Genomic DNA, 132,510 nt, shown 5'->3' on the forward strand with positions numbered 1-132,510 from the left:
TATTATTTTTATTGAATAAAAATAAAGATACTTATGCAGAATACGTAAAAAAGTATTATGCTGGGACAAGACGGTCCCGAATCTCCGTGCCGGTATTTATCATAAACTATGTAAAACGAAAAAAATTGAAAGAAATGTTGGATTCCCAAGATGCTGAAACCAGCCAGCAGTAGTTGATGTGTTTAAAATATACTGATAATGTTGAGAGGGATGGGAAGGAGTGTGTTCGAGTTCATTTGTAATGGTTGATTGACAGACCACGAAATAATGCTCTGTATGAACTATTTTGATAGATTCAACAAACAGATATTAAAGCATTAAGACGTAAAAGAAATATGTGCGTAATATATTACATTTGCATTTTTCGGACTACTATCCTCATATTGGTTGTTATATTCACAACGTTTCAGCCGATGTAACCTTCAACCTTCTTAAAATTCAAAAACCGGACAAGTGCTAAGAAATAATAAGTGACAGTTTTCTGCAGATTGATGGCTCATCTTGTCGAACTTGAGAACCTGGACCCATGGCGTAAACAGTTAATAGTGTTCGTTAAGAATCGGTTCTAAGTGACAATCTCTTCTGGAAGTTGATCCTTCAATTCTTCTAGATGCGATCATAGCTAAGAATAAGATCACGTCACGGCTGATGGAATAAGAACAATCTATTCCCGTATATTAAATAAAAGATTCAGTTTGAAATTTCATAAAGGTTCCCAATTTCTAAAAGATGCACTTGAAACAGATCAGCAGCAACGTTGTAAATAGAAAAAAAAATCACGGCGAGAATAGTAGCCCGAAAAATCAAATGTACATTCCTCATCTAAAAAATTTTAAAGCCTAGATTTCAATTTTCATAAAATTATTACTAAAAACTTATTTTTTTATTTTTATATTCATCAATCATAATTCAATTATTATGCTTTTTGTGTGAAAACCTTACAAATGGAAAATCTCACCCCAATAAATACTTAATATTTATTTTCGAAATGCAAGTAATAAAATCCGTCAAGTGCGAATGTCATCATTATTTTTTTATTTACTTATTTCGGTGAAAGTTCGCTGGTTGACCACCGAAAAAGACTTACCTTTAAGAATTTGGGATTAAATTGTTAGATTAAGGTACAGAATAGTTACAAAACATCCTTTCCTCCCCATGTTAAATAATAGGTTTCTAAATAATTAACCCAAAAGCAGAATACGTTTAACAACAAATGCCCACCTTCTTAAGGGTGGTCAACAACCAGCGCATTTTTTACCCTTATTTCACTAGAAAAGTATGTTACCGGCCAAATTCCAATAAGCATAAAAATGATGGACTTTGTAAACGAAAATAGGGAGATGGGAAATTTGATATCACAAAAATAACATTAAATAAACTGATTGCTCATTTATTTAAAATCTAATGTTTTCTTCATCAGTTTATTTATGTTTATGCATACACGCCCAGGTTTAAAGTTTAAAAGCCTAAAAATAAAAAAAAAATTCCGTTTCACAATTTATTTATTTTAATTTTTACAGTCCCTATTTACTTTCCTCCCCCACGAGAATAAAGTTAGACACACGTGGTCGTTTTGTTTTGCTTTTTAGTGTGGGATATCACGACCTCGTGGGGTCAGCAGTCAGCAGCACTCACCCCCACTCTCCAAAACATTGTATCTTGGATGAAACAAAATAAAAATAAAACAAATCTAAATTTCCTTAGTCAAACAGGATTTCTCCTCCTCCGACAGAACACTACAGTACACTTTGATCGTAGCCCGAAAGCCAACATTAATGGAGAAATATTTTAATACTGGAAAAGTATCAGCCTATTTTGTAGTTTTCAACAACAAAAATACTTTAAGAATTTGAATCGAGATATGTGTGTATGTACCTAAGTTTGGTTCAGTTCAAATTCTATAGAAGCAGTGCTTCTAAGAAGCACCTAAAAATTATACTAGTTAATAGCACTAAAAATACAAAGTGGACATAAACGAAAAGAAAAAACAGTTCATTCATTACTGCAATTAATTTTGAAGTCATTAAGTTATTTTTTTTAACATCTATAAATGAATAAACATTTTAATGGATTTGATTATCAGATATAGCTAAAAAAAAAAAAAAAAAAAATGCATTTTTAAAAATAAAGAAAAAAATCAGAAAATTAGAGAAATATTTTTCTCTGTGAATCAAAAAATTAAAATTATTTTTGTGGGTGTGTCTGTGTTTGTGCAGAAAAAAAAAGAATTTGCTGACGGAAAATGACATAAGCGAAAATAAAATGCACCCCCCCCCAAAAAAAAAGGTATAATTTAAACTCTAAATGGGGCAATTGTTAATTAAATTAAGTTTTACGAACTAAAAAAATGCAAAAAGTAAAACAAACGTTTACTTAAAAGTGATAGCGAAACAAGGTTTTTTTTAATGCCACTATGAAAATTAGAAGATGAAAATAAAACTAATTAAGATTATTCGAACTAGTATTCTCATCATTTTCAAAACGTTTCAGCCAACATAACCTCCGACCTTCTTCATGTGCATCTTTCCGAACTTGGCTACCTGGACATATGGCCTAATGTTTAAAAGCGTTGGTTTAAATTTTAAACCAACGCTTTTAAACATTAGGCCATAAATTCTTACTACAGGCGACAATAACAAAAATGAACACTACCCTGTCTGACTGAAGGGATTAGAACAATCTACCACGTACATTAGATAAAACAGTTCATCGAAATTCTGTCCACGAGTTTGATTAGAGAAGGTTCATAAGTTCGAAAAAAATGCTTCTGAAAAGTTTTCAGTGAAAACGATCGGCAGAAACATTGCGAATATAAGAACCAAGATGACAATAGTAAGGCCAAAATAATACAAAGTGCAGTTTACGGCCGTGCGATGTTTGGATAGGATTTTCAAGTTTAAATTAAAATTTTACATCTTTTGTTTATTAAATTGTTAAGTTGATACAGAATAATGTTTAAAAAGCCATCCTCCACATGTGAAGAATAGCTAGCTACATCATAAGGTTATTAGTTCAACACGGTCCGTAAACTTCAAAAGTATCAATACAAATTTATAAATCATTTCAAAACAATCTTTCTTTAAGAACCAAATGTTACGATTGTTATTCAAATTTTACACTAAATTAAAACAAAAACATTTCTAAACAAAACTTTTTTTTTAGATTAATAGAAATATATGGCGATTAGAAGGCGTCACTTCGTAAAAGATTATTTTTTATAATGTTGAAAGAAAAATGAACGAATATAAAAAAAATTATAAATTCAGATTAAATAAATTTATGCGTTTAGTATTTAAAACTACAACTTTAGTAAAAGGTATTTTTTTTGTTTTTATAAAGATTATTTAAAAAAAAAATATTAGGTTCATTATATTCTGTGATCGTTAATTAATAAGTACTGAAATTTTTCATTAAAATTGGTTGATTTCCTGAATTTTGGTGAATTTTTAAGTGAAGGGAGGGTTCAAAATGTTTATACATTTTGGGGGATCGGCCATTCATTTTGCACGTACCTAGTTTTAATAAACACATTTGTTGAACTTTTTTTTTTGAGTGGCTGCGATCAAAACAGAATAATTCAACTTCACAAAATTAAACTAAGTATAATGTTTTATTTTTCTACCCTGTAATATAAAAAAAAAATAAAAAGAATGACGCATGAAAAAAAAATAATCGGATTTGATACTTATTGCAGAATACGGACCGTGCTGAAATAACGTTATTATTTAGAAACCCATTCGTAAAAAATTCGGAGGTGGGGGGGGTATTGGTTTGAATTACTCTGTACTTTCATCTAACAATTTAATAAACAAAATATACTGTAAAAAATTAACTTTAATATCATATCTAAACAAAAAAACACGGTCCGTAATCTAGATAACCAAACCACCTCAGATTTTTCAAGGATTGAAATAAATACAAGATCCATGAAGAAATGTTTAAAATAATTTGGATTATTCAAATTACTTATTTCCACAACGCTTCGGCCGATGTAACCTCCGACATTCTTCAGGTGCATATTTCAGAATTTTGGAATAATACAAATTATGAATTATTATTTCCAAAAATACCAAAACTTTTTTTTTTTTTTTTGTATTTTTGCTCACTTACCATGAATACTCGTCATCCTTTGAAGACGAAAGACTATTTACATCCAATATATCAACATCGTCATCCGACACTTGGTGGACATTATTATTGTTATGATTGCAGCTGTTATTCTGGTTTTGATGGTTGTTGATGCTCGGCGATCCATTGTGCGTGATCTTACTGTCCACATCTCCATTGTTGAGTTTCTGTTTGCCCCTTAAAAGCTCGTTCTGGAGTTCGAGCTTCTTCACAAGATCTTGTAGTTTGCGTACTTCGGCTTGAGGGTCGACCAGAGAAGAATCCTGAGGACTGGCCGCCTCTTTCTTCGACACGCTGTTCATTATTATTATTTTTTTTAACTTTTTTTTTTTTTTTTTGCAAGGAGACGAAAGAAAAAAAAAAGACGTTACTTTTGGTAAATATTCCTTCCTGTTGTACCCACCAAACCCCCGACAATATTTATGTTATGTTGTATCAAATAAGGCTGTTTTAGATCTCGAAGAAAATAAAAAAGTATAATTTCGGCAGGAGCCACCATCAGATAAGAGAATCAGTGACAGACGTCGTCGTCCTGTAGCAGGAATACAATTTGTGCGCATGCGTAGCGCATAGATCACCGGAAGTGGAAATAAGGTTACACAAGGGCAATTCACATAAATACATATCCTGCCAAGGGCCATAAAACGATACAATTTCGAAACCTAGGGTCCTATTATAATAGTTTACATAAGATATTATTAGGTATTTACACTATTCATTAAATTATTCTCCTGCCACCATAAAAAAAGATGAGATTCTTTTTTTTTTTTGCCGATTTCGTGTGCACACAGTAAAAAAAAAAAAAAACTAAGACTAAACAATAATATTTTAAAGGGAATCAGTTTGTCATATAAATTTAACATAAAATAACACCCTATTTCTGGCCCATGCTAGTGTTTTTAGAGCAGTTAACCTTTTTTGATATCGAAGATAAATCCTTTGTTTTGAGGGGAGGGGTTATCTAAGCAATTACGTGTGGGTTTACGACTTTGCTACCCGGACTTAAGGTTAGTGATAAAAAATTTGGTTAATTGCCCTGCAAAAGTTAGAATAACTTAGAAATGGGCGATCGTTTTACATTAAATTATATACAAACTTAATTCTAAAAAAAAAATTCTTTCTCCTAGATTTTCAGGGTGGTTACTAGTAATCGCCCACAAAAAATAGAATCATTTTATCTAAATCTACAAATTTACTATTTTTTATTGACTATCAAAATTAAATATCTATTTGGGTGCAGGTAAAATTCATGATTTCAATTGTGGATATTATTGGAAGGTCTCTTATACTCACAGACACAATGACACCTGGCACATGCCTTCGGCCTTATATAACAGTCGAGGTTGATTTTGTTCACTCCCAAGCATTCCTTCCTCTTCTGAGAAGATGTACTTGTTTATTACTGGTCACCCAATAGGATGTAGGTCGGGTAGTCACCAATTTATAATTGGGATTTATCAATTTATAGGACCGAGTTTGCGTGTGTCGCAATTTTATTGAAGTCGAAAGTAAGAGTGTATCCGCGGGACCATTAAAAGTAAACTTAATGAGATTGCCGATTAATAGAAAGGTTTCACCAATCCACATCCTTACATAAAGAAATAAAAATGAAATCCAGAAAATAACATCTATCGTAGCCTCACCGTTGACTCAGTAATTTTGGCCAAGATCAAAGTGTAGTATCTGTTCTTTAGACGCGGCACTTCCATTTCTCGTTCTCTTTCAATGGAGGAGACAATTTTTATTTTCGTACCTTTTCTCCACGTTAAAAAACGACCCTGGTGTCTAACTCTGTCCCGTGGGGAGGCATTGTAAATAGGTACTATGTTTACAGCATGCTGGCTGGAGTCGACTGATTGGTTTTTGGTACAAAATTACAATGGGGAAAGGAGTGGCTGGTTACTTTTAATGCATCTAAAACCAAGCTTCTATCTTTACATCATCAATGTTCTGATCCCCATCTGGCATCAATTAAAATGAATGGCTCTAGTCTTGGGGAGGCCTTAAGTTTTGACAGGCTTCTGGGCTTGACCTTTACTCCTGATCTTAAACGGAATACGTACATCAAATCTGTTGCCAAGGCCGCTGGAAAAATGGTCAGATACTTCTATCGATCCAGTAGATATCTCACTGCTGATGCAATTCTTTATCTATATAAGAGCCAGATACGTCCAAGGATGGAATACTGTTGTCACATATGGGCAGCAGCTGCTAAAAAAGAATTGTCCTGCCTTGATAGGGTTCAAAATAGACTTCGTGGCCTGGTGGGAGATGTCCTTTTCTCTTCGCTGCAATCTCTATCTCACAGAAGAGATGTTGCAAGTTTGTCTTTGCTTTATCATTATTTTCATGGAAAGTGTTCGACTGAGCTTCAATCTATGGTCCCTCCCTCGCCAAACTTTCACAAGAAACACTCGTCTAGCTAAAAACACTATCAATAATTCCCCCCCCACTCTTTATCTGTGCCTAAACCTAAACATAGATTCCATGATCAAAGCTTCTTTCTTAGAACTGCACGCCTGTGGAATTGTCTTCCGTTTTCCTGCTTTCCAGCCGTCTATAATATGGTTGTCTTCAAGTCCAACGTGAACAAGTTTCTGATGAGCCGTTCCACTTAAGTTAACAAGTTTACCGAACTTCCATTACTATCGATTACTATATTGTCCTTTTGACTACTGTACACTCTTTAACCCTTATCCTTGAGTGGCCTATCCATGAACGCTGTCTGAAAAAAATATTTTTTAACTTTGTTTTCTTCGTAATCCGATTGGATGAAAAAAAAACAACATCTTTGTGACGTAAGGTGCTTTGGAAGACGTCCGCATGGAAAGGCATAGTTTAGTTTATATGCCCATAGAATTTGCGTGGGTGTAGAAAGGAAATGTGAGCGTAGCTGAAATGATCTTTACACAGCTGTGCGCGAAACTGGGTTTTACAGTTGGGACTGCATGCTATTATTCTGTTTGAGTAGCCCGCGTCGTTTACTGAGTCAACGACAGGGCTACGATACATCTCCCGACAAAGAACACAAAATCACTGTGTTGACATGAAATAAATAACATTTATTTACGTGTTAGGAATATTAGTTCAAATCATGTTTGAATCGTGTTTTCTTATGGGGAATGTTCATAATGAAGGATAAATCAAGTGAGGATTTTGTGAGAATAGCACGAGGCTTGAAATTACTGATTTTTGTATAAGTGTACCATATGTGGGCTTAAGGTCCATGTGACCATTTTTGAGAAGAACAGTTCATAAATGAATATGAGTGTGTGTGTGTGTGTGTGTGTGTGTGTGTGTGTGTGTGTGTGTGTGTGCATATCATAAGAACAGTAGTTGGAAATAAGATTGTTTAAAGGAAAATTTAAGTCTTTGCTCAATGTGGTAAGTTTCAATGAGGGTAATAAGGTTCATGCTTATCATGTGCAAAATCATGACAGGTATATATATTATTTTTTAATTGGAATTCATTATTGAGATGAGTATTATTTATATTAATTGATATAAATTATACTCGTCTATATAATATGAATAATACCCATCTCAATAATGAATTCCAATTAAAAAATAATATGTACCATTCGGACCATGGAAGATCAGATAATAAATAAATGTGGATTTATAAGATCAAAAAATCCAACCTTGATCGTCCTTCAGGGCCTGTGGCACAGTTAATAGAAACATTGAATCTCTACGGTTCCAGATGAGCATTGTCTGAAGATAGCAGTTTCAATTCTACCCAAAGCCGGTCAGAGGCTTACTTGGGCAAAACGTGGTGAGACGACAACAACTACAGATGGCAGTGCTTAGAATGCAGTCAGGAGATTTGAAGTTCCTATCCGTCGCGGTTACCACCTGACGAAGGCCAGAGGAATAGTTGGCTGAAACGTTGTGAAAAAACAACTAATAAAGATGAGAATAATAGTCCACAATAAATAAATTAATATCATGACAGGTTTTTGTAGATTTCCTGGGATGGAGTTTACTTGAACACATGTTAACACTTGAGAAATCAAAGAGAAAACTGATTTGATTTTTGGCATGCAAGTCTATATATAGGCCTTCTTGAATGTTCCAGCTTGTTTACTGTATTTATACGCAAGGGAGCGTAACATAGTTCCTTTTGTTTTATGTGTGTGATGGTCGCATCATGACGCCATGTACCTACGCATTCTTCATACGCGTAGGTGTATCAAAGCGGTGATCACTATGAAATGTTCCTGCTGGGCATTTGTTCCAGCCAGGCATAGCGGTTGCTATAATCCGAAGGGCCCCTACCAACCAGTTTAATTTAGGCAACTTTTGCAACCCTCCAGAGTGGGGGCTGAATTCCCCATTATAAACTGACCTCATATCTAACCTTACTTTAGATGGAAGCAGATAAATAAACTAATACAATGTTTTTACTTCAAATTTTTTGTAATTTTATAACGTTCTTTTATAACGGTTTTTTACTGTTATGAAGGATTCCATTTACCCACGTCATAACAAAAACAAAATATATTTACAAATTTAGAGTGGTGTAAAAGATAGTTTGAGTGATTAAATTGTCCGTTAGAAAAGTCTTAAAATCTTGTGTTTGTAGAATGTTTGCAATGTGGAAGAAGGCACAAATGTTGGAAGTGTGTGTATGTTTTTTTTCTATCGGTGTGAATTCAGGCGACATTGTGCATATGCAGCTTTTGTCAGTGTGTGAACTTCTTTTTTTCTTCTTAGAAGGGAGTCACCACTTAAGAAGGATAAGAGTTAATGAGTGTAAAATGGTCATTGAGACAACAATACAGTGATTCTTAATTGTGGAAATTGTGTAGAATTTGATTATTTAAGGAGGCGGCTCAACAGGAACATGTTTACATTGGACTTGAAGGCGACCATGTTGTACTTAACTGGGAAGCAGGCCAGCAGAACAGAGTTCCACAGAAGCTTTTGTCATTGAATTGCGTTTAGATTTAGGCACAAATAGAGATTGGAGTAAAATTGTTGATAGTGATTGTAGCTAGACGTGTGCTCATTGTGACAGTTTTGCAGGGGTTGGGGGACCATAAATTGAAGCTCAGACAAACACTTGCCATGAAAATATAAAGCAAAGACAAAATCGCAACGTCACTTCTGTGAGAAAGAGGCTCTAGAGAGGAGAAAAGGACATCACCTTTTTTTTTTTACAAAAGAGTGACCATTTATCAAGGCCGGAAGGTCACTCAAGGATAACGGTTAATCATTATACAGTGGTCAAAAGGAACATGTAGTAATCGTGACAAGTCGAAATTTGGTAAATTGAATTACTTAAGGAGATGGCTCATCAAGAATTTGTTCACGTTGAACTTGAAGACAACCATATTATAGTCAGTTTGAAAGCAGAAAAATGGAACAAAGTTCAACAGATATGCAGTTCTAAGAAAGAAGTTTTGTTCATGGAATCTACGTTTAGGTCTAGGCACAGATAAAGAGTGGGTGAAATTATTGATAGTGTTTTCAGATAGACGAGTGTTTCTCGCAAATGTTTGGTGAGATTGGAGCTCAAACGAGCACTTGCCATGAAAATAACGATAAAGCAGAGACAGGCTCGCAACGTCTCTTCTGTGGGAAAGAGGTTGCAGGGAAGAGAAAAGGGTATCCCCAACTAGGCTAAAAAGCCTATTTTGAACTTTTATTTTTGTCAAGACAGAATAAGCTGCTTCTAGCAGCTCCTGCCAGTTGAGGCAACAGTACTTCATCCTTGGATGTACTTGGTTCTTATACAAGTAAAGAATTGCATCAGCAGTGAGAAATCTACTGGAACAGTAGAACGATCCCACCATTTTTCCAGCAGACTTGGCAACGGATTTGATGTATGTGTTCCATCTCAAATCAAGAGTAAAGGCCAGACATAGAAGCTTGTCAAAACATGGAGCCTCCCCAAGACAAGAGCCATTTATTTTGATTGATGTCAGACGGGGATCAGAGCATTGATGATGTAAAGATAGAAGCTTGGTTTTAGATGCATTAAAAGTAACCAGCCATGTCTTTCCCCATTGAACCTTGTGATCAAAATCAGAGGAGAGAGAATCAGAAAGAACTTGGTCATTTACGGCCTTTGAAGTGTTGCCATAGATGGTAGTGTTGTCAGCATAAATGTCTACAAATGATCTTAGGATGTGATTTGAGAGATCATTTATGTAGATCAGGAAGAGAGTTGGGCCCAGGATGGACCCTTGATGGACTCCAGCATTAATACTGTGAGCTTCTGATTTCTGCCCATCAACCACTACTTTTATGAATCTATCAGACAGAAATGATTTAATAATTGAAAAGACATTTTTAGCTAAACTGTAGCTGGAGATTTTGTGAAGTACACCTTTGTGCTATACCCTATCAAAGGCTTTTAATATGTCAAGGACAATATTCCTAGAAAGGAAGCCTCCATTGAGAGATTCACTAATCTTATCAGATATAACTGTTAGCACATCTGCTGTAGATCTAGCAGAATGGAAACCATATTGTATGTCACTGAGGAGGTTATTTTTGCTGAGGTGGTTGACTACTTCTCTATTTAACACAGATTCCAGCAACTTACTCATGATGCACAAGAGACTGATTGATCTGTATTGAGAGGGAGATGAGCGATCACCTGAACTTTTAAATATGGAACATACTGATGAAGTTTTCCAGGGTGTTGGGAAGCAATTCTCCTTAAGACAATGCTTAAACAGCTTTGTAAGTATGGGAGCTAGTTTGAGTTGAAGCTTTTTGAGCAGTATAATAGGAATGCCATCAGGGCCAGTTGCTTTAATAGAATTAAGGTTTTTGATTAGCTTGGCAACATCACGTACAGATATTTATATGTCGCATAGTATGTTTTCAGACAATTTCAGGAAATATGGGGTTTGGCAGCCCTGATCGCATAGAGTAGAATTAGCTGCAAAGATTTTGGCAAAAAGTTTGGCTTTGTCCGATACTGACGAGATTACCTTACGTCCATTTATGATGGTTGGAAAAGAGCACACACTTCTATTCAGAACACTGTTCGTTATTTGCCAAAACTAATGGGAACCAAGCTGCTTTGGACTTGGCAGACTGATCACACAACTCGCTCATGTTCTTTATTACTCTTTTATAGTGGTTGGTGGCAGTCCTGAAGGTGTCTTAGTACATCTATTAGATTGGAAACAATGGAAATAGTGATTTTTGTCCGCAATGGCACAAAAATTACTATTTCCATTGTATCCATCTGGTTGGCTGTTAGGTTTTTGCTGGGTTTTCTGGAGGGTATGAAACGGTCTATACCTACAATCAGCCATTCTGTCAGGTCTGATACTATGGAGGACATGTTCTTTTTAAACATGGAATGTAGAGGTAAATCTGATATAAATGTATGAAAGCTAATCCCAGTCAGCCATAGATATATTGTACGATTGAGAAGTATATTGGAGTACTTATTACATTTTGTTTTTATCTTAACGGAGACAAGCGAGTGGTCGGAAGATCCCAGTGGGGGCAGAATGGAAGATGAACATAGTTCAGGGCAAATTGTGAGAAAAAGGTCTTGGAGACTTGCATACTGACCATCAATGTCAGGCACATGGATGGGTTCGTGAACAATCTAAGTTAGGTCATGAGCAATGGAGAAATCGTGACAGAACCTCCCCTCATCATCTGTCTTGTTTGAGTGGGCTAACTATTCCAAATTGTGAACATTGAAGTCTCCACAGACAGATGAAGGATGAGCAGACAGGATGTGGTCAATTTTTTCAGATATGCTCTTAAAAATAGTAACTCCGTTGTTACAGAGGCGATTGAGGGAAAATATAAATGCAGTGGTGTGAGCAAGTGCAATCCTAAAGTACATACAGGGCAATTTAGGGTCTTCTCTGAAGATGTCCCTACCACATAGAAAGCCATCTCTAATGTAGGCACATATTCCATGCCTATGTCGATCTTGGAGGTCAGATTTGGATGTTAAATTAGAATATCTTTTAATCACAAACTCATCTAGAGAAATAGTCGGTCCAATGCCAGTTTCGCTTAGGAAAAATAGGTTTGGTTTGGTTTGGTCTCCTGTAATTGGATTTCAACCTCTGTAAGGTTGGAGCGTAGAACCCTGATGTGGGAGAAAGAGATATGGTAGTGGGGGTTTATGTTGAAAGTTGGAGTTCTGGTTTTAATCTTGTATTCTTTCTGGAGACTTTTCATGATGCAGTTTTAGGATTTGTGGAATAGGTCGACAGATTTTGTTAGAGCAAGGCAGAGAGGGAAAGTAAGGAAGAAAAACAAGTGAAGAAATTTTTTTTTTTTTTGTAGACTATGATGAGGTAAAGCTGTAAGAATTACCCGCTAATATGGCATCGAGAAGTCCCACTAGAAGCTACTGCATGATCCAGAATCCATTCACCAAATGGCAATACAGCAGCTCCAGTACTTTGCACCTGCTGATAGGACGGCCTCCTTAGTGGTTAGTCCAAAGTTTGGGTCCCTGACTATCAGGCAGATAACATCAGCCTAGAAAAACGTTTGCCTTCAGCACCCTTACAAGGGTAGAAATAGAAACAGAAAATTTTCGTCATCTCAGGCGACTGTTCATGCAAAAATACTGCCAACCTAGAATACAGCTTTTTCTTCATCCTTTGTCAGAAAAATCACTTTCTACAAGAGGACTGAGAGACAAAGTAGGGAAAGTAAGGGTTACGAGAGCTGTCGACAACACATTTTTAATGCATTGTCTACTCTCCATTACCCCCCCCCAAAAAAAAAACTGATAATAATATTAAGTATTCTACTTAATATAAGTTCAATTGACCTGTTTAGGCGAAAGTAATGCAATAGGTTCCCCTCTCACTAACTGGAATACAGAAAGAAATTCAGTTGGCAAATTTAACGTGTGTAATTCTTGAGCAACTCGACTAAATTTCCTTGCGTCATTCCCTTTTGCTAACATTCGATGCCAGATGGCGCATTCATTAGTATGACTATTTGAAAAGTATAGTTAAAAATGGAATGGCATCGGCAGTTTCTTTTTGTTTTTGTTTTTTGCAAAAGAAATGAAGAAAGATATTGAATTAAAAATTGGAGAATACGTTTATTTTATTTATTATACCACAAATTGACAACAATAAATTCCAATAATAAATTTTGACAATAGTAGGGGGGGGCGGTTATTGGAGCAAGTGCAGAAAGAAAAACAACTAGGTAAATAAATTAATACATAACCGATGGAAAAACACATTTTAAAATAATTTTTTAATATTGCTTACCAGAATTCAGTTATTAGGTTTACTTCTGTAATTCTTGAACAACTCAGCTAAATTTCCTAGAGTCATTCCCAAATTAATTTGAATGGAAATTGTCTACCCCTTTTGCTAACATTCGACGCTAGGCAGGGCATTTATTAGCATGAGTATTTTAAAAGTACACCTAAAAATAGAATGGTGTCGGCAGTTTTTTTTTTTTTGTTTGTTTTATTTTTTTTTTTTTTTTGCAAAAGGAATATAGGAAGACAATGAATTCAAAATTGGAGAATGCGTTTATTTTGAGGAAAAATTTAGCAGGTGAATCACAAGCCACAAATTGACGTCAGTAAATTCCAATAATAAATTTTAACAATAGTATTGGGGGAGGGGGACCTGGGTAAGTGTAGAAATGACACAAGAGAAAAAAAATATTCGATACAGTAAAGAGTTAGACAATGGTAAAATTGCAGCCCCGACAGAATAATTGAAGAATAAAAGGAATGAAGAATAAAAAATTATAAAATCACTAACTTTGTCCGGCATTATTAGGAAGAAAAAGTGACACGATGACAGAAGATGATGTTCGTGTATATGTAAAAAACACACAAAGAGACACAAACGAGACGTTATATACACCTGAACGTTTTTGTTATGCATAATATTTTATATATATTTTATATATATTTTATGTTATGCATAATATTTTATATAATATTTTATATATATTTTTTGTTATGCATAATATTTTATATAATATTTTATATATATTTTTTGTTATGCATAATATTTTATATATATTTTATATATATTTTATGTTATGCATAATATTTTATATAATATTTTATATATATTTTATGTTATGCAGAATATTTTATATAATATTTTATATATATTTTATGTTATGCATAATATTTTATATAATATTTTATATATATTTTTTGTTATGCATAATATTTTATATAATATTTTATATATATTTTATGTTATGCATAATATTTTATATAATATTTTATATATATTTTATGTTATGCATAATATTTTATATAATATTTTATATATATTTTTTGTTATACATAATATTTTATATAATATTTTATATATATTTTATGTTATGCATAATATTTTATATAATATTTTATATATATTTTATGTTATGCATAATATTTTATATAATATTTTATATATATTTTTTGTTATGCATAATATTTTATATAATATTTTATATATATTTTTTGTTATGCATAATATTTTATATAATATTTTATATATATTTTATGTTATGCATAATATTTTATATAATATTTTATATATATTTTTTGTTATGCATAATATTTTATATAATATTTTATATATATTTTTTGTTATGCATAATATTTTATATAATATTTTATATATATTTTTTGTTATGCATAATATTTTATATAATATTTTATATATATTTTATGTTATGCATAATATTTTATATAATATTTTATATATATTTTTTGTTATGCATAATATTTTATATAATATTTTATATATATTTTTTGTTATGCATAATATTTTATATAATATTTTATATATATTTTATGTTATGCATAATATTTTATATATACATGATTTACATCCCCCTCCCATCTATAATATAGATCTCACCTGTCTGTTTAAATGTATGTATGTATATCCACCTAAAACCTTCGATAGAGGCGACGGTTTTTGATGAGATTGGTATCGTTTTGAAGCTCAACCCTTCGGATGACAAATATAAAAAATGGCCCAAAACATTAATTCCTTCACCCTTAATTTCGCAGTTTTCTACAAGGAAGGGTCGCTTTTTTCACCGATATTTTCGAAAGTCATCCCCTCTTTTTGATTGACGAGTCTTAATTTAAACCTTAGCCACTTCTGGTTTTGTGGTGGACGCAATGGCAAAAACGTCACGTTTTTTTATAATGTCCTTATCCTCCTTCATATTACGGGTTCGAGCCTGCCTGCCTACTATCATTTTTTTTTTTTTTTTTTTTTGCTCAACACACACCTCTAATCACCCGGGCAACGCCAGGCACCCAGGCTAGTGTTATATAAACCAGTATGCCACAATATAAGACAATGGAGATGGATGAGGACTCAGATGTGGAGAAGGTATCTCTGCATGGTGAAGTTATTGAGGTTGTCGAAAAGTTTTGTTACTTTTGTGATACAATTGGAGCACAGGGTGGAGCAGGTGCTAGTGTGATTGCAAGAATTAGGATTGAGAACGTTTAGAGAATTTTTGCCATTACTAACCAGCAGAGCATTACCATTGTCGACCAAGTGAAGAGTTTATTATGTATGTAGTGCGATGATATATGGTTGGGAGAGTTGAGGAAATGTGTTGCATGGAGAAAAATGATACAAGAATGATATGATGGATGTGTAATGCAAGTGTTAAAGGCAGGCTTAGTTCTGATATCCTCAGAGGAAGATTAAACCTAGACAGTATAAGGAGATGTGTGCAAAGCAAGAGACTTTGTTGGTATGGTCACATTGGAAGAATGGATGAGAGTTTTTGAATTAGTAAATGTAGAACATTTGAGGTAGCAGGGTCAGTTCACAATAAAAGGCCAAAAAAAAAATAATATGCAAAAAGTGATGAAAATTGACTTGAGAGAAAAAGGGATAAATAAAGATCTAGCCAGAAATTAGTCTGGAAGTCAATTTTTTAAAGCTGTCCAATACATGCCAGCATGTAAAATGGACATTAAACCAATGATGACAATTCTCATCTTGGATGATATTTTCACATTTTAACTGACATAATGAAGCATTTGAAGGTGGTTTTCATGTCAAAACCAGGAATGCATTCAAAACTTCAAACCCTTTATTTAATCCATTAGGGTAGATTGTTCCCACTCCGTCAGCCATGAATAGCTGAATAGAAGTTTTAAATAATTTTATTTTATGCTTTAATTATTATCACCTGTACTGAGGTTTGAACCTTCAACTCTTAGAAGGGTGTTACTCAAAACTGATTTTTATTTAACACCTACTATTCGCATCTTGGGTGTTCTTCTTACAATGTCTTAGCAAATAGACATATGGCACAGCGGATAAAGGTATTAAAAGGGCTTTACATTGAGAGTGATACAGTTGCATTTGTGAGTGATATTTTTCAAATGGCAACAAGAAATAATAAAACACTTAATTTTTGGCGACTGTGTTTTCTTTGCCAATAATCTTCCCAAACTCATTATTAGGTGAAAAATGTCTTTTCAACCTTTATTTTTTTTTAATAAAACGAGCAAAGTTAAATTATTTAAACAATAAAAGTTTTAATCGAACGATATACTCTTTTTTGTTTTTGTAGGCTAAAAAAAAAAACATCTTCAGAAATTTGAATATTTATACCTTTAAAAAAAATCTTAAGAAATTTGAATGTTTATACCTTCAAATGTCAACATAAGATTCGGTACATATTTAGAATTACACTTATTTAAAAAAAAAAAAAACAGAAAAATCTTTATGATGTACGTATTTGTCAGCATCAGTTTTTGAGTAGCAAAAGAGATTAAAGGAAAGCAGGGAGTCTATGAGGGATGATGAGAGGTGTGGGACGAGTAAGGAAGTCAGAACATCAGAGTTGATTGGCCAAATAAACAATTTCATGGATAAGGACTGTTGTGTATCTATAGAGACAATAAGTGCACAGTTTGATGTCAGTGTGGGAAATGTACACAATTATTTGTGAGAAATTGAAGATGCAAAAGATTTGCGCAAATGCACCAATCCACAACTCCATCCTTGTCACAGACTTTTTGACCAAGATGGGCGTCAAGACAGTTGTTCATCCTCCCTATAGTCCAGACTTTGCTCTCTGTAATTTTTGGTTATTCCTAAGCTCAACGAAAACCTTAGAAGTTGTCGTTATGATACAATTGAGGAGATGAAAGAGACTGTGCCAAGAGTCATTGACATGCTCACACAAAAGGACTTCCATGGGGCCTTTCTGAAGTTGTTTGAACAATACAAGTGCATTGCAGCCAGAGGAGATTACTTTGAAGGGGATTAGAGTTTCATGTGTGTACTATCACTAAAAGTGCCCATACGAAAAAAGTCTGGGAACTTATTGAAGGTACCTTGTATATCAGTTGAGAGAAAGAGAGAGAGACAATGAAAGAGATTTTCTTGAAAAACATTTGACCAGAAAAAGAAACTGGTTTCAATAGTAAGTCTGCTCACCACTACTAGATTTTGAACACTGTCAGTCCAGGATAGGGTGCTCCTAGCAGCTCTGTCAGGATAGGATGCTCCAAGCAGCTTTGTGAGGACAGGATAGGGTGTTCCAAGCAGCTCTGTCAGGACAGGATAGGGTGCTCCAAGCAGCTCTTGCTCAGATGTGACAGTACTCCATTTTAGGACACATGTGACTGTGTATGTGAGTTGAGTTGTCATTCATTTACTTTCTCTCTGGGACTGAGCATAATGTTTTGTTCGCAGACTGTATTGTTATTGGCTCGATTGGCTTTTAGTTGGGATTGGTATTCAGTTGAGAAGAAAGTTCTTGCGGAATTTTTAATTTTGATTCTAAATGATGTATTTTCAAATAAGTTTTCGTTATAATACCTTTACTTTATATATCATTTTAAAGAGCGTTTTTCGCTCTATCTAGCCGTTTAAATTACAATCGTTTTAAAACAATTATGTATTTTTTTCAGAACATTAAATATAACATAGGAAAAAAAATATAAGATAGATAAAAAGCAAATTCACAAAGTTTTCTTATTTGAATTCAAGCTAGGCGAAAAAGTTGCTGAAATAGCTCGCAATATCAACCACTACTGAATGCACAGCACAATGGTGGTTTAAGAAATTTTGTGGTAGCGACAAGAGTATTGAAGATGATGAGCGTAGCGGTCGTCCATCGGATGTTGACAATGATCAATTAAGAGTCTTAGTCAAAGCCAATCCATGCACAACTGTTTGAGAACTTGCTTCTGAATTAGATGTAATGCATATGATGATTTCCAACCACTTGAGAGAGATTGGAAAGACAAAAAGACTTGATAAATATGTGCCTCACAAATTGAATAACAACCAAAAGAAACGCTGTTATGAAGTGTCATCTTCCCTTCTTTTACACGACAAGAACAACCCCTTTTCTTGACCGGGTTGTGACTTGTGACGAAAAGTAGTTTTTTTTATGACAACCAACAATGCTCAACTCAATGGTTAAATGCTGAAGAAGCTCCACGACACTTCCCGAAGTCATAGTTGCATCAAAAAAAGGTCATGTTGACTGTTTGGTGGTCTGCGACCAGTCTCATCCAGTACAGTTTTTTGAATGCAGGCAAAACCATTACGGCAGTGAAGTACTGTCAACAAATGGATGAAATGCATTAGAAACTTCAACAACAACACCCAGCATTAGTCAACAGAAAAAGCCCAATTCTCCATAACAATGCCCAACCGCATGTTGCTAAACCGATCCTACAGAAGTTGAATGAATTGGGTTACGAAACTCTGCCTCATCCGTCATACTCTCCAGACCTCTCACCTATCGACTACCACTTTTTCAAGCATCTCGACAACCTTCTGCATGAGAAATGCTTCAAAAACCTAAGCGATATGAAAAACACCATCAGAGATTTTATCAGAACACAAGATTTTTACGTTACTGGCATAAATACACTTGTTTTGTGTTGGGAAAAGGGTGTTGATTCTGATGGCGCTTATTTCAATCAATATATCTTTGTTTGAGCCGAGATGTGTTCATCTGAATTCAAAAGTTAAAAACTGCAAGAACTTTCTTGTCAACCTGATATTTCACACAGGCTAATTAAGAGATCCGTTTCAAATAAATGTTGAGTTAACATCTTTATGTGAAATTAATTTTTTATTTTTATTTTTAACGTGGATATAGCAATCAGCTATTGACTTGACCTTGATACAGAAAGGGAGATATGAAAAGGAAAGAGTAGGCTAAACAAATAGAGTAAGAAGGAGAGTAACTTATACAAACTAGTGACTTTCTTCTCTACTTCCTCATAACAATATACTAAAATATTACAAACAAAGAAACTTATTGTACGTGTTTTGTTTTTATTAGGAGATCATCACTTATCAAAGCCCAAAGACCATGCCAGGAGAAGAGTTAATAAGAGTCAGATGGCTGGCGAGACATCACAGTGATGATCAGTAATGGTGGAAATTAGATAGGATTTTATTATTTGAGAGGGCGCTTTAACATTAAAAGATAATAGAAGCGAAAATGTGCTGTTCCTTATTTTATTTTTCTAAGACACACACACACATTAAAATTTATAAATTCATTTGCGCAGGAATTACAGCATTCACCAACACCAAACTTCTTGGGTCAAACAGCAGGATGCTTGAGAAATGACCGATGTAGTTAAAAGCACTTTTTTTTTTTGTCAAAATTATGAATTTTTGACCAATCAGGGCTCGATTAAAAAAAAAAAAATCTTATTTTTTGCAAGCCTCTGGGAGCCTCTAAAGAATTATAAAAGGCAAAACGAATTTCCCTCATCAGAGAGGGACATCAGACACCAGCAGAAAGACAAGTCGAATTCCGAGGGAATTCAGTAGCTGAAATGACAGCTTTTCTCGCACGTCAAAGAACATTGCTTGACTCTCTTTTTCTCTCACTTCGCCACAACACATAGTCGGACTCTTTCTCTCACGCTCTCAAGTCTTCACCTTCTTCCTCTCTTCCTTCTTTCATACAGACTGACACCTTTGCACACACACACACAAAAAAAAGTCATTTCTTTTCTTTTAACGAAAATAAACAAAAGTTTATTTTACATTATTTGTTAGTGTATTTCTTTTTATTTATTTGTTTTGGGGGATTTATGCAACTCCCCAACAAAAGGGATGATAAAGTGAAAGAGGCCAAGGAGGAAATGACATGGAACTAGCAGAACTCTAAAGGCAGTTAAACATTCCTGCATTTTACATACATTCCTCATGAATGCGTTAATGATATCACACGTGTATATACATGAGTGTATATGTTTGTAACTACTTGTACTCGTATGTATGGGCATATGTGTTTCGTTTGTGTGTGTGTGTGTGTGTGTGTGTGTGTGTGTGTGTGTGTGTGTGTGTGTGTGTGTGTGTGTGTTGTTTGCAGTACAATTTTCGAGAACAGTTTCAAACATACACGCTATAATTTCATCTATTTCACTTCGTTTGATTTTTTTTTTCACTTTGAAGTATATTAATGTTCCTTGAGAAAAACTAAATTTTGATTTTAGATTTGCTTTTGTTTTTTCTGATAACTCAATGTTTATTTTAATTATGGTTTTAAATGTTTAGGTTGACAGGAGTCCGCATATGTAATTTTCCTTAAGTTTTTATTAATGACCTTCGTCCGGCCTGCAACCTGTCATTATAATACGATTTGGCCCACAGAGTCGAATGAGTTGCTGACCCCTGCGTTACAATAGTGAAAGTCCATGCTCTTCACACATGGCAAATACAAAAAGTATTTTGTAGTGATTCTCATTATGTAGTATGTCTAATTAGCATAAGAGTAACAAATAGCTTATATAATGCTCTCTCTCTCTCTCTCTCTCTCTCTCTCTCTCTCTCTCTCTCTCTCTCTCTTTTCTGGTCCTGGATATGACCTAAAACTATATCCGATGGTGAGGCCCCACCTTGCGGGCCTTGGGGAGTGTGGAGCCACCCTTTAATTGCCATTGCTCCCATGTCCACTCTGACCCGGAGTGGTAGTACCTGTTAGGGTCCCAACTATGGGTTAAATAGAATCCGACTTAAAAAAACAAATATACTCCATTAAAAATCGTTCCTCAAAATAACTAGATTCGGCATTAAATAACCCGAAAAAGGTTGATATGCTGTAAAACAAAAACAACCAACCAACCAACTCTCTTTTCTAAGACAGGGCTTTACGTTGTGAGTAAAATAGTCAGATTTGAAAGTGATTTTTCCAAAATGGTGACTATAAATAATAAAAAGCTTATCTTTTGACGATTATGTTTTTTTTTTCACCGACAATGTTCTAAAGCCAATTAATCAGTGGAAAAATGTCTTTTCAACCTTTACTTTTTAAAAAAGCGAGAAAAGTCAAATTATTTAAACAATAAAAGTTTGATAGAACAATATACTATTTTTAACAAAGGCTGTTAAAAAAAACAACTGAAGAAATCCGAATGTTTATACCTTCAAGTCTCAACATAAAATTCAGTGCATATTTAGAATAACACTTATATATATAAAAAAAAAAATACAGAAAAATCTTTATGATGTAAGTACTCGTCGTGGAATGAAAATGTCACATTCCAAAAATCATGTAGATTTGGCTTGTAACTTTTCTATTTGGCGGCTAGTGAACAAAAATATTTAGTTGTCAAATGTCAACTAAAGATAGAGCCCATAGAGCCCTGCTCTAAGAAAAGTTAGAAAAAACTTGACTAGCCATTAAGATTTCAATTGTCTGTCAGAAATTCCAACTTAGTCGATACATGTTTGCAATGTTTTGCTGTCAGTGCAAGAACTAAAAAGTAAGAAGACAACAAGGAAACGAAAGGAGAAAATGAAATAACGGATTTATTTTTGGCTACAGCTTGATGTGAGGACATAATGAAAGTATTCACCATGGCATATCACACAAACCTGAAAGACGTCTCATAAGATTAGTGAATCTCTCGACAAACGCTTCCTTTCTTGGGCAATTGCTCTTGACATATCAAAGGCCTTTTATAGGGTATGGCATACAGGCCTACTTCACAAGATTTTCAGCTACGGTATAGCTGGAAATGTCTTCTCAATTATTAAATCATTTCTCGCTCATAAGTGTAGTGGCTGATAGGCAGAAATCAGAAGCTCACAGTATTAATGCTGGAGTCTTTCAAAGGTCCATTCTGGGCCCAAATTCTTCCTGATCTACATCAATGATCTCCCAAAACACATACTTAGATCATTCGTTGACATTTATACTATCGACACTACCATCTATGGTAACATATCAAAGGCCGTAAATGACCAAGTTCTCTCTAATTCTCTCTCCTCTGATCTTGAGCGTGTGGTACAATGGGGGAAGAGGTAACTGGTTACTTTTAATGCATCTAAAACCAAGCTTCTATCTTTACATCATCAGCGCTCTGCTGCCCATCTGGCATTAATTGAAATGGGTGACATTCGTCTTGGGGAGGCTCCATGTTTTGACAAGCTTCTGAGCTTGACCTTTATTCCTGATCTGAAATGGAACAAGTACATCAAATCTGTTGCCAAGATCGCTGGAAAAATGGTGGGATCTTTCTACCACTCCAGTAGATATCTCACTGCTGATGCAATTCTCTATCTATATAAAAGTCAAGTACGTCCAAGGATGGAGTACTGTTGCCACATCTGGACAGGAGCTGCTAGAAATAGCTTATCCTGCCTTGACAGAGTACAAAATAGACTTTGTAACTTAGTGGGGGAGGCCCTTTTCTCTTCCCTGCAGAAGAGACGTTGTGAGCCTATCTTTGTTTTATCGTTATTTCCATGGCAAGTGCTTGTCTGATCTCCAATCTCTGGTCCCCCCTTGCCTATTTTTCACGAAAAAAACTCATCTAGCTGAAACCACTGTCAATAATTTTCCCCATTCTTTATCTGTGCCTAAACCTAAACATAGATTCCATGAACAAAGCTTCTTTCTTAGAAGTGCTTGACTGTGGAACTGTCTTCCGTTTTCCTGTTTCTCAGCTGACTATAACTTGGTTTTCTTCAAGTCTAACAAAAACAAATTCTTGATGAACCACCCCCTTAAGTAATCCAATTTACCAAATTTCCATTACTAACGATTACTTATCCCATTGACTGTACACACTCAATAACCTTTATCCTCGAATGGCCTCCGGACCTTGATAAGTGGTGACTCCTATGCAAAAAAAAAAACAAAAAAAAAACTTGACTTTAGAAAAATAAGTCAGATCATAAGAAGAAATATGAGACCCAAGAAAAAGTTGGTTGTGGCAGAAATAATGGTGTTCATGCCAATGAAACAAGAAGTGATGAACCAGTCAAAAAATATCCACATTCTACAAAATGAACTTTCTTGAACATGTTCCACCTAAGAGTAGCAAGTGGTCATCACCCATTGTAGATTTGAGAAAGTCAGATGGAGTCATATGTATACGTTGAGATTATAAAATAGGCGTAAATCACACATTTTGCTCGAATTCATATCTTATATCTAATGCTAAAGTTGCATTATATAGGAATGAACAATTTGACAAAAAAAGATTTGAAAACAGCATATCACCAAATACAAATAGATAATAATTGGAAGAGTAACAGCAGTAAATACACTAACGACGTTACTAAAATGGGAAAAGGTGCAATATTGAATAAGAACAGCAAGCATTATATTTGAAAGGGCCATCAAACATGGTTTTAGGAGAAGATATGAAAAATATGGTCAGTTACCAAGACGATATAGGAGCGACTAATTAAAATGAATTAAAAAAGAAAACTGACATCATCGTGGATAAATTAAGAAACGCTTGAATAAATATATAAATTAAAAGAAATGCGTAAAAAAAATAGTAATAAAATATAATTTTGAGGTTAATCTATTTCAAAAGAAAATATATAACAGGCCCTATACTAAAACTATTTATATCTACAAATAAAAAGAAAACTTGAATTTTTTTGAGGATTGGTAAATTTAGACGATACATCGGTAAATGCAGGCAATGTTTAACAAAATATACGGACTTGACTGAACCGTTAGTAAAATTTAAAAAAAAAGAATGTTCAGTTTATCTGGTCAGAGAAACAAAAAAAGTTTTTGATGCATCAAAAGTAATTATGACAAAGAAATCAATAGTGAAAATTTTATCCTAAAAGAAGACATTACATTAAGAACAGATGCAAGCAAACATTTAATTTTTATCTACTTCTATCGTTCTGCTCATATATTAATAAAATTATATATATATACCCGGCCACGCGTTGCTGTGGCTCAGTTTGTTTAAATGTAACACAAAAAACAAAAAAGATAAAATGTATGTTTTTATGTTTATGTTTTCAATATTTGTGGTGCTTCAATTATCAAAGAACAATTTATAGCAACAATTTTTTCTTTTACTTCTGGTACTATTGGGACACTCAGTAATAGATATTAATATTTGAAGTTATTATAAAATTATTATAGTCTCAGTAAAATACTAGCAGGATCTGTGTCTCAGCATTGCCCAAGAAAAATTGAGTAACACCAAGAAACTACTGTTCTCATCCTTGAACTCCATATTACTATTTTATTCTTACTTTTATTATCTATAAATATAAATTTTCAAGTTATAAATCAAAGTAAAGTATAATGCATAAATCTCATAATATTACTGTAACACTCAAAAGAATTCAAAAAGCAGACTAAAAGAGGGAACCTTATTTTTATTGTGGATACGCAATATTTTGAGGTGTCCCTTTTTCTGTGCAGATGTAGAGATTGTCTGATTTTCAGATTGTAGAACACGCAACATATACTTGTCCATGTGAGAAGCAATCAGAGTGTAGATGTAAGTCACACAATGCCACACGACTTGTGAAGTGCAATATCTTAAATTAAAATGGTATATCCATTGAAATCATTCAATGCACGTTCACTGACTTTCTTCCTGAGGTTGGCAGAGAGGAAACATGAGGGTTTAATTTTACTATATATGTGTATGAGAGCAAACACTGGAAAATCTTGTAAAGTGAAAAATTTAGCCGATTTTCTTTTTGTATGAAAGTGTAGTGTTTCATCAAAAATAAATTGATAGAAAAATTGAAACGAAAACTGTTTAAAGAATAAACAAACAAAGATAGTGGGAGATTGATGATAATTCAAAAAGAAGAAAGAAAGAAGAAAAGAATGTAAAAACGTTGTAGGATAAGTTGGAAAAAAAAGAAAAGAAGGAAATAGTTTGGTAAACTATTGGTTTTTTATTCAAAGAAAATATATTGCTTTCAAATATAATTAATGAGAATATTGATAAACATTTTGGTGCTTTCTTCGTTATTGTAGTGAAATTTTTTCTTGTAATCATGGAGGACCAAAATAATTGTGACATGACAATTAGGCAAATAACATTGCTTATTGTTGCAATTGACAAATAATGTAGGTAGTTATTATGCTTTTTTAAAGTAAATATCAACTGTTCGGCTGACCGATATCACTACAATAATGAAGAAGCACCCTTTTTTATCGGGTGATGTGTACAATGAAAACCTTGTATATATTTTATAGTACTCTTACAGAATTTGAACCGGATCCTCAGGATTTTTTGTCAATTATGGTTTGAGCTAAAAAGAAAAAAAAAAAAATAACAAAAACCTACTGTAAAATTTCCTCAAGAAAAGTTGCATTTTGTATTGTTTATTTACTTTTATTATTGTTTTTGCAATTTTTTTATCAACAAAAGTTGTGTTTTTTTTTTTCCAAGAAAAAATGAATTTTTTTTACTGTAAATTTTTAGGTGAAAGTTTTTTCAAGAAAACGTATATTTTTTTTTTTAAAGAAAATTGGCAGTAAACATGTTTTTTTTTGTTTTTTTTTTTGGCAAACAGAATTTTTTTACAAGAAAAGATGAATGCTTTTTATGAAAACTGTAAATTGTTAGGTGAAAGTACAGAAAAGTTTTTATCAAGAGAATGTACAAATTATTTTTTGTCAACAGATGCAAAAAAAAAAAAATAATAACAAAAATGTCGATTTAGTGTTTCAACATTTGAACAATGCTCGGCTTAATCCAGTGATTGCTGGTCGAGCCCTAACCATAATTGATGGAAAATCCCGTGGATTTGGGTCAAATTCTGTTAGAGTACCATTCTTTTTAATTTCGTCTTTTTTTCAATATTTTGAGTGGTTTATCAGCGATTGCAAGTTAACAAATTTAACCAAAATGCAAAAAATTCAATAATTAAAGATTTTTAATGGGTGCTCAGTTTCTAATACAAAGTCCTAGTAAATCGATCCCCCTTATTGGAAACACTCCAGGGAAACACAAAACCAAATATTTGCCAGTATGTTTGGGAGAGGTTCTTTTCGGGGTTTTTTTTTTTTTTTTTTTTTTCAATATTTTCAGCAGGTTGCCACTCAACTATCAGATTCTGCAAATTTTTTATTTAAATGCCAAAAATGAAATATTTAAAGATTTTTAGGGGTCACATAGTTTCTAATATAATGTAAGTAGAAATAGATGATGATGAAACTTGTTATAACTTAGTGTATTGATGTTATTTTTTAAGTAAAAATAATATTTAGGTCTGGATATAAATTCCTAAACTCATTTCACTCTAAATAATTTACCCATATTGTAAACACATTCTCTTTACAAAAAACGAGACCGAAAGTTCCTTTTAGTGATGTCACGTGACTGGTAAATCACTGGTAAATAAAAAAATCTAATTTATTAAATAAAAATTAAGTATAATGTTATAATCAAAAAGAGATATATAAAAACATGCAGGGGTACAATGAAAATACTATACCAAAATGTTGAAGCAATCAATCCAGTGGTTATTTAGATTATCGATCATGAAGAAACACACATTTTACATTTTTATTTATATGGATATAGGTACACGTAAATGATATTTAACAAAAATTTTATATATATATATATATATATATATATATATATATATATATATATATATATATATATATATATATATATATATAGTCATCTGCACTGACAGAGATTAACAGTAATACCAAAAAGTGTGGTTGGTTCTACACAAAGTCTTCACCACTATAAACAAATCATCTGTGTGGATTTCCGAGCAACTTAGTTATTGTGGCGGAAGCTCATATGTTAAAATCGATGGTAGAGTCCATTATATATATATATATATATATATATATATATATATATATATAACTACTTAATTTACTCACATAAAATTAATATACGAAAGTATAGATTTATGTGTAAACTTTAAGTATTTACTTCAAAAGTTCTCAATACGTAGGTAAAGCTAGTTAGTAAGTTATATATACATTTTATAACTTACTATATGTATATATATATATATATATATATATATATATATATATATATATATATATATATATATATATATATATATGAATAAAATGATTTCAATTTTTGTTTCAAAACTTATCATTTACAGCACTTCCTAAAGCATATTTTGTGAAACTTTGCATACATTACACCTACATTTAAAAATTATTACATTTACTCCAAATAAAATGCTTCTCTCAAATATGTATTCACAGAAAAAAGGTAGCAAACATTTTCACTCTCTTTCCATTAAGTTCTCTCATTCCCCTCACATCACCGTGTGCCTTCCTTAACAGGTATAATTATTTTAACGCCACCACTCATTATTTCATTTCTAACATCATACCAATTCATACATACTACACTAGATTTGGAAAATAAATAATAATCACTCAAATTCAACTAAATTATATCTTGCATCCTGATTGTATGGTTGATTGAGAATAATTAGTGAATTATTTCCGCTTTCAAGCCCATTATTTATGAATCATTATTGGTTTGCAAAAAGTAGACACTCATTTTTCATTACAAAATTTTTTCGACTACATGTATAAATGTTGGTGTGCTTCAGGCGCTGGTCCTTGGGCCTTTATTATTCCTGATATTCATAAACAACAATGTCTGATAAAATTGTTTCAAAGATGGACATATATACTAATGACACCATGCTGTAAAATAGACATGAGAGGAAAACAAATGTACACATATCTAAGGCAATGGTTAAAACCTTAGAGAATTACCCCCAATCTGTAGTGGAACATCTGGGTGTTGTCTTCAGCAAATAAAGACATTATCTTTTTTTTTATTTTTGTGTATGGGCTTTCCTATTTTTCTTTTGTATTAAATCCAACTGACCATTTGCTAGAGCAGCCTTCAACTAGCTGGCTTTATAGGGTAAACAAAATGGTCAGGAGAGGAGACCCCGACAAACAGCGATGCCCTTCAACTCCCATACAAAACTTCTTATACACTGTCTAACAAAAATAGATCTCACAAAATATTTCTTTCACACACAATGATCTAAAAATAGAATTGATGAAATGGTCTTTCCTCGTGCTCGTTTGAGGTTGGGGTGGGGCTTAAAACGACTTTTAATACTTTGACTTGCTTGCTATTCAATTTTGACACCTCCCCGCTAAAAAAAAAAACAAAAAAGGGTTGCTGTAATCCTCTTTTGGAATACTAGGGAATGGTTAATACTCTAATTAGTTTATTTCTAACCTATATTCCTACTACCGAAGGAAATCCTATTTGGTCATATCAGGTGTGACATAGGATATCAGTGTACTGTTGTTCGGGAACCAACACACAGTCGCAAAAGAGATCAAAACAAAAATTAGGAAATAACTCCAACTCGCTAGTTCTTTGTAGCAACGACATTTATTTCATCATTCTCTCTTTACCGCTGTGATGTCCCTCATATGATTGTCTTCTCAAGCGTCCTTCACGTCTCACACATGATCTCGAACATTATCCACATCTCTCATAAGATCTCAGGCGTTATCTCATCTCTCTTGTGATCATTCTCTTTTTTTTTTTATAGTCCCTTTTCCCCACTTTGCATGCATTTACATCTGCGCATCCATGCTATGTTACTTCGGCACATATGTTGTCAGTGCCTTGAATATTTTATCTTTTTTTTTTTCACGTATGAATCACCACTTATCAAGGCCCGAAGGCCACTCGAGGATAAGGGTCAATGAGTGTACAGTAGTCAATGGGACAATATCGTAGTAATCATTAGGAGTGAAAATTTGGTAAATTGGATTACGTAAGGGGGCGGCTCATCAAGAATTTGTTTTACACTCCCCTAATATCGTCTTGCACGATAATGTCTACAGACTACTTCACTTTAATTATCTTTACAAGGGAATTAAGCCTAGCTCTCCAATAAGCCCCTCTCTCTCTCTCTCTCTCTCAGTGAAATGGAAATTATTTCATTTTTATTTTATAATATGAGAGATTCCTTTTCTGACTTTAGCATGGTCAATGGATTTTTTAACTCTTACCATTACCTTGACTGGAATGAAGAATTTATTTCCTTGGTACTTGTACAGTTTAGTCAAGACATTAAAAATTGAAAATATCGAAAAAAGTTTAAATTGTATGTATCCGTTATAGAACAAAGTTCTCTGAAAAAAATTTCACTTAATTTCATCAAGTAGTTTTTTTTTTACAGCGGAAAAACACTTTTTTTATGAGAGTGTGTTGAAGGCGGCCATCTTGGATAAAAAAAAAACATTTTAGAAATGACAAAGGGAGATAACTCCAGTTAAAGCGCTGACACCCCTCCTCCATCTATAAATACTAGCTTTTCTTCCTAAAAATCGAACATTTTGCTCGATATCATAACAAATTGTTTTTTCGCTGTAAAAAAAAAAGACTACTTGATGAAATTAAGTGAAATTTTTTTTCAGAGAACTTCGTCCCATAACGGATGCATATGATTTAAACTTTTTTCGATATTTTCATTTTTTAATGTCTTGACTAAACTGTACAAGTACCATTTCCTTTTCTTCAAAGTCTGGGATGTGACCATCGTAACTGTCTACTGACTCCAGGTGATCTGCACCAGTTACAAAGCCAGCTAGCTCGCCTGTCAACCGAAATTACTATTTTCACATGGTGAGAAACAATAATTCCTTTTGCTCCTTTTGCTCCTACTTAATTTAGCTTTATGCTAATTAAAATTGCAAGTTTAATATCGATCCCTTTTCTATTCAACAATATTATCACACTGCTATTATTTGTTATTTTGAATTAAATGGAATTCTGGTGTATTTAACTTAAGGTATTGAGTAAGTATTGTAACTTGAAATTTCTATTTTATTCAAAAAAAAAAAAAAGAAGACATCTTGAGAATAATAAATGTGAAATATAGCTCAGTAAAGTGCATACTTTCATTAAAGTTCCTTTTTAGCAGAAAAAAAAATCATTTAAAAAAATTAACTAAAATAAGATAAAAATAGAAAGTAAAAAAGTCTAGGCGCTTCTACAGAATTGGGACGAGATTGTCAGAAATCGTAAAACTGAATTTCGCATAAAAACAATGGTGTCTATGTATTCCTTGTATTTTTAAGATGATTATATCAAAAAATTACGAAAACTGATAAGGTAGAAAAATTTTTATTAAAGAAAATAAAAAATAGAATTTGATGGAAACAATCATAAAACACAGGAAAGTTCAACAGGGAGGTAATTTTCCATTTGAATTAAACAAAGATGGCAGCAATTTTTCGCCTGCTAATACGATTAAAGTTGTTTTTTTTTACTAATTCAGTAATATTCAGGTAATTTCAACTGCATAATTTTGAAGCTGCCATTGTAATTTATTAGGATTGACAAAAAATCAGTTGAAACCATTGTTTTTTTATCTGAAAACTCCATTTATCGACTACAAAATTTCATCCCAATAATGTAGAAGCACCAAAATCTATTATAATCAAAATGTGTGTGTGTGGGGGGGGGGCAGAGTCATGAGTTAGGAATCAACAATTTTTGCAGAAGTTCTGAGTCTGATTAAATTTGAAAAGAAATTGACTTTGTATTCACGAATCAAATTTTATTCAGCCAATTGCCTACCTCAGAATCAGAAGACAGCAACTTTTGCAGGAGTGACAGCCATAGTTATTTTTTGTGTTGTCTCATAATGAAGTAATTTTTTTTTTTAGTCAGAAGATTATTTTCAGTTAATTCCTAAATTTTGCAGAAGTTGAAATCAGAATTTGATTTTTTAAATTGACTATGGATATTATTTTTAAAAAAATTGTTTTGAAAGGCAACTATTCACTCCTTATTTTTATTTTTTACACAGGAATTACCATTCATCGAGGCCCGGAGGCTATTCGAGGATAAGGGTTAATGGATATACATTAGTCAATGTAATTATAGCGTCATAAACATAATTAGTGGGAATTTTGTAAATTTAAATTATCTCCACTTGCTACATGAATACGCTATGCCACGTTCCCAAGAGATGTTTAGGAATAAAGAATGGCACTTCCAGCAGTACGGAGCACTTTCCCACTATCATCATGATGTAAGAGCATATCTTGATAGTCACATACAATGCAGATAGTTAGGATGAAGAGAAAGTATTGAGCTCTGTACTATCCACGCTCACTGGATTTGACCCCTCATGGATTTTTCTCTTCCTTTGGGGGCAGGGAGCATGTTAAACACAGGGTTCACACCACTAAACGAACTACAATGAATGAGTTGAAAGCAACCATTAAAAGAAGATGTGTTGCTATACCAACTGAACTGATTAGGAACGTTTTCAATTCAATCAGTGAGCAATGTCAGCTGTTCATGGACCACAATGGCCAATAATTTGAACACTTTCGATAATTATCTGGTTTCTATATTTGTTCACTGTATTTTGATGTATGAAACTTTTTTTCTTATAATAAATGTTGGTTTTATGGTCATTTAAAGAGTGTATACATTTTATTGGGACACCCTGTGTATATATATATATATATATATATATATATATATATATATATATGTATATATATATATATATATATATATATATATATATATATATATATATATATTGTTACATTTAAAAATACAACAAATAAAACTCTGCATCCATTCCTTAATGAGCATAACAAAAATCACTATCAGAAAAACCTCTACAGGGTGAAACAATAAAATTGTTGCCCTAGAAAAGACATGATTTCATTTCTATCTGATGAAAACCGGTTTTCTTTTTTTGTTGCAGACCATCTACTAGTTTGCCAGTTGTGTACAAATCCTAAGAGTGATAGAGGCCTTCTATCATGTCTGAAAGTGACTCAATGTTCAACAAGCAAGATCGGAAATGTGCTGTGAAACAACTCATGCTCTCTACCGATCCAAGTCATGACAACTGGACGATTGCCAGCACCCTCAAAATGCAAATCTGGATGGTTCAATGCTTGAAGGTGTGCCCAGGGTGAAGAAAACAAAGTTTCCGGTCGTGGATATGGGCTTTGATGTGGTTTCAAGTGAGGGCCACATCATGCCACCTCACATTTTTAAAGTCAGCTTGAAAGTCAACACCAAAGTGTACTTGGATGTGCTGAAGAGTGTGATGATCTCCTGGTGAAATCAAGTAGTCGCTGGCAGACCCTGGGTGTGGCAACAGGACTTGGTTCCATCCCACAAGTCCAAAGAGACCCAAGCTTGGCTTCAGAACGAGTGCTAAAACTTTGTACCCTTCTCTCACTGCCCCCCTCCTCCACGACCTGAACCTGCTGGATTACTTTGTTTGGTCATACATCGAGAACATCACCAACATGATCTCCCACAACACCAAAGTTAGCCTGATCGCCGCCATTGACTGAGTATTCGCCAAGCTTCCGCTGACGCTTGTGATAAAGGCATGCTCCCACTGTAGGTGTATCAGAATTTTTGTAGGAATTTTTGACACCTCTAACACGAAACTGCGAATAAAATATAAAAATCTCGTAATTTCTCTGTTAAAAGTGGGTTGTTTATTTTCTTTAGTGATTATACTTCCAAAATAAACTATTAAAGTTGTTTTAAAAATAATAGAAATATTTTTTTTTTTTTTTAAAAACAGTAATGAATTTTCCGAACTCAATATTTTTCAATTTTTAAACTTTAAAAATCTATCAAAATTTTTCTATTGATTCTATTTTTACGATATTTTCAGGGTCAATGTGAAATTTTATGTTCTTTCCAATAAATCGAATATAATATTTTAGACAAACGTTTTTTTTTTAATTCACGCCCCCCACTATTTTGAAATGTCTATTAAAAAGTAAATAATTTATGTGCCAAAGTTTTATATATCACAAATTGAAGATAAAAGATCAATAAATAATATATTCTAATTTAAAACAAAAAAAAAGTATTGTTTTTTTAGAAATTTACCTGTAAAGTCCGAAGTTTAAAACCTTTTAAAAAAAAAACATGTTTTTTTTTTTTTTTTTTTTTTTAATGAAACCTTGGTCCTTGCTCCTTTAATTGGAAAAAAACTAGGGCTTGAATTACATTTTTCGAGGAGTTATAAGCTTGGAAAGACAGGGGGTCGAATAATTCACGCCTCCCATTTTGAAATGTCTATTAAAAAGTAAATAATTAATTTATGTACCAAAGTCTTATATATCACAAATTGAAGAGAAAAGGTCAATAAATAATATATTCAAATTTAAAACAAAAAAAAAAGTATTGTTTTTTAGAAATTTACCTGTAAAGTCCGAAGTTTAAAACCTTTTTTAAAAAAAACACGTTGTTTTTTTGTTTGTTTTTTTTTTTTTTTTAATGAAACCTTGGTCCTTGCTCCTTTAATTGAAAAAAAAAAAAATTAGGGCTTGAATTGCATTTTTCGAGGAGTTATAAGCTTGGAAAGATGGGGTGGAATTATTCACTATTTTCACGAAATTTCTGACACACCGGACCTGTATTAAGAGGCGGTGATTAAGGCTGAAGGAGGTTGTCAGCTCTACTACATAATAAAGTTACCTGAATTGATTTTTTCAATAAAAGTTTCAAAATATAAAGTTGTGGTGTTATTTTCACCCTGTAGTTTGATAAAAAAAAAAAAAAAAAAAAAAAAAAATTGAAAGATGCAAAAATAACTCAGACGAAAATAACGATCATTTTATTCCATCTCGAGTCATTTCCCTTGCATAATAATCCACGCAATGGAGTTTCTTCTTAGCCTGTAACTTTAACATGTTTATGGCCTCTTGCTGTTTTTTGGTGAAGCGAAAATATGAATAAAACTGATTTTTAAAAATATTAGAGAAGAGGGTTTTTTTTTTTTTTAAGGAAGCTAATGTTAATCCTCGTCTTGTTGCGCAACAAACACAAGATTAGGGATTTGTAGATATCTACTGTTTGGTTTGGTTACTATTAGTAACTTACTAAGGTGGCCGCTGTGTCGAGATCTTGTCAACATTATATAAAGAATAACTTAAAAGAGATGTCGTTTTCAAGATCAAAGTGTAGTATCTGTTCTGATGCTACAGTTCTATTTTTTGTTCGATAATAAAGGATTAAATTAAAAAAAAATAATAATAATCAAGGTAAAATGCATTTTTTTTTCTTTGAAAGCAGAAAGAAATTTTTTTTCTCTCCTAACCCTGACTTTCCAATCAATGTAATTAGATAGAGATATGGAAAAATGTAAAGACCGACTTATAAGAATTGGCAAAAAAAAAAAAAAAAAAAATGGGGAAGAAAAAAGAAGAAAATTAAATTATCAAAACCAAAATGAAAGAAAGAGAGGGGATGAGTGAGGGGCTAAAGGGAAGCAATCAAGAATAAAAGAGTTAAATATTATCTCCCTTGGGCTGCAAGAATTATGAACTGACTTCGTGTTATGGTATGAGTTGATTTCTTTATATGTTTTCTTAAGGAATATCCCCCCCCCACACACACACACATATATAGAAGTCAGTAAAGAGAGAAAATGAAGATATAAAAACTATACAGTAATATATAGATTTATTCATTTATTTAATAAGGGTATACATCAATTAAGGGTTTGGGTAAAAAGGAACAGTTTATACCATATTATCCCGATAAGTCTCCTTTTAAAGAATTGATTTTATTCTCTTTCTTCAACTCCCCTATATATATATATATATATATATATATATATATATATATATATATATATATATATATATATATATATATATATATATATGTATGTATGTATACTTAATTGGCTGAGAAATGCGACGTTCACTGTTTGTTTGTTTATAAACAAGCGGCTAGAGCACTGTAAAAGTAGTGAACAAATGTTTGTTTAAATAGACATTTGGCGAGACGTGGGTCGATCAGTAGAACAGCCAACTGCCAACTGCCAACGCGATGGTTCTAGGTTCAATCCTCGGCTTGAGAGAGGTGCTACTCTAGCGGCACTGATGAGTTGTGATAGAATGAAACAGGGCGGTATGTGGATGACTACAAATATATATATATATATGAAATATATATTTATGAAATATGCCATATATATATATATATATATATATATATATATATATATATATATATATATGAAATTTATATATACATATATATTAATGAAATATGCCATATATATTGTATAATTGTATTGTATTACATATACATATATATCTGCTGGGCCAAATATCGGTGACAATCGACCCTTCAACTAAAAGATGACACAGGCAAGAAAAAGACGAAAAACAACAATGGCAAAGAAGAGATGACAAACACAGAGGGTACCGTCATGAACGAATATAAATCCGTTCAGGTTTATTTTTGTTAATAAAATGAATGGTGGTAGGTCTCAGGGTGAGGTTTGGAATCCAGCTAATGTTTGAACTGGCAGGTTATGAGGTCGTCACTAGTGGCTATGAGAGAATGCATGCTGGCTTGCTTGAGAAACTGGACTGCTGGGTCTTGGGTGCATCGACGGCGAGTGGTCACTGCTGCAGCTACTGGATTCGGCTGATGTCGAGGGTGGGGGTAGTCGAAACAGTTCTGTGTGGACGTGACTGCTGCTGCTGAGTTGGGTTGGACTGCTGACAGCCCAACCTCACCGTGTGGCAATCTAGCTGCAACTAACTGCTTGTTGAATAAACCACTGTATTTATACTCGTCTGGTGTATGTAGTTGTAGACACCAAAGCTTTGCAGCGCTGGTCATCGTTTTTCATTCATGATTTGTGTTTGCTTTTGTGTCTTTAAAGTGCTGTGGGGAGTCATCTGTTTGAGGTTTACAGCCATGTGTCATATCAAATTGAAGCTGGGAAAGTAGTGAATATTATTCTAGCAGGAATTGTGCTATTCAGGGTTCCATGAGATAATTATTCACATCGAAGTACTTGTCAAAAGGGCTGTGATTTTTACGTTTTGAATGGGGGTCTTTTTTGATGAGCGGTTTCTTTTGGTGGAAACTGCAACATATATATATATATTGTATAATTGTATTGTATTGTATAATTATAGTTATTGCCCCAATTGTTTTCTTTCCGATAGTTTGGTTTTATTTTAGTCGTCCCCCCCCCCATTTGAATTCGTTTTCCTATACAAAAAAAAAAAAAAACCAAAAATCCCTCGATTCGGCTTTAAAAAGTGAGAGTGAAACCTGGACGACTGACTTTACCCCCTTATTTATTTAATTTTTTTTTTCAGCCTCAATTAAATGTTTTCCCTCCATCTTTCTTTTTACCCTGGATACAAAAAAACTCAGTCTTCCTTTTTAACAGCTATAATAAAGTCTTGTACCCCTAAAAAGTTAATGATATATATATATATATATATATATATATATATATATATATATATATATATATATATATATATATATATATTTTAGTTATTACTTGCAATCTGGCCTGAAATTTACTCAGCAGTATCCATGTAGGGGAATAAAGGCAAACAACCCCACCTATGAAGTAGACCGGAGGGTTACTTTCTTTGAGGGACAGAGAGAGTCCTAGCACTAGAAGGGAATGGATGTTTTTACCCCTTATGGGAACAATGCCTATTTGAATCAGAATAAACGATATTATCTACCACTCACGGTAGAGCCACCACGAAAATGAGTACCACTTTATTGTATTTTTCTGTATTGTAATGTTGCTGTTTCCATTCACGTTTGCCGATATTGTAATAAATATGTATTTATGTACTTGGGCTTAGTCTAGTCCATCATTGAATGTTATTAATGCTTGTTAAGTATTTTCTATTCTAGGGTAATTCAATTAACAATAAGACCCTTGTACTGACCAAAGATTTAGGTCAAAAACCAAAACCACTACTACCATCCTCTTCAGCACTATATTAAACTTTCCTCTTCCTTACAGTGTAAAAGACAATTCTCACTCCTTAACCATTCCTTACACCTAGTCACCCTGCTTACTGACTCCTCCCCTACCAGCCTGCTGCTACCATCCAAGTAAAGCACGCTGGTGCCTTTTCAACGAGAACGAGACAGAGTCACTGAGTCGACGTCCAGTACACACATTTTTTGATGACTGCTGAACTCATGTCATTTTACCATGTTCGCAATGTTAACAGAAAATAAAATAATCCTTGTCAAAAGAACTTTGCACTAAGAAATGAACAACATAAACTGGACTTGGACCGAAAAGAAATGAAACACACTTTGGAATCTTCAGGAAAATACAAGTGACTACTCAATTTCACGTCGCAAACGTTTCGAACAGAACCTTCGACGTAAGTACAACAATACTATATTTTCCCCCCTCCTTCTTTGCCTACACACACAAAAAAGAAAAAGAAAAGATACACATATATATATACTTTAAAAAAAAAAAGAAAAGAAAGAAAGAAAATAGAAGAATCCAGTGTGCAACAAATAAACCTAAAAAACCCTGAGTTTATGGAAACGGCAGTAAATGGCTGGTTTTCCATTCTGAAAGCCCAATTCCACCTGCGCAATATAACAGCATCAACAACCAAATTTTACGCTGTCATATCATCCCTGCCTGCAGAGGTGGTAGCTAAAATGCTGATAAATATTTTAGAAGGCAGGAAATATGAGGAACTAAAATGCTCCTTGATTGAGTCCCACGAAAGGACCAAGCTGGAATTGCTCGACAAACTAATGTCAACTAACACTATAATTGGCCGTCCTTCCGCATATCTTCAAGAGATGCTGTCTATTGCAAAAAGGATAGGTATTGGCGAAGAGATTCTTCTTCATAAATTTTTACAAGCCTTACCCGCAACAGTTTCCCCGGTCATTGCCTCACAGAAAGAGCTAAACGCATCTCAACTAGGAAAACTAGCGGACGAACTAATGCCCTTGTTGAATAATATAAATGCAACAGCGTTTACCGCTCAGCATACTGACAAAAACAAGAGCAACGTTCAGATACCGATAGGTATTAAACCATTTTTTCCTGAACAAAAAACAAAGATATGCAGAGCACATATTTATTTCGCGGAGCAAGCCAAAACCTGCAAACCCTGGTGCAAATGGCCAGGGAAGCGAAACATAAAAATACTACCAAGCTCACGCCCACTCACACCAACACCAAGTGACTCAGAAAACTAGTAGCACGAGCCATATCCGTCCCCTTGAGTTCGCCACTACTACAAGTCAAAGCAAGGCTAGGGACAAAAACATTGAAATTTATTGTAGATACGGTCACAAGTATCTCGATAATACCAGCAGCCATGATAAATGGTGTCACATTACACCCAACACCAGTATCACTAACCACTGCCAACGGTGAAAAAATAGAATGCCATGGCCAAGCTAACCTTGAAATTGGGATACCAAGTTTTAGAATGTCATTTTCCTGGACATTTGTTATCGCAAATTTCACCAATCCCCTCCTCGGACTTGATTTCTTAAATAAATTTGGCCTTACAATAGACTGCAAAAATAGAACAATTTACGACCCAGTTACTAACACCAAAAAAAAGTTACTATTAAATGCTGCAGCACCAGTAAATGTGGTCATAAATGAAATAGAACTGCCTGTATTCATTAGAAAAAGCCTGGATAAACACCCAGAAATTATCTCTCCGCACACCAACAAAAACAGTGAGTACTGTGGTGTTTATCACAGAATCGACACAGGCAACCACTCCCCAGTCTTCTCTAAATCCAGACAAATGTCTGCTGAAAGGCTGGCGGTGACGAAAGAGGAATTTAAACATTTAATAAATGAAGGTGTAATAACCCCATCAGACATTGAGTGGTCAAGCCCACTACATCTGGTACTCAAACAACAAAGTGGAGGTTACTGCTGCTGTGGAGACTACCACACCTTAAACAGCATTACTAAAAATGACAGATACCCCATCCCCAATATAAACTCTGAAGTGGACTGGTGGATATATTATATATATCCCCCAGTATCAACTGGTCACGGATAGCAGCAAATATGCAGTAGGTGCTGCCTTACATCAAGTCATAGATGGAACCCCAGTACCAATAGGGTTTTTCTTGAAAAAACTCACAGCAACACAGATATTCCATTTTCGACCGTGAACTTTTAGCAGCATATTTGGCGGATATATTATATATATCCCCCAGTCGTACAAAATAGGAAAAATGAATTGAATTGAGAAAGGAATGAACAATGCGTTTATTGAAATAAATGAATTAGAATTTATTTCATGAAGAAACAAATGAAAGAAAAGGGTACAGCACGTGTTTAGTTTGGCGTGCGTCTCTCGCTGTTAACTGGTGAGAAGGAAAGTCTATTGTTTTAGAGAGAGAGAGAGAGAGAGTGAGAAAGTCAATCCTGGCCATGGAGAGAGAAAGTGTGTAAGGTGTACATACTGTCTGTTGACTCTTGCCCCACACATAGTAGCAGGGGACGAGATGTGCACAGGCATGCGCACCCTGAAAGGGAGCGGTTGGCCCGTCGACCGCTTAGGTCGGGAGCCGAATTGAAAAGAAGGAAACAGCTCAGGTTTCTTGCTTTTGTAGTTGTTTCCGGTGGTCTTTTGGGCATGTGCTGATTTTCTTTAAAGAGAAGTGACGTTGCCCATGTGTGTGTACGTGTGCGCATATGTGTGCATACATGTATGTACGTTAGCGTGTGTGTGTATGCACGTGAATGTGAGTGTATGTACGTGAACGTGAATATATGTATGTGTGTGTATGTGCGAACGTATGTTTGTGTGCGTGTATGTGTATGACAAGAAAAATGGCTTGAGATGTGAACGCGTGTTTTTGTGTGAGACTAGAAAAGGCTTGCACAACTCCTTTATGGCTAAACTCGCTGATAAATAGCGATTTTCGAAAATTGACTTGATTTCGGCATATCATCAGATTAAGATGCACCTCGATGATATTCCAAAAACTGACGTAATCTCTCCGATAAGACTCTATCAATACGAATACACACCGTTTGGACTAAAAAACTCAGCGGCTACGTTTCAAAGATATATGGACAAAATTTTCCGAGATATCGACTGCGTTTTCATTTATATAGATGACATATTGATCTTCAGTGACAACGAACAATCCCACAAAAAAGATATCGACAGTTTTTCAAATCTTAGAAAACAACAGCCTAAAAATATCACTTTCCAAATCCATCTTGAGTTCCTAGGATTTAGAATCAACTCAAAAAGAATCACACCAACTGCAAATAAAGTTAAGAAATAGAATCTTTTCCATGCCCTAAAGATGCAAAAAGCCTACACAAATTTCTTGGTATGGTAGGATTTTATAGAAAATTAATACCAGGATTTGCGAAACTAGTCTTACCCTTATCTGAGAGAATGAGACTAACACTGAAAGATTTAATCACCTTAAATACCTCGGAAAAAGAAGCCTTCTCTACTATGACAAAAATACTGGGTAACCTAACAGAATTACCCTACCCTCAACCAACTTGTACACAGTATCAACTGGTCACGGACAGCAGCAAATATGCAGTAGGTGCTGCCTTACATCAAGTCATAGATGGAACCCCAGTACCAATAGGGTTTTTCTTGAAAAAACTCACAGCAACACAGATATTCCATTTTCGACCGTGAACTTTTTAGCAGCATATTTGGCTGTATTACACTTTCGCCACATGATAGAAAGTGACAAAGTATTGCTTCTTACAGACTATAAACAAATATGCGGTGCATTTAACAGTCTAAAACCTGCAAAATCAGATAGGCAACAAAGACAACTAGCCATTATCACAGAATTAATCTCAGATATTGCCCATGTGAAGGGTGACCAAAATATAGTTGCAGATTGTTTATCTCGCCCAACATTTGCCGTACAAATAGATATGTACGACCTCCCAGCACTTGCAGATGCACAGAAAACAGACACTAAAATACAGTCCTACCCAGACTTAAAGAAATTCACATTATCTGGAAAAGATCAATTTGTGTTATGTGATACATCAACGTCATACCCTAGACCTTTTGTACCATGTACACTACGAAAATCTATCTTCGACAGCTTACATTCAGTATCACATCCTGGAATAAAATCATCTATCAAAATGATTAAGGCTAGATTTTACTGGCCATAAAACAATCAAAGAATTATGTGCATCATGCACATCTTGTCAACAAGCAAAAATATACAGAATACTAAATCACCAATTCAAACGTTGGAAATACCATCATCAAGATTCCATACCGTACACATTGATATAATTGGACTATTACCCCCAGCAAAATGTGCCAACAATCCTTATACAAATCCATATCAGTATGTTTTGACATGTATAGATCGAACCAGTTGATGGACAGAAGCACAACCCATAGCAGATATTACAGCACAAACTGTAGCAGAAGCATTTGTTAACACGTGGATTACTCGCTTAGGTGTCCCACTACATGTCATAACTGACAGAAGCACACAATTTGAAAGCGAACTATTCCTTGAATTGGAAAAAATTATTGGATTCTATAGGCTACAAACAACATCTTATCATCCACAATGCAACGGACTTATAGAAAGAGCCCACAGAACTATTAAAGCAGCTATAATGGCCCGAAAAGAATCTTGGATTTCAGCTCTACCAATAGTCCTCTTGGGAATTCAAAGTATGCTCAACTGCTCCAATTTTTCCCCATTTTATGCGGTCACAGGTACACAAATGTTATTACCACAACTAATGATTGGTACAGAAAATACAGAAACAATTACACAAAATTTTACAAGAGAACTACAAAATGGCAAAATTTGATCTGACAGACTTTTCAAACAGAGAAAAATCAACAAAGAAAGCATACGTACCAAATCAACTTCAAACCTGAGATAAAGTTTGGATTAGAATAGACCGCATTCGAAAACCATTAGAAGCACCCTATTCAGGTCCTTACATTGTACTCAAACGAGCACCGAAGTATTTCCTAATAGAAACGAACCCAAACACGCATACACAAGTTTCAATAGACCGTTTGAAACCTTACATTGAAAACAAGCAAAAATGTATGCAAAATACAACTACCAACAAAAATAAAAAAAAAACAACATTTTACTCCCTGAAAAAGTGCAGGAACATAAGATAAAGATAAGAACTTCAAGTAGGAGAGTTACATGGAAAAAAGACAATGAATACATTTATTATTAAAAATTAGAAATTAAAAAAATTAAAAAATAAAAATAAAAATATACATATATATGAGCACTCCGTCTACTGGCAGGGTACCTCTCTGTACTGACCAAAGATTTAGGTCACAAAACCAAAACCACTACTACCATCCTCTTCAGCACTATATTAAACCTTCTTCTTCCTTACAGTGTAAAAGACAATTCTCACTCCTTACACCTTGTCACCCTGCTTACTGACTCCTCCCCTACCAGCCTACTACTACCATCCTAGTAGAACACGCTAGTGCCTTTTAAACGAGAACGAGGCAGAGTTCACTGAGTCAACATCCAGTACACACGTGTTTTGACGACTGCTATACTCATGTCATCTTACCATGTTCGCAGTGTTAACAGAAAATAAAATAATCCTTCAAATTAGTATTTGTGTTGTGTCTTATTCAAACGAGATAACAGTAAATATTACACCCTAATACTTACAACATCCACTTTGTGTGATCAATGGAGAAGAGTCAGGTGAGAAGTGTTGATAATTGGCGAGTGGGGAATAAAAAGCTACACATTCTTTTTTATCAAAATTAGCAAATAAAATAAATATTTTTCTTAAATTTTTATATTTTAATTTTATTTGTTCAAGATTTTATTTCCTTATACAATAGAGCAGTGTCAGAGTGGGGTGATGAGGCCAATGTTGCTTGCTAGTGTATCAGCTCACAACTGTTCTTTCTCCCGTTGTGACATCGTCGTTGTCGTCGTTATCGCCACCTTCTGTTTTGGCATGTGGGGTTGCTATAACAGTCGACCAAAGAGGAAAAGGTAACTGAGTGCTGCTTGGGTGTTTGTGGGTAGAATTACTTTCCAGCCTTTTTTCACGCCACATTTTGTATCAGATCCAGAATTAACTTCCAGACAACAGGTTGTGTTTTTTCTGGTATCTGTTAAGATTGTAATAGAAGGCACTACTCACCCAAGCACCAGCTCCTCTGTTTAGCCTGTTAAGTTACAGGACCGGAGAAGAAAAAAGAAGAAACGAAAAACTTAAGTTTGTAGATAGAGTCTTTATATGCATGTGGCATTAATTTGCATATAAGGAGAATAGAGGCTATAAGAAGGATAAACTGGAGAAGATAGGGAGTCATGTTTTTGACAGCCGACAGAGAGAGAGAGAGAGAGAGAGAGAGAGAGAGAGAGAGAGAGAGAGAGAGCATAAACATTGAAAGTTAATGCTGTGAATTACAGTTTAAATTAGGTGGGGTTGGTATAAATTGTGGCGCTGGTGAGTACGAATTCTGACAAGTTGTTTTTTTTTTTATTTACAAACATTAAAAATTTCGACTGATCCAGCCTAAAGAAAAGAAAATGTTTTTGACTGGCCCTGACAGTTTAGTTGAAATTTTCCTTCTGAAGGAAAGAAAAGAATTCAATTTTCATGGAAAAGAGACTGCTACTTTGAATTAAAGAAAATTAGAAGTATTTATTGATAAGAATAAAAAAGTCCTAAAGAAAAATGTCTGTAGCAACAAGAGCAGCACATACTCGCAGCTTAAAATTTTGAATGTTTTATTTTATAACAGCATTGCTCATTGGTTGTAGCAGTCAACTTCATTTCTGGCTTGCCCAGTCAGATGCCATCTGTCTGGCAAGCTGAACACATAACAAAGTGCATAAAGGGTCAACCTCAGTAACTCTTTCTTGCTGTCTCTTTCTTCCTGGCACTTGGACTAAAGGCATCTTCATGTGACACAGACCAATCCCCAGCTACTCTCTTGGGATGCAACACAGTCTACCTCGGCATTTGGGCCCGGAGTTTGACTAAAATGCATACAAATAATCCAGCATCCATCACAACCAAACTTCAATCGTGTACATAAAGGAACTCTTATCTTCCTACGGCATTGTCTCTAATCTTTTGTGATGCATGCTTGTACTACTAATTTCAGAAGACAAATAATCCATCATGCCTACGAACCATAACTTCAACACACACACCCACACACATAAACTCATCTCCCTTTCAACAGGCATGTTTAATCTTTAATCTGTTCAAACATGTTTTCCTCACATACACACATCCACATGAATGCACGCACATACGCACACACACGCACGCATATACACATCGTCATATACTCACATTCACGTGTACACACACACACACTAACGTTAATGTACACACATGTACGCACACATACGTGCACAAGTATGCACACATGCAAAACGTCACTTCCCCTGAAAGGAATTCTAGACATGCGCAGTCAGAACACTCACCCCGATATAAAAGTCCACAACACTATTCAACTTCCTCTTTCTTCCCTTTTGCCTGGGTTTGTCAACCAGGCAAGTTCGGCGTCCATAGCTCTTGGTTTGAAGACTTTTCCACGTGGACGACTGCTATCATGAACGCACGGTTTTGCTGAGGCAAACACTCCCTTTCTATTTTCCTTTCTACGTGCGAGACGGCCATTTCTCGTTCTCGACTTCATCCCTTTCTTTTCCATGCATGTAGTCGTCAACGCCTGAATGAACACGTGTTACACCTAAACCATTTTTATTTTCAACAGAAAATAAACGACATGTTTATTCCATTCCGCAATTGAGTTATTGTTTACTTCATTCCATTCGCTTCATTATTTTCTTTTGCAACAGGATTAGGATTTATATATCCTAGTCCTCTACAAATCTATGTAATTACTAGAGCTATGACAACAGCATATTCTTTTCATTGTTTTTACTCTCGAGTATATATCTGACACAGTTAGACACAATCAACCGAGAACCATATCACTTTACATAAAAACATATAAGATATCAATGGATATATACCTGAGAATCAAAACAAGGAAAAGAATATGCTGTTGTCATAGCCCTAGTCACTACACACTAGCTCTTCTGAATACCAACCCTTTTTCTTACAGGGCCTACTAATGAAGATAATACAATAAAGCTGTTATTAAATGTTAGAATGAGATTTCTTGTCTTCATTTTTACGAGTCAAACCTGAAGCAAGAGAAGAATTTTCTTTTCATGGAAAAAGAAAATTTATAAATAAAAAAATACACATTTTTTTTTTCATAGAACGTTTTTAGGCAAAAGAAACACAAAATCTTGTCTTTTTGAAGGTTTTGTCTTGTAAAAGACTTTAAAAGAAAGAGGGAGACTGAAAAAAAGTAGACATTTGAAGAAAGTATTAGGAAAGACAATTTTTATTTTTTTGCATGTTGCTTTTTTTTTATAATATTCTCTTTTCTCTTATTAAATTAAAATTCAATTTTATTTGGCCTAAAATAGATTTTTATATAAAGGTAAAAAAAATTCTAGGCTCATCCAAAAGAAAATTATTCTATGATTTATGTGCCACTTTTCCAGTACATTTTGGGAAATATTGGTTCAGTAGATTTTATTAACACTGACAAGAATTATCAAGGAATCGTATAAGGGAATGGCTTGTTAGGTCTTACGTGGAGGGCAGTTGACATGTTGTTTCAACATAAGGACCAGTGTACAACAGGGATGCCTTCTGTCGCCGTTCTTGTTTCTTCTCGCCATTGACTGGATGATGAGACAGACGATGGATGGAGAGTGAGATGGCATACATGACTGGACTCAGTTGGACGACCTTGACTTCGCTGATGACCTCTGTTCTCCCACAAACAGAAACAGATGAAGAACAAGACCTCTAGCCTAGCCACCCACGCCTCTCACCACATCCACCCCAACAAGACCAAGATACTAAAAATCAACACCTCCAGGAAAGAAGTGAAGTTGGGTAACAACAACTTGGAAGAGGTCGAGACCTTCACATACTTTGGGAGTGTGATTAACCAGCAGAGAGGAACAGATGCAGACATTAAGCCCTGCATCAGAAAGGCAAGAACATCGTTCATAGTCCTCAAGAACATCTGGTGATCCAACCTCTTCAAATCTCGCAACAAAATCCATCTGTTCAATTCCACACAGCAAATCAGTCCTGCTGTATGGAGCAGAAACATAGAGAACAACAAAGATCACCATCAGAAGAGTGCAAACTTTTATCAACTCATGCCTTCGAAGAATGATTAAGATCCACTGGCCAATTACCATCAGTAACACAGATCTCTGGGGGAGAACCAACCAAGTACCAGCAGAAGAAGAGATTAGAATGAGATGGTGATGGATTGGGCACACCCTGAGGAAACAACTAACAAACATCACATGCTAGGCCCTGACCTGGAACCTCAGGGGAAGAGAAAAAAAAAGGCTGACCAAAGAACACCTGGAGAAGAGACCTCGAGGCAGATGCCAAGCAGACTGGCTACTCTTGGGGGCAACTAGAGCGAATCATCCAGCACCGTGAATGCTGGTGGGCTGTTGTGGATGGCCCATGCTCCTCCAGGGGCTCAAGGTTATGATGATGATGAGATTTTATTAACAAACAATTAATCACACGATCATCATCTGCTATCCCAAATCTTTCAAAATGATAATGAGCTTTATGTGGTGAATATGTTCCTCTATAGAGGAACTGACTATAAAAACATCATCTGCATAGATGCAGACAAATCTTTGGAACTTCTGTTGAGTATTCTTTAGTCTAAAAGGCATATGCCAAAATTAATATAAACCAAACAGAGTGGTTATAGCAATTTTAAAAGCATGTGTTATAGTCACAAGCAAGACATGGTAATTTCTAATTAATGATTATCTTCCTTTTAGATCACGTGAAAGCTGATCCCTTCCCCATGGTAAGTTTTGAATTGAAAGCCATGTTTAATTTTAGAAAAGTTTCCAATATGTAGTTAATCTATAGAAGTCCTGGAGATGAAAAAAAGTTTTTGGTGGGTAGCTGATCTGTATAAGTCTTGAACTTTAAATTTTTGCAGTTTCTGATTGATTACTAGCAGAACATGGTTCCATTTGATTGGTCAATTCCTATTGCCAGTATCTATAAGTAGAACCTTCCAATTTTCTTTAATCATACCCTATCATTTATATAAAAAAAAATTATTGCAACAGTAAGAATGGCTATTTTCTCCACGACCATGTTTAATTATCCAACCAAATAGACAGTAGAAACAGGAAGTCAAAAAGAGCGAACAATCTTGATCATAATTAAAATGTGTTATATGGGAAATAAGATAATGGTCTGGTGTAGTAACAGAGTCGAGTGTTCTATATTAACCACATGCCTGTCATGTGTCATCACTCTTTAACACTAAGTGTAAAGAAGAGATTCAGTTACGTTTTGATGAACAGATAATACCAATTTGCATACTTTGGCTAAACTCATCTTTTACCATGTTCAATTTTCAAGTGCCAGTTATGAAGAATAGCTATATATGGGGGGATCATTAGTATCAGTAACGTTTGTTGTTTTATTTAGCAATACTTAAATTTGTTGCTTTTTATTTGGAGTTAGGAAGAGTAGTTTCCTTTCGGACTGAAAAGTTACTACAAATTTTTGGACATTTCACACACACACACACACACACACACACACACACACACACACACACACACACACACACACACACACACATATTATTTTATTTGGATTTCTAGTATATAAATTAGAAAAATAGTTATTCATGGACGTTTCGTCATATCTATGGCTCATCAACATGGCTGACTATACCGAAGCTCAAACCCAGAAACCCAGGATCCTATATAGCAAATAGTTAATAAAACATGTTAAAAAACACTTTGAAAAAGAGTTAAAAACATATTTAATCTGAAAAGGAAACACTTAATAAGTGGATAGTCCTTGTTATCAAGTAAGATCTTTGACTTACTTGCAGTTTCATCAAATACTTTTGTATGCAAACTCCAATCCCACATTTTGCTAATTTCTACCCTCCGATGAGAAGGAAAGTATTTCTTCGAAACTCCGCAGATTAAGGTCTATCCACTTATTAAGTGTTTCCTTTTCAGATTAAATATGTTTTTAACTCTTTTTCAAAGTGTTTTTTTAACATGTTTTATTAACTATTTGCTCTTATTATATTTATTATATTTGGTTTTATCAAGCTTTTACATCTGGTTGAGATTACTTTATAAATATGAATTCTTTAATATTTATAATATACTTTAGTTTTACCATCTTGGATCATTTTGGTAAATTTAATTGTAATTTTTATTTTATATATATATATATATATATATATATATATATATATATATATATATATATATATATATATATATATGATTACTTCATTTAATCACATAAATTGATATACAAAGATACAATTTTATGCGTAAATTTTTCAGTATTTACACTGCTCAACACATAGGTAGAGTTAGGTAGTAATTTAATTAATAATTAAAAGCTGATTGGCTAACAAAAACTCGATAGCATGTGCGTATATATAAATGCGCTACAACCACAACTTTTTGCATAAGCCTGACGAATTCTCATGAGAATGAAATGCGAAATATCCTGTGTAGCTTAATTGCCATATATATTTTCGGAATTTACTATGTATATATATATATATATGCATGTAGTAAGTTGAAACAAATAAATTTATCACATTATTTTGCGGTAAATTAGAAATGTGCAAGATAAACAAGCTAATATAAACTACTTTTTCTCTTCGTTCGGTCTATTCTTTCCTCTTCTTTCCTTTTCATTTCATTATAGCAGCCTGGCATCAGATTTTTACATCACAATGTGATTCGAATAAATGTTAAAAAGCAAATTGCTTGAATTGCTACCCTTTTTTTTTTCTTTCTTTCTCTGTTCTGTTGATATTTACTCTCGTCATCACATCCAAAAGCAAGTCAGTTTTTACAGAAATTTGTCAACTCAAAATATTCTAAACAAATAAAAATCGTCTCAAACTTCCAAAGTAACAATCCTGTGTGAAATTAACCAAAATTATAAGACAGTGGCTTGGTCAAATAAGAGCAGAGTTCTTCCAGGTGGTGGGAGACACCTGTAATGTGATGTGCTTTAACTTCTCAACACCAACAACGCCCATTCTAGAAGACGGGGATGCGCCATGCTCAATTTCCTTTAAGCCTGCTGATATTTCTCTAGTTAACTCAGTCACCCAGAAGGTAAATCACACACAGACACAGACACAGACACACACAGACACACACACACACACACACACACACACACACACACACACACACACACACACACACACACACACACACACACACACACACACACACACACACACACACCAGAACTTTGACACTTTTGTCTATTTCTTATTTAAAAACTTTAAACTTCTCAACAAACTTTGCTCTTTCATAGTATATTTTATATTTATGTAAAATTGTTGATATAAATACATTTTAAAGTTCTGAATTTTTTAGATGAGGGCTGATTGTTTATATTACTTGTATTAATCAAACTATTGTTCTCATCTTGAGTGTTTTTTGTTCAACGTTTTGGTCAGATTGTCCTTCGACCGTCCTCAGGCATGTCGGTTATTGTTTGGAAAAGAGACAACCGCCAACATACCTAAGGACGGTCAACGGCCAATCTGACTGAAACGTTGCACAAATAACACTCAAGATGAGAACGATAGTCCGATAATATAATAAGTACATTTTGTTTGTTGTATATAAGCATAATATAAGTATATATAAATATAAGTATAAGATGTTATATATAAGTATATGTTATATATATGTTATATATAAGTATAATATGTTATATACACTATTATGTTATATATAAGTTATGTTATATATGTTATGTTATATGTAATATGTTATGTATATATCTATAAAAGTGAACGCATCTGTGTATGTGTGTGTGTGTGTGTGTGTGTGTGTGTACATTTTCCTACGCAATAACTCTGTCAATTTGTAGTCTACAGACTCGAAATTTGATATACAGGGTACTGAGATTTGGGAAAATCGATGTGATCGGTTTTTGGCCAGAAATTTGGCGATTAAGGGGTCAAAGTTCAACGATTTGACCTTTGAGAACTCTACCAAACTCCTCCGACAATTTTGGGTCTACGCACTTGAAATTTTAGATATAGGTTCCTTAGACATAGATTTAACTTAATAACTTGATTTGAGCCCAAAACAATAAATTTTAAGGAGTCATAATAGGGGTCAAAGTTTTTAAAAAATTGACCTCTGCGGTCTCTTCCAAATTACTCAGACAATTCCTGGTCTAAATATTTGAAATTTTACATAAAGGGTATTCAGAGATAGGGCAACCTTTTTAGTCGGTTTGGGTCGAAAATTTGAGCTGCCAATATATAAATATATGTATGTATGTTTGCATGTCTGTCTAAAACTTTTGGCAGAGGTGGCGGATTTTCATAAGATCAGTATCGTTTTGAAGCTCAACCCCTCAGACGAGAAATACCGAAAAATTGGCTAAAAACATTAATTTCTTCACTTTCAACCAGGCACTTTTCAACAGGGGGATGTCGCTTTTTTCGCTGATATTTTCGAAAGCCATCCCCTCTTTTCGATTGTCTAGCCTTAATTTAAACTTATGTCACTTCCTGTTTAGCGGTGGTCATAACAGCAAAGACTTCATGTTTTTTCTCATTTTATTTCCTCCTTCGCGGTACGGGTCCGAGCCTGCCTTCCTACTACCACCTTTTTTTTTTTCCTCCAAACACTCGGGGAACGCCAGGCTGAAATGCTAGTAAGTATATATAAGTATAATATGTTATATATAAGTATAATATAAGTATATATAAGTATAATATAATATTTTATATATAAGATAATACAAGGTGTTTCAAAAGTCTTGGGAACATAACGAGATATACGCATTTGTAATGTTCCCAAGACTTTTGAAACACCCTGTATAATAAGTATATTATGTTTGAAATATATATAAGTATATTTTGTTTGTTAATTCATGTTTTCTCGCTTACATTACAAAATTCCCATTGTTGAGTTAGATATTGTTAAGTAATGACTCATTCATAACATTCATATTTTATCCATCTTTTTCATTCATCAATTTAATTACCCATATATTAATTTTTACCGTTGTTCTTGAATCTTTTTAAAGACGTTACTATCGCTGAAATACACTCTCTGTAGCCAGTAGCAACGCTATAATTTATCACAGTTCCAACAATTCAAGATCAACAATGATTTGGTATTTGAACTGCTCCTATTTATTTGCCTCCCCACGAGGACAAAGTTAGACACAAGGTCGGTCTTTAATGTGGGAACAATCCATCTCCCCAAAAAGGGGCACTCTGGATAGGAACAAAAATAAAAATTGCCCCAGTGTAGAAGGATTTCTCCTCCAATGACCAAAGACACAAAAGGTGAATGTAGTATAAGAACAGATATTACACTTTGCTCCTTGCCAAAAGGCCAAATTTTCGAGACACTTAGCAATTATTTTTATTTACTTATTTTATACTCATTGATTTCAACATGTCTCTTCTTTAATACCTCTCTTTAAATATTTTTCTTAAGTTAATGTTGTCTTCTCAGAACACGAAAAAAAAAATGTAATCATTGGCAAGGATAACCTAAAGTTCAAATCTGCTGCTATTAATGTAAACTATTTATGTAAACTTTTAGCACCTCTATTTAACATTCCGATTTGTAAATATTTGGTTGTTTTTAATAAATCCTCATTGTTTATTTCCATATTTCAATTAATTCACAAAAATGTCAAAAACAAGGCCATTGTGATGGAATAATTTGCCAATAGAACGAGGAAGAGGGAATTAGAACAATAAAATGAAAGCGTGTTAAATATTCCATGGGCATTTTTATTTATCCCAAATAAATTTATAAACTGCATGTATTGCATGAAGTTGCATTAAATTTTCAAAGAACTTAAAATTTAGTAATGCATGAAACAAGTGTTACATAGTTGTTGACAAGAACTTTGCATTTAATGTAATTTTTGTATCTTATCCTGTCGGTACTATAATTCTTTACCAACATGGACATGTTCACTTCAACAGCCAACATCCATCATACGAATGAGACAGCAAATGGACAAATAGTAGCATCCTGCAACGAAACATTGTCTGAATGGATGCTAACTCAAAGAACTATATTGTAATGGGAGTCCACTATAACCATACTCACCCACGTACTGTACCAATACTGATAGTGAAGAAGAAACTTTACTTCATTGACACAAAATAAAGAATAGTACAATATAATGAGGAATCCAATATATATGACAGCAAGAAATGAATCACTATCTCTCGCAATGAAACAAAAACCATGCCAAATTAAGAGCGGGTCCAAAGAAACACAACCTACTCTAGATCTGAACAAATCATAAATATGTCGTCCAGATTCAAGAACTCCATATAAAGAATAAATATAATAGCTGCTGTCTATGGCAAATAGTAACAGTACCAGAGACATACAAGCCAGACGATACTGCACAAAAAATAATCAATATCCATATACTAACCAATGAATAAAACAAAATATAATCACTTTATACAGCCCTACATATACCCCAATCGATTTTTAAATAGATCAATTCACACACTCATATTAGCACAGTTAAACTGGGAAGATGTAATATACTATGTTACTAACGTTTGCATAATAATACACATGGAACTATTTCAGAGTCTCCTGCTTTGAACTGAATAAAAATATATAAAATCACTGCTCATCCCTTGTTTTTCATTAGTAAGTAACATTTCAACAGCATATCCGATTAATTCCTAAGTTTTGCCTTGTTTCAAATAAAAGTTGTGACATTTCGGCCAAACATATTAGTTAGTTTGTACAGAAATTTTTGTCGTGCCTGTCAAAAACTCGCTGTGGGTGAGGGAGATAGATAGTATTGTACTTATATCCCACATGTTAATCATGTCACACTCACTTACACCCGTCTCTATTGTTCCAGAGTATAACCAGCAGCGCATTTTTTTTCCTCATCATTTTCCCAAATTTCATATGAAGTGGGGGGGGGCGGGGGAGAACGATATCTGTTGGACCAAGTGAAGCTGTGGTCATCTTGTAAATACTCATGCTTCTGTCTGTTCATTGGAAGGTGTGTCTTCTCATCTAAGTCTAGCCCAAAATGCATCAGAATTTTTTTTTCCCCCCTAATATTTTTTCCTTATTCTCTCCTTCTTTTAATTGAAAGAAAATATTAAATGAAATATGCTAAAAAATGAAGCAGACTGATCAATGGGGATTCCAAAAAAAGATGTTCTATCAGTAAGAACAGTCTTCTGATACTGATTTTAAAATGTGCATGGGACGGCCACAAAGGAAATTCTATCCTCAAACAACAAATTCCTTTCCTTTCTCCTCTCTCAGCCAACTACTATGATGACTACTCCATGCCAAATAGGAGAGGGTGGGCAAAGATGATGATGATGATGACGACTCATAAGGAAACAGACATCAGCAAGAAGAGTAAACCTTCCCACCTACTCTGACACTGCGAATGGTTTAAGAAAATAAAATTCTTAAAGATTCTAGCAGCATAGTTGAAATAGTTGAAATACAGTTAATATAAAATGCTAATAGAATCGATGTAATTTTATTTATTGCAAGATACTTGTAATTTGTATTGTTTGCATTATTTGGACTACTGTTCTTATCTTGGATGTTATTGTCATAATGTTCCAACTGATGTAACCTCTGATCTTCTTCCGATGCACCTTGTCGAACTTGTAGTGGTAATCAGGTCTGACTAGATCCCTTTTCCACTACAAATAAATAAATAATAATAAAAAAATCAAATATATGAAATAATCTTTGTTTATTTGCACAAATTAACAAGTAGCAACAAAATCATTTTTAGTGTCCGGAAATCAGTTTTTATGAATGTAAAAGTTATTTTTAGAATGTTCGTTGGATCAAAAGGAAAAAGAAAAGAATGCCATTTGTTTTTTTCTTAGTGAAAAACATGCTTGTTCTTTTTTGTGTGTAATGAGAAAAGAAGTGAAAAGTAAATGTTTCTGTGCGTGGCTGAATGTCTGCATTATTCTCTTGGTGCGTGCATGCGTATGCGTGAATAAATGTGTTTCGTCATGTTGGCGAAAGGAAGTAGCAACGGAGACGTTGAGGAGAGAAAGGAAAAAGAGAAAAAAAGGAGAAGAGTTTGCTTATTGTTTATATATTTTTTTGAGAGGCTCCCAGGTAATCTGGAAAAAAGGTTTGAAAATTAAGTCTTTCTTTGAGCGTTGATTGGTTAAAAAGTGTACGTCTTTGTCATGTGGTATGCTTTCGCCTACGTCCGTCGAATAAAACACATTGTAAGTTTTCTTTCCTGCAGAATTTGCATGGGCGTATTTTGTGAAATCTTTGTGCCTCTGAAATTTATTCATTTCTTTTTGTGTGCGTAATTGGATTTTTATTTATTTATTTTTTTAAAACAAGAAATGAATGCATTTTTAAGTGTGTTTAACCGCACAAACTCAAGAATCTTTTTGTAAAACTCAAAAAACTGTACAAAATTTCAAATAGAACTCTTTATTTAATCCGTGGTGCAAGTGATAATTAATAATCAGTTCTAAGTGACACTCTTCCGGAAGTTAAGGGTTCAATCTTCAGAATACTAAGAATACAATTACAAATTACCAAAGACTTCAACCTGGTTATGACTGAAGGAATGAGAGCAAGCTACCCTCATAGATTAAATAAAAGGTTCTGTTTGAAATTCCATGTAAATTTCTGAATTTGATATAAAGATTCCCAAGTTTAACAAGATGCATCTAAAGTCGAAGGTTATATCGGCTGAAGCGTTGTGAGAATAACATTCGAGATGAGAACAGTAGTTTAAACAATACGAATAATACAAGTCGTTTGCAATGTCTGACAAATTTCATTTCATGGAAAAACTCATCTTTTCAATAATTTCTTCTTCTCATTCATAGGAGAATTTTTGTTTATTAGAAAATTGTTAGTTTTATTTTATTATTACAAAAACAAAAGTTTGGTATATTTGCAAACTTGATTCATATATGAGTTGTATATTTAAAAAAAGAAAGAAAGAAAAAAAAAACAAATAGGAGAACATTACATCAAAATATTTCGAAACAATTATAAAATGAAATTCTAATGGTTGATGAGCAAATACGACCACCTCTCTCGAAAGTAATCACAGAGTTATGCCCCTTTGTTGCTTGCGCTGTTTTGTTTATTTAGAATGCGATTTTTCGTCCCGTGCCACTCTTAGGGTTGGTGTCAGAAAGAGAGGTACTCGAATTGTTTTCTTTGGAACCTATTTTTTTTATATATATATAACAGAAGATTTGAAGTTAAAATGGCTATCGTAGAACCGACTGAACGTAAGTATATCCCAAATTGCTTTTATTTTAAATGTCATGTTCGAAATTAAAGCAAAGCACGATTTCGAAATGAGTGTTTCTGTTTCGTTACACACAAACGCTACATTTATTTATCATTAGAACAAAATGGCTTAAATCGTTTAAGATATGATAAGTTTAATTTCATAAGAAACTCAAAGATGTAAAAGTGAAAATCCCTTACTGGTTTGGCTTTACTAGTATACACGGTAATTACTAATTTACGAGAAAGACAGCTTGTCTTAGTGTGGATGATTAGGTCGGCAAACCGAGTTCTTGCACACACAGGTCCTTATGTGGAATCTGGAAGCCTATCCTCCTAGGAATTACTTTCTCCTGTAGAAGTGGAACCTGTTTATTGCCGGTTGCTTGAAGGAATGCAGACAGATCCGATCACGGCAAATGTTGCATTCATGTCAGAGTGTCCTCGCTTTTTTTGTTTTGTTTTTTTTTAAGGGAGAGGGGCGGATTTCCCCTCTATAAATTGACCTCGTGTCACTTTTACAGAGTTCAAATCCCATCTCATTTATGTTATTTTTTTCACTGATGATGAATGTATGAACTCCTGAAATATTTTCAATCATATAAATAAAAATATACTTTTTTCCGTATAAATATGTTGAGTTTTTGCGTTTTGGCTTGAATCAGTTGGACTGGAAAACATGTCAATGACGGTATTTGTTGATTTGCTACCGCGCTGAAATAATGCCGTTATTATTTAGGAAGCCATTTTTAACATGGGGGGAGGTGTTTTATAACTATTCTATACTTTCATCTAACAATAATAATTTAATAAACAAAAATATCGTAAAAATTGAATTTAACTTTTAAAACAATAGCGCGATAACAAATGCACAAGTATTAATTTTACTTGTTACTTCCATCTCTAATCGTGGTTTTATGTTTATGTTCGGAAAACATCTTGTCATTGAAACCAGTCGCAAATAAATAGTACCCTAGACCTAACGGTTCCCCAATCCGTGGAAACATTCAGCTTGGAGTCTTATAAAAATACCCTTTGTTATGATGTAAATAAAGAAATTTTTGGCGGACGTTTGGGAAATTGACCCCCACCTCTAAATTCCACAATTTACACTTTTCTTTTTTTCTCGTTAAGTACCAGTTAACTTTCAGATTAAAAAAAAAAATCCATGGCTTTTGTGGTCAGGGATCAGTTTTCAATTATAACGTTCTACTAGATTGAACATGTACTTTGTAACCACCGCAGAGAAAAATATTGTACCTATTTACTATGCCTCCCCACTGGACAGAGTTTATTGTAATTCTCTTACGTGACCGGTGTTTATTCCCGTCTAAAGGGGAGGGGGGTAAATTTTGACTTTCTTTCCAACTCGATGACGACTTTTATAGGTTTTCGAGTATGCTGTAATTGAATGGAGTTATGAGTAAAAACATCTTACAATTCAACGGGTCTTACTTTTTGCATTTGATACAAATAATATTCCTGTTTAGTTTACATTAATTTCATTAGTCATACATTTTTTTTGTCTGGCGTTTCGCGTTTGCCGATCGGACATTTATATTCGGAGCAGTTTTTTTTTTAATTCATAATAAATAATTGTTATGAATAGCAAGATATATATATAAATATAAACAAGCATTTTCTTATAGTTGGGATTCTTTCAAGTGAGGCGACGCTGATGAAATAAATAACATAGATGAGAAAGAGGGGGTGGAATTAATGTTTGTTTTCGCTTTTGTCTAAATAAATAAATAAATAATACCAACATTGTAAAAAATCTGTTGGTTTTTATTTGTAAACTTCTGTTTAGTTATTTACTTTGTGTTGTTTACAAGCGAAATATTATCAATTTATTTATAGAAAAATAAACTTATTGTCATTGTTCTATAAATAAATAAATAAACAAATATTTAATCAGTAATGAAATTTTTAATCTTCAGAGCCTTTGCTAAGATTAACCTGGGCGCTTGCACAGAATTCACTCGATATTTAAAAAAAAAGAAAAGAAAAATCTGTGTGATTACGCACCCCGAAGGAAAGAAAATATCGCATTCCAAAACTCACATAAATTGATAACGTAGTTTTATTTTTAAGCGAATAAAAATTTTTCCGATGTCCTCATGCTAAGAATGGCTTTCTAAAATCTCGCAAGTTTGAATTATTTGTAGTTCTCTTCCTTGTTTTCAGTCTGTTTTCAAGATGACGTTGTTGAACTTGTTCGCTTTGGCACAAATTTTGATTTTCTTATTTAAAAATAAAACTACTTAATTGTTAATTTACGGGATTTTCTATGTACGTTTTTGTTTTCCGTCTCGAGTACAGTACAGTACATATATCATACAGTTTTCTTTATTTTTTAAGGGGAAGAGGTAAATTCTGGATAAGCACCCTAACTTGTTTACGAACAAGATTAAATGTAATCTGGTGGATTTAATGTTATTTTCAAAATACAGATCTTCGAATGGGGCACTCTAATTTAGACAACACAAAAATAACAAAACTGGGAAGATAGAAATAAAGTTTGTCTCCCCCCCCCACCACCACCACACACACACACACGCGCATTTAGTTTCTTAAAATTTCAATTGAATTTGTTATTAACAACTTGTAGTTAGAGTTAGAAGCAATTCATTCTGAAGCTCTATTTTTAAATTAAAAAAAAAATAACGGTCCATTGATATGATGGCTGTCATGTAAAAAAAAAAGTGTCATTAAAATATCACAAGATTGGTGAGAAAATGATTCTCTTAATGTCAAGAGAAATAAAGGGGGTGGGATTATTTGTGGTCTCACATGATGTTTACATTTTGGTGATGTGAGGTTACCGTGCATCACGTGACAGATGGTTATAGTCTGAAAATTACCCTCTCCTCAGAATCTTTGCCTACATCACGGAGTTTAGGCAAGATGCGACCATCAGCCTGATAAGGAGATACTGCCTTTGAGACTGTTCAAAAAGACACACACACACATATCTATATATTTGTTAAGACTATTTTCAGTCTTACTCTTGTTCATTATTTTTTATTTTTATTTATTTATTTTTTTTTTTTTAACAAATAAATTTTTATCTCGTAATAAACTATAAATTATAAAAGAAAAAATAGCTATCTATACTATTATATAAAAGGAACTTTGTGTGTGTGAGTTTATTACCTATAGACTCTAAAACGGCCGGGCAAATTTTTATGAAGTTTCACATGAAGGTACTTTATGTGCCTGGCAGTGTTCTTAGGATTTTGTATCGGAATGTCTTTGATAAGTATCGATAATCGAAATAATCGAATGAAAGAAGGAACCGGCGATTTTGACCAAAGTTAACATCTTACACAGTCCAACATCACAAGTGGATTTGAGAAGTTTTATTACAACACAAGCCGAAAAAAAAAAAAAAAAATTCTTCGTTTCTTTTTCTCTCTTAGTTTCCCCTCTCTGTCCTGCTCTAAGTAAATCTGACGACCTAGTCCACAAATTCCAAAATTTCATCATGACAAGTTTCAAGAAAAAATACACGATTAAACCCGGTTCTACAACTTCCAACGTAGACCCCTACTACCATGTCTCCTTCTCCAACATCAGGGGTCTTCGTTCTAACCTTCCAGAGGTTGAAACCCAATTACAGGAGACTAAACCAGACCTTTTATTTTTAAGTGAAACTGGCATTGGACAGGCTATTTCCCTAGATGAGTTTGCAATTACAGGATACTCTAACTTAACTTCTAAATCTGACCCCCAAGATCGCCATGGGCATGGAATATGTGCCTATATTAAAGATAGCTTTCCATGTGGGAGGGACATCTCCAGGGAAGATCCTAACTTACCCTATATGTACTTCCGGGTTGCTTTAGCTCACACTACTGCATTTATATTTATTCTCTATCGCCCCCACAACAGCGGAGTTACTATCTTTCAAAGCATATCTGAGAAAATTGACCAAGTCCTTTCTACTTATCCTTCAGCTAACATTCACGTATGTGGAGACTTCAATGTTCACAACGTCGAATGGTTGACCCACTCAAACAAGACCGATGATGAGGGGAGGTTCTGTCATGATTTCTCCATTGCCTATGACCTCACTCAGATTGTTCAGTCACCTACCCGTGTGCCCGACAATGACGGCCAGTATGCGAGCCTACTAGACCTTTTTCTCACAACTTGCCCTGAACTATGTTCAGTTTCTGTTCTGTCACTTCTTGGATCTTCCGACCACTCTGTTGTATCAATTAAGATAAAAATGAAATGTAATAAGTCCCCAGACGTACCTCTTCATCGTACAGTATATCGATACACTAAGGCTGACTGGGATAGCTTCCATACATTTATATCTGATCTACCTCTGCATTCCATGTTTAAAAAGGATGTGTCCTCTATAGTATTAGACCTAACTGAATGGTTAATTGTAGGTATTGACCATTTCATACCCTCTAAAAAGTTTCAGCAAAAACCTAACAGCCAGCCATGGTTCTCTCCAGAATGTGCTGCTGCCATTGCGCACAGAAATCACTTTTTCCACTGCTTCAAACGTAATAGATGTATGGAAACTAAAGCCGTTTTCAGGACTGCCAGCAACCATTGTAAGAAAGTAATAAGGAACGCAAGAGAGTTGTATGCTCAATCTGTTAAGTCCAAAGTAGCTGAGCAGCGGCTTGGTTCCCACCAGTTTTGGCAAATAGCAAACAGAATCCTGAACAGAAGCGTGTGCTCCATCCCAACTATTATCAATGGACCTGAGGTAATCTCGTCAGCATCAGACAAAGCCAAACTCTTTGTCAAGAACTTTGCAGCTAATTCTACCCTTTGCAACCAAGACCGCCAACCCCCAATATTTCCTCCTGTATCAGAAAACACGCTATGTGATATACGTATATCTGTACGTGATGTTGCGAAGCTAATCAAAAACCTTGATTCGAGTAAAGCAACTGGCCCTGACGGTATTCCAATTATAGTACTCAAAAAACTTCAACCTGAACTAGCGCCCATACTTACAAAACTGTTTAAACGTTGTCTTAAGGAGAATAGTTTCCCATCTCCCTGGAAAATCTCATCAGTATGCCCTGTATTTAAGAATTCAGGTGATCGCTCATCCCCCTCTCAGTACAGGCCAATAAGTCTCCTGTGCGTCATGAGTAAGTTGCTAGAATTTGTGTTAAATACAGAAGTAATCAACCATCTCAACAAAAATAACCTTCTTAGTGACACTCAATATGGTTTCCGTTCTGCTAGATCTACAGCAGATGTCCTTACAGTTATATCGCATAGGATTAGCAAATCTCTCGACGGTGGCAATCTTTCTAGGGCAATTGCTCTTGACATATCTAAAGCCTTTGATAGGGTATGGCATAAAGGTTTACTTCATAAGATCGCTAGCTATGGTATAGCTGGAAAAGTCTTCTCAATTATTAAATCATTTCTTTCTGATAGGTTCATAAGAGTAGTAGTTGAGGGGCAAAAATCAGAAGCTCACAGTATTAATGCCGGTGTCCCTCAGGGATCCATCCTGGGCCCAACTCTTTTCCTGATCTACATTAATGATCTTCCAAATCATATCCTTACATCATTTGTAGACATTTATGCTGACGACACTACCATTTATGGGTCCACATCTAAGACAGTAAACGACCAAGTTCTCTCCAATTCTCTCTCCTCTGATCTTGAGCACGTAGTACAATGGGGAAAGGAGTGGCTGGTTACTTTTAATGCATCTAAAACCAAGATTCTCTCTTTACATCAACATTCTAATCCATATTTGTCATCAATTGAGATGAATGGCTCTCGTCTTCAGGAGGCCTCAAGTTTTGACAAGCTTCTGGGCTTGACCATTACTCCTGATCTTAAATGGAACACGTATATCAAATCTGTTGCCAAGGCCGCTGGAAAAATGGTGGGATCTTTCTATCGATCCGGTAGATATCTCACTGCTGATGCTATTCGCTATCTATATAAGAGCCAGGTACGTCCAAGGATGGAATACTGTTGCCACATCTGGGCAGGAGCTGCTAGAAAGGACTTGTCCTGCCTTGATAGAGTTCAAAATAGACTTCGTAGCCTCGTAGGAGATGTCCTTTTCTCCTCCTTGCAACCTCTATCTCACAGAAGAGATGTTGCGAGTTTGTCTCTGATGTATCGTTATTTTCATGGAAAGTGTTCGACTGAGCTTCAATCTATGGTCCCCCCTCGCAAAACTTTCACAAGAAACACTCGTCTAGCTGTAAACACTATCAATAATTTCCCCCACTCTTTATCTGTGCCTAAACCTAAACGTAGATTCCATGAACAAAGCTTCTTTCTTAGAACTGCACGCCTGTGGAATTGTCTTCCGTTTTCCTGCTTTCCGGCTGACTACAATATGGTTGTCTTCAAGTCTAAAGTAAATAAGTTCTTGATGAGCCGTTCCATATAAGTTATCAAATTTACCAAATTTTCATTACTAATGATTACTATATTGTCCAATTTCTACTGTACACTCTTTAACCCTTATCCTTGAGTGGCCTCTGGGCCTTGATTAATGTGGTGATGCCTATGTAAAAAAAAAAAAAAGCCTGACATATAAAATAAACAGTAGGTGCTTTGATATGACAGAGGCACGTTCAAAATGAATGTTTCTGTTTAAAGCACAATTGAAGCATGATATTTGATATAAAATCAACAGGGACACGTTCGAAATGAATGTTTGTTGTGAGCACAATTAAAGCATGATACTTGACTTTTGCATTTTAAACTTTAATGCAGGCCATTATATATAAAAAATAATTTTATAAAATCAACTGTAGGTTCTCTACAGTGCAATGTAGGCTACAATATATTGTGAACTAAATCACTGTGAGAGGCATGTGAGACTTCCTCCAGGTGCACAGTGATGGATACTCAACAAGCAGGCAATCAATTGATTTGATTGAAAAATAGGCAATTTCACCGATTTCAATGACATGCGAACATGAAACATTCGTTGTTGTGGACAAACTATTGCCAGATAAAACTTCTGAAATACACTTTTGATGTTAGGCTATATAAGGCTGTTAACTTTGGTCAAAATCAGACTGTTTTGTTTTTTCTTGAATCAGATATTTTCGATATTTATCGGCGGCATTCCGATACAAAATCTATCCCAAGATTACTTTTGTACATTTGTGTGAAATTTGTAACAAATTGGCTTGGCTATTTTGGCATCCATAAAGAACAAACTTTCACACAATGTGCCTTATATATATTAAAATGTAGTCTTTTGTTTCGGCCTAACATTCACAGGGAACATGAGTTGGAACAGATACATTGAGAGCATTGCCAAGGTCGCTGTGAAGAAGGTGGGCTCTCTCTACCGTGCTAGAAAGGTACTTACGCCTGAAAGTATCCTGTACCTCTATAAGGCCACCATTCGCCCATGTCTGGAGTATTGCTGTCACATTTGGGCTGGTGCATCTGCTACTAGTCTCTCACTCCTGGATAGGGTTCAAAAGAGTCACCAACCTGATAGGTCCTGAACTATCATCTAAGCTTCAGCCTCTATCCTATCGACAAAATGTTGCATCCTTCTGCCTGTTCTACAAGTATTTTAATGGTGAATGCTCTGACGAACAACAAGCACTTGTGCCCCCTTGATGTAAACACCCCTGACAAATCCGACAAGCAGCTAAATCCCACCCCTACACAGAGATCCCTAGATGTAAGAAAGCCTTCTACTCCAATAGTTTCTTCCCCCAGAACTCCCTTCCGGGATTTTGCTTTCCCAACTGTACTGACATGCAGAAGTTCAAGTGTAATGTGAACAGACATCTTTCTGCTCATCTCTTTTCATAATATCCTTGCAACTTATGTCCCCCAACAGTAGCCCCCTCATTATCATCATAAAACGTAGTTTAATTAAAATTTCATAACTCCCACCTCCACTACATTTTGATAACTGCTGTTTTTATTTTATGAAACTTGTACAAAAAATCTTTTAGAAGCCTGCTTTAACAAAAAATTGTAAGCTATCACCTTTCATGAGCTTCAGGGTTGGCTGTATATAATTTATCTGCATATCAAATTTATGTTAAAAATCTAACCTGTAGTTTCTGAACCTATAGCAGATGTGAAACATACATGTAAACAAACACCCCATTTTGTCGTTATAGATTAAAATTCTTCTTGAATCGGTAACAAGACACTCGAAACACATTTATCAGGTTTTCTCCGCCTGAAGAAGTTAAATGAATCAGCTGAAACCTTGGAACACTAATTAAAACAAAAGAGTTCAATTATCTGAACAAAGCTTTGAATGTTACTTAGATCTAATGTTCTAGATTAGTTGTAAATTGGGTGAAAACTAAATTAGCACAGACCAAGGCTTTCATAGACTTTGCATTATATTATCTTCACATATTTTATTAGTGACTCAAAGGTCAGTCTCTTAGATATGTAGAAGACAACAAAGTTTACAAACAATACTACTTGCATTGTTTTTAATTTGAAACTTTGTTTATATTTTTAATATTACAAATAGATTATTTGGATAAGAATTAATTATCAAAAATCTTTTCACATGATGTACTGTTTTGAATAATTTCAAATAATTTAATGATGAAGGAAGTAGTGTAAGACAATGGCGTTGGATGAAAACTTTTATGTGAAGAAAGTATATTTTGATAACAAGTCTATTGAGGTTGACCAGAAGTTTTACCATTGGAGCACAGGGAGGAGCAGGTGCTAGTGTGATTTAGGAGTGGATGGACTAAGTTCAAGTGTAACAGAGCGCAAACACATATATGCAAATACCAAGGCATGTGCAAAGTACAGCACAATCACATTGACACGCTCGTTCTCGCAGATCACCAAAGTTAAGCAGCGTTGAGTCTGGCCAGTACCAGATGGGTGACCATTTTGGGAAGGGTAGGCGCTGTATGTACCTTCTGGGAAGGTTGAGCGTGGGGCCAGCACCCTCACCCCGAAAAAAGAAGTCCTTGCTACAAAAGCATCTACAAAGTTGTGAATGGCCTATGCCCCTCAAGGCTATGGATGGAGCCATGTGCAAAGTGATGTCATGGTAAGGAAAAAGAAAAAACTATAAAAATAAAAAAAGAAAAGGAGCGTGTGCACGGATAGGGGATATTGGAGAGGACAGGTCAGACGTTTTATTCGGGAGAAAATATCTGGGAATAAATGTTGTTGTTACAACACGGAAAAGTGAGTTTAGTTATTACTTTTCTTCTGTTCCTTGCGACATACTTTGCTACAACAAGTTGGGTTCTGAGTGTCTACATGTTAACGTGTGTGTAAACGTGTACTACATTACACAAGGAACTTCTGCCATTACTAACCAGCAGAGCATTACCGCTGTTGACTAAGGGAAGAGTCTGTTAGGCGTGTGCATGCAGTGTGATGTATGAAAGTGAAATCTGGCCAATGAAGGTTGAAGACATGCATTGCATGAAGAGAAATGATATGAGAATGATACGATGGCTGTGTAGTGTAAATCTTAAAAGTTTAAATCTGATGACCTCAGGAATCTGGACAGTATAGGGAGATATGTACAGGAATGGGGGCTTTGATTATATGGCTGTGTTGAAAGAATAGGCAAGAGTTTTCTAGTTAATAGATGTAGATCAGTTGAGATAGTAGGGTCAGTTGATAATGGAAGATTAAGGAAAACCTGGAAGTAAGCGATAAGTATGAATTTTGAGAGAAAGAGTGATAAGGACCTGGTCAGAGATAGGTTAGTTTGGAAGTCAATTTCTGAAAGCTGTCCAACACATGCCAGCATGTAAACCAGATGTTAAACTGAATATAATGAGCGATCATTATTGTTTTTATTCACAGTTAATGCTTTATACATTTCTGATGTTCTTATTTTATACATAAGTAATTAAAGGCAGAAAAAAATAAACATAAGTTGGACTTTAACAAACTATATAGTTGAATCTAAAGTCCAATTTATTTTTATAATGACCAGTGGCTTCAAATACACTTCAATTTACAATAATTTTTTCAGAGAAATCAAACCTATTTCTCTAGAGCATTCTTTTGGGGTTTGTAAATAGCAGTAGTTGCTGAAATGCAAATCTGGAGAATATGAAATACAATGAATGTAGTTTTGCTATCATCATGATTGATTTGTGACTGATGAAAAGTGCACTTTTTCTTTTTAATTTGTGGTTGATTTTTCGTGATTTCTTCCTTCAAGTGCACCAATAATGCTATATGATATTCAATATTGACGATTCTCTCTTTTTCAAAGTAACTGATGAAAAAATATCTTGCCCATTCCAAAATATTGAGGCCAAACTCTTGCCTGCTGATGTTTGCATCTTTGACTATTTTGGATGGTTTTCACCTGCTATCCTCACAGCTGATTGCTGATTTGATTTTGGATTGAAGTGGTGGATCCAGGGTTCATTAATTGTCACCTATTGATGCAAAGCTCTTGTATTGAAATGGTTGCAAACAATTCTCTGAACAATGAACATACTTTTCATTAATTGTGATCAAACACAGCACCCGGTTTGAATATAGCTTTCTCAATGATTAATCTTCATGCAAAATGATCAATACATTGTCTTCTGATATCTTTAACTCTTTGGCTATCTCATGTAAGTTCAAATTATAAACAGTTAAAACCAGTTTGAATTTTTTAATATTTTCTGCGCCAAATGCTTAATTTGGAAAACCATAGCATTCAGCATCATTTGTGTGTGTGTGTGTGTGTGCGCGCGCACCGCTTAACTATTATTTTCTGATGGAACAGATTTTGAATCACATCAAACCATTGCTTTGTTTTGAACAGTATTTTTTCTTATCTGAAAACAAGACCTTACTAACTCAAAATTCATATTTTTCCATTATTAAAAAATTTTCAACAGTAGCCTCTCTTAAATTACTGTAATTTGTAAGTTAATAATCCGATTAGGCTCAAAGTTTTCAAATTATTTGAAGGTTAGTACTTTATAAAATGCATATAGATTTTTTTAATTAGTGGTGCCATCTGTCAGGTCTGGAATTTATTGAGTGATGTGTTATTTTCTTATCTTTGTTTTTGCTGGGCATGAGGAATCCTACTGGATGCCAGACATTCTAACTGAGAGATTGTTTTAAGATTCTTACCATCCCTTTTTAAGTGCAATTGTTAGTAACTCTCTTGCATTTTGTTCACTGAATATATTTGCCAGGTAGATTTTGAAATTCTTTTTCACGTGTCTGGTTACTCCTATAATTACTCGAATGATGGAGATCTTTCTAAGATTTTTTTTTTTTTTTACATGTCATACATAAGACCTTGGTATTTTGTTATCTTTTCCCTCTCGGCTCTGTTTAACCCATCACCATTAGGGACACTAACTTGTTGTTTCTTTCTCCTTCTTTTCCCATATCACTATGTCAGGGTTAATAACTCTATTTTCTAATCCCGTAGTTGTAGAAATTTCATAGTCGTAGTGGATGTTGTATGACTTATTTCCAAAATCTTTTTAGTATATGTTCCCAGGACTTGCTGCAACATTCTATGTTCAACTTTTTACAGATAATCCAGTGGGAATGTTTACACACTTCATTGTGTTGTATTATATAGTAGCTGTAACTACGGCAAAACCTTACAGCTAGATGTCAGGTGGCCTACAGATTTTTTTTTTTTTTTTACATGTCATACATAAGACCTTGGTATTTTATCTTTTCCCTCTCGGCTCTGTTTAACCCATCACCATTTGGGACATAAACTTCTACTAAGGTTGCTTCTTTCTCCTTCTTGTCCCATATCACTATGTTAGATTTAATAGCTCTGTTTTCAAGGTACGTAGCTGTATGAATTGCATTATCATAGTGGATAGTGCATGACTTATTTCCAACAGGGCTTAAGCTTGAGTATTGATATGATCTGACAAGTGTAACCGGTTTTATAGTAGTTTTTTAGGTTTACAAAACCTTACAGCTAGATGTCAGGTGGCCTACAGTTTCTGTTTCTGTGTGGAAGAATCTGCTTTTGTCATTGCTAAGACCAATCATCTTAAAGCTTTGGTCATGAAGCCTTGATCTTAGGCAGCCATAATATGCCTCGCTTGATCATAGTGAAGTGATCCTCTTTTTAGCCAGTCTACAGAGCCTTCCTTATCTATATATTTATGTGTCAGTTCATCGAGAAAATATTTGGTACACTGTTAGTTGGTCCATTCTTCCAGGTTTTTACCATGGAAGGTCTTTCTGTATTTTTTGGCAACTCTTTTGGGTTATTTCTGTCACAGACTTGTTTTATGTTTCTGCCGCATGTGTAAGACAGTCGTGCACAAAATGTTTGGCCTTCTTCATAGAGATTTCTTTCTTCTTCTTGTCCCATATCACTAACTTTGGGTTCTGGCAGCTCATCAGATATTGCTCGATGCTCACATTAGTAGAACAATATTGATGGATAGATACAACCTAGGCAAATGCTGGTTTCCCTATTTTATTTTGTACGATGTTAACATTTTCCTCGTTTTAGTTTCTAGTCTGTTAATGTTCCTTTTGTTGTCGGTCAATAATACCAATGTTGTATGTATTCAAAGGCTAATTGGTCAATAACAGTTAACTTGGTTTTGTTTGTAAGCTGTGTGTTACAGATTTTTCTTACATAGTATACATATTCTCTGCCAATTTTTTTTTCTCTGGTTTTAGCATGCTGAATTTAATTGTTTTCCTCTATGCCAAGATATTTGTATAGTTCCTTTGATGTCAGTTGCTAATGCTAATTGTTGAAAATCTTGGCTTTACAGATAAAAACTATAATCGTGTTGGGACGATTAATCGGAATCAGAAAAATCGTAACTTTTAGAAGTATTAGGATCGGAAAAATTTGTATCTATTTACCGATGGCAAAAACGATTCCTTTAATTTTTATTTAATTTTGTTTAAAACAAAATCTTTCACTCTTGGTAGTTTATTGATTTTTAAACTACACCAGTAAAACTAAAATCTATATATCATCCCCGACAAGTGTGTTTTTTATGTTTGAGAAAATATCTGCATAAACATGTGTTTATACGGTAATCGGGGGGGGGGGATAACTCCATAATTAAGTATTAAATATTTAGAGATTTATAAAGAATCGGAATTGAGAATTTAATACAAGAATTCAAGAAAAGTATTGGAATCGTCCCATCACTAATAATAACAGAACAAGTACAGTGAAGATTTAGCATGTCTTAAATAATCTGTGCAAAGATAGCAGTTTGAAAATTACCAAACAAACATTTTTTTTTTTAATATTCCTTTTTGTCTAAAAAAAATATTCTGTCTCCACATTTTTCTGTTTCTTCAATGTTTTAAGACGATAGCCTAAACCAAAGCTTGGAAAGTTTTTTTTTTTTTTTTTTTTTTCAATCATGTTCTGCAAAGCTAAAAACAAAAGCAACAACTTTCCTCTACAAAACAACTAAATCAAACACTGTGAATACATATTCGAGAATAATATTTGAAAATATAAAGAACTTGAAGCATAATTTTTTTTTTTTTTTTTTTTCAATATTACTGGATTTGGTATTAAATAACTTGGAAAAAGTTTATATGCTGTAAAACAACAATTAAACCAATTTGGTGCTGTAGTTATAGGTAAGTAATTAGCGGCTTTAGGGGAGGGTGATGAATTGTTATTAAGGTAAAATCAAATGGTTAATTCAGCAAGCATGCTCAGAAGTCGGTATTGCACTAGCACTGTCTTTATCCGTCTTTTGTACGGCAGTAGTGAAGATTTTCTGTTAGCCAATCTTGACTTCTGACTTCAGAGGTGTAAAAGGATGGATGTATTTAAGATGCTGTGCTCTAAAATTTAAAAAAAAAAAAAAAAATGGTGTAATAGAATAAACTACTCACAAGTGGTAGCACGTCTGTTTCAGACATCATGTGATGAGATCTGGGAAGGAAAAAGAAAAACGTGAGTTTTAGATGGATATATGCATGTAGCATTGATTTGCATATGAGAAGAACGAATTGGAGAGAACAGTGGGTCGAGTTTTTGACTGCTGAAAAAGAGCATAGACGTTGAGAGTTAGTGCTGTGAATAAAGAAAGAGTTTGTACAAATTGTGGAGTTGGTGAGAAGGAGTTCTAAATGTGTGTGTGTGTGTGTGTGTGTATTCAATCTGTGTCTTTATCTGCTAAATAGGATTTGAAAGTTAAACCTGATTAGTCAATGGAATTATGGTTTTTCTTTTAAGTTTAACGTTACAAACTGATTGAGTCTCTTACAGAGACACTTGAACTAATCTAACATAAAATGTGTCTGAAGCGATGGAAATATTATTTCCAGCTAAAGCATGATAGACCAACATATGACAATACCTCTCATAGACAAGTGAGAATCTATAATATCTAAAACTCAGTCTCTAACTCTTGAAACAATTGCTTACTCCTGATTCTCTGCTCCAACTATCCACTTCTACCATTCACACAACTTACAGTAAGCACTAAAAGTAAACTGTTTTATCTTTATTTTTTATTTGTTTATAAATTTTCAAGATTTTTTTTTCTACTTGCTTCTTGTGTTAAAATGACCAAAACCAAAATACTTTTCTTTTTTCTCTTTACTGCTAAAGAGATAACTTCCAAAAATGAGTTTAGATCAATGGTGTGTAAAGGCCTGCTGATGCTCATGGTCAACTTGATTCTTCATAAAAAAAGTCCAAATACTGGAAAATATTCTGTGAAAGGGAGATAGTTTAAATATGATTGGATGGCCCCTTCCCTCTGTATGTCACTGATTTAAATTCAAGTTTTTATTAACATATTTACTGCAAGTATATTGCGTAGCATCTGTATTCTATACATCAGTGGGTAGCATCTGTATTCTATAGAGCAGCGAGTCGCATCTATATTCTATACAGCAGCGGATTTATTCAGACAGGGACAACACTGAATAAATAAGTATTAACGAGAAGATGATCTTATAAAATTCTCATGAACAACAATCATGCAGAATTGTCTCATTCTTCTCAATCAGCACCATTGAATATTGAATCTATTCTTAGCTAGAATGATTCATAATGTTACAAGTCGATGTGAGTAATAATGACGGATCAATTTATGGATAATAATTAAAAAAAACTGAAATTGATATATGAAATGTCATGCTCAACCGTCTTGGTCAAGCTAAAAAATATATATCTAAAAGTTGCTCGTAAGAGTTAATCATAAAATGAATATGACAATAGAATTCCAATAAATTGATTATCTATAATTTCTGTAAATCTACATATCAATAAAAGTGAGAATGTGTGTGCGTGTGTGAGGCCATGGAGGACACTTCTTAACCTATACACTCAACAAATTTTTGATCTACAGACTTGAAATTTGGTATATATATATATATATATATAATGCTCAGACATGTGGAAAACTTTTTTTAATCAGTTTCCATCCGGGAAAAAAGGGATGCTAAGGGGGTCAAAATTGAAAAATTGGTACACGGGAGTTGTTGGATTTTTAACTGTTTGCTAACTGTTTCATGAATGCACATGTGCGATTGGTTCATATTACAGATTATTGATGTTAAGAATAAGTAGTTTTAAAATACATGGTTTAAAGATCATGTCACGTTGGTCTAATGATTAACATACTTCACTCACTATCTTTAGGTTTTGGGTTCGATCTCAACTCAAGTATTTTTTTCTTACAAGAAGGGAAGTATTTAAAAAAGCCATACTTGCATGCATATGTCTCAGTTTCTGTATAAACTAAAATATGTTTATGCGTATTTTACAATTGGGCAATGCTGGGCAGCCTGCTAGTCTATAATATAAATGCTGTGACTGTCTCTATGTTTGGCGATATAATGGAAAATAAAGAAAGCCCTATAACCAAGATCCAACAACTTTTCTGGAGTAAAATTTTATGAAGAATCTAATTATTTTACAATAATATTGAGGTAGAAGGAGGTCTACATTCTCACTGTACATTCATAAACAACAATGACATGTAGAGTTTTAAATTTTTGAAATGAGGGCTGATTGTTTATATTACCTGTACTGATCAGACCATTGTTCTCATTGAGTGTTATTTGTGTACAGTTTCGGTCGGTTTGGCCTTCGACCGTCTTCATGCATGTTGATTTTGTTTGGAAAAGAAAGGAGAAAAGTTACTGGCTCCGTAGATATTTTTGTATTTTTGAAGTTAGTTTCCGCTTTATGGCTATGGTTTCGTATGTGTGAAAAAATTGGTTGAAAAACAAGAGGCAACTCTAAAAAAGATCGACAGGGAATTATCTCCCTTCCATCACCAAAATTTTAAGAGTATACCATTTTTGTTTTTCTACAATTAAAGGCTCGCAAATGCTATTAATTTCTAAGCTTGGTCTGCTTAGTAAATTTTCTTTTTTAGCATATCTTTATTAGAGTTGCCTCTGCTTTGTCAATCAATTTTTTCACACATACGAAAATTTTTCATTTTTTGTCTGAAATAGTCTCACAGAAGTGCCATGCTGTGAATCTGCCTTGGTCATTACTCAAACTTGATGACCCATTTTTTTCCTGGGCTCCTGGTAACCACCAATTAGTCCTTCAACTACACCAATCAAGACCTTGTGATGGGTCAATTTTTTGGCCATCAAATGGAAGAACACTTTCTTCCAGCACTTTACAGACCTCCTTTCTGCAGTATGGGTGTCAGTCATTTGGTCAGAAACCTCAACACCACCCATACTGGCATTGTACTCGGCTACCACAGAAGAAATTTTTTTTTTTTTTTCTTTTTTCAAGTTGTCATACTTGATCTTCTCAATGGTCTTTGCAACAGCATGGGTTGAGAACAAACGAACTTTCTTTCTGTCCATCCAAGAAACACTTAACACCTGGCCATTGCGCACTGCGACAATATTTCTTTTCACCTTCAGTTTCCAAGTAAACCATGGTGATCAGCACGAACAGTCCCTGACATAAATCTCATTTACCAGCATTTCTGTATGCAAAGGGATGCTTATGTAGTAGTTGTCAACCACTAAATGGTGGTGTTTACCATGATGATTTTGCAAAAATTTATCATAAACATCAAATGGTTGCCCCTCCTGTGACACCTTCAGCCCTGATGTGTGTTGTGTGCATAGCCAGTCTCTGAATCAGTAAGATTGTACTCCTTTGATCCCCACTGATGGTACTTTTTGATATGAATGTAGTTGACAAGAGAATGTTGGCCCTTGAAACCAATAATTGATTCATTAATTGATATTATTTTTGACAGATTGTATGCACTTTGTCACCATGTTGTCAGATGATCCAGGACGTTGCAGAACAGTATTGCCGATCGTAATTAGAGTTTGTTCGCAGTGGCTCTTTGAAGCTGTCACAGGCATGCAAAAATTGAAGAATTAGATTAAATGTTGCTTCTTTCATGGTTTTTCGAAGCACAGGAACAGTTTGTGAAAAATGCTTGGCCTCGAAATATGATTTCACTGCGGGCATTTTGAAAAGCCCCATGTTCAAACACAGACCAATGAATACACGCATTTACTCAACGATAACAGGCCTCCAGGACTACATTTTGGTTGCTGCTGCAGCACCCCTGATTTTGTTTGACACCAAATAAAATAGTTATTTGTCTCATTTACCAAGAAGTCCCAGAGAAAATCGGTGGCATCACCAATGGGCCTAAAGAAATGCTCAAAATATGTCACTGGGGAAGTAGTTGGTATTGGAGTCCAGGTTGGTCCACAGTGGGCAGTGAAATCATGTAAGATTGGTGGCTTGTCAGCCTGCAGATCTCTAATTGTCACCCAGGGATCATTGGGAACATTATTCAGGGCAGACCTATGTGCTTGCACTGGAGCTGGCTGATCACCAACATCAGTATTTGAGGTGTCAGCATCATTTCTAGATTGCAGTGAGTCAGAATCAACAGGTTCATAAATATCATCAGTTGCATTCTCAGAATACTCAAAATCACTTCTTTCAACATCACCTCAACTCCTGGAATCATAATTGTCATCAGAGCCATTCCAAATATCTAGCACTTCTCATTGAACAATAATCGTCGATTTCTCTGACTGCATCAGACTTCATCACCAGAATTCATGGGTGCCGCCATTTTCTTTCACAATGTCAGCTCACTCACTCCTCAATAAAGTCACAGGACTGTACCATTTTTCAGTGGGGTTGTTAGTTACGTACACGTGAATGAAGCACATGGTAAAATGACATTTATGTCATTACACTGCTAAGGTGATAGGCGACATTATTGTTGTTAGACCAACCTAAGGGTTAAGTTGTATAATCAATAGAATTTGCATGGATTTCAGATTCAGAGAATACTTTGTGTAATAAATATACAGGGTGACCCCAAAAAACAGGACATTCAATTGTTTTTTTTTTCTGAGCATTTTACAGTCAACCGTGAAAAAAAGGCCAAAGACCCTAGTGTTTTGATGTGATGTTTTGAATATAATAAACTAGTTATGACTAAAGTTTCATTTCATTTGGACAAAACACTAAGAAACGGGGCCTAATTATAGTTGGGGCCCATTTTTTTGGGGTCACCCTGTATTTGAGTTACTTTTGAACCACTGTTGACATTTAAGCTATTCAACCATGACTTCAATTTCAAAGAAATTTTTCTGATTGGACAATTTATTTGTTTATATATTACATTTTGATTATGTTTTGGTATTCATTTGCATTTCCTGTTATGTTTTCTTATATTCGAACTGAGAAAATGCTGTTTTCAAATAATTTTCTCATAATGATGGCACTGGTAATCATCTAACATTTTATTGTTGATAAATTCCTTTTCCACCCTTGTTTAATACATAATTGATGCTCTCAGAACAACTTACTAATATAAAACTAAATGATTTCTTATTTACAGGATAGGCATTTTCCTGTGCATTAAAACCTGTGAGTCCACACTAAAAAGATATAATTATACTTAATAAATGCAGATAAAAAATGTTTTAAGTGGGCATAAATTATTAACATCTAATGTAAAAAAAAAAAAAAATTTTTTTTTTTGCTTTTCTAACTAATATTCTTATCTTGATTGTTATATTCGTAACATTCTGATCGATGTAAACTCCCAACTGCATTTTTTCAAACGTAGGAATCTTTGTCGAACTTAGGAACCTGCACAGAAATTCAAACTGAATTCCTTATTTAATCCAGCAGAGTAAATTGTTGTCATTCTGTCAAACATGATTGGATGGAAGTGTCATTCTTAGGTATTATGAGGATTGAATCTTCAACTTCTAAAAATGTGTCACTTAAAACTGATTGTTAATCAACACCTTTAACCGTGATATCATGGGTCAATGAAGATAATTCTAGTAAAAATTTTGGGAGGCTTAAACCTAGTATTATTACTTATTACCATAGATTGTTTTTTTTGTTTGTTTTTTGTTTTTTTTAACTAGAAGGATCCAAAGTTTGAAAAGTTTTATTTTAGTTGAATAATTTTTTAAATTTAAATTTTTTATTTTAATTATCACACAAGACTTTAGATAGTTGACAAAAAATAATTAGTACAATAATAAAAAAAAATATCTGCGCACATAGGGGAGGTGGGTGGATTGTTGTTTTTTTTTTTATTTATAATATATAGTTTTATTATTTAATAATTTAAATTTTATTATTTTTATGAGAACTGTAGTAAATTTAAAATGTAAAACAAAACACTATAAAACAATGTATTTGCACCTGTTTTTTTCTTTTGGTACTGTAATTCAACATACAAAAATTTATTCACAGAAAACAATTTTTTTGCATAAATTTATTCAATAAATAACAACCAATCATAGTTAATTAATAAAATATCCTTTTTGAAAACCAATATGAAAATATCAGGAAGTTTCATCAGACATCCTGCTTGCTTGGCAGGACAAGAGCAGGTTTTATGAATGCCTCGCTATCACTATTATTTGTGGCAATGCATTGAGTCTGCTTTCAACCTGCCAAGCCAGCAGGGCAACCAATCAAATTTTCTGATATTTGTCTGTTAGTTTACGAATATTTAACATATGATAATTTTTTTTTTTTAAACTGAGCCGATTTATTATAACCATAAAATAAAATGTTCACAGTATTTTTAAGATGACACTTTTGATTCTCTTTGCATATAAAGAATATATATTTATTTTTGTTTGATTTCAGCTGCTTACAGGTTCATTCTGCTCTTCTTTAATTGTATGCTCACTTTTGGTTCATACTTTTGTTTTGATATGCCAAGTGTCCTTCAAGAAGAATTTCAAATGGTGAGTTAACTTTATTCAACGTGATTTAATTTTCACTGAATCTATGCATTTGTGATTAGCTGTAGCTACCAGGTATTGCTTGGTTGTAAATTTATTTGCAATTTTTTTTTGCTTTCTCTCCTTTTTTTAATTTAAAAGGAAAACTGTGAGTACCTGTATAAATTGATGGTCTTTAAACCAATGCATTTCAAGTAAAGACATTATGTACTTATGTGTCATGCCAAAATTAGTATAAATGTTAAAAATTACGAAAAATGATCCAGTAAAATATGTGTTGGATGTATTTTTAACAAAAAATCATCTACAATTATATTCCATTTAAAAATGGAAAACCATTAATTTAAGTTGATTTACCATACTGAATTGTTGTACAGCTCTTTCACATTAAAACATGATAATTTGATAAATTCTATTATGATAATGAATTTGAATTATATTTTAACATGGTGCAATGATCCATAAAAAAAACATCTGAAACCAGAATCAAATATTGAAAGTTAATAATAAAGAGACATATCCTCTATAATCTTTAGGTATCTCTTATTTTTATCCCACTTGAACTTTTAATGAAAATAAAAAGCATAAACGCAAATGGCTATATTAATAAAATTATGAAGCAACTTCCTGTATTTGTTTTCTTGCATCAACATCTCTACTAATATATAAAAGTGTGTGTGTGCACGATAGAGTTCCTTTCTTATAGGCTCAGCCATTTCAGAACCTCTTTTTGCAAATTTTACACAAAGGTAATTTATATGTATAGCAGTGTTTTTTAGATCTGTTTTGTACAGAAATTCGTCCAATAAGTATCGAAAATTGAAAAACTCTGATCCTAAAAATAATCTTTTTTTTCTTTCTTAATTTTTACAGGGTAATTTACATTACACCGGCCAAGTTTCTCAGTAAATCAAGAGAGATTCAATTTTCAGCAAATCATTTTTTCTTAAAAAAAACTTTGGTCATATAGCAATACAGCTTAGTGGTAAAGTGTATTCGGCTACAGATCGAATGGTCCCTTGTTCGGGCCTGGGTGTACCTCACCATTTTATTTTAATTTTTTTCATATTAATGAGTTCAATTTACGATAAATGAAGAGGTACCATTTAAAATCGCTGCAAATCATTTCTTCATTTGTATATTTTAAAACTAAACATGAATCAGAAGTGACTTTTTCAGGGCATTCATCATCAAACCTAAATATCAGCTGACATGATATTGTAAACAAACACAGATCGAATTTGATGAACGATATTATCATTATTATTTTTTATTTTTTGTGAATCAGTCCGCCGGGCAAATTATTACTTGTAAGATATAATATTCAATAGAGGATTGATTCTATAATAATACATATGCGATCTGCATAAATTAAAATATCATGTTTAAGCATATTGTACGACTGAGCAACGCCAGGCATTCAGCTAGTAACTGATAATTACATATTGATTTTTTTTTTTTTTTTTTTAATTTATTACTAGCAGTATTATGTTGCTTGGGTGGAGATTAAGTGGAATATTTAACAGTTAAATTTAAAAAGAAATTGATTTTTGTCTCTACTCAGGCAATATCTGATGGATATCATCAATTAACCCTCATAAGCAAAGCAACAAATATTAGGTGATTACCTACTGACTGCAATATATAGGAAAAAAAACATTAAGGAAACAAATGTTGATTAACTCTGCTTTAAAATCATATATGCAACCTTAAAATGCATATTGGAAATATCAATTTTTTTATATCTATAAAAGTGAGAATGTGAGAACATTTTTAAACCTACATACGCAACAAATTTTTTATCTACATCTTTGAAATTTGATATATAGGGTATTCAAGCATGTGGAAAAAAATTTTAATCTGTTTTCCGGTTGCTAGGGGGGCAAAATTGAAAAATTGCTAGGGGGGGGGGTCATCAGATTTTTATCTGTTTGTCAACTGTTTCACAACTCCACGTGTGCAAATCGTTCACATTATGTTAAGAATAAGTAGATTTGAAAACACTTTTTTTAAAGATCGTTTCAAGCTGGCCTAATGGTTATCATACTTGACTTACTGTCTTTAGGTTTTGGTCTCTATCTCAGCTTGAGTATTTTTTCTTTTCTTTTTTTACTAACAAAAAGTGAACTGTTTAGAAAAAAGATAATACTCTCATGCACGTGTTTCAGTTTCTTTCTGTTTTTCTTTTTTTATTTATTTATTTATTTATTTTTTTTTTTTTTAAGAATTTAAAGTTACATTTAATACCAGGCAACACCAGGTACATCTTCTAGTATATCCATTAAAATTGAAAAATTGGTACATGTGCGTCATCAGATTTTTATCTGTATGTCAACTGTTTCACAACTACACATGTGTGAATCGTTTACATGAAAGCCTCGTTATGTTAAGTAGGTTTGAAAACACTTTTTAAAGATCTTGACAAGCTGGCCATGATACTTGACTCATTGTCTTTAGGTTTTGGCTTTGATCTCCGTTCAAGTATTTTCTTTTTTTTTTTTTTTTTTTTTTTTATAATTGAGACATATGCATAAGAGTATTATGTTTTTTCTAAACAATTCACTTCTTTTAAGTGAATTGTTTAGAAAAAAACATAATACTCTTATGCATATGTCTCAATTATTTTCCATTTTCTTTTTTATTTATTTATTTATTTATTTTTTACTTAAGGAATTTAATGTTATGTTTATTACCAGGCAAAGCCAGGTATATCTAGTACATAAATAAAATTCTCATTACAAAGTTAATTATTTTACTATTTCTGAATACTTACATTTTATTCTGGCAGGCCATCTTCTCTTCACAAATTGAAATGCATGACCACGATGTAAAAATATTTATTCAATTTCTCATCATTAGCCGGTTTGTTCGTTGCTTCATGAATTCCTTGGATACTTGAGTATCCTTTCAGTATCTAAATGACCAGAGAGACACAGACCAACTGTTTAACTTAACTATTAACCATTTTCAAAATACTCCAATCTCCTAACATGAGATATTATTTAACCAATCAGAGCTTTTAATATCTCTGTTTTATTTATTTATTTATTTATTTTACTATCTACCATTCTTTTTCACAGGTATCTAATTGTACTAATGCCACGGACAATGCTACATGTTGTAAAGACTGCCTTGGAATGAGTGCAACGGACTACAACTTGTTGTATGCTATTTATGCTTGGACGTAAGTATTATTGTATTCCACATTATAAAAACTCTGTTCAGTCAATTACGTTTGTGAAAACTCAAAATTTTAGGAGGGTTACATTTTACTTAGCATTTGTTTCTTTGTCTTCTCACATCATAACTACTGATTGATACTTCATGTAAATTTTATCAGATATACTGAGTGTCCATAAAGTCTGGGTGCATGAACAAATCCTGTTCTGAATGACTAACGACTTCGGACAATATCAAAATTGGATATAATTTTTTTGTGATTTTAACCATGTACCCAAACTTTGTGGAACAACCTGTATATCGTTGTTAAATTTTGGAAGTCCTTCAATTTGAGATAAGGGAATGTTTTTTTTATCAATTTTATGTCTATTAATTATTACAAAATAACAATTTCTGTATTTATGATACAAGGGAAATAACAAGGTTATTTAAAATTAGTTCCTTTTCAATGGTTTTATTTCTAATTTCCAATTCTTATATAAAACTAAAATTGTTGAATAATTTCATCTTTCATAATAAAATTATTTTTCATATTTTGAAAATTTCAAGTTAACAAGAAAGCGCATTGATATAAATACAGAACATTATCACTTATGAAACTTTATCCAGCTTAGAACAGTTTTAGACAATGATTAATAAAGCTGTAGTATTCTTTACAGAAAAGCAGACTGCATATTTTGGTAATTTAGAGAAAACAGACTAAAAAGTTGATGGTCATGATATGTCTACTTATATTTAAAAGGCACTGCATGTACATGGGTGTGTTTGTTTGTTCTGTATGGACTCTGAAACGATTGGTCCGATTTTTTGAAATTTCACACAAATGTACTTGTGTCTGGGGTTGTTCTTAGATAGAGTTTATATTTGAATGTCTATGATAAATATTGATAATCGAAAAGATCCAATTAAAGAAGGAAATCTGATTTTTGACTAAAATTAACACCTTATACAGCTTAACATTACAATTATATTGCAGAAGTTTTATTACCGCACAAACAGAAAGGCCCCCACATATAAAATCAACAATAGGTTCTTTGATAAGACAGGGGAAAATTCGAAATGAACCATGAAACTTGACTTTTGCATTTTAAACTTTAATTCAAGCTATTATTTAAAAATAATTTTATAAAATCAACAGTAGATTCTCTGCAGTGCAATGGAGACTACAATGTATTGTGGACTAAGTCACTGAAGGAAGGCATGTAAAGTTTCCTCCCAATACACTGCAATAGATCCCGACTAGAGCAGGCAATCTTGTTAATAGTGCAATGAAGTACATTTGAAAACCACCACTTCTGGGGTGCTGCATGTCTGAATAGCCGTTATGTATAAATTTCAAATGTTTAGACCCAAAATTGGCTGAGTAGTATGCTAGGCACCGCAAAGGTCAAATCTTTTGAACTTTGACCCCTTGGCAGCTCAAATTTTTTTACCCAAACCTATTAAAAAGTTTGCCCTATCTCTGAATACCCTTTATGTAAAATTTCAAACGGTTAGACCACAAATTGGCTGAGTAATTTGATAGAGACCGCAGAGGTTAATTTTTTAAAACTTTGACCCTAATTTTGACCCTTTAACATTTATTATTTGGGCTCAAATCAAATTATAAAGTTTGATCCATGTCCAAGTAACCTACATTTAAAATTTCAAGTGTTTAGACCCAAAATTGTCGGAGTTTGATAGAGTTCTTAAAGGTCAAATCGTTGAACCCTTTGACAGCCAAATTTCTGGCCGAAAACTGATTAAAAAGATTTTTCCAAATTTCAATACTCCTTATGTCAAATCTTGAGTCTCTAGACCGAAAATTGACAGTTATTTGGTAGGGAAATGTACACAGACACACACATACAGACACATATAGATATATAGATACAATGTATTTTGTTATATTAAAGATTACAGTATGGATTTTGCAATTGTTTTATTTGTGGAATTTGTACCACTGAAAATATTTTCTCTTGCAGAAATGCGCTTGTTGTTCTGGCTGCTGGATTTCTTATTGACAAACTTGGAAACAACAGTAAGTGATCTAAATTTTCTTGATTATTGCCGTTAGATTATTTTCCTACAGTCAAATGTGCTGTTATCACTTGAAATCTTTAGATATTTCTCATTTTAATTTTTAATTCAAAAACTTGCAATTTTTCTAATTTACATTATTGTTTTCCATTTTCAGTTGGTCTATTCTTATTTTCCTCTTTGTGTGTGATTGGTTCCTGCATTTTTGCTCTTGGCTCTATGTTCAAGAATACTTCTGCCATGCTTCCTCTTATGCTGTTGGGACGTTTAATCTTTGGTTCTGGAAATGGGTCACTCACAAGTAAGTTTCATATTTGGTATTTTTAGTTATTTGCTTGTCACACACTTCTATAACTCTGGATAAAAAGCACAAGTTCATAACAGAGACCCTTATGAACATACTAATCAACATCCTTTTAGCTGGAGTCAGTTTTACCCCTCATCTAATGCGACTATGATAAGTTGAAAGTCAAACTTGTACAACTTGTAGCCAAGATACCTTTACATTATCAAACCATATCTCCTCTATATTTTAAGTTGAAAATGGTATTATTGATTAAAATAAAAGATGTCCAAAAAGATATATTAAATTAATTATACTATGGAATGTAAACTTAGCATTTTTTAAAAATATATTTCTAGTAGATTTTAGTAAGTGATCAAATTGCCCACTTTAATGTCATTAAAATCCTCTATTTTTTAAAATCATTTTCTTATTATGCAACAATTACATGAGAAACTTATTTTTTTGAAATGCATGCACAGTATTATGTGTTAAATTGAGTTGTGGTTTGGCTTCATGCATGCACACTTGAGGCTGGACTACCAAACTATTCTCATTGTTTATTCAGTTTTTCCCTTGAATGAATGTTTATACCTATCTAGTTGTAGAGATGTGGTCTTATTTATAAAAGATGATGACCCTTTTTCTTGTTTTTTATTTCAATAAAATATGACCAGAAACAACTAATTATACCAAGTTACATTTTTCATCCTGACTTCTTTCTAACCAACCAACCACATAACTTCTCCATCAAAAACCTAATGGTTATTCCGGTTATTCATGTCAAATATTTTTTCTTTTCTTTTTTTTTCTCTCTCTCTCTCTCTCCAGTTGTACAGAATCGTATTACAGCCTTTTGGTTTCACAACAAAGAATTGGCGCTTGCATTTGGAACTACCTTAGCCTTCTCTCGTCTTGGCAGTGTTCTCAACTTTTTCTTAACAGAAAGTTTCGAGCATAAATTTGGTCTTCCAATAACTTTGTGGGCAGGTAAAGTAGTACAACTTTTAAAATTAAAGTTTCATATGAATTATCAACAACATCACATAATTCATGATTTTGGTTTTATATTTTTATTTTGTTTTGATTTTATCATTTTAATGTAACCAATAGCTGTACTAAGATATCCGTGGGTGGATGCCAACTAAGTAATTTTTATTATGTGGATGATACCATTCATCATGCAATGTCCAACGATCTCTAGAAACTTCTAGAAATAGTAATAAATGAGAGTGAAAAGTTTGGCTTCAATGTGAATGGAATGAAGACTTTTAGTATAGTGATATCTGGCAAAGAAATCATACCTATGTATGATTTAACAATTGAAGCTGTCTGTTACTCAGGTGGATAAATTTAGTTACCTTGGCTCATGGATATACATCTACAAGATGATCGTGGGGTAATAAAAGATTACGTATAGCTCAGAGTAAACAAGCATTTATCAAACTAAACTTTGTACTATGCTCCAATATCATTATGCTCAAGACTAGATAATGCATTCTTAAGGCGTATGTTTGGTCTGTCTTGTTATGTGATTGCAAAAACTGGACTATTTGCAATAAAATGCGGAAACGCATTAATGGTGTAGAAATTTTGTTTGTAAGACAAATGTTAGGGGTCGTTTGGAAAAATCACATTTCTAGCAAGGAAATATGGCAGAGATTTCGATGCACTACAGTATTGCTGATGGAAACTATCATGAAAAGTCAAATGACTTTCTTAAGATATGTTCACCATCAAAGACGCATAGAACATCTAGTATTGACTAGTAGAATGCCAGGATTGAAAAAGCAAGGTAGACTAAGATGCACATTGATGGACAACTTGATCGATTGGACGGGATTATATATCAAAAGTTCAGTTTTTTTGGGCTATAGACAGCCACCAGTAGTGGAGAGCTGTTGTCGGCAACATTGTTAAATGGCAGGGCCACTAATGTTGATGATGAAGAAGCCAATTACTTTTAATGAAATTTGTTAGGAAATAAATTTCCTATAAAAATATCTTTCTTTTTTCTTTGTTAGATGAGTAAATATATTGAACATACTTTGGGGGACTTTGAACAATTTCATTTTAACTACCGGGATCAATATAACTTACACAATATTCTTGCAAATATTGAAATTATCTTCCAAAATTGTATTTTGTACATTGATTTTTCTGTTTTCATTTTTTTTTTTTTTTTTTTTTTTTTTTTTTTTTAAATAAAATTTAAATGTAACCGTTTCAGAATTTTTTGCTTGAAGATTGGTGTGCATTATAGAGATTAAATAAAAGATTCAGTTAACAACTATTAGGTTCTCATGTTTGAAAATATATGACCCCTAAACAAGGTTGAAGGTTACATTGAGCAAAACCTAAATATAGCAACCAAGATGAGAATTGTAGTCTAAATAATGTAAATAATCTAATATATAAAGAAAAATTCTAATTAACCAGACAATTACAGTAATTTTTAGTCACTGTTCTTTACATAAAAATTTTTCAATCAATTACGTATAAATACCCAACAAGTCTTTCAGTGATAGATGCTTACAGAGATTTTCATGTGATAATCAACAGATATGATTATCCAATCAAAGCACACCATTTGTTAATATTGCTAAATGAAAATCGTATTCTAGTTTTTATCAGGTCTTTAATTGAATCTTCCATTAAATTTATATTTTAAGACTTAAATTAAAATATTTATTGCATATAACTTTAGTTGAATTTCAAACATTTTTGAGTTTTATCTGAAATAATCTGGAAAATTTGATTTTTATATTCACACATAAGATTTTTTTTAGTTGATATGTGATTATTGATTAAAACAGGAGATTTCCAGAGAGGCATTATAAGTAAATTAATTTATGGAAAGTAGAAAGTGGACCTCGGGCTTACTTTCAGCAGCCTCATAAATCTTGCTTCACTTATTTTGTCCTTTAATTCTTACATTCCATGAGCGATATTTTTGACAAAAGGGGGAAAGAATTTCTATTTTCAAGGTCAGAATCTATCCATATAACTCTTATTGTTGGCTTGCTTTTGACATTGAAGTATTATTTATTTATTTATTTATTTTATTTTTTTGCTCCTTACATTAAGTGGCTTCATGCCTTGTAAAAGAAAAAAAAAGAATTATCTTGTACTTCAAAATTTTCATTAGTTTTTCTTAGTGTTTTTTAATTATTATTAATAAATCGCCATTTATTAAACTTAGCTAATTGAGAATGAAATGGATTGTCAATTGAATAATGAAGAATATTCTAAGAGATGAAAATAATGTATGAAATAAATAAAATTTTATTTCTGAGGATGTTTATGGCACATATTTGTTGGATTTGAAGATGACCATATTGTAGTTTGCAGTAAAAGTCATGTGGTAACGTGTTCCACAGATGGGAAGTTCTTGGAAAGAAACTCTGTTCATGGAAATTCTGTTTGATGTTAGGCACATGGAATAAGAAAGGAAAGCATTTTGTAGTTGTGGTCATAAGATACATTCTGACTGAATTTTTTTTTTTAAGGAAAAACAAGAAATTGGTGCTCAGTTGAGCACCTTCTATTGAAAAAAAAAATATAGACTTATATAGACTGACGAGAAGAGAGTATTTCTTACTAGATTGCAAAGTCGATTTTGTGCTCCGTCGAGGCAAGAACAAATGTTCTAAGTAACACCTATTCGGATATGACAGCAGTACTCTGTGTTGGGATGTATCTTAACTTTTATACAGGTAGAGGATTACATCAGGAGTTATTTCATTTTTAAAATGGTCGAATTATCCCAAAGTTTTTGCAGCAAACTTAGCAACAGATTAGATAAGTCTTCCATTTTAAATTTGGAGCGAGCCGGGTGGGGAGGTCTCTCTCACCCCAAGCCATAAGGGTCTAGGCCATTATTAAAGTGGCCTGTTCTTTATTGAGGTATGATCCTATGCAGTTCCAGGGGTCCATCCTTCTAGGCTTTATGTGAAGGGGTTAGTTTATTACTAATTGTCTGAGTCATGTTGACACACCTGTTTTCGTTAGATCACCAAAGTTGAGCAACATTGAGATTGATTAGTACCACATGGGTGACTATTTTGGAATACCATGCGCTGTATGTAGGAAGATATTGACACTTTCCTGCAAGAGCTACAAAAACCTGACATAATCACTGATGCGGATATACATGCGACTGGGGGCTGCTTGTGAATTTCATATTCCAATGAAACTTCATTCTTTGTAAGAAGTTGGTTCAACCTGCTTAGGATTAGTACTGCTTCGGTACGGTTCGGAAATTGCCTTGGGTACCCCTACTCAAGGAATGTTGATGGGGCTGCTCAGGCATGTTTTGCAAGCCAGCGTGCTCTTCCTGGCTTTTCAAATTCTACTTTATGGACTTTGTGTCACATCCGCTGTGTTAAGGAGATAAATTTTATCAAAACCAGGAGAAAAAAACTTAGTATGAATCCTTCGTTTACTATGCAAACATTTTTATTCAAATGCTTTACACATGAAGAATGTCAATTGTTTCAGTAATATTTCTATTGAGGGAAATTTAACAACTTCTTCACATGTATCATGAATGAAAAATTGAAAAACATAATATTTTTAAAATTGGAAACATTTATTTATTGAAAAGAAATAGAAAGTGAATAAGATGCTAAAAACATTTTTTATAACTATGAAAGATCTTAAAAATGCAAATCCCAACTATCATCAATGGACCTGAGGTAATCTCGTCAGCATCAGACAAAGCCAAACTCTTTGTCAAGAACTTTGCAGCTAATTCTACCTTTTGCGATCAAGGCCGCCAACCCCCAATATTTCCTCCTGTATCTGAAAACACACTATGTGATATACGTATATCTGTACGTGATGTTGCCAAGCTAATCAAAAACCTTGATTCCAGTGAAGCAACTGGCCCGGACGGTATTCCAATTATAGTACTCAAAAAACTTCAACCTGAACTAGCGCCCATACTTACAAAACTATTTAAATGTTGTCTTAAGGAGAATAGTTTCCCATCTCCCTGGAAAATTTCATCAGTATGCCCTGTATTTAAGAATTCAGGTGATCGCTCATCCCCCTCTCAGTACAGGCCAATAAGTCTCCTGTGCGTCATGAGTAAGTTGTTGAAATCTGTGTTAAATACAGAAGTAATCAACCATCTCAACAAAAATAACCTGGTCCTGGATATGACCTTAAACTACATCCGATGGTGAGGTCCGGCTTACGGGCTTGGGGAGTGTGGAGCCACCTCTTAATTGCCATTGCTCCCAGGTCCACCCTGACCCGGAGTGGTAGTACCTGTTAGGGTCCCAACTATGGGTTAAATAGAAACAGATTTTAAAAAGGAAAAGAAACAACAAAAAAAAAAGAAAGAAAAAGAAAACAAATATATTCTATTAAATTATCTATCTATTTATTTATTTATTTTTTTTGCCCTGTCGGTAGGGCATGAGAACAAACCAGCTTCCCCCCTGCAGAGGGTAAAAATCCCTCAATGGGGCAACCAGTTAGCCGTGGGTTGCTACCCGTAAAGTCTTTGGACGTGATCCTGGTGATTGAGCGAACCTAAACTAGGATACATAGAAGTTTAGGCACCGCAACACATTACTTTGGCCCTTACTTCGATTAGACGGGCGGTCGGAGAGGCCCGATCTGACCAATCGGCCAGTCACGCCAAGCCCCACCATATTGCCCATTCCAAAAACTCACTACTAATACAACACATCCCCCCTCTCCCACAAATAACCCTACTCCCTAATATATGATGGAAAGCGGTGGCTGAGGATCAATCGATTAGGTGTGAATATCGATGACGAGGCTGTAAACCCCTCAGGATTGCTACAGATCCCATAGCAATATCAAGAGAGAACAGATAATCATTATGATACCACCAAAGTTGGTTATATCATCATTGTATCCCTGTAGAGGCTGGGCGAATGAGTTTCCTCCCAGGCTCTTCCCAAATATGACTCCGGGGTGGGTGGGGAACAAAGATGACGAAAAAAGAAAACAAAATATATGGCTTATTCCTCCCAAAAACCACCCAACCACCCAAAGAGAACCCACTCTGATGTCTCTGACATCAGTAGCTCTGACGAAGAGACGATAAAACCAAGGAACTCGACATTCGTAGTAATAGAATCAATGGAGGAAACTCCTTTGAGCAAACTATCACCTTTTAAAATTGAAAAAAATCTTAAAACTCTAAAACCAAAGTCTATTAAAAAACAATTTAACGGCAGCCTACTAATAGAAACCCATAACGAAGAACAAACTAAAGAAATATTGAAACTAAAATTATTTGAAAACATCAAAGTCAAATGCTACAGACATCCAACCCTAAATACCTGCAAAGGAGTAGTGAAAAGCCACGAACTTGCACTTTGTCCCTTGGAGGAAATCAGGACAAACTTACAGAAACAGAATGTGTTAGATGTTCGCAGAGTTCAAATAAAAAAAAAACAATAAGAAAATCGATACCAATACATATATACTAACTTTCGATTCCCTCACCATACCCAAAGAAGTGAAAGTCGGATATATGAAAATAAATGTAGAAATTTATATTCCAAACCCCCTCCAATGCTTCAAGTGCCAGAAGTTTGGACACCATCAAGATCGGTGCACACGATTACCAGTGTGTGGAAGATGTGGAGAAAGTGGCCCACACATTGACTGCAGAAAAGATTTCAAGTGTGCCAACTGCCTGGGAAACCATGGCGCTGGCTCTAGATATTGCGAAATATGGAAAAGAGAAAAAGAAGTGACCAAACTAAAACATATAAAGAATATATCCTACCCAGAGGCCAGGAAAATCATCGAAACTAAAACATATGCAGATGCAACAAAAAAAACTAATCCAATCAACAATCAAAATGGTCATATACATGTAACGGATACAACTGACAAGAAAATTGATGTCCTAAGCAAACTAATAAAGGAAATGAAAGAACTATTAGAAGAAATGAGGAAAATGAATAGTGCAATGTCTGCAACCAATCCAAGGATAATATTAAGTAAAGACACTACTGAACCACAAAAAGAAACAAAACCACAAACCATTTCTACAAAAACAACCGAACAACCATCAAACACATCACAAGCCAGAAAAGAATCAAAAATCCCTCCAGACAAAAAAAAACAAACAAACAAAAACAGGAAAAGAAAGATCCCGATCTATATCTCGAACAGGGACTCCAACAGAAAATAGATTTGAGGGATTGGAGACGATGGAAGTTGAACACAATTCCAAATGATGAACAAAATATTACAATGGAATATCAGAGGGATAAAAGCAAACCAAAATGAACTCACATTATTAATAACAAATATGAGCCCAGCACTTGTCTGTCTACAGGAGACCTTTCTGAAAGAAAATAATACCATCAACATAAAACACTACACATCTTACAACTACATAAATAAAGATACGGACAGAGCTTCTGGAGGCACATCAATACTTGTGAAGAATGAAGTCCCTCAAAGACAAATAAATATAAACACAAACTTGCAAGCAATTGCAGTTCCAGTGACTCTACATAGAACTATAACACTTTGCTCAATATACATCCCTCCAAAAGATACAATCAACGAAACTGAGATAACTCAATTAATAAAACAACTCCCTAAACCCTTTTTTCTACTAGGAGATCTCAACAGTCACAATGTAATATGGGGAAGTAAAGAAACAAATAAAAAAGGAAAAGAAATAGAAAACATAATAAATAAAAATAATCTATGCCTCCTTAATAATCAAAACTACACCTATATGTACCCAGCAACAGGTACTTTCACCGCCATTGACCTTACCTTATGTGATCCTTCCATATATATGGACTATGACTGGAAAGTACACAATGACACCTGTGGGAGTGATCATTTCCCAATCATCCTGGAAAGTCTAAGTACTAGCACTGAACAAAAAACACCCAAATGGAACCTACATAAAGCGGATTGGGAAGACTTCCAGGAACAGTGCAAAAACCAATTAATTATCGAAAAGAATGATGAAGATGACCATTTGAACTACTTCATTAAAACACTGACAAACATAGCAAATAATACCATACCTGGAAAGAGGCCACAATAATACCAATCCCCAAATCTGAAAACTCAAACATCCAATCCCAATCAAGTAACGTCTCAGATCCATTGAATTTCAGGCCAATAGCTCTAACAAGCTGCATTTGTAAGACCATGGAAAGGATTATAAACAAAAGACTAATCTGGTTCCTGGAAACAGAGAATCTTATTACAGAATTTCAAACAGGATTCAGGAAAAACCGAAGTTCAATAGACCACATAGTCAGACTTGAAACCTTCATCAGAGAAGCCTTTGTAAGGAAGGAACATTTAACAGCAGTGTTTTTTGACATGGAAAAAGCCTACGATACTGTGTGGAAGTACGGTGTTACAAGGGATCTGAAGGCGCTTGGACTAAAAGGCAGAATGCCAATTTTTATTGAAAATTTTTAAAAAAATAGACGGTTCAAAATAAAGGTTGGCACAGCTCTCTCGGACTTGAAAGAACAAGAGAATGGAGTACCTCAAGGGAGTATACTGTCAGTGACCCTGTTCAGTATCCGAATTAACAACATTGTAAAAAACCTTAACCCTGGGGTAGATTGCTCCCTATATGTGGATGACTTCCTAATATGCTGTAGATCTAGATATATATCTATAATAGAAAGGAAGCTTCAATTGTGCTTAAACAAAGTAATGAGATGGACGGAAGAGAATGGATTTAGATTCTCCAAAAGAAAAACGAAATGCATGCATTTCTGCAAACTAAAGAACATGCATAATGATCCTGTCCTAACCATGGAAGGAATGCCCATACCCGTTACTGACCAGTACAAATTCTTAGGGATTTTATTTGACAAAAAGTTAACATTCATCCCACACATAAACTATCTGAAAAAAAAAATGTAACAAAGCTGTAAATCTTTTGAGAGTGGTAGCACATACTGATTGGGGTGCAGACAGGGAAACACTCCTTAAACTTTACAGAGCACTAGTCCGCTCAAAGCTAGACTATGGTTGTTTCATATATGGATCAACCCGAACATCATATATAAAAAGCCTAGACCCTATTCACCATACTGGCCTAAGATTGGCCCTAGGAGCATACAGAACTTCCCCTGTGAACAGTCTATACACGGAAGCACACGAACCCCCACTAGATCTAAGGCGAGAAAAGTTAGCCCTTCAATATTTACTGAAACTGAAGTCTTGCCCAAACAACCCTGCATACCAATGTACCTTCTATCCTAAATATGAAGAACTCTTTAACATGAGAAGAAAAACTATCAAAACGTTCGGGCTCCGAATGAAGGAAAGCATTGAAGAATCGAAAATTCCAATCTCCAGCATTCACAATTTCATACTGCCTAAAACACCCCCATGGACCATGAAACAAGTTGAAATAAAACTCAACCTAAACAGAAAGTCCAAATCTACCACAAACCCTATTGAATACCACAACGAACTTCAACATTTAAAATTACAATATTCAGACTACACCTTTATCTACACAGACGGGTCTAAAAGCAACAATCACACTGGATGTGCAGCAACGTACCATAAAACCACAATGAAGAGAAATCTTCAAAATGAAGCATCTATATTCACTGCAGAGACTATAGCTATCGATCTAGCACTCAACATAATTTCAGAGGAAACCACCAAAAACTTCATCATTCTCACAGATTCTCTATCAGTCCTATTATCTATACAAAATCAAAAACAAGAAAATCCACTAACAACAAAATTAATAGAAAAAATCAATATCCTTTCAACTACTAAAAACATTATTCTTGTCTGGATCCCCAGCCATGTGGGGATCAAAGGCAATGACAGGGCAGATATAGCTGCAAAAAGATCTTCTCACCTTCCAACTGACAATTTTAAGATTCCACATACTGATCTTAGACCCCAGATAAAAGCATACATACAGGAAAAATGGCAACTGCGGTGGAGTCAGCAAGAGGGCAACAAATTATACTCAATCAAACCTGAACTTAAGGAACGATGTCCGGACATCAAGAGATCACGCCGAGAAGATGTGATACTGACTCGGCTGCGCATAGGGCACACCAACTTTACTCATTCTTATATACTAAATGGAGAATCGGCGCCAGAGTGCATCCCATGCCAGGAGACACTCACAGTAAAACATATCCTAGTTGGGTGTGATGACCTTGCCCCAACTAGAAAATTATATTATACAGAAAGCAATATGGAAGACCTTTTTGAAAAGGTCAACTCAGCAAATATTCTAGCATACCTAAGGAAAGTAAATTTATATAAGAAAATTTAAGGAAATTTAAAGTCACCCAAATATACACATCCATGTATAAATACAACATTTAATTTCTTAGTTCAATTTTATAAAAAAGGGAGGAAAGGCTGAAAAAGTCATTCCCCCCCTCCCAATAAAAAAAGTTAAAAAAAAAAAAAAAAAAAAAAAAAAGACTCCGACATTAAATGACCACATAGGTTGATATGCCGTAAAACCAATCAATCAATCAAAAATAACCTTCTTAGTGACACTCAATATGGTTTCCGTTCTGCTAGATCTACAGCAGATGTGCTTACAGTTATATCTCATAGGATTAGCAAATCTCTCGACGGAGGCAACCTTTCTAGGGCAATTGCTCTTGACATATCTAAGGCCTTTGATAGGGTATGGCATAAAGGTTTACTTCATAAGATCTCTAGCTATGGTATAGCTGGAAATGTCTTCTCAATTATTAAATCATTTCTTTCTGATAGGTTCATAAGAGTAGTAGTTGAGGGGCAAAAATCAGAAGCTCACAGTATTAATGCCGGTGTCCCTCAGGGGTCCATCCTGGGCCCAACTCTTTTCCTGATCTACATTAATGATCTTCCAAATCACATCCTTACATCATTTGTAGACATTTATGCTGACGACACTACCATTTATGGTAGCACATCTAAGACAGTAAACGACCAAGTTCTCTCCAATTCTCTCTCCTCTGATCTTGAGCATGTAGTACAATGGGGAAAGGAGTGGCTGGTTACTTTTAATGCATCTAAAACCAAGCTTCTCTCTTTACATCATCAACATTCTGATCCCCATCTGGCATCAATTGAAATGAATGGCTCTCGTCTTCAGGAGGCCTCAAGTTTTGACAAGCTTCTGGGCTTGACCATTACTCCTGATCTTAAATGGAACACGTACATCAAATCTGTTGCCAAGGCCGCTGGAAAAATGGTGGGATCTTTCTATCGATCCAGTAGATATCTCACTGCTGATGCAATTCTCTATCTATATAAGAGCCAGGTACGTCCAAGGATGGAATACTGTTGCCACATCTGGGCAGGAGCTGCTAGAAAGGACTTGTTCTGCCTTGATAGAGTTCAAAATAGACTTCGTAGCCTCGTAGAAGATGTCCTTTTCTCTTCCTTGCAACCTCTATCTCACAGAAGAGATGTTGCGAGTTTGTCTCTGATGTATCTCTATTTTCATGGAAAGTGTTCGACTGAGCTTCAATCTATGGTCCCCCCTCGCCAAACTTTCACAAGAAACACTCGTCTAGCTGTAAACACTATCAATAATTCCCCCCACTCTTTATCTGTGCCTAAACCTAAACGTAGATTCCATGAACAAAGCTTTTTTATTAGAACTGCACGCCTGTGGAATTGTCTTCCGTTTTCCTGCTTTCCGGCTGACTACAATATGGTTGTGTTCAAGTCTAACGTAAATAAGTTCTTGATGAGCTGTTCCATATAAGTTATCAAATTTAACAAATTTTCATTACTAATGATTATTATATTGTCCAATTTCTACTGTACACTCTTTAACCCTTATCCTTGAGTGGCCTCTTGGCCTTGATAATGTGTTGATACCTATGAAAAAAAAAAGAAAAAAGAAAAAGTCCAATGTGAACAAGTTCTAATTGAATCGTCCCCCCAAGTAATCCAAGTTACAAAATTCCCACTGTTTACTATGCTAAAATCACAATGACCAATGTATACCTATTAACCCTTATCCTTGAGTGGCCTCTAGGACTTGATAAGTGGTGACACCCATGTAAAAAAAAAAAAAAAAGGATTAGTGTGTCAAAATTACACATCTTTTATTGTGTCAGCTAAATGGTTAAATCATGTGTTCTCTAATAATTGGTCCCAATTCGTTTATTTAAGGAAACCAATCGTCTCAGATGCGATTTTGTTGCTATGTCTTCAAACCAAATTGGGCCTAATTCTAAAGGGGGTAATCGTATTGGCTAAGCTAAGCCACATACTTGTAATCACTTTCAGGAAATCAAAGGGAGATAACATATTTGGTGCTTGTTCAGAATTCCCACTATATTAAAAAACTAAAACCGAAAAATCTGTACGATGCACATACCAGTGACAGAAAATATTATATTCCAAAGACCACATAAATTCATCAAGTAGTTTTATTTTTATAAAGAAAATAATTTTTAAACGATTAATAGGAATTTGTAGGCATTGCAAGAAAAATCTCCCAAGTTTGAATAATCTCCCTTTTTTTTTTCTCTCTTTTTTTTTTTATAGACTCTTTTTCAAAATATCACTGGAGACAGTCATCCCTGTTTTAAATAAAATTTGATATTTTTATTTAAATCATCATACAGATTTTTTCTTTATTTTTGTTTTAAACAAATACCATATATTGTTCTAAACAAGTACCATATATTTTTATACCAATATAAACTATGAAATAAATAATTCTTTCTCCTCTTCACAAAAATAGAGATTCTTCAGGTATGTCTATTCAATCTGTATTAAGCAATGAAAATGCTAATTCAAACAGATGTAAAGAGTATTTTATGCATGGATGCACATAAAAATGTGACTGACTACTCAATGGACACACTCATAGCGATTCTTGAACACTTCTAAAATAAGATATGTTTATTCATTCTGCTATTTCAAATAAAAGTGACATATTAACTGACAGAATGTCTTGATATTGATAAAAAGCTTGTCTCCAAATTCCTTTCTTTTTTTCCCATCTTACTATTTGTGGTTTTTATGTTTATTAACAGGAGCAGCTCTCTGTGGCTTTGGGTTCATTTCTGCTGTGGTTGTTAGCATCATGGATAAATATGGAGTTAGAAGACTTGGTGTTGAGAGCACACTCAATGTTGCAGCCAAAAAATTGGTATGTACTATAGACTTACCTTCTGAACACTAATTTTTTTTTTTTTTTTTTTTTAAGAAAAAATTCTCTAAGTTTAACCTTTCAGTCTATGCCCAAACATAGTATGTGACGTTTGTAGCATATAAATAAGACTATCAAAATAAATTGTAAAATTTGATTAATTTGCATATTGTGTTGATGGTCATCTTAAATTTATGCAAGTGACCACCCACTCATGGAAAATTGTCATTTTTATAATCAATATATTAATCAATTGCTGAATTATGTATATCTGTGCTGTGATAACTTATACTGCAAATAAAACCAGTTTTACATGTGGTATCGTTTGCTATTAGAGGTAGTAGACTTGTCATAATTTTGTGACAGCCACACTAAGAAGGTTAATGAATATGTAAACTACAAACTTGGGTGATTTTAGGGAGAATATATTTATGATGACAAGACTGTTATTTATTTGATCACTCTATTCTATACAGTTTAAAAATGATAAGTTTCACTTATACGTTTCTTTAATTTTAAGGAACTACAAATATATGAACATTCAAATAAAAAAATTTCACAAGTCTTAGTTTTTGTATCTGATTATTTAGTGATGAGATGAAAAAAAAAACAAAAGTAAAGTGTTTAATTTTTAGTAGGGGATTCAGTTTTTATATAAGTTTAACATAAAATGGATTCCTTACTAGATTTTTCGGTGTTTAATCAAAATAGTATCATTTTCAAATTATGGTTTTAATTATTGTCTTATATTCTTAATAATTTTATACAACAAAATTAAACGCTGCAGAATAATAGAACACTTAATTCTCTATTTGCTATTCAATTGGAAGAGTAATACAAAGATTTGTCTTTCAAAATGAATAAATTTATTAAATGACATAAATAAGTAAATAAATTTATTAAATTACATAAATAAGTAAATAAATGGTATTTTAAAAGATAGTAAACAAATCCTCAAAAATATCAACTAGGAAGATTAAACGTTCATATCAGACTGACCCTTCCACTTAAAAATTGAACAAGTTGGTGTTAAAAAAATTCATAATCTGCAAATGTTCTTTATAGTAATTTGAACTTTAAAACATTTTACAAAAAATATCAATGTAAACTAAATATGAATATGCTAATTTCTGTTAAATGGTTTGTTATTGATTTCTTTTGTCTTTTGAGAAGCAATGGTGCTGGTGCAATCAGGAATTTATAGTGAAGCAACAGTTGCACAATCTCCAACAGCATTTAAACCCAGTATTGTTTAAATCCAATAGTAAAGAGAAATTCAAGATGACCAGAGGCAATGCTGGGAAATCTTTCCTTCTCCTGGATTAATTATCCTACATAGGCTCAAATTTAGTCAACCTCCTTTTTTTTTTTACCCCATAGCCAGGGAAAAAGGGATGCATATATACCTTTTTCAAGAGTATTAGAGAAAGTTATTTTACAGTCAATCCCAAACTTATGGCACTTGGAATTTTGAAACTCTTGCCCATCTAAGTACAGATCAGGTTCAATGTTTCTTGACTTTTGTGAACCAATTTTTTAACATGATATAGCTATGAAGTTACCATGTGTAAATAAGTGAAAAGCCATTTGGATTTTGTCAATTCTAATTGCCATTACTTTACTTATTCTGAAAGCTGTGTATCTAAAAGAAGGGTTCTAGTTATATTAGTAGGCCACCCAGCATTGCTCGGTAATAAAACATGCTGAAATATATTCTAATTCATGCAGATTTCGTATTGATTAATTAAAGAACAAATTCTCTATTGATTGTTAGATTGTACCCAATAGATAGTAATGATTTCAAAAGTAAAAAAAATATATGACTTGACTGCCATCAGCTAGAATAAAAACCAAAGTATACAGCTTTCCAGCCTTGTCTGTTAACATATAACTTAAATCCATGCACATACAAAAGCGTCAGAAAAAAATGTTAAATTTATAACTGTTAATTAGCGCATATGCAGAAAGAAATGGGGATAGTCGACTTATGCCAGGCCAAGGTCAATGTCTTTTTTTTAATAATTTTTCTTTTGACCGCTTAGCAGATATTTTACCAGCTAAAAAACAAATCAAAAGTGTTCCACAGGTTCAAATACTTTATATATCAAGTTTAAAGTCTGGAGACCAAAAATTCAGAGAAGAGTTTGGTAGAGAATTTCCGTACACGCAGAGGCATGGTCTCTTTATATATAAAGTATATGTGAGTTTGCTAGAACCATTTTATCCTAAATGCTACACAATTATATATGATGTAGAAAATATGCATAAATAGAACTGGGTGTAATAGTTAAATGAAACCAATCATTCAATAAGGAACCATAAAAAAGAACTAATTAGATAAAGTTAAATTATGCAAATTAGTTAACCTTTATTTATTCGGTTTCATATTAATGACCGAGTATATTAAGAAGTTCATTTTAATCATTTTTAAATAGAAAAAGTAGGCTTTTCATATCAATGTCAGCAAGGGGTGGGGGGAATAAAAAAACTAAGGTATATAGTAGTGATGGGACGATTCCAATATTTTTCCCGATTCCGATAGAATTACCATTCCATACTAAATTCCCAATTCTGATTTTTATAAATCTCTAAATATTTAACTATAAAATTATTTTTTTCGATTACTGTAAAAACGCATATCAAATGTGCATATATTTTCTCAGAGGTAAACACACACTTGTAAAAGGGGAGATATATATTTTATCCTCACTTGTAGTTCAAAATCAATAAATATTTATTATTTTATTATTACTAGCAGCAGTGGAAGATTTTATTTTAAACAAAATCAAATAGAAAAAAAAGGATAATTAAAGAAATCGCTTTGGTATGGGAAAATCTGCACAAATTTTCCCAATACCAATTTGATACCTCAAAAAAGTTCCGATTTTTCCAATTCCGAATAATTGTTTAAACACTAGTATATAGATTTGCTAGTTATTTTATGTATCAAAATTGACTTTAACAATCAAATACAAATATTAACTGCATAGTTGTCCAAGGAATAAGCTTCTTTTTTTATTAACAGCAACAAACTATATGAAAACAAAAATGATTATTTTTTTTTTTTTTTTTTAATTTCAGAAAGTAACTGATATGAAACATTTTGCCCTTTCCTATTGGTTAGTGGCATTTTCAATCATGTTTTTCTACAATGGAGTTTTCCCATTTGTGGCTGATGCCAGGTAAGATACAATAAGCACAACTATATATTTTCTAACAATGACATCTTCAAACTTGATATTACATTTCTAAATTTTTGAGACAAGGACCTGTAGCGCAGTGGTTAGAGCACTTGGAAAAAACAATCATAAATGTGACCTTTTTAAAGGTTGAAGGTTCAATTCTCAGTATGGGTGAATTACTTAGGGCCTCTATCCAGTCCTGACTGACGGAACAAGAGCATGCTACCCCGTGAAATAAGGGATCCTGTTCGAAATTTTCTCCAAATTCCTGAGTTTGACATAAAAATTCCAGAGTTCGACAAGATATTGTTAGAGGTTACATTGACCAAAACGTTGTGAAAATGACATTTCAGATAAGAACAGTAGTTCAATGAATCCAAATGATTCAAACTAATACAGAACAGTTTAAACAGTTAATTGGTAAGTTTTAATGAACGTACAAAAGATGTTCTGACTGTGGACATTATCTTTTTTTACTTAAAGAAGTAAGGTGCTTGTGCAGTTTAGCAAAGACATTTAAAAAGTGAAGATAAAGAAAAATCTTTATGATGTACGTGCCTGTTATGGAATGAAGTTCTTATTAAAAGAAATTGCTTAATTTGATCAAATTTTTACAGAGGAAAATCAAATTTTTGTGAGACTGATCGTGAAAAGCCATCTTAGTAATTATGAGGGGGAGATAACGTCATCTAATTCTTGAAGTTTGCCAAAATGCACATGAAGTTCTAACAATTTTATTAATAAAGTTTGAAAGGTAGATAAAAGGATCGCCTAAAATTATTCAAAACTGTAAAAAATACTCTCGTCAAATTTTGGCAAACTTCAAGAATTAGATGGAGTTATTATTTTTAATGTCTATACTTCTGGTTGGTTCTTGTGCAGTTTAGCAACGTGCAATCAATGTGTAAAATAAAAATGTGATGCAAACTGTAGAACCCATGTAATTTTGGTTTTTGATAGGATAAAAGCATTAAAAAGAAAGAACTTGCTAAATAGAGGTCATGAAAAGAGATGGATTGTGGTCTGTATATCCAGTAAAATTGCTGCAACAAAATCCTATATTACATTTATTTTGGACAGTATAATTAGATCAACATATACTGATACCGATTGTTTCCCTCTTATCTATCCTGAATATATGAAATTTATAAATTTATAAAGCATGTGTGTGTGCGCACATGTCTGTGTTTGTGTCGCTTTTATTTGCAATCCGTTGTTTTTGTTTATACCTCAAACAAATCATATTGCCACTTGGAATGTAAAGGGCTACTATTTGGAATTGTGTATAACAAGACTGTGGGGAGTTCAGTAGCAAGATGTTTGTTCACATTACATTTAAACTTTAGCAGGTTGGTACAAACAAGGAAACAGGAAACAGAGAGGCAATTCCAAAGTCTAGCACTCCAAGGGAAGAAACTATTAGAGTAGAAGGCTTTCTGGGATCTAGGGACCTCAATAGTGAAGAGGTGTGATTTTGCTGCTTATCAAGTTAGTCAGGAGTATATACATTGACGGGGTGGGGGCACAAGTGCTATGGAGTTCATCAAATCACATTCAATTAAAGTACTTATGAAACAGGCACAGGGATGTGGCACTATATTGATGGGACACAGATTGGAGCTTGGCTGATAGTGTAGAACCTTTTTTTTTTTTTTTTTTTTTTTTTACCCTTTCTAAGAATGAGAGACTATTGTAAATGGCAACAATACTCCATGCATTGGCGAATTGTGGCTTTGTAAAGATATAGGATACTCTTTTGTGAGAGTAATTTTTCAGCATGCTGGAGGAATCCCACCTTCTAAAAAGTTGCTACAACACTTTCCATATCAGATGCTACTTTATAATAAGTCAAAAAGACTGCTTCCAATTTTACAACTAGCTAATTCATTGAACCAATCTGAATCCATGAATTATAAGTGATTAATACGAAATCATTAAAATTACAAGGCTGATCTTGCAAGTTTGAATTATTGTTGAGTTATCTGCCCGTGTTTTTTAAGATGGCAGTGCAAGACGTTTTTTATTTTTGTTTTTTGCTTACTCATAAAATTCAATTTTCTTATTTAAAAATGAAACTACTTGATCAATTTACATGAGTTTTGGAATATGACCTTTGTTCTGTGATGGTACACACATCATAAAGAGTTTTCTTTTGTTTTTTTTTTAATTAGATTGAATTCTGGACAAGAATCTAGAGTGTTTTAGAATATTTTTTTTTATCTGCAATTATTGGTAAATAATATTGTTATTATGAAGGATATTATTTTTCATTTCTGTGTCCGATTGTTATTTTGAATATCCATATATATATATATAATATGCTTGCTTTCTTCAAAGAGATTTTTGAAAAAGTACAAAATTTTGATTCAGAATTTATATATGCATTTTATCTATGTTTTTCTAGCAAATTCATCCAGGACAAATATGGCACAGCTGATTCAGCATACATCGCCGGGGCAGTTTATGATGTTTCCATGATTTTGTCACCTTTCCTTGGGGGAGTTATTGTAAGTTTTTTGTTTGTTTCTTTTGTGTTATTTTGTAACAAAAACTCCCTCAAATTACCTTACATCAATATATCGTAAACCCATGTATACAGGATCGTATACACACTGGGATTCGTTTTGCCCTACCAAACAAAGTAATTTAATTTGGACCCTAACACATTGAGCCCTTATGATTTGTTCTAAAACAAAATTGGATGAAGAACTGAAAATTATTACTGATACATCATCCAATAATGGGTATCCCCCAATATGATTATGTCAGTCATCAAAAGGAAAATAACTGATTTTTCCCAAATAAAAATCACGACGTTGACTAAATGTCCAATTTATATTTGTTTACTGTGATTGGGATGAGTAAGTGAGAAGTTTGCCAACTAAATCAGCTCAACAGTGGAAAGATGCTATTATGCTTCGAATATACATATTGTGTTCTTTACGAAACTGTTAATGGTATCCTGTGGCAAAGACGTTCTACCCCACCTCACCATAATAATCATAATTTATGAATTTAAATATAGTTGCAGTGCTGATTACGTAGGTTGGACGTCGTTAAGATTTGATAGTAAAGTCCAACAGCACATACCTAGCAAAATCAGGAATGGGACTTACCTTATTAACATATCTGGGTCTTCTATAGCTGAACATTTGCTTAAAAACCCGCCATATGCTACGAACTTTAGCACTGACTTATTCATTATTCAGAATCCTGCTCATTAAACCTATCACCTGAAGATCTTGGAGACTATTCACGTCTGCTTGAAGAAGCCTTCCGCCTGCAAGCAGAGGGAATGTCTCTTAGGTTTGAACATGATCAGTCTCTAGGTGATATCATACATATTGTTATTTTAGGCATATAGTGTATCCCATTTTTTTTTCTTTTTCTTTTTTTTCTAATACACTATATTGCTTCTTTTTTTTTTTTTTCTTTTTAAACATATTGTCTCCTATTTTATCTTAAACGTATTGTCTCCCATTTCACTCTATTTTATTAATAAAAAAAAGGAAATCCTTGAATCCAGCTTACAAAAAGTGAGGGTGAAACCTGTCAGTTGCCCTCCCCCATTAATTTTTTTTTTTTTTTTTTTTTTTCTTCATTTCCCACTTTTAATCATGAACATAAAAACTGGTCTTCCTGTCATGATTGCAAAAATTTATAAGTATATACACATAGCTAACTTTATATAGAAATTAATTTTTTTAATGTATCTTGCTCATTATTTATTTTATTCTATTTATTTATTGACTGATTTTTTTTTTTTTTCTTCCAGGATGTATTTGGTCAGCGTGGTGTGCTTGCTGTATTGTGTGCAGTTTTGACCATTCCTGTGTTTGGCTTATTGGCCTTCTCATATGTACATCCACTTGTTTCCACCATTTGGCTTGGTGTCACTTACTCTTTTGCTGCTGTGAGTACACAATCTGTATTGGAAATAGATTCAAGTTTTTCCTTCCTCCTGAATGGAATTTAATTGAAAACTTTGTAACTTAAAATATTTCTTCTCTACTAAAAAATTGTATTTTGTCATTCATCTTTTTTTAAACAATATTTATCATTTTTTTTTAATATTGTTTCTAACTTCATATTTTTGTACCCCTATATTATCTCCATACTTTCCTAACAATAGAAAAAAATCTTTAAAATTTTAATTTAAATGAATTTTAATGTTTTCTATTTTGCATATTTTATTTTTGCTATTAATAAAATTATCAGACAGAATTGCATGCATCCGCGGTTCTCATTTATACGTAACTTTTATAAATACATGTTGAATTATTAGTTTTTATTTTTAGTTTACTATTAATCAAACAAAATAAAATGAGGAGAAAATTAAAACAAATATTTGAAAATTATATTTAAAAAAAAATGTAATCATGTCTATAATTTGAATTATTTTATAAATCCTCAACTTGAGATCTTCATCTAGACAATCTATAAATACAGCTGGTATTAGAATAATAATAAAAATAAATCATCTTTTTACATTTTTGTGTTCTTGTTTCAATTTATGTTTTTATAGGCTAGTTTATGGCCCTCAATTCCTCTTGTTGTGACGCAAGCAACTGTTGGTACTGCCATGGGATTAACCACTTCAATCCAGATGATTGGAATTGGAATATCAAATGTTGTCGTTGGAAAAATTCTTGAAGGTCGTAAATCGTAAGTTAAACCATTTAAAAAAAATCTTTTGTGATGTTTTATTATTCTTCTGATAGTTATTGCCTTGTGTTACATATCACTTAGCAGTAATATTTTCAAAGTAAAAATGATTGCCAAGTAAAAAAGGTTACTTAGGTTTCATCAGTCCCCCCACCCTTCTGTGTTAAAAATTCAGTCATGATTATCTATCTAGTAGTTTTAATTTCTGAAGGTCATATGTCAATTTCTCACCTGTGGCTAGAAACTGCCTTTAAGGGACTACAATAACAATGCAAACTTTTGATGTACAGTAGAACCCTGGGATACGGTGGTTCTAGGATACGTTTTTTTCAGGTTATGATGTGGAATACAATGTTTTTCTGGCCCCTAGTTATAGTATTTGCCCCACCTTACAGTGTTATTTATAATGTTATTTGATTATATAAATGTATATTATATACTATACCGGGGTTCTACTGTACTTTATTTTTTCTGTTAATTTGCCTAACTAATAATATATATATGCGAGATAAGTTGCAAGGTTAACTAATTTGTATATTGGTTTTGAACTCTGATTTAACAGCCACTTGTCTTTTATATCCAATAGGGTTAATAAGGAGCTTTACATGTTGCATATCCTGAGCTACCAAATTCCTCATGAATAGTATTTGCTGACTAGGCTTTACAAGACAATGATTCCTCTCCACTTGGAATACAGATTTCTAGTGTTCGCTGGAGTTGGCAAGGTGTTCTCTGATTGAGCATCTACAGCGTCGTGACATCAGATATATACTACATATTCCCTGCCACGACCCTGTTCCCTCTGGAGTATATGATAGCTTGAATTAGATCTGCTGTCTACTCGTCGGAATGTAACCGTTACTTTTGTTGACTACAGATTATTTCATGATTCTTGCCCCACCGTAATGCTTAAATACCACCCTGTATAGTGGCTGAATAGATTAAACATGCGATGATATACATTCACATTAGACCCTCTGCATAATCACACTGGTGTTTGCTCAGATGTACTGGCGGTTTCATTTCTCATTGCGTTCTGCAGTCGAATGTATTGGCTCAGAATTGTGAATGAACATGTATCACTGTCACATTTTCAGAGTTCTGTATTGGCTAATTGTGATATTCCTAAGTTTAATGCATTCCCTAATTAGCTTAGTAGCTTGCCTATTGCTAACGATTTTGTAAGCATGGCTTAATAAAGGAATAAAAAAAAAATTAACTATTGTTTGCTATTGTTGTTTTTTGTTTTTAATTCAATGATTATTTTGATTAGGTTGATCAACAAATCAGTTTTGCAATATTTTATTTCCTGGACAAATATTTAGCATTTGTGTTCAAATGTACCTTTCTTTATATGAATCGACTTGATTTTCAACAAGTTGTGATCTATTTCTAAATTGCAAGTAAAATAGCATATTGATTTATTTCTTTTCTTTACGTACACAATCTAAAAGAGAAATAAATTTGTATTGAAATTACTAAAATATTAATGTTTTTCTAATGAATAAATGAGAAAGATCTTATTTTGAATTTATAAAAAAGTTTCTGGTTTACAATCAAACGTTCATTATTGACATTAATGTTTACAGTTACAAACTTGAGAAATGATAAGTTTATAACAGATAAAAATTATATTTATTTTGAAATGAAGCTGATATTGTGTATTTTAACTATTCTTTTTGTTTCATTGAATAAACTATTTGTTGTTTTTCTCTTATAGGGAAAGTCTTCTTCATTGGAAATATGTAATGATTTTCCTGTTGGCAAATATTTTGGCCTGTGTCGTTACTACAGTCCTACTGAATATTGTTGACAGACGAAGGGTATGTTTCTTGCCTCTTTTTATTTTATATCTTTTTCTTTTCTACTAGAGCCATGAAAAATTACAAACATTAAGAATATTTAAAGTGTAAACAATGCTCTAAAAGAATAAAAGCAATTAGTTTAGGAAAATGTTTTTAATTTTATATCATTTATTTGTAATGTATTGCTGCATTCTAAAGCTTCTTCATAGTTTAAGCAAATAATTGTTCAAAACTTCAAATTTTCTAGACAATTGTTTTTTTTTTTTTTTAAGTTCATCACTTAAGATTGAAACATACTCAAAAATAAAGGATAATGAGAAAAGTGGATTTTCAGTTGAGTGAAGAATATTATGAGAGGATAAATAAAGTTCATGTATGTATGTGTGTGTGTGTGTCAATGATGAATGGAATGAATAAAGAACCACTAATCCAGATGTTGTAATTTTGAATCTGATCATTGACATCTTAAATCTTTTTCTTTATAAATATAATAAACAAAACTTAAATTGAGATTGCTTGGGATGAAATTACCAATTTATATTTTAGAAAAAAAAGATTTTGCTGATGATCAGATTCGAAATCACAACATCTGATATAGTGGTTCAATACTTTTTTTTTTTCTTTTTTTACTAAATGGGTTTGTTGGGGATATGTATGGCGAGGGGGCACAAGTGCAATGAATTCATCAGAAGATATTTCATTAAAGCACTTGTAAAACAGGCATAGGGATGCAACATTGTGGCGTGGCATAGGGGTTGGAGCATAGCTGACAAAGTTGGACCTATTAGATTGGAGACCTTTTTTTTCTTTGGACCCTATCCAAAAGGGAGAAGCTAGTGGTAGATACACCAGCCCAGATATGGCAGTAATACTCCATGCATGGGCGAACAGTGGCCTTGTAGATGTACAGAGTACTCAAGTGGGAATAGTTTTCTAGTATGATAATGGGAGCCCACCTTCCTTGCAGCAGATTTTGCAATGTCCTCAATGTATTTGTTCCAGTTCATATTTTCTGTGAATGTTAAGCCGAGGAGTTTGAAAGAAGAATTCTCAGGGAGGGAGTTATTTGTCCTGGATATCAGTTATTGGAGAGGCTTCTTGTAATTGTTAAAGGAGAGTAGTTTAGTCTTACTAGCATTAAATGTTACCATCCATTTACAGACCCATTCCACTATGGTCTGGAGATCATTTTCTAATGATTTAGCCATTGTCTTGGATTTGTGTATATCTGTTCTTCCCTCATGCATGTTATAGTGCATTGTATCATCAGAAAATATACCTATCTTGGACTCGATATTATCAAAGTTGTTAATGAATATCAAGAATAATAGTGGTTCAAGAATCGACTCCTGAGGCACTTCTACATTAAGGTTACGCTACTTGGATGAACGTCTGTCAATGATAACCTAGATGGTTCTATTGTCTAAGAAGAATCTAATTATATTAAGTATTCGTCCAGTTATACCATACAATTTAATTTTCATTAGCAGCCTTTCATGCCAGACTTTTTCAAAGGCCTTGGATATATTAAGGGCTACATTATTTACTGTGCTATGAATATCATACTCGTGAGATCACTCAATGACTTTTATAGTAAAGTTTTAAAGGTATCATTCTTAAATCTAGAAAAGAGAATATTAAATGAATAATGAAATAGTTTTAAAAGTATCTCCACTGTTTGAAAGCATTATAATTGATGAAATATGAAAATGGTTCAGATACCAATCAAAATGCAGGGTTTTTTTTTCTAAATAAACATATTTATTTAAAATTCAAATTTTATTTTTTAATGGATATTTTAAAATTCTATCTTTTTATTATTTATACTCCTGCAAAGTACAATTTTAACATAATTGTATTATTTGTATACATAAGAGTCGTAGTTATTTTCATTTTTGACATAAGTGCTTCTGTTTTCTTGTTTACTGTAAACTTAAATTAAACAATTTCCAATGTTAAAAGAAACATAATTAAACATTATTTTGAAGAAAAGAAGAAATAAAAGATTTTATTCCTGAAGCCTGTAGAATGCAGGTGCCTCCTCCACACATGATTATGGACAGCAACTCATAATGGTTTAAGGATAGAATCCTGAGCAGTCCATATCCTGGTTGCCAAAATAGTTATGTGATTTGCAACACTCTACTCCAACTCTTACTTAGGTCAGAGAGGTTCAATTTAACGAAGCAGATGGTCATGATATGCTTTAACAAAAAAAGTTAATCCTGATTGTCTTATTCAATTTGATTTTTCTTTACTATTAAATCTGATCTTTTTTTGATCAGATATCCATTCTCTCTGTAATTTTTTAATGTTAGAAATTGACTGAGGATCAGTTAATGAGACAAAAAATTTGATCACTGCTTCATGTTACTAAATAATAGAATGTGATGGTCAAATTCTAACACTTTTGTTTTTACTATAAACAAAAATATATTTTTAAAATATTTTATATATATATATATATATATATATATAATGGCTCCCTTCAGTCTTGACAGATTATGGATATCTACTGTAAGGGTGCCTGTGCGTGGAGTTACTGTGACAAGAAATGTGCAATCTCCAACCACACCTCTCCTGAGTCGACATAGTTAAATACCAGTGCCAAGTGGAGGTTCATGACAACTGGAAACAATGCTGAGATAAGCGGAGAGTACATACAGTGCCTAGAATTAGCACATATATAATCTTGAAAAGATTTGTTCACTAATCTGCTCCCTATTCCGGTTTCATGGATTATGCAGTGAAACCAACAAACGAAAAAAAAAGGTCAAAAATCAAATGTACAATAAATAAATGTTATCATAGCCAATAAAAGTTACTTCTTTACCTACCTGGCTCATCTTAAGTTTTAAATGATCTTTATTTCATTGCAAATTTTTACTTTTATAAGTTGGTCGCCAACAAGATAGTGGCTAATATGGGAAACAACAAAGAAGAAATTCGGCAGCTATCTTGACTATCAAAAATAAATGCTATCAGATGTTATTTAATGTGCATGTGTCAGCAGTGTTCATCCACTCAACAACAAATGCTGACTTCTAACACTGTTTTCATGCTTTTTTTATTCTGGCTGTGTCGGCATCTCGTAAAAAGTGAATATTTGCAATTAAATAAAGAGCATTTAAAACTACTTAAAAAAAATATACAAAAATGAGCCAGATAGATAGAGAAGTAACTTATTGACTATAGTAAAGTGATTGAGAGAATAATTGAGAAGCAAATAATAAGTCGGATAAACATAAATGAAATACAGTTTGGTTTTATGTTTGAGTTAAGTACCCCCGATGCTATATTCACCATGAGAGAAATTTGAGAACCATGGTAAGAAGAGGGAAAAACTAAGCAAATACATGGCGCTTACCAAAGTGCTCCTTTTCGAAGAACTGGATTTTCTCCACATTAAAAACCAACCGTGTTTAACTTCTATCTTCATGATGAGACAAGTAAATAAGAACTGTTGAGAACACAATAATCGAAGAAACAGTACTGAAAATCTTAACTTTTTATCACTCTGAATCTATTTTTTCCAGTGCACAATCATTGATAATTATTCTACTGTCCTTTTCACCTATATCTCCAATGTTTTAATTTTTTTCTTTTTATTATGCTTTTGTCCTGATAAGAATTTTTTTTTTTTAATCAAATGATTACAACAAATAAATGCTATCAGATATTATTTAATGTGCATGTGCTACCAGTGTGCATCCACTCAACAACAAACACTGACCACCAACACGGTTTTCATGCTTTTCTATTCTGGCTGTGTTGGCATCTCTTGCATTCAAATATGAAAATAAAACAAAATACAAGAAACACATTCTGCAAATATCAGTTGCCCTCTTGCTGTGTGTATAACACCATTGACCCTCTAAATGCTGAAGTTTAGATCTACATCTTCAGTTGAGGTTGTTTTCATCAGTTGATTTGCTCCAAGCCACAATTTGTAGTTGACTGTGTCCAACTGGAAAATTATCCTCAACTATCATAAAACTCATCGCCACTTGTAGAAATGAATTCAAAGGGTTTCATTCTAACATTAAATAACATCTTTATTGATCATCGTTAGAAGATTTGTATAGGGAAAGAGTTCCTATGTGGAAACATTGATAAAAGATTAGAAAGACTTCTTGAAAGAGAAAGTTCATGTATGCGTGTGCCCAAGTTGTAGAAACATGCGTCCATGTGTATGGACAGGCACAAAAGATTTGAGGCAGCGCTGTAAGAAGATAAACGTTCATTTATGTATCGTATTGAAGTTCGGTTGCCATGCTGTATTATTTGTATTCCGTCTTAGTTGAGCTCAGAGTCTGAAGGTCAGGATGGGGTGTGTGACATCTCATATGGAGTTGTTGAGGATTGATCTGTGCCACATGGAGATGTTGTTAGTCCAAGTGCCAGGAAGAGAGAGAGAAAGAGAATTACTGTGGTTTAACCTTTATAAACTTAGTCACGTGACCGAAAGCTGATTTCTGATTGGACAAGCCAGAAAGGAAGTATATTCAAAATTTCGAGCCGCAAGAATTTGCTCCTGCTGGTGTTTCTTGCAATACTATACACTCCTAAAACTGCCTGTAAACTAACTCTAAATGTATTGACTTTTATTGTCTAGTTTTTTCTTTTCTTTTTTTTTTTAAATTACATTTTCACCCCAAACAAAGCACATTGCCACTTTGGTGTAGGGGGCTACTATCAGGGGCAACAGCTACTGGGATACTATGTAGGGAGTTGGGCAGCAAGATGTCGGTTCACGTTACACTTGAACTTCTGCATGTCAGTACAGTTGGAAAAGCAGGGACCTGGAATGGAATTCCAAAGTCTAGCGGTTCTGGGGAAGAAATTAATGGAGTAGAAAGCTCTTTTACATCTAGGGATCTCTACTGTGTGGGGGTGGTATTTAGCTGCCTGTCAGATTTGTCAAGGGTGTTTATGGCGTGGGGGAACAAGTGCTTGCAGTTTATCAGAGCATTCACCATTAAAATACTTGTAGAACAGGCAGAGGGACGCAACATTTTGTCGATGGGACAGAGGCTGAAGCTTAGATGACAGTTCAGGACCTATCAGATTTGCGGCTCTCTTTTGAACCTTGTCTAGGAGCGAGAGACTAGTGGTAGATGCACCAGCCCAAATATGACAGTAATACTCCATACATCAGCGAATGGTGACCTTATAGAAGTAAAGGATACTTTTGGGTGTTAGTAGTTTTCTAGCACGGTAGAGAGAGCCCACCTTCTTCACAACGGTCCTGGCAACGCTCTCAATGTAATTGTTCCAACTCATGTTTCCTATGAACGATAGGCCAAGGAGTTTGAAAATGTACTTTCAGATAAAGAGTCATTGGCCATTGCTATTAGTGGTAGAGAAGATTTCTTGTAATTATTGAAGGAAATAAGTTTAGTCTTGGCAGCATTGAATGTGACCATCCATTTTTGTCCCCATTCCACTACAGATTGGAGGTCATTCTCTAGTGTTTCTACCATTTCTTTAGATATGTGTTCATTTGTTTTCCTGTCATGCCTGTTATAGAGTGTGGTGTCACTAGCATATATACCCATCTCGGAGGCAATTTTGTCGAGGAGGTCATTTATGAATATTAGGGATAATAGAGGTCCAAGGATAGACCCTTGAGGCACTCCTGCATTTATATCATATTGTTTAGATGTATGACCGTCGAGGACAACCTGGATTTTTCTCTTGTCTAAGAAGGATTTAATTATGTTAAGTATTCTTCCAGTGATACCGTATGATCTAATTTTTCTGAGGAGACCCTCGTGCCATACCCTGTCAAAAGCCTTAGATATATCTAGAGCTACCACTCTACCCTCCCCCGCTTTCTCCAGTGAATGGTATATACATTCAGAGATTACAGTTAGGATGTCTGCTGTGGAACGGGCTTGCCTAAATCCATATTATTGGTCAGTCAGAAGTTTAGCGTCTGTAAGGTGATGGATTAGAGCTTGGTTAATTATGGACTCAAATATTTTGGCAAAAAGTGTGAGGAGGCTAATGGGGCAATAATCTTTTGGGTCAGTTCTTTCATCAAAATTCTTGAAACTGGTACCACAGAAGCAGTTTTCCAACAGTCCAGAAAGCAGGATTCATTAAGGCATTTGTTGTAGAGTTTGGAGAGAACTGGAGCTACTTCGGCGGAGCACTTTTTTAATAGCACAGTCGGGATGAGATCGGTTCCACATGCTTTTGAAGGGTCAAGGTTTTTTATGATAGGATGCACCTGAGCAGGGGTGATTTTCAGATCATCTAGCATGGCGTCTGTCCGCAAAGGAAAGTTAGGGAGGGGGTGGTTGGAAGGGTCCAGTGTGGTGTTTGAGGCAAACCGACTGGCAAGCATATTAGCCTTCTCGGTTGCTGAGCAAACAACCTTGTGATTGTTGGTTAGTGTGGGAATTGTTGATTACCCATTATTTACTACACTGTTGTAGATTTTCCAGAAGTCACGGGTTCCTAAGTTTTGTGCTTCGATGCGTTTTTTGGTGGTTTCAGTAAATTCTCTCTTAGCTGTCTCTATCTCTTTCTTATAGTTACTTCTAGCTTCTATATACTTCTGTCTTTTTGAACTGGACTTATGTCAGTTAAATCTGTGGTACGCATGCTGCCTTTGAGCAATGGCAGTTGCGCAAGTAGAAGTAAACCATTGGGGAGAATGGGGCTTGCTATAAAATTTCCGCATGGGAACATGTGCTTCAATTACTGTTTTGAACCATTCAGTGGTCTCATTTGCACACTGTTCAGCAGGAAGAGAAAAAATATTTCCCCATGGGGCATCTCTGATAAGATCCTTGATGGCTTCCCAGTCAGCCATTTTATAATATCTCATTGTTTTGAGCAATGACTTTTCAGTTTTGGCTCTAGAGTTTAAGGCAATTTCGACCATTATCACTGCATAATCAGCGGTTCCAAGTGGGCTATTGGCATTCGTTATACAATCATCGGGAACTGTGATCAGAAACAGATCTAGAAGTGATGCGTGTTCTTGCTGATCTGCGAAACGGGTTGGAAACGTAACCATTTGTGATAGGGAGTGAGATATAGAGAAGCTATGTGTTGTGCTGCCCGCTGTGTCTGTGCAAGCAGAGAATCCAACCCAGTTTCTGTGGTGGACATTAAAGTCTCCAAACACATGTACTTGAGCACTAGTGTCGAGGGAGAGTGCTGTGTCTATGCTGTCAGAGACTTTATTATGATGCAGTCCTGGGTTGAAGGAGAGCAGTAGAGAAAATAAAAGTAGCTAATGTTGTGTTGCACATTTAGTCTAAAGCACATAAAGGCTTGATCGTCCAATTCTAGGTTTGTTTCTCTAGTCAAGGGGAGGGTATTACGAATGTAGACTCTAACTCCGTGCATATGTCTCTCAAGAGTATTTACGGCAGAGTGGGAAATATCCAGGCATATTAAAGTAGTTAGAGGGGATGAAGTAGTGTAGGTTAGTCTCACTTATTGCTAAGATATCCAGGGTATTTGTTAGGAAAAATGCTTCAACATCAGCTAACTTAGTTCTAAGCCCACGGATGTTCATGCATGCAAGCCTCAAGGGAGGAGACAAGTTAGATTTGTTTGACCCTAAGCCTGGTTTAAGCTTAACTTTTGATTGAACTGTCATCATTTTTTAATTTTTTTTTTTTTTTTTAAAGAGTTTTAGTTTAGGTAAGGGGGAGCTGAATAAGAGGTTATGCAGAATATCAGACATGCAACATAAGTAAACCATCAGCTGACCTTTCATCAACTAGGATTGTGGCCTCGGAAAGCCCACCGGAGATGAGTGCAGGGTCCCTTTCCATGCGCGACATGGCACTACAAACATCCCGATATTATACAACTGTTGATGGAGCAGCCGCTCTAAGCGCTACCAAAGAGTTAGGGGGCTGTACTACCAGTCGGAAACAGCAGCCAGGAACTGTCAATCTGGTACCCTCAACCCATCAGACTAAGGTCAACCCAATCTAATTGCACAGGCATATGTGGCACAAAACTGGGCACTCCCAAGTGCCCAGTTTTGAGGGGTGGAATGTGTCGGGAGTGGGAAAAACAGCGTTCATTGCCCTAGACAAGAAACAAGATCTACCACTGAGTGTTTCTGTCGAATCACTGTGATAACGTCTCTGCGCCTGACTAATAGGCAAAGAAGGAGTATGGAAGCCGGGCGATAGATAGAGCCTATCTACTCCTTAAGCAGTTTAGGTTTGCAAACCGGTAATTTGTTTGAGTCACCAGCTCTAGGAAGGTTGTCATCCGACTGGAGAGGCCTCCCTCCCCTTAGACAGGTTATCTGGGAAGATCTACTGGGTTCATCAGCACCGATAGGGTTTGCTCTGCACCTGGGTCCTAATCCAGGTATTTCTGCGACCCCGCATGATTACTGGGTTAGTTTGTAGGGGTTATATATCTACTGAATAGTTACACTCCTCAAAGTGATTTAGGGACATTGCTATCTCATTGTTACTGGAAAAAGGGGATAAGTAAAGCTCATGCAGTGGAAGCAACTAGACTTGTTAGAAAGGAGATTACTGTGGTTTAAGACTTTTCCTTAGATTTTTTAATTTTTAACATTTTTTTTTTATTTATATGTTAGCTTAGGTGTAGGATAACGTTATATGTTAGCTTAGGTTTAGGATAACGTTATATGTTAGCTTAGGTGTAGGATAACGCTACAGTATGAGTAGGTATTAAGAATTGATACTAAGAATTGTTGTGCCCAATCTCTGTATATTTTAGATGACAGAAGGGTTAAGATGTAAGTGCAATACAGTATGGGTATAACTGGAGGTAAATGTTGAGTCCTGGCGTATTCTGTATGTATAATTAAGTAAATAGATATATGGGCAAGTTTTCAGTAGATGCGAATAAATAGAAGTTGTAGATATTAAGTGTGTTTCTACTATTGAAGGAAGATAATTTCAGCTTTCATTAAAGAGTCATGGACCATTTTGCATAACAAGGAGTATTGGTTCAGTTTCGTATTAATCGTTGCAAAACTATCTAGGAGGAGACATTGTTATGTAATGTAGATCGCTTTGCATCTGAGTACAGACTTTGGCTGTTAAGTACCTAAATGGATAGGAATGAAGCTCTAAGGCATGTCTTAGAGGTAGAAATGTATAGATGTTTAGTGATGACTATTAAGCGGTCAGCATGTGAAACTTAAGCGCTGGAAGTTAAAGGTTCCACTACAAAAGCATGTAAGATGTAGGAGTTTTAGTGGCAGCTTTGGGGGGGGGGTAGAGAAGATTGTTAGCTTTCAGAGAGACTGGGTTATTAACTTACAGAATGCAGTAGTTTCATTAGGATTTGGAGTTTCTTGTAAAGTTTAGTTTGGAAAAAAAAAGTTTTTGTTTTTTTTAAACATGCAAGTTAGACAAAGGCAGTCGTCTTGGAAGTAAAGTGTTTTGTCCCTATACTGCTACATCTTGATTGACAATGCTAATTCAGTTACTTTTTGTGTACCTTTGTGCATGTTGGTGAACAACTTCCTATACTTTTGTTTTGCTGATAAACTTGTTTCCTTGTGAATGAGGTGGGAGCGTCAGTAGTATCACATGCTTACCTGTTGATTTCTTTTTCAGGGTAAAGTGTTGAATCAGAGCCGTGCCCAACGTCGAAGACAACACTCGCTCTTGCATAATAAAGCTGCTGCACACAGTGAAGTGTCTCATACGATCAATGAAAGTTCACATGATAATGAAACGGATCCTTTGCTACCAAAAGAATAATTCTCAGAATTGAAATCTGCTACAAATGCAGTCCGATCACCAATCATTGTTTGCTTCTAACTTTTTAAACATTTGAACTTCTGTATCAATTTTTCTCTCCATCTCCCAACGATTCTGTCCAGAATGGAAAATCTAAAAAAAAAAATGACAAATGTCAAAAACTGCTGATTTTTTTATTTCAACATGAATGAGTCCTTCATTTTTTTTTTTTTTTTTTTTTTTTTTTTTTTTTAATTCATTAAATTTATTTTTCCCAAGAAACTAACACTGATTAAGGATATTTTGCTCCCTTTCTGAACTGGAATTTGAGTTAATGGCAGACTTTAGACAGTTGAATCCCTCTTTCCCTGTCTTCGGATGTCTTTTTTTTTTTTTTTTTTTTGGAATTTGACTTAATTAATAAAAAAAGATATGGAAAAAATCTTTATAATGTACATACTCACCATGGAACAAAAATGTCATATTTCAAAAATTATGTACATTAAGTAGATTTTTTTGTTTTTTTATTAAGAAAATCAAAATTTACAATTTTTAGAGATTCAAAAAGTTTTAATTATTTTGGATACAAACAAAATCTAGGTGGTTGAATTGAGTTGTCGTCCTTTAATTTTAACATATTCTAAAACAATGTACCATCTTCTGTCTCTTGGCATAATATTTGATTTTCTTGGTAAAAAAAAACAAAAAACTACTTAATTGATTTATGCGATTTTTTTTTTTTTTTTTTAATGACATTTTTGTTCCATGATGGGTACATACATCATAAAAATTTGTATTTTTTTTTAAGTCGAATTCTAAATATAAGAACCCTTTTTTTTTCTAAATTTTTTTTTAAGTTCAATATATTACTATCAATGAAAATGCCAAATTTTCATATTAACGAAAATATATTAAATAAAAACTTTGGATAACCTTGAAACATAGGAAGTTCATTGTAGAATGATTACCCATTTTAAAATCTACATCAATTTTTTGATACTCACAATGTCACTCTTCTTCCTCACCCTGTACATAAATCTTAGTAGGAATTTTCAAATTTGAGCATTGATCCTGAAATGCATCCTCATCCCATAATAACTTTACATGAAAAATAAAAATGATTTTAGTAAAAAAAAAAAAAATTAAAAGAAAAAATTTAATTAAGAATTAAGAGATAATGGGGTTTTCAATCGTCCAATGTCTGCAAAGTAAACATTCTCACCATATTTTTAATTTTATATTTTTATATTTTTCTCTTTATTTTATTGAATTTTTTTTTAAATGCCATCGGTAACCATATTCTTTTCTAGTCATAAACCGGAGGTAGAAATGAATGATTTATAAATTGTTAGATTACCTGGAAATGTTCCTATTTTTTCTTTGTTTTGTTTTTTTTTTAAATCTACCAAAAACATTACATGACATAGATGAGAATGTTGATAATCATCAATTCCTGTGTTCTACCTCATTTATATGGTTGTTTTTTCAAAATAGAATGAGAAAACATTATCATTTGTCATTCTATAATATTGATGTAAATATTTTACTATCTACATAGTACACAATTTCTTTTACAAAACAAATTTTATTTGATTCTTTGATTATAACATTCAACCTTATTTCTAATTTTGTATTGCATGAGATTTTTTTTTCATTGAAATTATGAGGAACTTTGCAAATTTTTTATACAAATTATATGTTTTTAATTTTTTTAAATTAAAGGATATTGAAATATTAATTCTTGTCAAAATTGTTGTGCTATCCAGCAGTAAATGTAATAATTTTATTTTTGACATCTTAGAAACTGATTGCAAAAATATTAAAATCTAATAATATTGTCTCTAGTCAAACTAGAAATCTACTACAGAAGTTATTTCTAACCTGTTAAATAGGTATTTTAAATTTTTATCTTTTCTGATCATACATTTTTTTTTTTTTTAATCATTATCATCATTTTTAGAAAATTATGACGTTTTTTATTTAATTGCCAAAAAGACAATTATTCTAACATATGTGAATAATTAACTTACTATATTTCATTTTATGGGTTTATTGGAGTCTAATTTGAAAGCTAGCAGCATTGGATAAGTTATTCCAAAATTTTAGTGACATTTGTATATAAAGAAAAATAAAAAATCAATTTCTCAGAATCAAAACAAATCCAACCACAAAAGTTTTATATCCTTTGAGATAAAACTTCATAACAATAATAGATTAAGTGTTAAAATTAGATTCTTTTAATTATCTACCATTGTTTTATATATATATATATATATATATTTATATATATATATAAATTCAATATGGCGTAATGGAAAAATAAAAAGGTATTTGCAGTCTCTCTTCCAATTTTCAGATTTTAATCATGTCAAATCACACTTCAATTCCTTTTGATAGATTAATTGTTGCTATTTCTTCTGATGAGTTAAGGGCATAATAGATTCACTGATTGATATAATAATTAAGTGATTGATTTTGTGCTACGAAACAGATAGTCGAGAATTGTATAAGTCAACTGAATTAAAGGAATAAATTATAAGATGGTCAACATCATGTATTTTGGAATATAACTTTGTTTTTTATTCTCTCTCTCTCTCTCTCTCTCTCTCTCTCTCTCTCTATCTATCTATATATATATATATATATATATATATATATATATATATATAATATATACCAGAGTATTTTGTTTACAAAGATCATAGTGCTTGTTTACATTGATCTTTTAAACAAACACATTTCAGTACATTATTACGCCCGGACAGGTTATGTTGAAACTAGTATAAATTCCAAAAATTAAAAAAAAAAAATGATGCAGTAATAAAATAATTACAATTAAAAATAGAATTTATCAGAATTTCGAGTTTTATCGTATGTTTTATTGTGGAAGAGTTATGTTATGTGACCAATTCCGTATGAAAACCAAGGGAGGTAACCCTGGACTTAAATTGACAAATTAGTGGTCTGACATTTTCAAACCAACCCATTTTAGAATGTAATCCTGGCTGATGTTTCTTTGTTAAAAATACATCCAGCACATCGTCTACTGGATTATTTTTCATAATTTGTACTAATTTCACCCTGACGTGTAAGTATATAATGTGTTGGTTTGAAAGATCACTAATTTAAGCAAGCACCAAATGGTTTGTGTATAAACAAAGATGAAAAATCAAATTTTCAGAATCAAAACAAAAAGTTTGATATCATTTTAGATAAAACTTTATAGCTGTAATAGGTTATTTAGAGTTAAAATAAAACCCTTTCGGTTATCTAAAATTGTTATATATTCCAGAGTATTTTATCTACAAAGGTAACATATCAGAAAGTTTAAATGTTTTATTTTTTAATCTAAAAAAAAAAAAAATAGTGACTGAAAATAGATCCTATCGAAAAGCAAATATTTCTATTTCTAAATGACGTTGTAAATGAGATCACATTTTATTAAATACAGTTTTTGAATTATTTTCAAATTTTTAAAAAAGATCACAAGTTTAATCTCTACTATTATATAAAAATCGCTTTGTGTGTGTGTGTGTGAGAGAGAGTACTTTCCTCATACGTTCCAAAATGGCTGAGCTTATCTTTTGCAAATTTCACAAAAAGGTAATTTATATTTGTGATTGTGATATGTTTTCTACAGAAATTCATCCGATAAGTGTCGAAAATTGAAAAAGTTTGATCTTAAAAATTGTCTTTTTTTTTTTCTCTTATAGATAAAAAGAATTTTTACAGGGGAATTTTTTATGTTACACCAGTGTAACCTTGGCCGGTATAACAAAATATTCTCCTGTAAAAATTTTTCTTTTTTATCTATAAGAAAATTTTTAAGATTGTCAAGCCTAAATATCAGTTGACATGATATTGTAAAAAAACAGACGGAATTTGGTGAATGACATTATCATTATTCTTTTTTCTTTTTCTTTTTTTGCAAATTAGTCCACCGGGCAAATTATTCCTTATAATATATAATATTCAATAGAGGACTGATTCTATAATACGTACACATGCAATCTGCATAAATGAAAATATTGTGTTCAAGTGTATTGTACAACCAGACAACGCCAGGCATCCAGCGTGTGTTGATACAATTAGGAAAATCCTGATTTTTTTTTTTTTTTTTTTTTAATATATGAAGACAAGTATACATTTACTATTTGAAATTTGTTGATGTGTAAATATGAAAATCAATGTTTGTCATCTCTGACAAAAAATTAACACTATTGTAGCGATTTCATACATTTTATTTACTTTACTACCCACCCCCCCCTCCCGATTAAAAATACTTCTTTAGCAACAAGTAAATATAATGAACTTTATACTTACTATGTTCTTATATATAGTGTCCAAAAAGTCACTGAAGGATTTTAAACTTTAATAGATTCTTTATTTTTGATGATATCTTTCTGTAATTTTAACACAATCTGACTAAGACATTGGGAATTTTTTAAAAAAATGCAAAATTCAAAGAATCTTTCTGAAAAATAATGTCTTTTAAATGTTGATCATTTTCAGCTTTGCATAGTTGTACTCTTTCCAAAACATTATTCATGACAAATTGCAGAATCTCTGGATCGCAATTTAACTCCCTTATTTCGTTCCTGATGTTTTACTTCAATTCTTGCACGACTTGGGGCTTGTTAACATAGACTCTTTCTGTAAGATATCCCCATAAGAAAAAGTCAGGGCTAGTCACGTCTGAAGAATGTGGTGGCCATTTGACATTGTCATAGTGAGAGATAATATGCAAAACTGAAAATTAACAACATTTAAGTCATTATTTTTCATAAAAAAAGATTGTATGAATTTTGCGTTTTTTTTTTTTTTGTTTTTTTTTTTAATTTCCCAATGTCTTAGTCAGATTGTGTTAAAATTGCAGAAGATATCATCAAAAATAAAAAATATAAGTTCAAAATCCTTCAGTGACTTTTTGGACAACCTGTACTTTAAGCAATATGAATAATGATATCTGTTCTAAGCTGATGAATGTTTTTTTTTAATCAGTTTTTATCCACAGCAACTGTTTCAATCAAAAAAATATTTTATCTTTTTTAAATTGTGTAAGTCAAAAGATTTAAACATTCTAATGGCTGTATTTTTTTAATGGATATATTGTTTTACCTATTAAAAATATACAAATTTTTGTCATATTAGTTTTGTTTATAATTTCTTTTAAATCATTTTTTCATCTTTGAATAGTTTTAATTTTTTATCCATTGTACATTTTTTTATGATTGAATTTTATTGTTTGTGACATTTTACAACCATGACTAAATCGTTTTCTTCACTTTCTCTATGCAATATTACTCTGATTAGAATGGACCTAAAAAGTAAAAGAAAGGTGAAATATCATAAATGCAAAGCTGAAGAATTCAATAAAGAAGAAATCAGAAACCAACAATTATTTTAAAACAAAATAAACTGAGAGAGAAAAAATATTTTGCTATCTTTTTTTCTAATTTAGAATATACTTATTAAATTATAAAATAATAAAGTACCATTTAAAAAGGAAGAATAATGTTGTTGATAATTAATATTAAATAGAATTCAAACAGTAATGCCTTTGATTTTTAAATACAAATTAAAAATGTTAATTACGGATTTTTTTAAAATTTATTTTTTATAAAGACAAATTAAAAAATGGTAATTACTGATTTTTAAATACAGCAACGACTTTGATTTATTTTAATTAATGTTTAAAAAACATAATTAGGATAATATTGTATTTGTATGTGCACCATGAATGTCTACCACATGATATGCAAAGATCCATTTTTTTTTCTTGAGTTCATTAAAAATCAGGAGCACCATTATGCCTGTAATTTTATTCTCTATAACAGTAGAAGAAGTGTAATTAATCTTTGCTGCCTTTACAAGTACAAATTTGTTGTTTATTACTGTAATACATGTTTGTTTTATTATTTACAAATATTATATTAAAATTGATGTGCATCATATGGTTCAAAGGTCAGTGATACAAAATTGTTAATTTAAATAAAATTCACCTACATTCAGACAAAAAGATAAGATACATACCCATTTTCTTGGTAAAATGTCTTATCATTTGGAAAAAAAAAAGTATTTTTATTTTCTTGGGTAGATGTTATATGGAAGAATTTTTATTGCATACAACTTGACAGTGATATCTTTTGAAATAAAGTTTAGATAAATTTCAGGTGTAAGATAATTAATGTGGAATGACTTTGGAGTCGGCTGACCCTATAGCAAAAGTAGATAGCTGATTGGTTGATCTTGTGAGGAGAGGTATAAAGTTAATTCTGCTGCTGCCAATATTTTAGTCAATTTAAAAGATTATGCAAGGTTAGGAGAATTCCCCTGAGAAAATGATCTAACTAATCTGAAATTTTAGTTCAGTTGAATAAAATATAGTTGTCTCCTTCTTTATGAATATATAAGCCTCCCGAGAAAAGAATCAAGACCTCTTCACCTCTAATCCATAAAATATGAATGATTTAAGATTAAGTAATATATAGCACTTTTATTTGTAGTTATAAAATATTAAAATCGATGGAATCAATTGAATTTTTTGTTTGTTTGTTTAGAACATAGACTTATATGTCAAATATTGGTACAAACAAATTGTATTTTTTTTCTTGTTAAAACTATTCCAGTCGATCAAATAAGGAAAAATCTGATTTTACTTTACATATAATTCTTTTAATTGCTAATTAAGAATGGTAAATTTTTTATATTACATACTTAAAATTGATTTAATGATTTTTTTTCCTTTATTAACAAGTACTTAATATCGAAGTTAAATGAAGTAGGTTTATTAATGTATATAAAACTTGTATTACTATCCATAGAAATACTGTATTAAAAATTAATGCAAACACAGTTTGTACGAATAAGAGTTAAAATATTTTTATTTGCTTGATTCTGTTTTTTTTTTTTTTTTTTTAGTACTAATTTTCCTGAAAGAAACAAAATGGACTGTCGGAAAGTCGCTAACATTTCTAGTAAAAATGGTTTTATAGGTCCGACTGGACTTTATCATGGTTGTCAGTCTAAACTGGTATCTTAATCGCTTCTACCTTATGAAAGATACTAATAAAGAAGTATTGGTTGTTTGGAAAATAATGACCAATATCAGACGCATACGAGGGGCGTGCAATAAGTAATGCTCCTGACCCACTTCCCATAGCAGTAGAGCAACGAAACTTGGCACAGTTATTAGTCTTTCTCTACATAGGAACCACCCAGAGTTATGCATTTCTCCCATCGTTTGATGCAGCTCTGGAGACCGTTTTTGTAGAACACCCCAGGTTGGTCCTCCAGCCACGACATGACTTCAGAAATCAAGGCTGTATCATCTGGGAAAACGCTTCCCTTTCAAAAACAACTTCATGGCTGGGGAGAGGTGAAAGTCAGAAGGTGCAAAGTCAGGAGAGTAGGGAGGATGGGGAAGGATTTCATAACCACACGCCCGTGCTTCTGATCTGGCGACAAGCGAGTTGTGGACCAGAGCGTTGTCCTGCATGAGGAGGGTACCTTTGCTGATCTTACCCCGCCTCTTGATTTTGATAGCTTCCCTTAATTTCCTCAAAAGTGAAGCCTAATAGGCTCCTGTAATTGTGGTACCCTTTGCCAGTTAATCTGGCATCACTACTCCGTCCTGGTCCCAGAAGACTGAGCATGACCTTCCAGTGGAGGGCTACACCCTTGCCTTCTTTGGAGCTGGTGAGTCCAAGTGCTTCCACTGCATTGACTGGGCTTTGGTCTCTGGATCATAGTGATGGACCCAGGTTTCATCCTGTGTAATCAGTCTTTTGAAAAACTTTGACTCATCTTGGCACATCTCTAAATTCATCCTCGAGCACTTGACACGTTCTCGCTTCTGGAATGGTGTGAGCAACCTGGGAATCCATCTGGCAGACACCTTATGCATATGCAAATTGTCATGAATGATAGTTTCCACAGACCCTGTACTAATCTTGACATCTTGGGCTATTTGGCGAATAGTAATGTGCTGATTTTCCAAAATGGCAGCCTCAACTTGACGGACAGATGCCTCATCAATGGCAGAAAGGGCGACCAGGTCTGGGAGCTGTTTCCACAGACTTCTGGCCATGTTTGAATTCACAATGCCAGCGTTTTACAAGGTCATACGATGGGGCATTATCACCATAAGTTTCTTTCATTTCATCAAAAGTCTCCTGTGGTGTGCGTCCTTTCAAATACAAAAACCGGATCAGTGCTTGACATTCAACAGGCTCCATTTCGCATCTGACTCGGTTCAAACATCTGTAAAACAGAAACCACAATTAGTTCAGAGCTGTAATTTGTAGCATAACCCATAGAGATATAAATCATTGCACATGCAAAATTTCAACTAGATCAGATAACTGAAAGTGGGTCAGGGGCATTACTTATTGCACGTCCCCCGTATATTTATTCTTGAACTCTCACAATAAGAAATGCCTTGTCTTGAACTCATTTATCAAACGTTTTCACTTAATCAATAAATTTTGTGCTAATTTCACACAAAAGATACAATTTTGGGATGCAACAATAAATGCCAACTTTGAAGCCATGATGATAAAACAAAAAATGGCATTATGATTATATTTTAATATAGTTCATTTTTCTAACAAGAAATGTACTACTGCAATATTTATTTTTATTCTGGAGATTTGTAATATTTTATTTTGTATAAACAAGTGTGTCTAATACAATCTCCTTGTGGTATAACTAAAGTTATAGTTATTGAAGTAAACCTTTCTTTAAATTTATAAATGAAAAATAGATGGCAGATCCTTACAATGGTTTTATTCTTATAGCAAACATGTTTTATTTGTCATTTTGATTTTGTTATGTTGTGATTGGGCATCATTTAAATCATTCTCAGATGATATCTTATCAAAAGTGTGTGTGTGCGTGTTTTTTTTTATTTTAAATGTTTGTATTATACAAGACCAGCCACAACCTTTTGAGCCAGTATTTCTTGTCTTTATGATTATATAAAATGACTATGAGAGTGAGGGCTTTTTCCCTATTGATTTGGAAATGCTGGCCCAATTTTTTAAAATTTCAAACAAAGGTACTTGATGTGCCTAGGCATGTTCTTATGTAGTTTTTCTATCAAAATGCTTCCAATAGGTATCAATAATCGAAAAAATCCAATTAAAGAAGTTAATAGACAAAAGTTAACACTTTTATACAACCTAACGTCACAAATGCATGTGAGAAGTTTTGTCACTGCACAAGCAGAAAGATCCAGCCTATAAAATTATTTTATAAAATCAACAGTAGATTCTCTACAGTGCAATATAGACTACAATGTATTGTGGACTAAGTCACTGCAAGGTGGGGGTCCCGAACTAGAGCAGACAATCGATTTGATTGAAAGATGGTCGATTTCACTGATTGCAATGACAATAAAAATATGGAAGGGTGAAACATTTGTTAATCCTCATTCAATCCTGAACAACGTCGGATTTTTCTCATGTGCACATAAAATAATGGATAATATAAATCTCACCTGCCTATTTAAATGTATGTTTGCATGTCTGCCAAAAACTTTCGACAGAGGCGACAGATTTTCACGAGTTCAGTATCATTTTGAAGCTCGACCCTTCGGATGACAAATATCAAAAAATTGGCCAAAAACATTAATTCCTTTACCCTCAACTGGCCAGTTTTCAAACAGGGAGGGTTGTTTTGTTTTTTTTTTGCTGAAATTTTTTGCAAGTCATTCAACCCTCGCATCCATGGCGTCGCATAAAAGGCATTATTTCGACCGCCCGTGACGTCACAATCACGGTAGGCACATCGGAAAGACCGTTTGTTTTATTTTTTCCGCCTCTTTTTTTTTTCTCTCGAGTCTGCTTTTTTTTTTTTTTTCTTTTTTTTTTTTTTGCTCAACCAACACCCTTACACACACTACTCCACTTTCTTTTCCACCTTCGCATCATCGGTTCGAGCATGTTTGCCTACTACAGCTTTTTTATTTTTATTTATGTTTTTGCTCAACACACACCTCACAACATCCGGGCACCAGGCTAGTCTATAGTATAAATCTCACCTGTCTGTTTAAATGTATGTATGTCTGCCTAAAACTTTCGACAGAGGCGGCAGATTTTCACGAGATCGGTATCGTTTTGAAACTTGGCCCTTCAAACGACAAATATCGAAAAATTGGCTACAAACATTAATTCCTTCACCCTTAACTGGGCACTTTTTTACAGGGAGGGATCACTTTTTTGCCGATATTTTTGAAAGTCATCCCCTCTTTTTGATTGTCTAGTCTTAATTTAAACCTTTGCCTCTTCTAGTTTGGCGATGGACGCAATGGCAAAAACATCACGTTTCTTTTTTTTTTTTATTATTCTTTTCCTCCTTTGTGGTACGGGTTCAAGCCTGCCTGCCTACTACCACTTCATATGTTTTTTTTTTGCTTAACACACATCTCCTGGCACCCAGGCTAGTCATATATATATATATATATATATATAATATATTTAAAGGGCAAAATGGGTCTGTGTTTGTATGCCTCGCAAAACCTTTCAACAAAGATGACAGAACCTGACCAAACCAGTATTGTTTTGAATCTCGAACCTTCGGATAACAAATATCGAAAAATTGGCCCAAAATATTAATTCCTTCACCCTAAACTCGGCCGTTTTATACAAGGAGGGGTCTCGATTTTTGCCTTGCCATTTTAGCAAATTATCGTTCCCTTTTCGATTGACTATACTTAATTTTAATGTTTGTGACTTCCGGTCGTGCCATGGAGACATCGACTATGACGTTTTTTTTTTTTTTTCTCCTTCGTGTCACGGGTTCGAGCCTATCTGCCTCTTTAGTACCACTTTTTTTTTTTTAATACCTGCTTACTGTTGTTTTGATTCCCCCTGTCCTGCTACTACCACTTTTTAACCCCCCCCCCCCCAGGGTTCCTTACTACACCAACTACACATACCTGGGCACCCCCGCTATTTGGGGGGGGGGGCTCCTTACCACCTAAACACCCGGGTAACGCCAGGCATCCTTGCTAGTTAAATATATTTCTTAACTTCAACATTGGTTGATAATCATGTTTTACAAAATAAAGATTTTACAAAGTCGGAATACATTGTCATGTCATGATAGACCCCTCTTTTCTCTTTCTCTCCCTTCCTCCCTCTCTCTTTCAATATTTACATCATTCCATTCCTTTCACTACTTCTCATATCATTTGTTCTTTATTTACATTATTTATTCTTCCTCCTGCCATTTAAAACATTGATGTACTAGTGAAGTAACCATGACAATTCTAAGCATTAGAGGTTTAATAGTGTATAAATTAAAATATCAGGTTGACAAGAAAGTTCTTGCGGTTTTTAACTTTTAAATTCAGATGAACACATCTAGGGTCAAATAAAGATTTATTGATCAAATTAAGCACCATCAGAATTAACACTTTTTCCAATGTAAAACAAGTGTACTTCTGCCAGTAACGTAAAAGTCTTACATTCTGGTGGCGATGAAGTTTCTGAAGGCATTTTTTGATATCACTTAGATTAAGTTGTCAAGATGCTTGAAAAAGTGGGAGTCGGTAGGTGAGATATCTGGTGAGTATGGCAGATGAGACAAAGGTTTGTGGTCCAATTCGTTCAACTTCTGCAGGGTTGGTTGAGCAACATGCAGTTGGGCATTGTCATGGAGAAAAATTGGGCCTTTTCTGTTGACTAATGCTTAGGTGTTGTCGAAGTTTCTGATGTATTTCATCCATTTGGTGAGAGTACTTCTCCGCCGTAATGGTTTCGCCTGCATTCAAAAAACTGTAATGGATGAGACCAGTCTCAGACAGTCAGCATAACCTTCTTTTGGTGCAACTCTGGCTTCGTGAAATATTGTGGAAGTTTGTTGTTGTCTAACCACTGAGTTGAGTATCGCTGGTTGTCGTAAAAAAATACACTTCCATTGGTCAAGAAACGGGTTGTTCTTGTTGCGTAAAAGAAGGGAAGATGACACTTCATGACAGCGTTTCTTTTGGTTGTCATTCAGTACGTGAGGCACCCATTTATGTATTTTGTTTTTCTTTCTAATCTCTCTCAAGTGGTTGGAATCGTCATATTATGTCTAATTCAGAAGCAAGTTCTCAAACAGTTGTGCATGTATTGGCTTCGACTAAGGCAATTGATCGCTGTCAGTATCTGATGACTGACTACTATATTCATTGTCTTTGATGCTCTTGTCGCCGCTATGAAATTTCTTAAACCACCATTGTGTTGTGTGTTTAGTAGTGGTTTCTGAGCCAAACATGTCATTAATATCAGGAGCTGTTTCAGCAGTTTTTCGGCCTTACTTGAATTGAAATAAGAAAATTGTGTGAATTTGCTTTTTTTCCATTTTGTATTCAACATCCTGAAAAGAAGACATAATTGATTTAAAACGATTGTAATTTAAACGATTAAATAGAGTAAAAAGCTCTTTAAAATGATATATGAAGTTAAGGTATTATAATGAAAACTTATCTGAAAATACTTCATTTGAAATCAAAATTAAAAGTTCCGCAAGAACTTTCTAATCAACTTTATATTCGGTCAGTAAACCTTTTATGCATATTCGATAAAAAAAAAAAGGCGAATATCGCCTCGTATGTTGTCTCAAAATCTGCCATATTCTGTCACAAGTGAGACTTTCTTGGAAATAATGATAATGGCTGTAAGTATTAATCCAAAGTGCTCAGAAGAGAAACTACCATTTGGCATGATATATATGATATATGTTCCAAGCATTGTGCAAGCATACAAAATCATGAGAAAAATACTTGAAGCAATTCTTGTTCTTTGTTTATAACAAAATATGCATATATATATATATATATATATTATTGATATATAAAGACTGTACTTTTAAAAAAAAAACTAAAAAAAACGATGAGTTTTAAAATATAAAAAAATTTTATACATTTTTTTTAATTGAAATCGCTCCAGACAAGGCATGAAGCCATTTGATATAAGGTGTTACAAGAAACTTGTAAGTTTTAGGCTGCATTTAAACCTCTAAACTACTAAGTTTATAATATTGATAAAAAAAGATTAATATTGGCATAATACCAGAAATTATAGGAGAGTAGGAAGTGAACTCTTGCTTCTCCTATTTTGTCCTTTAGTCCTCACATTCAATGAGCAGTGTTTCTGACAAAGAGGAGAGAATTGCTGTTTTCTTGTTCAAAATCTATCCCATCTAACACTTATCATTGACAATTTTTTTACCTTGAAGTAGTATTTTCCCCCCTTTTTTTAGCTCCTTACATCAAGTGGTATCATACCTTGTCTGGAGCATTTTCATTAAAAAAAATCATATAATCATGCCATAATAATACATCTAAAATGATTAAATATTTTGTGGAATGGGTACACCGTGCAATGCAGCAATACATTTATCTCATTCAACTTGCTGTATTTATTTCTTAGTAGGTATTATTTTAGAAATACATTTCCTGGACTAAATATATATTCAGAACCCTAATTATGCTAGCAGTTGAACGCAGCAGATTTAGCATAACACTGAATGTAATGTCACTCAGTGGCAACACCTCAACAAATTTTATTTGGCAATTTACTTTTCCATTAAAAAAAAAATAAAATAAAAAACGCCTATATTTCTTTCTTTAAATGAATAACTGTTTTTTTTTTTAATTAGCAAAAGTTAATTTCATTAAAACAAATAACTATTTTATGCAAATATTAAAAAGAATTACGTAAGAAATAATGTATTTTTAAGAATAACTTTTTCGAAAAATAATAACTTGATTAGTACTTTTAGTATATGTTGCATGTTTTAGGATGTGTTACATGTTCTCGTTGTAGCTGGTCGATTCTCTTGTAGATGTAGTAAAAATTCTTGAAGTGGGACTAAATTGTAAAAGAACATTTTTGAATGGAGATTGTTAGTTGAAAAAAATAGTAAAAAATAAAAACCTCTTCCCAATTAACAAAATAAATCCAGCCATTGTTAATTTGAATAAATAGATTAGACACAAAGAGAATTTTCAAATAAACAACTTGTTCCTTCTTAAAAGAAAAACTGAGACAACCTTATCCTTTTTTTTTAACTAGTCATTTTTAAGACCACAATTTTTATACATCTGCTCAGCTTACTTCCAGATCGGTTTCTTTTATTTAGAAAATCTCTTCTATTTTTTTTTTTTTTTTTTACACTTTTCGTATTTCCTGTTTGTTCCGTTCCCACATTTTATCCTATCTGACCTTCTAGCCTTGCCAGACTGGTTTTTACCCTATCTGTCTTTGAATGCTTTTAAATATATTACAAAAAATCAAAACGTTTTGCCGTTATCGAAATTTTAAAATTTTGTATCTATTTTCCGATGCCAAAAACGATTATTTTATAATTGTTTCATTTTTGACTTTGTTTAAAACTTAATTTTCCATGGCTGGTACTAATTATATAGTAATTATATATTTGCACCTTAATGTGGTTTCAAAACAGTTTGTCTGTTTATGTAAAGTTGTTAATTTTTTTTAATGGTGCTTGTAAAAGCTTTTGCCGATTCTCTTAACAGTAGAGCCACCATGAAAAGAGCTCACTGTGAAGAGTTCTTTCCAACAGATATGTGATAGAGAGAGCTTGCTAGTTAATGTAATTGAGTTTAATAAAATTAGTAATTTTAACTTCTCATAACTTAAAAAAAAATTAAATTTGTTTTATACATTTTTATGGAAATCGCTTCAGACAATGCATGAAGCCACTTAGTGTAAAGGTTTACAATGAACTTGTAAGTGCAAAACACCAACACACATTCTTGATAGGGCAACACAAGGAGACAGATATTTTATTTACAAATTAAAAAAAAAAAATCTCTTCCTTGTTTAATAATGGATTTTTTTACTATCCGAAATTAATAAGATATATTTCATTTATGATTTTTTTTCTTTTAATAAAATATTTGTACCTTAACATGGTTTCAAAACAGTTTGTCTGTTTACTTAAAGTTTTTAAATATCTATATATTCTGAACTACTAGTAAGATTAAAATATATAAATCAACCCTTCTACACAAGTGTATTTTTATATTGCCAAAAGTATATGCACATATTACATGGGTAATTATGGTAATCTGACCCCCCACAAAAAAAAAAAAGCAACAACTCAAAAGCAAAATATTCAGAGATTTAAAAAAAATCGGAATCAGAAGTTCAAGACAAAAGTGATGACTGTATTGGAATTGGAAAAAATTTTGGAATCGTCTCATCACTAGTTTGGATCAGCATTATCTCCCTTGGAGATAATTGGTTCTAACACAAGATGGCCGTATGGTCACAAAATTTTATACTTATGCCCTAACAAGAATTAAAACAAGATTCCGACCTATTTCTAGCATCCAACTTTGACATGAAATAATTTTTCTGTCCACTCTTCTTGTAAAAGACACATGTGGGAACATGTTTTTAAACTGTATAACATGTGTTTTACTTTTTTCTCTTATGTGCATTCTATATTGTAATGGAAGATTTGTATATCATATTAGGAATCATGTTTCCATGTCTCTTTTATGGATCTCATTGTCACACACACACACACACACACACACACACACACACACATATGCATATGCACGTTTCATTAAAGAGCAGAGACGACTCTTGTTTGTTTTTCTTACAATCCATTTTTTTTTTTTTTTTTTTGACGGACTAGTTTCCGAACATTCTGTTTGAGTGTAAAATGAAATTTTGCGTATTCGCAAACGTTTTTGACCTCAGGCTAGTGATGCAAAACTCCATAAGTCGTCCTCAGGCGAGTGATGGGGACAACTTATGGAGGTCAAAAGTGTTAGCAAATATGGCAAATTTCTTTTTACAACCAAACAGAATGTTCAGAAACTAGTCCATCAAAAAGAAAAAAATGGATTGTAAGAGAAACAAGTAAACGTTGTCTCTGGCCTTCAATGAAACATGCATAAAGGAGAAAATGCTGCCCAAATATACTAATACATATATATATATATATATATATATATATACATATCTGTAACAACGTTGTTATGTCTTGTCAACATTACATTGACAAATTGTAAATAAACCAAATGTTATTGTTAACAATTGTTCGTTTTCTTTTTATTTTCTGGCACAACAGGATTGCAACATTGGCAGCAAATAAAATATTCCCAACATGTGTGCAACCAAACAGAAATTGTACAGATGGATGTGTAACATGAAATTTCAAATACAGGCTTAGATCTGATGATGAAGAGGAAGGTTAAATCTGGATGATATAGAGAGATGTGCATAAAACAGGAGACTTCATTGGTTTGGTCACATAGAAAGAAATGCTTGCATTAGCAGATGTAGAACAGTTGATGTAGCAGGGTCAGTTCACAGTGAAAGGCAAAGAAAAACATGGTTGGAAATAATCAGTATGGATTTGAAAAAAAGAGGGATGAATAAAGATATGGTCAGAGATGAGTTAGTTTAGAAGTTAATTTCTAACATATGTCAGCTTGTAAAAACAGACATTAAACTGATTATGCTAATGATGATGATTAAATACTCGTTTCTATCTTTTCTTTTTTTTTTTTTAATCTTCTTATCAGTTTGTTCAAACTGGCAATGTGGCATCCTACTGGATGCCCGACATGCATTCACTATCTCATATATTCCAATGTTATATTAGCTATGGAATTAATGTATGAGCATGACACTTGTGACGTTAAGAAAATAGTTTTTTGTGACATAACAGAAACATTTCTATGAAAGTATATTAAAATGAAAAAGAACATAGATTTCTATGAGTCATTCGGTTTATAATTGTTTATTTTTGAAAAAAAAAAAAAAATTTACAGCGATTGAATTATAAGTGGTTTGCCATACTTATAGGTAAATGTGCACTGAACAGACACCATAATACTCAAAGTTAAATTCAAATTTTGATATATCTTTTAATTTAAACGTGAAAAAAAAATTGGGATGCTGAAAACGTACACACTAAAACAATACGTTTTATTGATCATGTTGATTATTTATTTGTAACGCAATTAAAAAAAAACATTTTTAGGGTTATTTATTTATGTTGGTAGTGTAGAAGAAAATGTATGAATGTTTTTAAGAAAGGTGTATTAAAAAGTGGAGAATAAATCAAAAAAGTGAAGGCGGTGGGAGAATCGCCGTTGTAAAATGCTCTTATGGTTGTCAACGGGTTAAAGTAGATTTATTTGTAAGAAAATTGCGTTAAAATAACTTAAACATAATACGGAAATGAACGATGTAAAAAAAAAAAAATACTGTTGTAGAGCAAATATGCGTTTTATTTTTTATTACTGTATCTTTCTGTTGAGTTACATTATTGTTTCAGCTACCCGGCCGTTTTTTTGGCCGTCTGTAGCTTCCTCAGACTTTTACAGAAATATATATATATATATATTTTTTTTTTTGCAACTCATGCCTCACAATTATACCCATTCTGCTCAAAATTCTGTATTGATTCCCGAGTTTGACAGAAAAGTTTCCAAATTCAACAGAAAGATTCCCAAATTCAACAAGATACACCTGAAGGAGATCAAATATTACATCGACTGAAACGTATAACACTCAAGATTAGGACAGTAGTCCAAAGAATCCAAATAATACAAATTGAAAAAACCTTCACATAAATTGAATGATTTATTTATATCGGAAATTGTGGCAAATGCATCAAAAAGCATTGAAATATGCTAATATATATCTCACCTTACTAGTTATGTTGTTTGAAGTAGCAGCGATAGTGAATGTTGTTTTATGTGTCGATTCTTCATTGTACTAAAGTTTAAATTAATAGTTTAGTTAACACATCACTCAATGTCCAAGGTTTAATTAATAAAACAACAAACTTTAGGCAAAATTCAGCTTTATGTATTAACTTTGTCTTCTTTGAGAGTGATACATTGATTCCAACGTTTCTTGAACAATTTGATGCCTTTTTTTTTTTTTTTTTTGTAGAAAGATTTATCTTTGATCTTAGAACATGCCTCAGTTTCCAATATTACTTCTTCACTGGAGTCAAATCTTTTTCCCGGGAGCATTTTTTGAGGACTGTAAACAGGCAATAGTGTCTGAAAGGGGGCAGATCTGGAAAATAGGGTGAGTGTGGAAGCAATTAAATGTGCATTTCATTGCTATTGTTGTGATCCAATTGTGACACAGTGCATTGTCTTCGTAAAAAGAACACTTTTTTCTTCATTTGTGGCAATTTTTGGTGATTTCTTTCATCAAGCATGCTAATAATGCCATATAATATTCGTGATTGATGGTTCATGTTTTTTTTTTTAATCTAATCAACGAAGAAAATATCTTGAACATCCCAAAATACAGAGGCCAAAACCTTACCTGCTGCTGTTCTTGTCTTTGATCAGCTTTCACTTGCTGACTGGTGCATCCATGTTTCATTCTCATCACATTATTGATGCAAACAACTTCATTTTGCTGCATTAAAACAACTGAAAACAACACTTTGAATTATCAACTGTGAGCAAAAGAAGCACCCACTTTGAACACAGCTTTCTTAGTAACAAATGTGCATGAAAAATGATAATTCTGCTTCAATTAATAATTGGCCAAAACGAGTTTGTGGATTTTTTCCATGTTTTTTTGGGATAACAATCTGAACATCCGGCACCATTTGTATCTGTATGAGGAGATTTCAGTTCTAACCATTGTTTCTGACAGAGCAAAGTCAAAATAACACTTATTAAGCGATTGCTTTCCTTGAACAGAATTTTTTACCATTATAAAGTTAGATTGATAGGTTAGTTTAGAAGTCAATTTCTAAAAGCTGTACAAACACATGCCCGCATATAAAATTATCGTTAAACTGATTATTTTTATTTTTTATTTTTACACAGTG

At 33.5% G+C, this 132,510-nt stretch overlaps 2 protein-coding genes across 15 annotated transcripts in view; one reads left to right on the forward strand and one right to left on the reverse strand.

Moving 5' to 3' along the window:
- LOC145255607 (SLAIN motif-containing protein 2-like) overlaps positions 1 to 4,690 on the reverse strand; it is a 291,352-nt gene extending 286,662 nt beyond the window's left edge. For 10 of the 13 annotated variants that reach the window (XM_080114202.1, XM_080114168.1, XM_080114186.1 and 7 more), the window contains exon 1: positions 4,111 to 4,684. In XM_080114202.1, the coding sequence (XP_079970328.1) occupies positions 4,111 to 4,430 (320 nt within the window). In that variant the 5' untranslated portion in view covers positions 4,431 to 4,684. Of the gene's footprint in view, positions 1 to 4,110 lie in introns of all 13 variants that reach the window. The other 3 variants (XM_080114160.1, XM_080114151.1, XM_080114182.1) reach the window with 2 other exon arrangements.
- Positions 4,691 to 55,405: 50,715 nt separating this feature from the next.
- LOC145255682 (lysosomal dipeptide transporter MFSD1-like) lies at positions 55,406 to 113,823 on the forward strand. 2 transcript variants are annotated; one of them, XM_080114251.1, is made up of 13 exons: positions 55,406 to 55,536; positions 75,597 to 75,697; positions 78,775 to 78,878; positions 80,839 to 80,894; positions 81,051 to 81,194; positions 82,008 to 82,166; positions 94,193 to 94,308; positions 97,390 to 97,490; positions 99,895 to 99,997; positions 101,266 to 101,403; positions 102,016 to 102,155; positions 103,876 to 103,978; positions 113,542 to 113,823. In XM_080114251.1, exons 1-13 carry the CDS (start codon positions 55,512 to 55,514, stop codon positions 113,686 to 113,688), a joined length of 1,437 nt encoding a protein of 478 aa, XP_079970377.1. In that variant the 5' UTR covers positions 55,406 to 55,511; the 3' UTR covers positions 113,689 to 113,823. The 2 variants fall into 2 exon arrangements, with proteins under 2 accessions (XP_079970377.1, XP_079970384.1); XM_080114258.1 differs by having other exon boundaries at positions 103,882 to 103,978.
- The last annotated feature ends 18,687 nt before the right edge of the window (positions 113,824 to 132,510 follow it).

The sequence above is a fragment of the Euprymna scolopes genome, chromosome 3, assembly GCF_053919585.1.
Source record: "Euprymna scolopes isolate OS-2025 chromosome 3, ASM5391958v1, whole genome shotgun sequence".
Lineage (NCBI taxonomy): Eukaryota > Metazoa > Mollusca > Cephalopoda > Sepiida > Sepiolidae > Euprymna > Euprymna scolopes.

Excerpts from the sequence above, each read along its gene's own strand:
- LOC145255682 (XM_080114251.1), top strand. The coding sequence starts at position 55,512 with ATGGCTATCGTAGAACCGACTGAAC. Across the intron at positions 80,895-81,050 it reads TGACAAACTTGGAAACAACA|TTGGTCTATTCTTATTTTCC; the intron begins GTAAGTGATCTA and ends TTCCATTTTCAG. Across the intron at positions 99,998-101,265 it reads CTTTCCTTGGGGGAGTTATT|GATGTATTTGGTCAGCGTGG; the intron begins GTAAGTTTTTTG and ends TTTTTCTTCCAG.